The sequence below is a fragment of the Thermobia domestica genome, chromosome 3 (genome assembly GCF_964235325.1).
Source record: "Thermobia domestica chromosome 3, izTheDome1.hap1.1, whole genome shotgun sequence".
Classification (NCBI taxonomy): Eukaryota; Metazoa; Arthropoda; class Insecta; order Zygentoma; family Lepismatidae; genus Thermobia; species Thermobia domestica.
In genome coordinates this window covers 304,307,007-304,451,185 of record NC_137456.1, presented here as the reverse complement: position 1 = coordinate 304,451,185, position 144,179 = coordinate 304,307,007, and the positions used below count along the sequence as shown (strand labels likewise).

Here is a 144,179-nt window from a genome sequence, read left to right as displayed (position 1 = left end):
TAGCATAAATAACCTCAGTATTGGATTGTATTACATAAAGATCTCTATTATACTTAAAATAGCATAAGACTTAAAATATATGTAAGAAGTCATAAAGAGAAGGGTTTCCAAAACACTCAGTGCAGCAGGTGTCTCAAACAACATCACGAGATCGTAATTCTTTTTGAATAATTATTTATCCGTATAATTGTACGATAGTCGCCCGGGGGTGGTGAATAATTGAATTCTCTTATGTCAGTTTCGTGAATTTAATTTTAAAGGAACAGTTAGTAAAGCTTAAAGAAACAGTTTCAAATGCACATCATAATTTACTCAAAGATATAGCATAAATAACCTCAGTATTGGATTGTATTACATAAAGATCTCTATTATACCTAAAATAGCATAAGACTTAAAATATATATAAGAAATCATAAAGAGAAGGGTTTCCAAAACACTCAGTGCAGCAGGTGTCCCATAGAACATCACGAGATCGTAATTTTTTTTGAATAATTATTTATCCGTATAATTGTACGATAGTCGCCAGGGGGTGGTGAATAATTCCTTCTCTTATGTCAGTTTCGTGAATTTAATTTTAAAGGAACAGTTAGTAAAGCTTAAAGTAACAGTTACAAATGCACATCATAATTTACCCAAAGATATAGCATAAATAACCTCAGTATTGGATTCTATTACATAAAGATCTCTATTATACTTAAAATAGCATAAGACTTAAAATATATATAAGAAGTCATAAAGAGTAGGGTTTCCAAACACTCAGTGCAGCAGGTGTCCCATAGAACACCACGAGATCGTAATTCTTTTTGAATAATTATTTATCCGTACAATTCTACGATAGTCGCCCGGGGGTGGTGAATAATTCCTTCTCTTATGTCAGTTTCGTGAATTTAATTTTAAAGGAACAGTTACTAAAGCTTAAAGAAACAGTTTCAAATGCACATCATAATTTACCCAAAGATATAGCATAAATAACCTCAGTATTGGATTCTATTACATAAAGATCTCTATTATACTTAAAATAGCATAAGACTTAAAATATATATAAGAAGTCATAAAGAGAAGGGTTTCCAAAACACTCAGTGCAGCAGGTGTCCCATAGAACATCACGAGATCGTAATTTTTTTTTAAATAATTATTTATCCGTACAATTCTACGATAGTCACCCGGGGGTGGTGAATAATGCCTTCTCTTATGTCAGTTTCGTGAATTTAACTTTAAAGGAACAGTTACTAAAGCTTAAAGAAACAGTTTCAAATGCATATCATAATTTACCCAAAGATTTAGCATAAATAACCTCAGTATTGGACTGTGTTATATAAAGATCTCAATTATACTTAAAATAGCATAAGACTTAAAATATATATAAGAAGTCATAAAGAGTAGGGTTTCCAAAACACTCAGTGCAGCAGGTGTCCCATAGAACATCACGAGATCGTAATTCGTTTTGAATAATTATTTATCCGTACAATCCTACGATAGTCACCCAGGGGTGGTGAATAATTCCTTCTCGTATGTCAGTTTCGTCAATTTAATTTTAAAGGAACAGTTACTAAAGCCTAAAGTAACAGTTTCAAATGCATATCATAATTTACCCAAAGATATAGCATAAATAACCTCAGTATTGGATTGTATTACATAAAGATCTCTATTATACTTATAATGGCATAAGACTTAAAATATATATAAGAAGTCATAAAGAGAAGAGTTTCCAAAACACTCAGTGCAGCAGGTGTCCCATAGAACATCACGAGATCGTAATACTTTTTGAATAATTATTTATCCGTACAATCCTACGATAGTCACCCGGGGGTGGTGAATAATTCCTTCTCTTATGTCAGTTTCGTCAATTTAATTTTAAAGGAACAGTTACTAAAGCTTAAAGTAACAGTTTCAAATGGATATCATAATTTACCCAAAGATATAGCATAAATAACCTCAGTATTAGGTTGTATTACATAAAGATCTCTATTATACTTAAAATAGCATAAGACTTAAAATATATGTAAGAAGTCATAAAGAGAAGGGTTTCCAAAACACTCAGTGCAGCAGGTGTCCCATAGAACATCACGAGGTCGTAATTCTTTTTGAATAATTATTTATCCGTACAATTGTACGATAGTCGCCCGGGGGTGGTGAATAATTCCTTCTCCTATGTCTGTTTCGTGAATTTAATTTTAAAGCAACAGTTACTAAAGCTTAAAGTAACAGTTTCAAATATATATAATAATTTACCCAAAGATATAGCATAAATAACCTCAGTATTGGACTGTGTTACATAAAGATCTCTATTATACTTAAAATAGCATAAGACTTAAAATATATATAAGAAGTCATAAAGAGAAGGGTTTCCAAAACACTCAGTGCAGCAGGTGTCCCATAGAACATCACGAGATCGTAATTCTTTTTGAATAATTATTTATCCGTACAATTCTACGATAGTCGCCCGGGGGTGGTGAATAATTCCTTCTCTTATGTCAGTTTCGTGAATTTAACTTTAAAGGAACAGTTACTAAAACTTAAAGAAACAGTTTCAAATGCATATCATAATTTACCCAAAGATTTAGCATAAAAAACCTCAGTATTGGACTGTGTTACATAAAGATCTCAATTATACTTAAAATAGCATAAGACTTAAAATATATATAAGAAGTCATAAAGAGTAGGGTTTCCAAAACACTCAGTGCAGCAGGTGTCCCATAGAACATCACGAGATCGTAATTCTTTTTGAATAATTATTTATCCGTACAATTGTACGATAGTCGCCCGGGGGTGGTGAATAATTCCTTCTCTTATGTCAGTTTCGTGAATTTAATTTTAAAGGAACAGTTAGTAAAGCTTAAAGTAACAGTTTCAAATGCACATCATAATTTACCCAAAGATATAGCATAAATAACCTCAGTATTGGATTGTATTACATAAAGATCTCTATTATACTTAAAATAGCATAAGACTTAAAATATATATAAGAAGTCATAAAGAGAAGGGTTTCCAAAACACTCAGTGCAGCAGGTGTCCCATAGAACATCACGAGATCGTAATTCTTTTTGAATAATTATTTATCCGTATAATTGTACGATAGTCACCCGGGGGTGGTGAATAATTGAATTCTCTTATGTCAGTTTCGTGAATTTAACTTTAAAGGAACAGTTACTAAAGCTTAAAGAAACAGTTTCAAATGCACATCATAATTTACCCAAAGATATAGCATAAATAACCTCAGTATTGGATTGTATTACATAAAGATCTCTATTATACTTATAATAGCATAAGACTTAAAATATATATAAGAAGTCAAAAAGAGAAGGGTTTCCAAAACACTCAGTGCAGCAGGTGTCCCATAGAACATCACGAGATCGTAATTCCTTTTGAATAATTATTTATCCGTACAATCCTACGATAGTCACCCAGGGGTGGTGAATAATTCCTTCTCTTATGTCAGTTTCGTCAATTTAATTTTAAAGGAACAGTTACTAAAGCCTAAAGTAACAGTTTCAAATGCATATCATAATTTACCCAAAGATATAGCATAAATAACCTCAGTATTGGATTGTATTACATAAAGATCTCTATTATACTTATAATGGCATAAGACTTAAAATATATATAAGAAGTCATAAAGAGAAGAGTTTCCAAAACACTCAGTGCAGCAGGTGTCCCATAGAACATCACGAGATCGTAATTCTTTTTGAATAATTATTTATCCGTACAATCCTACGATAGTCACCCAAGGGTGGTGAATAATTCCTTCTCTTATGTCAGTTTCGTCAATTTAATTTTAAAGGAACAGTTACTAAAGCTTAAAGAAACAGTTTCAAATGCATATCATAATTTACACAAAGATATAGCATAAATAACCTCAGTATTAGGTTGTATTACATAAAGATCTCTATTATACTTAAAATAGCATAAGACTTAAAATATATATAAGAAGTCATAAAGAGAAGGGTTTCCAAAACACTCAGTGCAGCAGGTGTCCCATAGAACATCACGAGGTCGTAATTCTTTTTGAATAATTATTTATCCGTACAATTCTACAATAGTCGCCCGGGGGTGGTGAATAATTCCTTCTCCTATGTCTGTTTCGTAAATTTAATTTTAAAGCAACAGTTACTAAAGCTTAAAGTAACAGTTTCAAATATATATCATAATTTACCCAAAGATATAGCATAAATAACCTCAGTATTGGACTGTGTTACATAAAGATCTCTATTATACTTAAAATAGCATAAGACTTAAAATATATATAAGAAGTCATAAAGAGAAGGGTTTCCAAAACACTCAGTGCAGCAGGTGTTCCATAGAACATCACGAGATCGTAATTCTTTTTGAATAATTATTTATCCGTACAATTCTACGATAGTCGCCCGGGGGTGGTGAATAATTCCTTCTCTTATGTCAGTTTCGTGAATTTAACTTTAAAGGAACAGTTACTAAAGCTTAAAGAAACAGTTTCAAATGCATATCATAATTTACCCAAAGATTTAGCATAAAAAACCTCAGTATTGGACTGTGTTACATAAAGATCTCAATTATACTTAAAATAGCATAAGACTTAAAATATATATAAGAAGTCATAAAGAGTAGGGTTTCCAAAACACTCAGTGCAGCAGGTGTCCCATAGAACATCACGAGATCGTAATTCTTTTTGAATAATTATTTATCCGTACAATTGTACGATAGTCGCCCGGGGGTGGTGAATAATTCCTTCTCTTATGTCAGTTTCGTGAATTTAATTTTAAAGGAACAGTTAGTAAAGCTTAAAGTAACAGTTTCAAATGCACATCATAATTTACCCAAAGATATAGCATAAATAACCTCAGTATTGGATTGTATTACATAAAGATCTCTATTATACTTAAAATAGCATAAGACTTAAAATATATATAAGAAGTCATAAAGAGAAGGGTTTCCAAAACACTCAGTGCAGCAGGTGTCCCATAGAACATCACGAGATCGTAATTCTTTTTGAATAATTATTTATCCGTATAATTGTACGATAGTCGCCCGGGGGTGGTGAATAATTGAATTCTCTTATGTCAGTTTCGTGAATTTAACTTTAAAGGAACAGTTACTAAAGCTTAAAGAAACAGTTTCAAATGCACATCATAATTTACCCAAAGATATAGCATAAATAACCTCAGTATTGGATTGTATTACATAAAGATCTCTATTATACTTAAAATAGCATAAGACTTAAAATATACATAAGAAGTCATAAAGAGAAGGGTTTCCAAAACACTCAGTGCAGCAGGTGTTCCATAGAACATCACGAGATCGTAATTCTTTTTGAATAATTATTTATCCGTACAATTCTACGATAGTCGCCCGGGGGTGGTGAATAATTCCTTCTCTTATGTCAGTTTCGTGAATTTAACTTTAAAGGAACAGTTACTAAAACTTAAAGAAACAGTTTCAAATGCATATCATAATTTACCCAAAGATTTAGCATAAAAAACCTCAGTATTGGACTGTGTTACATAAAGATCTCAATTATACTTAAAATAGCATAAGACTTAAAATATATATAAGAAGTCATAAAGAGTAGGGTTTCCAAAACACTCAGTGCAGCAGGTGTCCCATAGAACATCACGAGATCGTATTTTTTTTTGAATAATTATTTATCCGTACAATTGTACGATAGTCGCCCGGGGGTGGTGAATAATTCCTTCTCTTATATCTATTTCGTGAATTTAATTTTAAAGGAACAGTTACTATAGCTTAAAGAAACAGTTTCAAATGCATATCATAATTTACCCAAAGATATAGCATAAATAACCTCAGTATTGGATTGTATTACATAAAGATCTCTATTATACTTAAAATAGCATAAGACTTAAAATATATGTAAGAAGTCATAAAGAGAAGGGTTTCCAAAACACTCAGTGCAGCAGGTGTCTCAAACAACATCACGAGATCGTAATTCTTTTTGAATAATTATTTATCCGTATAATTGTACGATAGTCGCCCGGGGGTGGTGAATAATTGAATTCTCTTATGTCAGTTTCGTGAATTTAATTTTAAAGGAACAGTTAGTAAAGCTTAAAGAAACAGTTTCAAATGCACATCATAATTTACTCAAAGATATAGCATAAATAACCTCAGTATTGGATTGTATTACATAAAGATCTCTATTATACCTAAAATAGCATAAGACTTAAAATATATATAAGAAGTCATAAAGAGAAGGGTTTCCAAAACACTCAGTGCAGCAGGTGTCCCATAGAACATCACGAGATCGTAATTTTTTTTGAATAATTATTTATCCGTATAATTGTACGATAGTCGCCCGGGGGTGGTGAATAATTCCTTCTCTTATGTCAGTTTCGTGAATTTAATTTTAAAGGAACAGTTAGTAAAGCTTAAAGTAACAGTTACAAATGCACATCATAATTTACCCAAAGATATAGCATAAATAACCTCAGTATTGGATTCTATTACATAAAGATCTCTATTATACTTAAAATAGCATAAGACTTAAAATATATATAAGAAGTCATAAAGAGTAGGGTATCCAAACACTCAGTGCAGCAGGTGTCCCATAGAACACCACGAGATCGTAATTTTTTTTTAAATAATTATTTATCCGTACAATTCTACGATAGTCACCCGGGGGTGGTGAATAATGCCTTCTCTTATGTCAGTTTCGTGAATTTAACTTTAAAGGAACAGTTACTAAAGCTTAAAGAAACAGTTTCAAATGCATATCATAATTTACCCAAAGATTTAGCATAAATAACCTCAGTATTGGACTGTGTTATATAAAGATCTCAATTATACTTAAAATAGCATAAGACTTAAAATATATATAAGAAGTCATAAAGAGTAGGGTTTCCAAAACACTCAGTGCAGCAGGTGTCCCATAGAACATCACGAGATCGTAATTCGTTTTGAATAATTATTTATCCGTACAATCCTACGATAGTCACCCAGGGGTGGTGAATAATTCCTTCTCGTATGTCAGTTTCGTCAATTTAATTTTAAAGGAACAGTTACTAAAGCCTAAAGTAACAGTTTCAAATGCATATCATAATTTACCCAAAGATATAGCATAAATAACCTCAGTATTGGATTGTATTACATAAAGATCTCTATTATACTTATAATGGCATAAGACTTAAAATATATATAAGAAGTCATAAAGAGAAGAGTTTCCAAAACACTCAGTGCAGCAGGTGTCCCATAGAACATCACGAGATCGTAATACTTTTTGAATAATTATTTATCCGTACAATCCTACGATAGTCACCCGGGGGTGGTGAATAATTCCTTCTCTTATGTCAGTTTCGTCAATTTAATTTTAAAGGAACAGTTACTAAAGCTTAAAGTAACAGTTTCAAATGCATATCATAATTTACCCAAAGATATAGCATAAATAACCTCAGTATTAGGTTGTATTACATAAAGATCTCTATTATACTTAAAATAGCATAAGACTTAAAATATATGTAAGAAGTCATAAAGAGAAGGGTTTCCAAAACACTCAGTGCAGCAGGTGTCCCATAGAACATCACGAGGTCGTAATTCTTTTTGAATAATTATTTATCCGTACAATTGTACGATAGTCGCCCGGGGGTGGTGAATAATTCCTTCTCCTATGTCTGTTTCGTGAATTTAATTTTAAAGCAACAGTTACTAAAGCTTAAAGTAACAGTTTCAAATATATATAATAATTTACCCAAAGATATAGCATAAATAACCTCAGTATTGGACTGTGTTACATAAAGATCTCTATTATACTTAAAATAGCATAAGACTTAAAATATATATAAGAAGTCATAAAGAGAAGGGTTTCCAAAACACTCAGTGCAGCAGGTGTCCCATAGAACATCACGAGATCGTAATTCTTTTTGAATAATTATTTATCCGTACAATTCTACGATAGTCGCCCGGGGGTGGTGAATAATTCCTTCTCTTATGTCAGTTTCGTGAATTTAACTTTAAAGGAACAGTTACTAAAACTTAAAGAAACAGTTTCAAATGCATATCATAATTTACCCAAAGATTTAGCATAAAAAACCTCAGTATTGGACTGTGTTACATAAAGATCTCAATTATACTTAAAATAGCATAAGACTTAAAATATATATAAGAAGTCATAAAGAGTAGGGTTTCCAAAACACTCAGTGCAGCAGGTGTCCCATAGAACATCACGAGATCGTAATTCTTTTTGAATAATTATTTATCCGTACAATTGTACGATAGTCGCCCGGGGGTGGTGAATAATTCCTTCTCTTATGTCAGTTTCGTGAATTTAATTTTAAAGGAACAGTTAGTAAAGCTTAAAGTAACAGTTTCAAATGCACATCATAATTTACCCAAAGATATAGCATAAATAACCTCAGTATTGGATTGTATTACATAAAGATCTCTATTATACTTAAAATAGCATAAGACTTAAAATATATATAAGAAGTCATAAAGAGAAGGGTTTCCAAAACACTCAGTGCAGCAGGTGTCCCATAGAACATCACGAGATCGTAATTCTTTTTGAATAATTATTTATCCGTATAATTGTACGATAGTCACCCGGGGGTGGTGAATAATTGAATTCTCTTATGTCAGTTTCGTGAATTTAACTTTAAAGGAACAGTTACTAAAGCTTAAAGAAACAGTTTCAAATGCACATCATAATTTACCCAAAGATATAGCATAAATAACCTCAGTATTGGATTGTATTACATAAAGATCTCTATTATACTTATAATAGCATAAGACTTAAAATATATATAAGAAGTCAAAAAGAGAAGGGTTTCCAAAACACTCAGTGCAGCAGGTGTCCCATAGAACATCACGAGATCGTAATTCCTTTTGAATAATTATTTATCCGTACAATCCTACGATAGTCACCCAGGGGTGGTGAATAATTCCTTCTCTTATGTCAGTTTCGTCAATTTAATTTTAAAGGAACAGTTACTAAAGCCTAAAGTAACAGTTTCAAATGCATATCATAATTTACCCAAAGATATAGCATAAATAACCTCAGTATTGGATTGTATTACATAAAGATCTCTATTATACTTATAATGGCATAAGACTTAAAATATATATAAGAAGTCATAAAGAGAAGAGTTTCCAAAACACTCAGTGCAGCAGGTGTCCCATAGAACATCACGAGATCGTAATTCTTTTTGAATAATTATTTATCCGTACAATCCTACGATAGTCACCCAAGGGTGGTGAATAATTCCTTCTCTTATGTCAGTTTCGTCAATTTAATTTTAAAGGAACAGTTACTAAAGCTTAAAGAAACAGTTTCAAATGCATATCATAATTTACACAAAGATATAGCATAAATAACCTCAGTATTAGGTTGTATTACATAAAGATCTCTATTATACTTAAAATAGCATAAGACTTAAAATATATATAAGAAGTCATAAAGAGAAGGGTTTCCAAAACACTCAGTGCAGCAGGTGTCCCATAGAACATCACGAGGTCGTAATTCTTTTTGAATAATTATTTATCCGTACAATTCTACAATAGTCGCCCGGGGGTGGTGAATAATTCCTTCTCCTATGTCTGTTTCGTAAATTTAATTTTAAAGCAACAGTTACTAAAGCTTAAAGTAACAGTTTCAAATATATATCATAATTTACCCAAAGATATAGCATAAATAACCTCAGTATTGGACTGTGTTACATAAAGATCTCTATTATACTTAAAATAGCATAAGACTTAAAATATATATAAGAAGTCATAAAGAGAAGGGTTTCCAAAACACTCAGTGCAGCAGGTGTTCCATAGAACATCACGAGATCGTAATTCTTTTTGAATAATTATTTATCCGTACAATTCTACGATAGTCGCCCGGGGGTGGTGAATAATTCCTTCTCTTATGTCAGTTTCGTGAATTTAACTTTAAAGGAACAGTTACTAAAGCTTAAAGAAACAGTTTCAAATGCATATCATAATTTACCCAAAGATTTAGCATAAAAAACCTCAGTATTGGACTGTGTTACATAAAGATCTCAATTATACTTAAAATAGCATAAGACTTAAAATATATATAAGAAGTCATAAAGAGTAGGGTTTCCAAAACACTCAGTGCAGCAGGTGTCCCATAGAACATCACGAGATCGTAATTCTTTTTGAATAATTATTTATCCGTACAATTGTACGATAGTCGCCCGGGGGTGGTGAATAATTCCTTCTCTTATGTCAGTTTCGTGAATTTAATTTTAAAGGAACAGTTAGTAAAGCTTAAAGTAACAGTTTCAAATGCACATCATAATTTACCCAAAGATATAGCATAAATAACCTCAGTATTGGATTGTATTACATAAAGATCTCTATTATACTTAAAATAGCATAAGACTTAAAATATATATAAGAAGTCATAAAGAGAAGGGTTTCCAAAACACTCAGTGCAGCAGGTGTCCCATAGAACATCACGAGATCGTAATTCTTTTTGAATAATTATTTATCCGTATAATTGTACGATAGTCGCCCGGGGGTGGTGAATAATTGAATTCTCTTATGTCAGTTTCGTGAATTTAACTTTAAAGGAACAGTTACTAAAGCTTAAAGAAACAGTTTCAAATGCACATCATAATTTACCCAAAGATATAGCATAAATAACCTCAGTATTGGATTGTATTACATAAAGATCTCTATTATACTTAAAATAGCATAAGACTTAAATTTTCATTAAAAGTCATAAAGAGAAGGGTTTCCAAAACACTCAGTGCAGCAGGTGTTCCATAGAACATCACGAGATCGTAATTCTTTTTGAATAATTATTTATCCGTACAATTCTACGATAGTCGCCCGGGGGTGGTGAATAATTCCTTCTCTTATGTCAGTTTCGTGAATTTAACTTTAAAGGAACAGTTACTAAAACTTAAAGAAACAGTTTCAAATGCATATCATAATTTACCCAAAGATTTAGCATAAAAAACCTCAGTATTGGACTGTGTTACATAAAGATCTCAATTATACTTAAAATAGCATAAGACTTAAAATATATATAAGAAGTCATAAAGAGTAGGGTTTCCAAAACACTCAGTGCAGCAGGTGTCCCATAGAACATCACGAGATCGTAATTTTTTTTGAATAATTATTTATCCGTACAATTGTACGATAGTCGCCCGGGGGTGGTGAATAATTCCTTCTCTTATATCTATTTCGTGAATTTAATTTTAAAGGAACAGTTACTATAGCTTAAAGAAACAGTTTCAAATGCATATCATAATTTACCCAAAGATATAGCATAAATAACCTCAGTATTGGATTGTATTACATAAAGATCTCTATTATACTTAAAATAGCATAAGACTTAAAATATATGTAAGAAGTCATAAAGAGAAGGGTTTCCAAAACACTCAGTGCAGCAGGTGTCTCAAACAACATCACGAGATCGTAATTCTTTTTGAATAATTATTTATCCGTATAATTGTACGATAGTCGCCCGGGGGTGGTGAATAATTGAATTCTCTTATGTCAGTTTCGTGAATTTAATTTTAAAGGAACAGTTAGTAAAGCTTAAAGAAACAGTTTCAAATGCACATCATAATTTACTCAAAGATATAGCATAAATAACCTCAGTATTGGATTGTATTACATAAAGATCTCTATTATACCTAAAATAGCATAAGACTTAAAATATATATAAGAAGTCATAAAGAGAAGGGTTTCCAAAACACTCAGTGCAGCAGGTGTCCCATAGAACATCACGAGATCGTAATTTTTTTTGAATAATTATTTATCCGTATAATTGTACGATAGTCGCCCGGGGGTGGTGAATAATTCCTTCTCTTATGTCAGTTTCGTGAATTTAATTTTAAAGGAACAGTTAGTAAAGCTTAAAGTAACAGTTACAAATGCACATCATAATTTACCCAAAGATATAGCATAAATAACCTCAGTATTGGATTCTATTACATAAAGATCTCTATTATACTTAAAATAGCATAAGACTTAAAATATATATAAGAAGTCATAAAGAGTAGGGTTTCCAAACACTCAGTGCAGCAGGTGTCCCATAGAACACCACGAGATCGTAATTCTTTTTGAATAATTATTTATCCGTACAATTCTACGATAGTCGCCCGGGGGTGGTGAATAATTCCTTCTCTTATGTCAGTTTCGTGAATTTAATTTTAAAGGAACAGTTACTAAAGCTTAAAGAAACAGTTTCAAATGCACATCATAATTTACCCAAAGATATAGCATAAATAACCTCAGTATTGGATTCTATTACATAAAGATCTCTATTATACTTAAAATAGCATAAGACTTAAAATATATATAAGAAGTCATAAAGAGAAGGGTTTCCAAAACACTCAGTGCAGCAGGTGTCCCATAGAACATCACGAGATCGTAATTTTTTTTAAATAATTATTTATCCGTACAATTCTACGATAGTCACCCGGGGGTGGTGAATAATGCCTTCTCTTATGTCAGTTTCGTGAATTTAACTTTAAAGGAACAGTTACTAAAGCTTAAAGAAACAGTTTCAAATGCATATCATAATTTACCCAAAGATTTAGCATAAATAACCTCAGTATTGGACTGTGTTATATAAAGATCTCAATTATACTTAAAATAGCATAACACTTAAAATATATATAAGAAGTCATAAAGAGTAGGGTTTCCAAAACACTCAGTGCAGCAGGTGTCCCATAGAACATCACGAGATCGTAATTCGTTTTGAATAATTATTTATCCGTACAATCCTACGATAGTCACCCAGGGGTGGTGAATAATTCCTTCTCGTATGTCAGTTTCGTCAATTTAATTTTAAAGGAACAGTTACTAAAGCCTAAAGTAACAGTTTCAAATGCATATCATAATTTACCCAAAGATATAGCATAAATAACCTCAGTATTGGATTGTATTACATAAAGATCTCTATTATACTTATAATGGCATAAGACTAAAAATATATATAAGAAGTCATAAAGAGAAGAGTTTCCAAAACACTCAGTGCAGCAGGTGTCCCATAGAACATCACGAGATCGTAATACTTTTTGAATAATAATTTATCCGTACAATCCTACGATAGTCAACCGGGGGTGGTGAATAATTCCTTCTCTTATGTCAGTTTCGTCAATTTAATTTTAAAGGAACAGTTACTAAAGCTTAAAGTAACAGTTTCAAATGCATATCATAATTTACCCAAAGATATAGCATAAATAACCTCAGTATTAGGTTGTATTACATAAAGATCTCTATTATACTTAAAATAGCATAAGACTTAAAATATATATAAGAAGTCATAAAGAGAAGGGTTTCAAAAACACTCAGTGCAGCAGGTGTCCCATAGAACATCACGAGGTCGTAATTCTTTTTGAATAATTATTTATCCGTACAATTCTACAATAGTCGCCCGGGGGTGGTGAATAATTCCTTCTCCTATGTCTGTTTCGTAAATTTAATTTTAAAGCAACAGTTACTAAAGCTTAAAGTAACAGTTTCAAATATATATCATAATTTACCCAAAGATATAGCATAAATAACCTCAGTATTGGACTGTGTTACATAAAGATCTCTATTACACTTAAAATAGCATAAGACTTAAAATATATATAAGAAGTCATAAAGAGAAGGGTTTCCAAAACACTCAGTGCAGCAGGTGTTCCATAGAACATCACGAGATCGTAATTCTTTTTGAATAATTATTTATCTGTACAATTCTACGATAGTCGCCCGGGGGTGGTGAATAATTCCTTCTCTTATGTCAGTTTCGTGAATTTAACTTTAAAGGAACAGTTACTAAAACTTAAAGAAACAGTTTCAAATGCATATCATAATTTACCCAAAGATTTAGCATAAAAAACCTCAGTATTGGACTGTGTTACATAAAGATCTCAATTATACTTAAAATAGCATAAGACTTAAAATATATATAAGAAGTCATAAAGAGTAGGGTTTCCAAAACACTCAGTGCAGCAGGTGTTCCATAGAACATCACGAGATCGTAATTCTTTTTGAATAATTATTTATCCGTACAATTCTACGATAGTCGCCCGGGGGTGGTGAATAATTCCTTCTCTTATGTCAGTTTCGTGAATTTAACTTTAAAGGAACAGTTACTAAAACTTAAAGAAACAGTTTCAAATGCATATCATAATTTACCCAAAGATTTAGCATAAAAAAACTCAGTATTGGACTGTGTTACATAAAGATCTCAATTATACTTAAAATAGCATAAGACTTAAAATATATATAAGAAGTCATAAAGAGTAGGGTTTCCAAAACACTCAGTGCAGCAGGTGTCCCATAGAACATCACGAGATCGTAATTCTTTTTGAATAATTATTTATCCGTACAATTGTACGATAGTCGCCCGGGGGTGGTGAATAATTCCTTCTCTTATGTCAGTTTCGTGAATTTAATTTTAAAGGAACAGTTAGTAAAGCTTAAAGTAACAGTTTCAAATGCACATCATAATTTACCCAAAGATATAGCATAAATAACCTCAGTATTGGATTGTATTACATAAAGATCTCTATTATACTTAAAATAGCATAAGACTTAAAATATATATAAGAAGTCATAAAGAGAAGGGTTTCCAAAACACTCAGTGCAGCAGGTGTCCCATAGAACATCACGAGATCGTAATTCTTTTTGAATAATTATTTATCCGTATAATTGTACGATAGTCACCCGGGGGTGGTGAATAATTGAATTCTCTTATGTCAGTTTCGTGAATTTAACTTTAAAGGAACAGTTACTAAAGCTTAAAGAAACAGTTTCAAATGCACATCATAATTTACCCAAAGATATAGCATAAATAACCTCAGTATTGGATTGTATTACATAAAGATCTCTATTATACTTATAATAGCATAAGACTTAAAATATATATAAGAAGTCAAAAAGAGAAGGGTTTCCAAAACACTCAGTGCAGCAGGTGTCCCATAGAACATCACGAGATCGTAATTTTTTTTTAAATAATTATTTATCCGTACAATCCTACGATAGTCACCCAGGGGTGGTGAATAATTCCTTCTCTTATGTCAGTTTCGTCAATTTAATTTTAAAGGAACAGTTACTAAAGCCTAAAGTAACAGTTTCAAATGCATATCATAATTTACCCAAAGATATAGCATAAATAACCTCAGTATTGGATTGTATTACATAAAGATCTCTATTATACTTATAATGGCATAAGACTTAAAATATATATAAGAAGTCATAAAGAGAAGAGTTTCCAAAACACTCAGTGCAGCAGGTGTCCCATAGAACATCACGAGATCGTAATTCTTTTTGAATAATTATTTATCCGTACAATCCTACGATAGTCACCCGGGGGTGGTGAATAATTCCTTCTCTTATGTCAGTTTCGTCAATTTAATTTTAAAGGAACAGTTACTAAAGCTTAAAGAAAGAGTTTCAAATGCATATCATAATTTACACAAAGATATAGCATAAATAACCTCAGTATTAGGTTGTATTACATAAAGATCTCTATTATACTTAAAATAGCATAAGACTTAAAATATATATAAGAAGTCATAAAGAGAAGGGTTTCCAAAACACTCAGTGCAGCAGGTGTCCCATAGAACATCACGAGGTCGTAATTCTTTTTGAATAATTATTTATCCGTACAATTCTACAATAGTCGCCCGGGGGTGGTGAATAATTCCTTCTCCTATGTCTGTTTCGTAAATTTAATTTTAAAGCAACAGTTACTAAAGCTTAAAGTAACAGTTTCAAATATATATCATAATTTACCCAAAGATATAGCATAAATAACCTCAGTATTGGATTCTATTACATAAAGATCTCTATTATACTTAAAATAGCATAAGACTTAAAATATATGTAAGAAATCATAAAGAGAAGGGTTTCCAAAACACTCAGTGCAGCAGGTGTTCCATAGAACATCACGAGATCGTAATTCTTTTTGAATAATTATTTATCCGTACAATTCTACGATAGTCGCCCGGGGGTGGTGAATAATTCCTTCTCTTATGTCAGTTTCGTGAATTTAACTTTAAAGGAACAGTTACTAAAGCTTAAAGAAACAGTTTCAAATGCATATCATAATTTACCCAAAGATTTAGCATAAAAAACCTCAGTATTGGACTGTGTTACATAAAGATCTCAATTATACATAAAATAGCATAAGACTTAAAATATATATAAGAAGTCATAAAGAGTAGGGTTTCCAAAACACTCAGTGCAGCAGGTGTCCCATAGAACATCACGAGATCGTAATTCTTTTTGAATAATTATTTGTCCGTATAATTGTACGATAGTCACCCGGGGGTGGTGAATAATTGAATTCTCTTATGTCAGTTTCGTGAATTTAACTTTAAAGGAACAGTTACTAAAGCTTAAAGAAACAGTTTCAAATGCACATCATAATTTACCCAAAGATATAGCATAAATAACCTCAGTATTGGATTGTATTACATAAAGATCTCTATTATACTTATAATAGCATAAGACTTAAAATATATATAAGAAGTCAAAAAGAGAAGGGTTTCCAAAACACTCAGTGCAGCAGGTGTCCCATAGAACATCACGAGATCGTAATTTTCTTTGAATAATTATTTATCCGTATAATTCTACGATAGTCGCCCGGGGGTGGTGAATAATTCCTTCTCTTATATCTATTTCGTGAATTTAATTTTAAAGGAACAGTTACTATAGCTTAAAGAAACAGTTTCAAATGCATATCATAATTTACCCAAAGATATAGAATAAATAACCTCAGTATTGGATTGTATTACATAAAGATCTCTATTATACTTAAAATAGCATAAGACTTAAAATATATGTAAGAAGTCATAAAGAGAAGGGTTTCCAAGACACTCAGTGCAGCAGGTGTCTCAAACAACATCACGAGATCGTAATTCTTTTTGAATAATTATTTATCCGTATAATTGTACGATAGTCGCCCGGGGGTGGTGAATTATTGAATTCTCTTATGTCAGTTTCGTGAATTTAATTTTAAAGGAACAGTTAGTAAAGCTTAAAGAAACAGTTTCAAACGCACATCATAATTTACCCAAAGATATAGCATAAATAACCTCAGTATTGGATTGTATTACATTAAGATCTCTATTATACCTAAAATAGCATAAGACTTAAAATATATATAAGAAGTCATAAAGAGAAGGGTTTCCAAAACACTCAGTGCAGCAGGTGTCCCATAGAACATCACGAGATCGTAATTTTTTTTGAATAATTATTTATCCGTATAATTGTACGATAGTCGCCCGGGGGTGGTGAATAATTCCTTCTCTTATGTCAGTTTCGTGAATTTAATTTTAAAGGAACAGTTAGTAAAGCTTAAAGTAACAGTTTCAAATGCATATCATAATTTACCCAAAGATTTAGCATGAAAAACCTCAGTATTGGACTGTGTTACATAAAGATCTCAATTATACTTAAAATAGCATAAGACTTAAAATATATATAAGAAGTCATAAAGAGAAGGGTTTCCAAAACACTCAGTGCAGCAGGTGTCCCATAGAACATCACGAGATCGTAATTCTTTTTGAATAATTATTTGTCCGTATAATTGTACGATAGTCACCCGGGGGTGGTGAATAATTGAATTCTCTTATGTCAGTTTCGTGAATTTAACTTTAAAGGAACAGTTACTAAAGCTTAAAGAAACAGTTTCAAATGCACATCATAATTTACACAAAGATATAGCATAAATAACCTCAGTATTGGATTGTATTACATAAAGATCTCTATTATACTTATAATAGCATAAGACTTAAAATATATATAAGAAGTCAAAAAGAGAAGGGTTTCCAAAACACTCAGTGCAGCAGGTGTCCCATAGAACATCACGAGATCGTAATTTTTTTTGAATAATTATTTATCCGTATAATTCTACGATAGTCGCCCGGGGGTGGTGAATAATTCCTTCTCTTATATCTATTTCGTGAATTTAATTTTAAAGGAACAGTTACTATAGCTTAAAGAAACAGTTTCAAATGCATATCATAATTTACCCAAAGATATAGAATAAATAACCTCAGTATTGGATTGTATTACATAAAGATCTCTATTATACTTAAAATAGCATAAGACTTAAAATATATGTAAGAAGTCATAAAGAGAAGGGTTTCCAAGACACTCAGTGCAGCAGGTGTCTCAAACAACATCACGAGATCGTAATTCTTTTTGAATAATTATTTATCCGTATAATTGTACGATAGTCGCCCGGGGGTGGTGAATTATTGAATTCTCTTATGTCAGTTTCGTGAATTTAATTTTAAAGGAACAGTTAGTAAAGCTTAAAGAAACAGTTTCAAATGCACATCATAATTTACCCAAAGATATAGCATAAATAACCTCAGTATTGGATTGTATTACATTAAGATCTCTATTATACCTAAAATAGCATAAGACTTAAAATATATATAAGAAGTCATAAAGAGAAGGGTTTCCAAAACACTCAGTGCAGCAGGTGTCCCATAGAACATCACGAGATCGTAATTTTTTTTGAATAATTATTTATCCGTATAATTGTACGATAGTCGCCCGGGGGTGGTGAATAATTCCTTCTCTTATGTCAGTTTCGTGAATTTAATTTTAAAGGAACAGTTAGTAAAGCTTAAAGTAACAGTTTCAAATGCACATCATAATTTACCCAAAGATATAGCATAAATAACCTCAGTATTGGATTCTATTACATAAAGATCTCTATTATACTTAAAATAGCATAAGACTTAAAATATATATAAGAAGTCATAAAGAGTAGGGTTTCCAAAACACTCAGTGCAGCAGGTGTCCCATAGAACATCACGAGATCGTAATTCTTTTTGAATAATTATTTATCCGTACAATCCTACGATAGTTACCCGGGGGTGGTGAATAATTCCTTCTCTTATGTCAGTTTCGTCAATTTAATTTTAAAGGAACAGTTACTAAAGCTTAAAGTAACAGTTTCAAATGCATATCATAATTTACCCAAAGATATAGCATAAATAACCTCAGTATTGGATTGTATTACATAAAGATCTCTATTATACTTATAATGGCATAAGACTTAAAATATATATAAGAAGTCATAAAGAGAAGAGTTTCCAAAACACTCAGTGCAGCAGGTGTCCCATAGAACATCACGAGATCGTAATTCTTTTTGAATAATTATTTATCCGTACATTCCTACGATAGTCACCCGGGGGTGGTGAATAATTCCTTCTCTTATGTCAGTTTCGTCAATTTAATTTTAAAGGAACAGTTACTAAAGCTTAAAGTAACAGTTTCAAATGCATATCATAATTTACCCAAAGATATAGCATAAATAACCTCAGTATTAGGTTGTATTACATAAAGATCTCTATTATACTTAAAATAGCATAAGACTTAAAATATACACTGCTCCACAAAACTTAAGCAACTCGAAGAAAGTGGCAGAAAATAAAACGACACGATCACTGCACCAAGTATAATGAACAAACAGACGGTCCAGGTGCACAATGCAACACAAGTGAAGACGAACAATACAGTTAGGATGTACAGGGTGACCAAAAAGTTCAGCACTACGATACCTCAACAGGTGAAGCTGGGTTGTGTGAGGGCATAGGCAGTCAATATGGCATGTAACCACCACGAACAGCTATGCAGGCACGACATCTGGCCTCCATGCTGCACATCAGAGTGTTGATCAAGTCTTGCGGCAGATGGCGCCACTCCTCGAGGAGAGCTGTTTGCAGGTCAGGGAGAGTGTGTGCTGGTGAACTGCGCTGCGCTATTCGTCACCCAAGAGCATCCCACACATGTTCGATGAGATTCAAGTCCGGCGAATATGCAGGCCATGCAATACGCGTAATGCCATCGCTCTCCAGATACTCGGACACACGATGTGCACGGTGTGGGTGGGCATTGTCATCCATGAACAGAAAGTCTGGGCCAAATGCTCCGCGGAAATTGCACACATGTGTATTAAGAATTTCATCCAGGTACCGTTGTGCTGTCAAAGTGCCATGTTGCACAATATGGAGGTCCGTTTTCCCGTCCAGCATAATTCCACCCCACACCATAATGGAACCATCGCCATAGGAGGGCCGTTTAGCAATGAAGTTTGGATGATAGCGTGCTAATGGCTCTCTCCACACTAAAGTCCGATCAGAATCTGACGACAGGCTGAATCTCGACTTATTGGAGAACATGACACGCGCTCACTGGTGTTCCCCCCATACAACATGTTCCTGACACTATATGTAACTCGCACGTTTGTTCTCCAGTTTCATGGCATACACAGCGCAGGCCTTTTTGCATACAGTCCTGCTCTATTGAGTCGCCGACGAACAGTTTCACGACTCACGCGTTGTCCTGTAGCCTGAAACAACTCATTGGCCAGGTGAGAGCATAAAGCTTGACGGTTACGTTTGACATAAATTGTGAGAAATCGGTCCTCGACGGCCGAGTTCTTCTCCGGACGGCCTCCTCCATGACGTCTACTGACTTCACCTCCATTTTGAAAGCGATTGCACAGCCTCGACACAACACTTTTATTCACGTTGAATTCCTGCGCCACTTCCACTTGCGATCGGCCGAATTCAACGGCCCAATTGTTTGCCCGCGGTCAAAGTCACTCAAATGTCGTCTACCAGCCATTGCAAGGTGTGTACCCCACACAAGAACCACTAACTCAATCCTTGGAGCCTCGGACACTACTGGGCTGTGGTGTACGGCTCATGGCATAAGTTGTTCACCGCGCTTGCAACGATGTTGCTTATGCGATAGAGTGGGTGCTCGACTTGCCGGTGTGTCTCTGTGTATGTGCATGCCACTAACCAGTGTTGAATGGGCCCCACACGTCACTTATACCACGTTCTCTCGGGTTGCTTAAGTTTTGTGGAGCAGTGTATATAAGAAGTCATAAAGAGAAGGGTTTCCAAAACACTCAGTGCAGCAGGTGTCCCATAGAACATCACGAGATCGTAATTCTTTTGAATAATTATTTATCCGTACAATTCTACAATAGTCGCCCGGGGGTGGTGAATAATTCCTTCTCCTATGTCTGTTTCGTGAATTTAATTTTAAAGCAACAGTTACTAAAGCTTAAAGTAACAGTTTCAAATATATATAATAATTTACCCAAAGATATAGCATAAATAACCTCAGTATTGGACTGTGTTACATAAAGATCTCTATTATACTTAAAATAGCATAAGACTTAAAATATATATAAGAAGTCATAAAGAGAAGGGTTTCCAAAACACTCAGTGCAGCAGGTGTCCCATAGAACATCACGAGATCGTAATTCTTTTTGAATAATTATTTATCCGTATAATTGTACGATAGTCACCCGGGGGTGGTGAATAATTGAATTCTCTTATGTCAGTTTCGTGAATTTAACTTTAAAGGAACAGTTACTAAAGCTTAAAGAAACAGTTTCAAATGCACATCATAATTTACCCAAAGATATAGCATAAATAACCTCAGTATTGGATTGTATTACATAAAGATCTCTATTATACTTATAATAGCATAAGACTTAAAATATATATAAGAAGTCAAAAAGAGAAGGGTTTCCAAAACACTCAGTGCAGCAGGTGTCCCATAGAACATCACGAGATCGTAATTCCTTTTGAATAATTATTTATCCGTACAATCCTACGATAGTCACCCAGGGGTGGTGAATAATTCCTTCTCTTATGTCAGTTTCGTCAATTTAATTTTAAAGGAACAGTTACTAAAGCCTAAAGTAACAGTTTCAAATGCATATCATAATTTACCCAAAGATATAGCATAAATAACCTCAGTATTGGATTGTATTACATAAAGATCTCTATTATACTTATAATGGCATAAGACTTAAAATATATATAAGAAGTCATAAAGAGAAGAGTTTCCAAAACACTCAGTGCAGCAGGTGTCCCATAGAACATCACGAGATCGTAATTCTTTTTGAATAATTATTTATCCGTACAATCCTACGATAGTCACCCAAGGGTGGTGAATAATTCCTTCTCTTATGTCAGTTTCGTCAATTTAATTTTAAAGGAACAGTTACTAAAGCTTAAAGAAACAGTTTCAAATGCATATCATAATTTACACAAAGATATAGCATAAATAACCTCAGTATTAGGTTGTATTACATAAAGATCTCTATTATACTTAAAATAGCATAAGACTTAAAATATATATAAGAAGTCATAAAGAGAAGGGTTTCCAAAACACTCAGTGCAGCAGGTGTCCCATAGAACATCACGAGGTCGTAATTCTTTTTGAATAATTATTTATCCGTACAATTCTACAATAGTCGCCCGGGGGTGGTGAATAATTCCTTCTCCTATGTCTGTTTCGTAAATTTAATTTTAAAGCAACAGTTACTAAAGCTTAAAGTAACAGTTTCAAATATATATCATAATTTACCCAAAGATATAGCATAAATAACCTCAGTATTGGACTGTGTTACATAAAGATCTCTATTATACTTAAAATAGCATAAGACTTAAAATATATATAAGAAGTCATAAAGAGAAGGGTTTCCAAAACACTCAGTGCAGCAGGTGTTCCATAGAACATCACGAGATCGTAATTCTTTTTGAATAATTATTTATCCGTACAATTCTACGATAGTCGCCCGGGGGTGGTGAATAATTCCTTCTCTTATGTCAGTTTCGTGAATTTAACTTTAAAGGAACAGTTACTAAAGCTTAAAGAAACAGTTTCAAATGCATATCATAATTTACCCAAAGATTTAGCATAAAAAACCTCAGTATTGGACTGTGTTACATAAAGATCTCAATTATACTTAAAATAGCATAAGACTTAAAATATATATAAGAAGTCATAAAGAGTAGGGTTTCCAAAACACTCAGTGCAGCAGGTGTCCCATAGAACATCACGAGATCGTAATTCTTTTTGAATAATTATTTATCCGTACAATTGTACGATAGTCGCCCGGGGGTGGTGAATAATTCCTTCTCTTATGTCAGTTTCGTGAATTTAATTTTAAAGGAACAGTTAGTAAAGCTTAAAGTAACAGTTTCAAATGCACATCATAATTTACCCAAAGATATAGCATAAATAACCTCAGTATTGGATTGTATTACATAAAGATCTCTATTATACTTAAAATAGCATAAGACTTAAAATATATATAAGAAGTCATAAAGAGAAGGGTTTCCAAAACACTCAGTGCAGCAGGTGTCCCATAGAACATCACGAGATCGTAATTCTTTTTGAATAATTATTTATCCGTATAATTGTACGATAGTCGCCCGGGGGTGGTGAATAATTGAATTCTCTTATGTCAGTTTCGTGAATTTAACTTTAAAGGAACAGTTACTAAAGCTTAAAGAAACAGTTTCAAATGCACATCATAATTTACCCAAAGATATAGCATAAATAACCTCAGTATTGGATTGTATTACATAAAGATCTCTATTATACTTAAAATAGCATAAGACTTAAATTTTCATTAAAAGTCATAAAGAGAAGGGTTTCCAAAACACTCAGTGCAGCAGGTGTTCCATAGAACATCACGAGATCGTAATTCTTTTTGAATAATTATTTATCCGTACAATTCTACGATAGTCGCCCGGGGGTGGTGAATAATTCCTTCTCTTATGTCAGTTTCGTGAATTTAACTTTAAAGGAACAGTTACTAAAACTTAAAGAAACAGTTTCAAATGCATATCATAATTTACCCAAAGATTTAGCATAAAAAACCTCAGTATTGGACTGTGTTACATAAAGATCTCAATTATACTTAAAATAGCATAAGACTTAAAATATATATAAGAAGTCATAAAGAGTAGGGTTTCCAAAACACTCAGTGCAGCAGGTGTCCCATAGAACATCACGAGATCGTAATTTTTTTTGAATAATTATTTATCCGTACAATTGTACGATAGTCGCCCGGGGGTGGTGAATAATTCCTTCTCTTATATCTATTTCGTGAATTTAATTTTAAAGGAACAGTTACTATAGCTTAAAGAAACAGTTTCAAATGCATATCATAATTTACCCAAAGATATAGCATAAATAACCTCAGTATTGGATTGTATTACATAAAGATCTCTATTATACTTAAAATAGCATAAGACTTAAAATATATGTAAGAAGTCATAAAGAGAAGGGTTTCCAAAACACTCAGTGCAGCAGGTGTCTCAAACAACATCACGAGATCGTAATTCTTTTTGAATAATTATTTATCCGTATAATTGTACGATAGTCGCCCGGGGGTGGTGAATAATTGAATTCTCTTATGTCAGTTTCGTGAATTTAATTTTAAAGGAACAGTTAGTAAAGCTTAAAGAAACAGTTTCAAATGCACATCATAATTTACTCAAAGATATAGCATAAATAACCTCAGTATTGGATTGTATTACATAAAGATCTCTATTATACCTAAAATAGCATAAGACTTAAAATATATATAAGAAGTCATAAAGAGAAGGGTTTCCAAAACACTCAGTGCAGCAGGTGTCCCATAGAACATCACGAGATCGTAATTTTTTTTGAATAATTATTTATCCGTATAATTGTACGATAGTCGCCCGGGGGTGGTGAATAATTCCTTCTCTTATGTCAGTTTCGTGAATTTAATTTTAAAGGAACAGTTAGTAAAGCTTAAAGTAACAGTTACAAATGCACATCATAATTTACCCAAAGATATAGCATAAATAACCTCAGTATTGGATTCTATTACATAAAGATCTCTATTATACTTAAAATAGCATAAGACTTAAAATATATATAAGAAGTCATAAAGAGTAGGGTTTCCAAACACTCAGTGCAGCAGGTGTCCCATAGAACACCACGAGATCGTAATTCTTTTTGAATAATTATTTATCCGTACAATTCTACGATAGTCGCCCGGGGGTGGTGAATAATTCCTTCTCTTATGTCAGTTTCGTGAATTTAATTTTAAAGGAACAGTTACTAAAGCTTAAAGAAACAGTTTCAAATGCACATCATAATTTACCCAAAGATATAGCATAAATAACCTCAGTATTGGATTCTATTACATAAAGATCTCTATTATACTTAAAATAGCATAAGACTTAAAATATATATAAGAAGTCATAAAGAGAAGGGTTTCCAAAACACTCAGTGCAGCAGGTGTCCCATAGAACATCACGAGATCGTAATTTTTTTAAATAATTATTTATCCGTACAATTCTACGATAGTCACCCGGGGGTGGTGAATAATGCCTTCTCTTATGTCAGTTTCGTGAATTTAACTTTAAAGGAACAGTTACTAAAGCTTAAAGAAACAGTTTCAAATGCATATCATAATTTACCCAAAGATTTAGCATAAATAACCTCAGTATTGGACTGTGTTATATAAAGATCTCAATTATACTTAAAATAGCATAACACTTAAAATATATATAAGAAGTCATAAAGAGTAGGGTTTCCAAAACACTCAGTGCAGCAGGTGTCCCATAGAACATCACGAGATCGTAATTCGTTTTGAATAATTATTTATCCGTACAATCCTACGATAGTCACCCAGGGGTGGTGAATAATTCCTTCTCGTATGTCAGTTTCGTCAATTTAATTTTAAAGGAACAGTTACTAAAGCCTAAAGTAACAGTTTCAAATGCATATCATAATTTACCCAAAGATATAGCATAAATAACCTCAGTATTGGATTGTATTACATAAAGATCTCTATTATACTTATAATGGCATAAGACTAAAAATATATATAAGAAGTCATAAAGAGAAGAGTTTCCAAAACACTCAGTGCAGCAGGTGTCCCATAGAACATCACGAGATCGTAATACTTTTTGAATAATAATTTATCCGTACAATCCTACGATAGTCAACCGGGGGTGGTGAATAATTCCTTCTCTTATGTCAGTTTCGTCAATTTAATTTTAAAGGAACAGTTACTAAAGCTTAAAGTAACAGTTTCAAATGCATATCATAATTTACCCAAAGATATAGCATAAATAACCTCAGTATTAGGTTGTATTACATAAAGATCTCTATTATACTTAAAATAGCATAAGACTTAAAATATATATAAGAAGTCATAAAGAGAAGGGTTTCCAAAACACTCAGTGCAGCAGGTGTCCCATAGAACATCACGAGGTCGTAATTCTTTTTGAATAATTATTTATCCGTACAATTCTACAATAGTCGCCCGGGGGTGGTGAATAATTCCTTCTCCTATGTCTGTTTCGTAAATTTAATTTTAAAGCAACAGTTACTAAAGCTTAAAGTAACAGTTTCAAATGCACATCATAATTTACCCAAAGATATAGCATAAATAACCTCAGTATTGGACTGTGTTACATAAAGATCTCTATTACACTTAAAATAGCATAAGACTTAAAATATATATAAGAAGTCATAAAGAGAAGGGTTTCCAAAACACTCAGTGCAGCAGGTGTTCCATAGAACATCACGAGATCGTAATTCTTTTTGAATAATTATTTATCTGTACAATTCTACGATAGTCGCCCGGGGGTGGTGAATAATTCCTTCTCTTATGTCAGTTTCGTGAATTTAACTTTAAAGGAACAGTTACTAAAACTTAAAGAAACAGTTTCAAATGCATATCATAATTTACCCAAAGATTTAGCATAAAAAACCTCAGTATTGGACTGTGTTACATAAAGATCTCAATTATACTTAAAATAGCATAAGACTTAAAATATATATAAGAAGTCATAAAGAGTAGGGTTTCCAAAACACTCAGTGCAGCAGGTGTTCCATAGAACATCACGAGATCGTAATTCTTTTTGAATAATTATTTATCCGTACAATTCTACGATAGTCGCCCGGGGGTGGTGAATAATTCCTTCTCTTATGTCAGTTTCGTGAATTTAACTTTAAAGGAACAGTTACTAAAACTTAAAGAAACAGTTTCAAATGCATATCATAATTTACCCAAAGATTTAGCATAAAAAAACTCAGTATTGGACTGTGTTACATAAAGATCTCAATTATACTTAAAATAGCATAAGACTTAAAATATATATAAGAAGTCATAAAGAGTAGGGTTTCCAAAACACTCAGTGCAGCAGGTGTCCCATAGAACATCACGAGATCGTAATTCTTTTTGAATAATTATTTATCCGTACAATTGTACGATAGTCGCCCGGGGGTGGTGAATAATTCCTTCTCTTATGTCAGTTTCGTGAATTTAATTTTAAAGGAACAGTTAGTAAAGCTTAAAGTAACAGTTTCAAATGCACATCATAATTTACCCAAAGATATAGCATAAATAACCTCAGTATTGGATTGTATTACATAAAGATCTCTATTATACTTAAAATAGCATAAGACTTAAAATATATATAAGAAGTCATAAAGAGAAGGGTTTCCAAAACACTCAGTGCAGCAGGTGTCCCATAGAACATCACGAGATCGTAATTCTTTTTGAATAATTATTTATCCGTATAATTGTACGATAGTCACCCGGGGGTGGTGAATAATTGAATTCTCTTATGTCAGTTTCGTGAATTTAACTTTAAAGGAACAGTTACTAAAGCTTAAAGAAACAGTTTCAAATGCACATCATAATTTACCCAAAGATATAGCATAAATAACCTCAGTATTGGATTGTATTACATAAAGATCTCTATTATACTTATAATAGCATAAGACTTAAAATATATATAAGAAGTCAAAAAGAGAAGGGTTTCCAAAACACTCAGTGCAGCAGGTGTCCCATAGAACATCACGAGATCGTAATTTTTTTTTAAATAATTATTTATCCGTACAATCCTACGATAGTCACCCAGGGGTGGTGAATAATTCCTTCTCTTATGTCAGTTTCGTCAATTTAATTTTAAAGGAACAGTTACTAAAGCCTAAAGTAACAGTTTCAAATGCATATCATAATTTACCCAAAGATATAGCATAAATAACCTCAGTATTGGATTGTATTACATAAAGATCTCTATTATACTTATAATGGCATAAGACTTAAAATATATATAAGAAGTCATAAAGAGAAGAGTTTCCAAAACACTCAGTGCAGCAGGTGTCCCATAGAACATCACGAGATCGTAATTCTTTTTGAATAATTATTTATCCGTACAATCCTACGATAGTCACCCGGGGGTGGTGAATAATTCCTTCTCTTATGTCAGTTTCGTCAATTTAATTTTAAAGGAACAGTTACTAAAGCTTAAAGAAAGAGTTTCAAATGCATATCATAATTTACACAAAGATATAGCATAAATAACCTCAGTATTAGGTTGTATTACATAAAGATCTCTATTATACTTAAAATAGCATAAGACTTAAAATATATATAAGAAGTCATAAAGAGAAGGGTTTCCAAAACACTCAGTGCAGCAGGTGTCCCATAGAACATCACGAGGTCGTAATTCTTTTTGAATAATTATTTATCCGTACAATTCTACAATAGTCGCCCGGGGGTGGTGAATAATTCCTTCTCCTATGTCTGTTTCGTAAATTTAATTTTAAAGCAACAGTTACTAAAGCTTAAAGTAACAGTTTCAAATATATATCATAATTTACCCAAAGATATAGCATAAATAACCTCAGTATTGGATTCTATTACATAAAGATCTCTATTATACTTAAAATAGCATAAGACTTAAAATATATGTAAGAAATCATAAAGAGAAGGGTTTCCAAAACACTCAGTGCAGCAGGTGTTCCATAGAACATCACGAGATCGTAATTCTTTTTGAATAATTATTTATCCGTACAATTCTACGATAGTCGCCCGGGGGTGGTGAATAATTCCTTCTCTTATGTCAGTTTCGTGAATTTAACTTTAAAGGAACAGTTACTAAAGCTTAAAGAAACAGTTTCAAATGCATATCATAATTTACCCAAAGATTTAGCATAAAAAACCTCAGTATTGGACTGTGTTACATAAAGATCTCAATTATACATAAAATAGCATAAGACTTAAAATATATATAAGAAGTCATAAAGAGTAGGGTTTCCAAAACACTCAGTGCAGCAGGTGTCCCATAGAACATCACGAGATCGTAATTCTTTTTGAATAATTATTTGTCCGTATAATTGTACGATAGTCACCCGGGGGTGGTGAATAATTGAATTCTCTTATGTCAGTTTCGTGAATTTAACTTTAAAGGAACAGTTACTAAAGCTTAAAGAAACAGTTTCAAATGCACATCATAATTTACCCAAAGATATAGCATAAATAACCTCAGTATTGGATTGTATTACATAAAGATCTCTATTATACTTATAATAGCATAAGACTTAAAATATATATAAGAAGTCAAAAAGAGAAGGGTTTCCAAAACACTCAGTGCAGCAGGTGTCCCATAGAACATCACGAGATCGTAATTTTCTTTGAATAATTATTTATCCGTATAATTCTACGATAGTCGCCCGGGGGTGGTGAATAATTCCTTCTCTTATATCTATTTCGTGAATTTAATTTTAAAGGAACAGTTACTATAGCTTAAAGAAACAGTTTCAAATGCATATCATAATTTACCCAAAGATATAGAATAAATAACCTCAGTATTGGATTGTATTACATAAAGATCTCTATTATACTTAAAATAGCATAAGACTTAAAATATATGTAAGAAGTCATAAAGAGAAGGGTTTCCAAGACACTCAGTGCAGCAGGTGTCTCAAACAACATCACGAGATCGTAATTCTTTTTGAATAATTATTTATCCGTATAATTGTACGATAGTCGCCCGGGGGTGGTGAATTATTGAATTCTCTTATGTCAGTTTCGTGAATTTAATTTTAAAGGAACAGTTAGTAAAGCTTAAAGAAACAGTTTCAAATGCACATCATAATTTACCCAAAGATATAGCATAAATAACCTCAGTATTGGATTGTATTACATTAAGATCTCTATTATACCTAAAATAGCATAAGACTTAAAATATATATAAGAAGTCATAAAGAGAAGGGTTTCCAAAACACTCAGTGCAGCAGGTGTCCCATAGAACATCACGAGATCGTAATTTTTTTTGAATAATTATTTATCCGTATAATTGTACGATAGTCGCCCGGGGGTGGTGAATAATTCCTTCTCTTATGTCAGTTTCGTGAATTTAATTTTAAAGGAACAGTTAGTAAAGCTTAAAGTAACAGTTTCAAATGCATATCATAATTTACCCAAAGATTTAGCATGAAAAACCTCAGTATTGGACTGTGTTACATAAAGATCTCAATTATACTTAAAATAGCATAAGACTTAAAATATATATAAGAAGTCATAAAGAGAAGGGTTTCCAAAACACTCAGTGCAGCAGGTGTCCCATAGAACATCACGAGATCGTAATTCTTTTTGAATAATTATTTGTCCGTATAATTGTACGATAGTCACCCGGGGGTGGTGAATAATTGAATTCTCTTATGTCAGTTTCGTGAATTTAACTTTAAAGGAACAGTTACTAAAGCTTAAAGAAACAGTTTCAAATGCACATCATAATTTACACAAAGATATAGCATAAATAACCTCAGTATTGGATTGTATTACATAAAGATCTCTATTATACTTATAATAGCATAAGACTTAAAATATATATAAGAAGTCATAAAGAGAAGGGTTTCCAAAACACTCAGTGCAGCAGGTGTCCCATAGAACATCACGAGATCGTAATTTTTTTTGAATAATTATTTATCCGTATAATTCTACGATAGTCGCCCGGGGGTGGTGAATAATTCCTTCTCTTATATCTATTTCGTGAATTTAATTTTAAAGGAACAGTTACTATAGCTTAAAGAAACAGTTTCAAATGCATATCATAATTTACCCAAAGATATAGAATAAATAACCTCAGTATTGGATTGTATTACATAAAGATCTCTATTATACTTAAAATAGCATAAGACTTAAAATATATGTAAGAAGTCATAAAGAGAAGGGTTTCCAAGACACTCAGTGCAGCAGGTGTCTCAAACAACATCACGAGATCGTAATTCTTTTTGAATAATTATTTATCCGTATAATTGTACGATAGTCGCCCGGGGGTGGTGAATTATTGAATTCTCTTATGTCAGTTTCGTGAATTTAATTTTAAAGGAACAGTTAGTAAAGCTTAAAGAAACAGTTTCAAATGCACATCATAATTTACCCAAAGATATAGCATAAATAACCTCAGTATTGGATTGTATTACATTAAGATCTCTATTATACCTAAAATAGCATAAGACTTAAAATATATATAAGAAGTCATAAAGAGAAGGGTTTCCAAAACACTCAGTGCAGCAGGTGTCCCATAGAACATCACGAGATCGTAATTTTTTTTGAATAATTATTTATCCGTATAATTGTACGATAGTCGCCCGGGGGTGGTGAATAATTCCTTCTCTTATGTCAGTTTCGTGAATTTAATTTTAAAGGAACAGTTAGTAAAGCTTAAAGTAACAGTTTCAAATGCACATCATAATTTACCCAAAGATATAGCATAAATAACCTCAGTATTGGATTCTATTACATAAAGATCTCTATTATACTTAAAATAGCATAAGACTTAAAATATATATAAGAAGTCATAAAGAGTAGGGTTTCCAAAACACTCAGTGCAGCAGGTGTCCCATAGAACATCACGAGATCGTAATTCTTTTTGAATAATTATTTATCCGTACAATCCTACGATAGTTACCCGGGGGTGGTGAATAATTCCTTCTCTTATGTCAGTTTCGTCAATTTAATTTTAAAGGAACAGTTACTAAAGCTTAAAGTAACAGTTTCAAATGCATATCATAATTTACCCAAAGATATAGCATAAATAACCTCAGTATTGGATTGTATTACATAAAGATCTCTATTATACTTATAATGGCATAAGACTTAAAATATATATAAGAAGTCATAAAGAGAAGAGTTTCCAAAACACTCAGTGCAGCAGGTGTCCCATAGAACATCACGAGATCGTAATTCTTTTTGAATAATTATTTATCCGTACATTCCTACGATAGTCACCCGGGGGTGGTGAATAATTCCTTCTCTTATGTCAGTTTCGTCAATTTAATTTTAAAGGAACAGTTACTAAAGCTTAAAGTAACAGTTTCAAATGCATATCATAATTTACCCAAAGATATAGCATAAATAACCTCAGTATTAGGTTGTATTACATAAAGATCTCTATTATACTTAAAATAGCATAAGACTTAAAATATACACTGCTCCACAAAACTTAAGCAACTCGAAGAAAGTGGCAGAAAATAAAACGACACGATCACTGCACCAAGTATAATGAACAAACAGACGGTCCAGGTGCACAATGCAACACAAGTGAAGACGAACAATACAGTTAGGATGTACAGGGTGACCAAAAAGTTCAGCACTACGATACCTCAACAGGTGAAGCTGGGTTGTGTGAGGGCATAGGCAGTCAATATGGCATGTAACCACCACGAACAGCTATGCAGGCACGACATCTGGCCTCCATGCTGCACATCAGAGTGTTGATCAAGTCTTGCGGCAGATGGCGCCACTCCTCGAGGAGAGCTGTTTGCAGGTCAGGGAGAGTGTGTGCTGGTGAACTGCGCTGCGCTATTCGTCACCCAAGAGCATCCCACACATGTTCGATGAGATTCAAGTCCGGCGAATATGCAGGCCATGCAATACGCGTAATGCCATCGCTCTCCAGATACTCGGACACACGATGTGCACGGTGTGGGTGGGCATTGTCATCCATGAACAGAAAGTCTGGGCCAAATGCTCCGCGGAAATTGCACACATGTGTATTAAGAATTTCATCCAGGTACCGTTGTGCTGTCAAAGTGCCATGTTGCACAATATGGAGGTCCGTTTTCCCGTCCAGCATAATTCCACCCCACACCATAATGGAACCATCGCCATAGGAGGGCCGTTTAGCAATGAAGTTTGGATGATAGCGTGCTAATGGCTCTCTCCACACTAAAGTCCGATCAGAATCTGACGACAGGCTGAATCTCGACTTATTGGAGAACATGACACGCGCTCACTGGTGTTCCCCCCATACAACATGTTCCTGACACTATATGTAACTCGCACGTTTGTTCTCCAGTTTCATGGCATACACAGCGCAGGCCTTTTTGCATACAGTCCTGCTCTATTGAGTCGCCGACGAACAGTTTCACGACTCACGCGTTGTCCTGTAGCCTGAAACAACTCATTGGCCAGGTGAGAGCATAAAGCTTGACGGTTACGTTTGACATAAATTGTGAGAAATCGGTCCTCGACGGCCGAGTTCTTCTCCGGACGGCCTCCTCCATGACGTCTACTGACTTCACCTCCATTTTGAAAGCGATTGCACAGCCTCGACACAACACTTTTATTCACGTTGAATTCCTGCGCCACTTCCACTTGCGATCGGCCGAATTCAACGGCCCAATTGTTTGCCCGCGGTCAAAGTCACTCAAATGTCGTCTACCAGCCATTGCAAGGTGTGTACCCCACACAAGAACCACTAACTCAATCCTTGGAGCCTCGGACACTACTGGGCTGTGGTGTACGGCTCATGGCATAAGTTGTTCACCGCGCTTGCAACGATGTTGCTTATGCGATAGAGTGGGTGCTCGACTTGCCGGTGTGTCTCTGTGTATGTGCATGCCACTAACCAGTGTTGAATGGGCCCCACACGTCACTTATACCACGTTCTCTCGGGTTGCTTAAGTTTTGCGGAGCAGTGTATATAAGAAGTCATAAAGAGAAGGGTTTCCAAAACACTCAGTGCAGCAGGTGTCCCATAGAACATCACGAGATCGTAATTCTTTTGAATAATTATTTATCCGTACAATTCTACAATAGTCGCCCGGGGGTGGTGAATAATTCCTTCTCCTATGTCTGTTTCGTGAATTTAATTTTAAAGCAACAGTTACTAAAGCTTAAAGTAACAGTTTCAAATATATATAATAATTTACCCAAAGATATAGCATAAATAACCTCAGTATTGGACTGTGTTACATAAAGATCTCTATTATACTTAAAATAGCATAAGACTTAAAATATATATAAGAAGTCATAAAGAGAAGGGTTTCCAAAACACTCAGTGCAGCAGGTGTCCCATAGAACATCACGAGATCGTAATTCTTTTTGAATAATTATTTATCCGTACAATTCTACGATAGTCGCCCGGGGGTGGTGAATAATTCCTTCTCTTATGTCAGTTTCGTGAATTTAACTTTAAAGGAACAGTTACTAAAGCTTAAAGAAACAGTTTCAAATGCATATCATAATTTACCCAAAGATTTAGCATTAAAAACCTCAGTATTGGACTGTGTTACATAAAGATCTCAATTATACTTAAAATAGCATAAGACTTAAAATATATATAAGAAGTCATAAAGAGAAGGGTTTCCAAAACACTCAGTGCAGCAGGTGTCCCATAGAACATCACGAGATCGTAATTCTTTTTGAATAATTATTTATCCGTACAATTGTACGATAGTCGCCCGGGGGTGGTGAATAATTCCTTCTCTTATGTCAGTTTCGTGAATTTAATTTTAAAGGAATAGTTACTAAAGCTTAAAGAAACAGTTTCAAATGCATATCATTATTTACACAAAGATATAGCATAAATAACCTCAGTATTGGATTGTATTACATAAAGATCTCTATTATACCTAAAATAGAATAAGACTTAAAATATATATAAAAAGTCATAAAGAGAAGGGTTTCCAAAACACTCAGTGCAGCAGGTGTCCCATAGAAAATCACGAGATCGTAATTCTTTTTGAATAATTATTTATCCGTATAATTGTACGATAGTCGCCCGGGGGTGGTGAATAATTCCTTCTCTTATGTCAGTTTCGTGAATTTAATTTTAAAGGAACAGTTACTAAAGCTTAAAGTAACAGTTTCAAATGCACATCATTATTTACACAAAGATATAGCATAAATAACCTCAGTATTGGATTCTATTACATAAAGATCTCTATTATACTTAAAATAGCATAAGACTTAAAATATATATAAGAAGTCATAAAGAGAAGGGTTTCCAAAACACTCAGTGCAGCAGGTGTCCCATAGAACATCAGGAGATCGTAATTCTTTTTGAATAATTATTTATCCGTATAATTGTACGATAGTCGCCCGGGGGTGGTGAATAATTCCTTCTCTTATGTCAGTTTCGTGAATTTAATTTTAAAGGAACAGTTACTAAAGCTTAAAGTAACAGTTTCAAATGCACATCATAATTTACCCAAAGATATAGCATAAATAACCTCAGTATTGGATTCTATTACATAAAGATCTCTATTATACTTAAAATAGCATAAGACTTAAAATATATATAAGAAGTCATAAAGAGAAGGGTTTCCAAAACACTCAGTGCAGCAGGTGTCCCATAGAACATCAGGAGATCGTAATTCTTTTTGAATAATTATTTATCCGTATAATTGTACGATAGTCGCCCGGGGGTGGTGAATAATTCCTTCTCTTATGTCAGTTTCGTGAATTTAATTTTAAAGGAACAGTTAGTAAAGCTTAAAGTAACAGTTTCAAATGCACATCATAATTTACCCAAAGATATAGCATAAATAACCTCAGTATTGGATTCTATTACATAAAGATCTCTATTATACTTAAAATAGCATAAGACTTAAAATATATATAAGAAGTCATAAAGAGAAGGGTTTCCAAAACACTCAGTGCAGCAGGTGTCCCATAGAACATCACGAGATCGTAATTCTTTTTGAATAATTATTTATCCGTACAATTCTACGATAGTCGCCCGGGGGAGGTGAATAATTCCTTCTCTTATGTCAGTTTCGTGAATTTAATTTTAAAGGAATAGCTACTAATGCTTAAAGAAACAGTTTCAAATGCATTTCATAATTTACCCAAAGATATAGCATAAATAACCTCAGTATTGGATTGTATTACATAAAGATCTCTATTATACCTAAAATAGCATAAGACTTAAAATATATATAAAAAGTCATAAAGAGAAGGGTTTCCAAAACACTCAGTGCAGCAGGTGTCCCATAGAACATCACGAGATCGTAATTCTTTTTGAATAATTATTTATCCGTACAATTCTACGATAGTCGCCCGGGGGTGGTGAATAATTCCTTCTCTTATGTCAGTTTCGTGAATTTAATTTTAAAGGAATAGTTACTAAAGCTTAAAGAAACAGTTTCAAATGCATATCATTATTTACACAAAGATATAACATAAATAACCTCAGTATTGGATTGTATTACATAAAGATCTCTATTATACCTAAAATAGCATAAGACTTAAAATATATATAAAAAGTCATAAAGAGAAGGGTTTCCAAAACACTCAGTGCAGCAGGTGTCCCATAGAACATCACGAGATCGTAATTCTTTTTGAATAATTATTTATCCGTACAATTCTACGATAGTCGCCCGGGGGTGGTGAATAATTCCTTCTCTTATGTCAGTTTCGTGAATTTAATTTTAAAGGAATAGTTACTAAAGCTTAAAGAAACAGTTTCAAATGCATATCATTATTTACACAAAGATATAACATAAATAACCTCAGTATTGGATTGTATTACATAAAGATCTCTATTATACCTAAAATAGCATAAGACTTAAAATATATGTAAAAAGTCATAAAGAGAAGGGTTTCCAAAACACTCAGTGCAGCAGGTGTCCCATAGAACATCACGAGATCGTAATTCTTTTTGAATAATTATTTATCCGTATAATTGTACGATAGTGGCCCGGGGGTGGTGAATAATTTCTTCTCTTATGTCAGTTTCGTGAATTTAATTTTAAAGGAACAGTTAGTAAAGCTTAAAGTAACAGTTTCAAATGCACATCATAATTTACCCAAAGATATAGCATAAATAACCTCAGTATTGGATTCTATTACATAAAGATCTCTATTATACTTAAAATAGCATAAGACTTAAAATATATATAAGAAGTCATAAAGAGAAGGGTTTCCAAAACACTCAGTGCAGCAGGTGTCCCATAGAACATCACGAGATCGTAATTTTTTTTTAAATAATTATTTATCCGTACAATTCTACGATAGTCACCCGGGGGTGGTGAATAATTCCTTCTCTTATGTCAGTTTCGTGAATTTAACTTTAAAGGAACAGTTACTAAAGCTTAAAGAAACAGTTTCAAATGCATATCATTATTTACCCAAAGATTTAGCATAAATAACCTCAGTATTGGACTGTGTTACATAAAGATCTCAATTATACTTAAAATAGCATAAGACTTAAAATATATATAAGAAGTCATAAAGAGAAGGGTTTCCAAAACACTCAGTGCAGCAGGTGTCCCATAGAACATCACGAGATCGTAATTCTTTTTGAATAATTATTTATCCGTACAATTCTACAATAGTCGCCCGGGGGTGGTGAATAATTCCTTCTCCTATGTCTGTTTCGTGAATTTAATTTTAAAGAAACAGTTACTAAAGCTTAAAGTAACAGTTTCAAATATATATCATAATTTACCCAAAGATATAGCATAAATAACCTCAGTATTGGATTCTATTACATAAAGATCTCTATTATACTTAAAATAGCATAAGACTTAAAATATATATAAGAAGTCATAAAGAGAAGGGTTTCCAAAACACTCAGTGCAGCAGGTGTCCCATAGAACATCACGAGATCGTAATTCTTTTTGAATAATTATTTATCCGTACAATTCTACGATAGTCGCCCGGGGGTGGTGAATAATTCCTTCTCTTATGTCAGTTTCGTGAATTTAATTTTAAAGGAATAGTTACTAAAGCTTAAAGAAACAGTTTCAAATGCATTTCATAATTTACCCAAAGATATAGCATAAAAAACCTCAGTATTGGACTGTGTTACATAAAGATCTCTATTATACTTAAAATAGCATAAGACTTAAAATATATATAAGAAGTCATAAAGAGTAGGGTTTCCAAAACACTCAGTGCAGCAGGTGTCCCATAGAACATCACGAGATCGTAATTCTTTTTGAGTAATTAGTTTTCCGTACAATTCTACGATAGTCGCCCGGGGGTGTTTAATAATTCCTTCTCTTATCTGAGTTTCCTGAATTTAACTTAACTCGATCGAGCGAAGCTAAGGAGACTGTTGCAAAAAACATATCACAATTTACAGAAACCTTTAAATTACCTCAGTATTGCATTTACTAGGTAAAGATTTTTCTATTATAGTTAGAGTGACATAAAAGTTACTATATATTACACTCACATATATCGTCTAAGATACGTTTTTGAATGCCACAGTATGGTCGCCTTATTTTCCTGAATATATTTACTATTGTATGACTTAAGAGATTATATATTTACCTGTATTCATAATGTAAGTTAAGGAAATGTTGGAGGTTATATATGTATGCTCTGTATACCATTAAGAAAGAAGTGGTTCCTTAACACTAAATGCAGGAGATAAACTATGAAACGTCACGATTCCTTATATTCTTTGAATATATATTTCTCCCTAGAATTGTACTATGGTAACCCTTGGATGGTGAAGGATCTTTTTCTGAGTTGCCCTAATTATTTTTTATCGGTGTTGTTACACAAGTAAGGAATTGTTTTGAAGGGACATTTAATCATTTCTACCAATAATTTCTACTGAATTTCGCTAAAATTGGAAACACACGGTGTTGAATCTCAGACGACGATATACTGCATTCTATTCTATTGTATAAATGACACCTACATAACGTTTCCATAGAAATGAAATAATATAAACGTTTGTATTGTTGCAATTGTAGCAGTCAAGAACGGTGTAAGTAACAATATATCTTTAGGATTTAAAATTTTCAATTCCCAAACATTTGGTATTGAGAAAAATGTTACAAGATTCAGTTTAAGTCCTCCTTAAAAGCTACTAACTTTTTTCCCTATTAAATCATAGATAATTTGAATTGCACTGTTTAAAGTTCTAAATATTTCCGAAAACGAAACACACACACTAAGTATACGTTTATTTCACATTGAATTGTTTCGACATCGAAGTAGCGTTTCATGTAATAATTCAGGTAATTAAGTTTCTTTCAGCAACATGTCCTATTGCTGTAGTAATAACTAAAGTTGTTTTATTATAAGTAGTAACGAGAGTAATGTACATCTGTTTGTACAGTCGATAATAAAATACCATAATGATTTTCTGAAAATCTAATTGTTGAGTTCGATTGCTAGTAACGAGTCTTTGCTTAGCGACAAACAGTTACAGCTTAATTATAAACGACAATTAAGTAGCGTATGAGAATTCTCATGTTAGATCAGCAGAGTAAAGATATTGAATTTCTATAGATTCGTGGCTATAATCAGTCATCTAGATTTACTAATGTATTTTGGAAGTTTAGTTGATAATTACTGAAATAGAAGCATTCCTAGCGTATATGGGAAAGTGGACGGTTTTCAGTACCGACGCTTGCAAATTTGCATTAGACACTGAAACAACGCAATACTTAGCGCACGAAATAATTATGGGAATAATGGAATTATAAAGAGGTCTCGTGACCAGAAAGAATTTTGAGCTAAGTTTGCGACATCAGATTGGGAAACACTTGTGTCCCTACCAGATGTGGACCCCGAAACCCTTTAGGAAATGAAAAATGAGGAAAAATACATCCGCTAACTTGGTATTTTGTTTTAGCGTCAATCATAACTGCATCACTAACATAATTTCTTAATCACTCTAAAGCTGACAAAGAAAAAGGGTTGAAGCAGCGGAGTGGGGCTCAAGAATATCTGAATTAAATATTCTTTCTAATAAGTAGTAAGTATTATAAGTAGTAGTAAGTGTTCCGCTATGCTTTCAGTGTATGTCGATTATGTAGCTGTAAAGGTGCTGCATGGCCTATTGTAACGCTCCCTCCCTTAGGAGATCGGGTGATTCAGAAAAAATGCTGAAAAAATTTGAATATTTCCAAACCAAACCAAACCCCACTGAAGAAGAGACTACGGCAGGAGATTCAACACAGCTGTAGTCTCTGTCGAGTGACCTACGATAATCCAGTGTTGATATAAGGTAGGGTACGCACAATATAAATAGCAAAAATAATAATATAAATTCAGTTTAATAACTTGATTACAACAAGTGTCACGAATATCTGCTTACGTGTCACGTCAGAAGTACCCGGTCAAAAGGACGAGGACAGAGAGGCCCGAGTCAAAACAATCCCGCGTCCAAAGGGCCTCAGTCATAAGGGTTCGAGTCAAAAGGACCCCGCGACAAAAGGGCCCGGGTCTATTCTGGCCCTCCACTTGCTCCCACTCAAGAAATTAAAACTAGCCTCATCACTTCTAGGAATCTTCCAGTGAGTTCTTATACCAATGTCTTCAGAATTTAAAATATTTTTTGCTAAATATTACAGATTAATAGTTTGGGCTCAGTGAAACAATGTATGCAACTTAGTTCATTATTGTTGACCACGTAGGTTTTGAAGAGATGGTTTTAAACGACTGCTAAATCGTAATGTGAAATATGAAATACGAAAAATAGTTAATAAATGCCCTCACATATTAATGTCTAGACCTTATTGCTATATACCAGTCCTCCAGGGCCCGTAGACTTTGCTTTATTTTTACTTTATTGCAACTTCATTTATTTTCTCAGTTTCGCTTAGCTTATTATCTTTTCAATTTGGTTTACGTATTTATTTCTATGTGGTTAATGACTTGTTTTATGCTCATGTGTCTCACAAGTCACGCTTTGTAGTGCCTTTTGGTAAGTCACGTCTACAACTTCTACATGATTTTCGGAGTCTATGCGCAGGAGAACTGTTGAGCTTGGAATTCTTTCCAGCTTGTGGTTTTGGTAACTTTTTTGTCTTGCAATGTTCTTCTAACCTGTACGATGTGCTATGGCCTTTGTTCGTTGAAATATCGTATTTAATTGTAAATTTTTCTGAGTCAACATTTGATAAAACTACCCCAGGAATTCTTCGGTACCTTTGAAGATTACTTTTTCGCCGCCCCTGCACCACAGTGGGTTTGCATTAGTGAAATCTACGACTATAAATAATGGTCATTTCCTTTTACTAGACCTCGATCCGATACTTGTTCCCGAATTATGGCTGTTTTTCCATTATTTCGACACATTTTCAACTGGTCATAGCTCCGAAAGAAGCATTTTTGCACCCAGGTAGGTCTATACTTTTTGATTTATCTTAGTGTCGGGAGTCGCCTTCTAAACGTTGTCGGTGTTGTTTAGTAACACCCTGTATATGTTTCTGTAGAAGACGGTTGTAAATAAAGTATTGGAACCAGTGTCTTGAGACACGTAGGCACATAAATGTACGAGAGAAAAATATTGGAATTGATAGAATCGGACCGTTGTTTATTTGTTCTGTAACTGGGTATGAACTAAAGTCTCACCAGGACATTTTTATTCATGTGTAAATTCAATCAATAATCAGAAGCCAAGCAGCCTTCAAAGAGTTGCTAACACCAATCGTTTGTTTTACGTCGCTAGCTGACTTTACATTGAGAGATTAATTACTGTTAATGAAGAATGTTAATGAATTACTGTTAATAAATTTTATTGCTGTTAATGAAGAAGTCTTTGTACCTACCCCCTTCACAGTCTCACACGCGATGTTTTTATGTTTCCTTTGTTAGATTATTTGCTTCTCAATTGGTTCGATCTCATTGCCCCCCTCAGTCATGCTACTTCAAGATATTGTCCGCTTCGTTGGTTTATCTACCACACGGTGTTACGAGCTCCTTCGTGGCTAAGCTGTTAGCGTACGCGCCTTTAGCGTGGGAGACCTGGGTTCGATACCCGGCAGGAGTTCATATGGTTCGGATTCCACGTTAATCAGTAGGTCCCGTTCCGTATAGCCTCGCTGCTGAAAGGGACGTTAAACTCAAAATCAACTTAACTCACACGATGTTTCAAGAAAATAATGGACATAGAAGTATGTTGACTCTGATGAGTCTTGTTTTGGTATGTTTACCTGCCAAAAATAGCAAGCTCAGGAGGAAGTTTAGCTGCTTTGTGTTGAATCGGCGACATGTTAAAACACGGACTTTGTGAATGTCACTTTTTCGTAATTTACCACGCTCAAGAAGTAATGTGGTAACACGAGCATGTCCTAATTATGACGTCAGAGGGACAATCGGGTCAAAAGCAATTGAGAAAGCACGATCTTGGTCATACTTAATCATTCGTCATTCTGCGTTGGATCTTGTCTCTTGGTCATTCGTTAGTGACTTTCACTGTCCAGCTAATGTCTTTCAGTGTCTTTCAATGCCATGGTCAATTGGCCGACAAGTTTTCACCAATAGGTTTCAACGAGAATTTGGATCCGAGGTGACAGAACCTAATTACACCTATGAGTAAGAGGGAGGAGAATGGAACTAGTTCTAATTAGGGTGAGACTGTTCAAAATAAGTTGACATTCCTTTGCTCTACCATCAACACCTTTAACGCCCTTATTGCTACAATTTACTATAATCATAAACATGTGTTTTAACCGAATTTGTCGAGTTAATCCGCACCTCTCAGGTACCTCTCGTAGTAAGTTCATTTCTTGCGCCCTCTCTCGAGTCAGAACATGGCGGCTTACACCCTTTCTCGAGTCGGAACAGTCCATTTTTAGATGCATCCGGTAAAGCAAGTAATTGTTTCGTCCTGCGTAATTGAAATAGCCTTAAATGTGTAACGTACTGCAAAATATAATTAGCAAAACTAAGCTGCGTTTGTGGATAAAAATCAAAGTACTCCGTAACAAGAAACCAACTCATTGTAAGAAAGAATAACACCACGACGCATAAGTCGGCAATATATAACCGTACCAGGTAGTTATGCGGCGTATAGAAATCAGCAGACTGAGTGCGGTTAAATCTACAGGATTAAGCTAACTAAAGTGTTGTAGGAAAACATAGGAAAGATTAATGTAAATGATATTCTCCACGATTAACCAACTAGCTCCATGGCCTATGGAACCTGAAGGTTCAATGCCGCGTTCACAAAAGATCTCCACTGACACTTATCGTTATCCAACTGGATCCAGTTTCTACCCTGTATTCCTATTTCTGCAAGATCCATCTTAATGTTGTCTTTCCATCTACGCCTAGGTCTTCCTAATGGCCTTTTTCCAATTGGGGTTCCAGTTAAAATTTTGAAAGCGTTCCTATTTTCTTCCATTCTGGCTACATGGCCTGCCCAGCTGAGCCTCCTAGCTTTAATGGCCCTAACAATGTTAGGTGAGCGGTATAAACAGTGAAATTCCTCCGCGATTACTACTAAACAAAATAAAGAATCAAACTACACATTTTCTACCTGTTGTTCTAAAGAATGTTAGCAAATTATTATTGCGCATGTAATAGCAAAATACGTATAGTACATAACGGGGCAAGCATGGACAGGTGATGCTTTACAAGAAATAGGGAGCGTGTTTTGTTGTACAGTTATGCCAAAATTGAGGCACGGAATGCATGGAAGTGTTTGTAGCTTGTAATGGGGAAGAGCCGTAGAATGAAGAATAAATTAATTATTATGCAAATTAATCAAAATTTAAATAAATTTGAATATGCTAATCTTGAAATGCTAATGTTCTGAGAAATATGTAAATAACTAGCTAAGTCGGTAGAGCTTTTAAGTTAAAATGTTGGTAGTGCAAAATATGTAATTTAGAAATATAAAGTGATTTTACCGAACAAAATGGAAGTAATTTAGAATAGCATTTCAAATAAAAAGTGAGACTCTAAATTTCAGGTCTACGTGTTTCCCCAGGTGGTTAGAGGCAATACTAATTCTAACTCACACAACAACCCTTGGTTGTTGTACACTGTATTTTACCGGACATTGACAACTCCAAGACAGCTGAAAAGAAAGACATGATAATATTGCACTAATCACATACCTTGTCAGAATTCCTGTGGAGAATGATGTGCACACGAAATTCATTAGATAAACTTTTAATGAGGTGTAATAACACACGCAACAACCCTATACATTGTGACTTTACAACAATGAAGAAAGAAAAAAAATATTAAATTTTTAAATTTTCAGAATTGTTTCGCCGAAATGTTTAGTTTCAATCTAAGGCCTTATTTGTTTATATTAAATGTTCGTACACGATTCAACGCATCTTCGGTGGTTCTCCTCTTCTCGTTCCACTATAGCGTTCAGCTTAACAGATTATCATATTCTGCTCAAATTTCATAAATGATCGCACACCACTGTCCTGTACTTTAACGCACACAGTTGCGAAGTTCGTTGTGCAGGATTAATAACGTGAGATGATATATGTACACATTTTACGATGAATATATATAGACTAGGATAAATATTGAATATATATGGTTATATCGTTATAGTTTATGTATTTACAACATGTTCGCGCACATAACTCATATCAATGCTTACTAAGATAAAACTTTAATGTTCCGTGTCTAGCACTGTCCGCTACTATAACAGAGTCACGAATTCCTCTGTACGTCAAGAGCCGAATTTCTCCATACGAGAGCACGAAGAGTGATACCTCTCTTCCGATGACAAGTCACGAATTTTTTCCTTCCCCCTGCCTCCTTGTTTTTATCAAACCCACCTTCTACTCAAAAGGCTGGGCTCGCTTCACAGCTTTTGCGAGTCTTATGACGGGTGTGAAGTGGGGATGAAAAAGGGTGCCTACAGAGGTGATTGTCCCCTCTGACCTGAATTTGCACTTTCACTATTTCTCTTCTTCATCATTTAAAATTGTTAATAGATAATCGCAAACTGATGTATCCACAGTATAGCTGAAATGTCCACCTTTCAAATGATACGTAGCACTACTCTAATCATGTTCTTATTAAACATGTATTTTACGTTTTTCTCACAAAAAATGTTTATTTTTCAGTTCAGAGAACACGTTGCTCTCATGCAGACCCGACTATCCTGCCGCCTAGCGGGATTTCTCCGCGACCACTCACCTGTATGAGGGGTTGCTATGTGGAGTTGTCATATTTTCATTGTTTTTGGTAAATTAAAACGTTTGTCAACATACCACACACGAGAATTAACACCGATATACAGTAAGACAGCTTATTTGAAAGCGTGATATGCTGTCATATCTTAAACACATAGAAATTTCACATTTCTCACATGTTGGTGCAGTTTTTCTCCTCAGGACGTCGCCTGCTATGATCACGATGTTTACGTTCTTACATTTATTATGCATTCCTTTCATGGAGTACTGCCGGACTTGTCGTCCTGTACTGAAATAAGCATTTTTTGATATGACACAAAAATAACACCATACAGCGACTAACCTTACTTATATTCTACAATAACGAAATACCAAGAAAATCTTTACAATATTGAAAGAATTACTTGTGGAAGTAAAATTATCTACAAGGGTGAAGGAATCTACATGGAATGCTCAGCTCCTCGGTTTTGCTCCGATGAGGTGAGGGGTGCTGCGAAATTCTAGGTTTGATTCTAGCTGGCCGAATTTCCGTTGGAAGTGACGCTAGCTGCTCAAAAGGTGTTACTTCTGGCCAACTTCCAAAATTATAACACATCTTTGAAACCGAAGTTTCGCATGTACTTACGAACTCCAGCGAGCAAACTTAAACAATGGCTGCACCCGACTTGGTGTCTTCAGATCACATCGTCTGATCATAGTAATTTTCCCATATACAATGGGTCAAATAAGTTTCCGTACATCAGAGATTAATAATTTCAAATTGTTATAACATTTTAAAATAAATTAAATAATAAAACGCAATTACATTAGCTGAATTTGTTCGTGTCTATTTGTAATGTGTACACATTATAGTGATGGTATTGAATATACTGATAGTATAATTGACGATTTAAGTTAAGTTGCTGAAAATTGAGGTCAAAAAAGTTTCCGTACACGGCACACATATACAAAAGAAGGAAGCAAAACGCACACCAAACAGCATTTTCAGTGGTTACAGATGACAGTAGCGTGCTCTGTTAGTGATAATGTGCTACTGCAGTTAAATTTGGGCAAGGAAGACCTACAGAGGCAATAAAACGACTCGTCAAAATGGAAGTGACAATTCCAATACGTGAACTAATAGTAAAATTAAGACGAGAAGGAAGTATCTTAGAAACATAGCAGAGACAGTAAAGAAATCACATTCTATAGTAAAATACATTCTAAAGAGTTATATTGCAACAAATAGTTGCGAAGTTCGACCGCGCAGTGGTCGTCCAACAAAGCTAAAGGATGCTCATAACCGTGTTACTTTAAAAACTATCCGAAATGAACCAAACCAAGTGCTCCAAAACTAGCTAGTATGCTTGAAACTAACTATGGTGTACAAATGGATCCTGAAAGAGTTCGCACTATCATCAGAAAAGCGGGCTACAACAGCCGCATAGCCAGAAAGAAACCGTATGTTAGTAAAGCAAATGCCAAGAAATGTGTAGAGTTTCAAAAGCTCATGTGGACAAACCAATTAGCTTCTGAAACTTTGTTTTATTTAGTGATGAGAGCAAATTCCTTGAGACAAAGAATCTCCTAACTTTTCTTTCTTTTTTTTTTCTCTGTGCTGGGTTCATGCGATGTACCGTCCAGCTTCCTAAGATTCCCCAAGCATTGCTTTCTGTTCACATTTTATATTCCAAATCGATATGTTTAATTAAACTTTTGTCTCGATTTAATCCTTTCCCTGCCATACTTACATAACACACATAATAATAATAATAATAATAATAATAATAATAATAATAATAATAATAATAATAATAATAATAATAATAATAATAATAATAATAATAATAATAAACTCAAAAATGAACTATACTATACACGATTACTCCCACAACTAATCCTTTACTTAACCTACCCTAATTGCAAATTATTATACGGAAATATATGTAAAATATGTAAATTTGAAGCAAAATAATTATATGCATTGCACGATTTTAATATATTTACATAAGCTAATGTATGTATATTACAAGCTCACATGAAAGTTTTGTGGTACAAACAGATGGCAATCATAGTCAAAATTATTTTACTACAAACTCCCTCCCCGCCCCCTTACAAGGGAAGTACTAGAAGTAGTACGCAGGGATCTGCATGTGTTATATATCATTGAAAAGGTCACACCAAATACACTTTACATCTGTAACATCTCACTTGAATGTCACCTATAGGGCACTTTGCGATTATTTTAAGATACCATCTGAAGATCCGAACAAGTGGCTAATGAAATTCTCGCATTTCTACAGGACGATACAGTTGATTGCATAATAGCAGATACTCTGGATTGTGACGACAACTTAAAACTAGAGGCACATGAAGACGAGGCATATAATAGAGACAGTGATACAGCAACCGATATTGAGGCGGAATCGTTATCACCAATATCAAATGCCACTATCTCCTCTCCACAAAGTAAACGGCGGAAAGGGGAAGCAATGGCAGTGGAAAAGATACAGACTATTCCTGCGTACCATTTCTAGTACTTCCCTTGTCAGATCCGGTATCAAGGTTTCAGCTTGAGAGCCAGATGGTAAAGTCAAAGGCGTTCCACCCGATTGGGCTGCTATATTGAATAAGTGCCCCCATGGAGGCTAATATATTAGCACTAAACACTACACAAAGTGAAAATAACACAAACACTAAAACACAGCACAAGTAATAGACGGACAGTCGCTGTAATAGGAAAAATCGAAAACGATACGAGAGCTGGTACCGAACGCCACCAGGTCAAACTCGTCACTTTTCTGCAACTCGTCCATCGTCAATGGCGTTCAATCCTTCAATTATAAATTTTCCGCTGAAATCATATGCCTAACTTATCTCTGTCGTACAACAAATTTCATTGCTTCAAGTTACTAAAGACGTCATATACGAAATACTATATACATCTTGATAGTTTCTTGTCTCTTTCCTCTCTTTGGGTGTGGATCCAGCCACTTCCTTAATAAAATTAGCCCGTCTTATGCAGTCATTTGATGTCTGATTAGCGTCATGCTAAAGGCCTGACTACTGCAGGTAACATATGTTAGTCAAACTCTTTACACTGATACGGAATTAGGTCTTAAACTACTAAATGGTGACTGGGGGAGTTCGCCAGTGACTGTTGTAGTGGGTGTCTCGTGTCTGGTGGTGCTCCGTGAGGAAGAAGCCTAAGTGGGACTTGCTATACATCTACACTACACTTACACTTTCTGTTACATTTACACGTATATACATTCCCTTCTTTTTTCTATGCTTTCCTTTTTCATTTTACACTTCCCACTTACCCTTAATTTTTTGCCCTGTTCATCTTGGCTTTTCGCCCTCTTTCCCTGCCTGAACTTCTTTCCCGATTTTGAACTTTTCCTGACTTTGACTATTTTACTGATTTGTGTCCTTTTTTCCCGATTGTGTCCTGTATTTTATTCTATTTTGTTTTTGAACCCTCATAAACCCTCTGTTTGAGGTACACATTTGCCAATTTAGCAATTGTAGCACATTCGACTAGTAAGCTGGTGCACCAACCTATTTGACTGATAATAGTCATACCACGACAAGCCAAATGATGAGTGCTCCTGCTCAATACACTATACCGTTAGGGTATATTGATCTGTGCACTAGATGAGGACGAAGAAGAAACAAATTGATGGACGGTGGTGTTATGTGGGTGTGTAGTATTTGTTTTTATATTTACTTTGTCTATACATTTATTGTGATATGATGAAGTACGTAGCTAGAATTTATAATTTATAAAGGACTTAATTTTCAGTTGTACTATAAAGTGAATATAAATTTCGTTTCTTAGTTCTTTTAAGATGATGAAAACTTTAACACTATTATTGTCATCCTTGCACTAAATTATTTCTTACTTTTTTAAAGAAAAGTAAAATGAAAAGAAGTGTAACGTAATAGTAGGGCTTATACATGAGAACCCCCTGATCTGCGTTTCTTCTGTGTTTTATTACCACTTCTACATGTAATACCATAAATTTTCTACGTAGTTCAATAGTAAGAAGTATCCATGTGCACAAGACGTGCGATATGTGTTAAATCCCCCCCCACACACACATAGTCATAGATAAAGTACAAGGGCACTACGCATGCAGATATAAAGTACAGGTACGTTCTTTATTATTTTCGGATCAGTCGATAAGTAAATAAAAGTCGCTTTGTTACCCCCTTTGTAAGTTCGTACATACTCAATGAATAATCCCTAAAAGTACGAGCGTCCTGCTCCTTCGGGAACTGATGCAGCTTCATGTATACTATATCCCAATCGGTACCCAATTATTTTTTGGCATTACTCGAGCAGATGGTTCTACCGAATTTTGACAAAGTTTTTACGTTTTCAGGTTAGGTTATAGTTTTTATTTCTTTTAGCAGAGCATGCACTAAGTTAGGAGCTCCATTACTAGCTACTGATTGACTTTACAAGCGTTCATTATCAATACAGTGTGGAAATACGGCATAAAAACTACAGTGCATAAAACACGAACAAACTTGTGCTAGGTGACCACTAAAAAGCAGAAATTCTATCAAAAGTCAGAGCAGGGGGCCCGAACCTTAGTGACCGGGAGTACATGCATAGCAGAAGAACACCCTTACGTATACAATACTTTCACCATCACTCAAAATTCATTTTAATATGCGGTGTACTGTTAGTAATTACTTATAGTCGCATTCTCAATTCTTCACGAAAAATGTTCTCGTATTTTACGTTTAAATTTTCTACTTGGTAGAACCAGGGCCAGATCTATGAAATATTTCCCCCGGGGCAAAGACGTTTTACTGGCCTCCCCCTCCTCCCAAGTCTAAATACTATGGGCCTTATGCAGAGCCATTCTGAGGCGTGGTTAGTGTCATACTAAAGTTCGACTAACGTATGTTTTTTGCAGTAGTCAGGCCTGTAGTATGACGGTAATAATACTTCAAGACGACTCTGCATAAGGCGGTATATGTTAGAAATTGGAACAAATATACTCCCTTTTATAACTTTCACTGAAATTTGTATACACACACGAGCTTAAAACCAATTACGAAGAGTATACAAAAGTTACTACAAATTGAGAAGTATTAAAAGTCATTTTATCGTTTAATCGAAACTCAAACTGATACATTATGCAATGTTTACGTTTTCATTTATATTAAATATTTAAGGTATTTTAAAATTTAAATTCTGAAATCGGTTATTTTGTTGAAGCTCATTTATTACGAAAATAAAATACTCTGTTATACTGAAAACGAAACTCTCAAGATTTTCCTCGTAAGAAATACATAGTTATAGATGATGCTACTTTGGTATATACATGTATTGGTATCTATTGTGAAATATCCTTCAGGTTTTAACTCAAAGTAATATTAGTGTTGTAATAGAAAAAACAAAACAAATACATAACAATTCAAACAAGCTATAAAGGTACCAAGAAAGTTCTGTCACTTTTTGTGGAGTTCTGTATTCCATTGGCCCTCGCACCGTGAGTCGAATGCGAATGGGAAAAAGCGAAGGTAAGTTGTTGGTGTGGTATATCAAACATGCTACCTGGTTGTGGCAGTTCAGTTACACCTTGAACTTGCGTAAGTCAGAGTGAAATTGGGACCTCCGCAGAGCATCATCATAAGGGTGTGTATGCTGTACGAGTTCAAACTGGGTCAAACGCCGCTGCAGAGGGGCGGAAGATATGTCAGCCTTTGGTGAGGGTGTCATGGCTACGCGGACAGTGCACTGGTGGTTTAACAAGTTTAAGGACGGAGTCGAAACACTCGAAGACGCACCACGTACCACAAAACCAACACATTTAAAAAATGAAGATATTCAGACAGCAGTTGAGGCAAACAGTGGCCAGACATGTGAGGAACTGGGACTACAATTCAGTGTGAGTGGGAAAACCATTCGGCAGCACCTCCTTCAACTTGCGAAGCACTACAACTTGGGTTGATGGGTCCCACATGATTTGACTCCAGGCCAGAAGGCAACGCGAGCAGACACCTGTGTTTCTTTGTTGTCTCGTCTGATGAAGAAGTCATTGTATTGTATTTATTTTCATCCTTTTTCATACAAATTGTTCACAACGTGAACGTATGAGTTGGACACATCATAAGAACACTGAATGTGTACATATGTATACATTTAAATCTACATGCAATATTAAAATAGTGTGAATTTATGTAAAAAAGAAAAAAAAAGGTACAATTTTTCATTATTCTAATTTACATACATCGATATAAAACAACATAACAGTTAATAAAACCTTACATTATAGATATACAAATATATATATACTTTAAACCTTATTTACTACAGGCGAGATATTTTTCTTCAGAATAGAAACAGTGCTCGAGTAGGTAGTACTTGACTGCTTTATTGAAACCGGATGTTTTGTCTTTTAAAGTGGAAGGAAGCTTGTTATAAATGTTCACTGCCATAGGAAATGTACTATTCTTATGTACTTTTAAACGTGAGGACTTTACATGAAGATCAGACGCTTGTCTTGTATTATGCATATGAATATCTGAGTTCAACCGGAAGCTGCTTGTACCTATCTCTATATCTTTTCTTACAAATTTTAGAAGTTCATATATATATATAAACATGGAAGAGGTAAGATTTCAAGAAATTTAAATAGAGGTTTACAAGTAGTTCGAGGTTTACTTCCGGTCATAAACCTTAAAGCTCTCTTTTGTAAAACGAATATGGAATTTAGCAGTGCAGTAGATCCCCAGAATATAATACCATATTTCAATTTAGAATGAAAAAGTCCAAAATAAGTTGTGAGCAGAACATGCTGACTGACACTATTTCGTAAAAGCTTTAACATGTAACAGGTTTGAGCCAATTTACTAGATAATTTTTGAATGTGAATTTTCCAATCTAATGTATCTGACACCCAAAGACCAAGAAATTTGATATCCGAGACGTAATTCAACGTTTTGCCGTTAATTGTTACACAAGGGCGTTTTCTTATCTCGTTTTATACTAAGTGAAAGCACATGCACGAAGACTTTGTTGTGTTTAGTATTAGTTTATTTCTATCCATCCAGTTACTGACGGCAGACATGGTGGAATCTACTGCATTACATAACTCAACGTAAGTTTCTCCAGTTACTAATATATTTGTATCGTCAGCATACAGAACAATTTTAGCAGAGTCTAAACATTGTGCCAAATCGTTTATATATATTAAAAATAGAATAGGGCCTAAGATGGAACCTTGAGGAACTCCAAATTTTAACTCTTTGGTATCTGAATAACATTTGGTTACTCCCTGAGTGTTTCGAGATTGACAGTTAATTTCAACAGTTTCCCTTCTGTTGGATATATACGATTTAAAGCACTCATAAGCATTTCCCCTAATACCATAATCTTGCAATTTTTTAAGTAAAATTTAATGATCAATTGCATCAAAAGCTTTGCTAAGATCAAGAAATATGCCGGTTGTATATTTCTTAGCGTTTATTGAATTTAAAGCGGAATAGAGAAAGGAGTAAAGAGCAGTTTCAGTAGACTTGTTTGATCTAAAGCCATTTTGAGCAGGAGATATTAAGTTAAAATTATTTAGAAAGCTAACTAGTCTTATATACATAAGTTTTTCAAAAAAATTAGAGAAGGTAGACAGACATGATATTGGTCTATAGTTCCATGTAAGATCTTTCTTGCCACTTTTATATAAGGGCTACCACAGGTGCTAGCTTCAATGCCTCAGGAAAAACGCCACTACTAAATGAGTTATTTACTATGAAGCATAAGATATCAGCAATTTCATAAGAGCATTTCTAGACAGGGTGTTGACATGTGATGAGGAGTGTCCTGTACGAAGCTCTACGGCGCCGTGATAATTAGTTAGCATCCCAGGAACCGGTTTCAAAACAGCCGAAACCAGCACTGCATCCAGGGGCATACGCAAGGAGAGACTGATGGGGCTACAGCCCTCCCCCCCGAAATTTTGAGAAATCAAATTGTTCAAATTAAAGTAGTAAAAAAGACTCTAAAAACTATAATGGAATTGAGAGGTTCAATGTTTACCTGATCCAATACACGATGCTACCTATGATATTATCGGGATTCGAACCTTGGATCTCTTTAGAAATCTTCTTCGTAACGTCATTCAATTGCAAAAAATTAATGGGATCCAATAAGGAACTGGTAACAAAACAAAGAACTCCAGTCCCATGGTCTTAGGATTCGGGCGTTATGAATACCAGAGGCATATGCCGTGTGCCCACCGTCACTGTTGCGTCAACCCAAAAGTAAACTCCTTAATACCTGTAAAAGAATACAAGATGGAAAGGACATGCATGGTCAACACCAGACGAGTAGTGGGAGACGAAAGTAAACATTTGTACTCCACTACCTTGAAGATACCTTATCTCATGACGTCCTACTTTAAGCTGTACACGTATTTAGAATTTAGTATCCTTCGTTCACTAAGAAAGAAAAATATAAAATCACACACTTTGATGCTATTAAATATTGCTTTCAACAAATATTAGAAAGAAAAGGAAATATTTTGCAAAACACTTATATTTTGAATTTAACTTTCATGAAAATGAAATATTTACATATAAGCATCAACACACGAACACCTTTGAATTATTATGAAAATTTTCACTTTTAATCACACTGGCCCATTTATTTTACGGGACGATACCGTTGACGCGCACGATATTGCGGTCGGCGTATGCGATGATTCGAACGATGATAAAAGTTCACTAGAGAATTTCACTTCTATTGCTGAATAAATATGAGTTTGTGCGACGTCTTCAGTTCTGCATCGTAATGGCACACCAAAGGGTTATTATTTTCATTTCATTTGGTTCCAAACAGGTTAGCTGACAATATATATCAGAATCACATTGTTTCACTCGCGGAAGAAATATATAAGAATAACTCTTATTATATTTTCTTCTTCCTATAGGAGCATCACTCGTACACGTATCACTGCTACCAAGTTTCTCGATGCTTTTTCTTTTTGAGAGTGTATGTTGAGTATGTCAAACTCGCTTGAAGGATATCAACACTCTGACGCGCGCATATTCAGAGGGTCAGTTCGTAACTCGTTGAGCAGCGTAAGAATACATTGCCAAACTGAAAGATAGTGCGCTTAGAACATTAAGTTTTTGCTTCATTATTTCACTAATAATGTATAATGGATAATCCATAGGTTAATTGAAACCACTATAAAGGCACTGATAATTCCAATAAATCATGAAATTAATGATTACAACTAAATTTTACATTATCACGTAAAATCTGTCGTCATCACATGAGTCTTTACTGCGTGGGTGTGGAGCATGAGAGTAGCGAAATTCCTCACCTTCTTTGGGCTGACGGGAGGAAGCAAGACTGTCTGGAAAAGTGAGGCACCTTTTGGGTGACAAATTCCTGAGCATTGTTCACCTCCAAATGTTAGCTAGTTGCGTTTTAGTTCTAAGAATTAACGTTGGGAAATACGAGGGTTGATTTAAAAGTTTATATCTATCCATATCGTTACAAAACCTAAAAAAAAAGAAAGAAAATCGAGAAAATGCAGTCTTTCCCGAAAGAGAACTGGAATTTTCTTTCGCATTAGTAAGAAAAGATATATACATGGACTATATTTTAATTTAGAGAAGTGGAAGCTCTCAGATTTTGGAAAGGATATGCACACTATTAACTGAAGTCATTTCTTTAATTTTATAAAACTCAAATAAACGAACAACGTAACATAAGTTACATTCGAGTTTCATTGATATATTCGCGGAGAAAAGTTGAATTATCTTGCCCCGGCGGAGAAGCAAGCAGGTAAAAAGTTTTATTGAACTTACATTGTTCGATAAAAGGTGCGTCTGTTTTAAAGCGAAATTGCCTGCACCGGGGGTGCACAGAGATGGAGGAACGAGGGGAACATTTGCCCCTTCCTGATTTATACGATTTCCTTACATTTTCAGGGATTTCGGGAGAAGATTGCATACTTTACAGAAGCTTCTCCCATAGAAAATCCTCCCCCCTTAGAAATCTATTGCGGACGCTCATGGCCTACACTGTGATATGATCTCGTGTCATAGTTGGAGAACCCATAACTATATGCTACTTCCGAGTTAATTGATGTTACTACAATACCTTGTTTGCTTTGTTTCCAGATTTACGTCCCTTGTCACTCGCTAGCACCGAGGTCTACAGCTAAAAGTGACAACCCAGCTACTACTCGGGTTTTTATTCGCTTTTAGCTCCCAGGAGGATTTGAATCCTCCAATAAATAGTTCGTATATTCTGAAATATCCAACTTGAGATAGAGATATACGGCCATGCGTTGGCTATTTCCACTTTCCGGTGATGAAGTTGTTAACTAACTTCATTAAAATCATTTGAAAATTTGTCATGGTTTTGGATATCGTACCGTACTCCATACTACCTCAAGCTACAATGATACAACACAGCAAATTATTATTATTATTATTATTATTATTATTATTATTATTATTATTATTATTATTATTATTATTATTATTATTATTATTATTATTATTATTAAATGATCTAGTTGATAGGTAGTTGTTCTGAAGCAAAGAAATTAATGAAATAGCTACTGTTTCTTATTCTTTCTTGACTACGGAAAGTTGTGTTTTTACTGTGCAAGTAAAATGTTTATTCCATTAAAAAAAACTGAGGGGCGAAAATTGTTTTGTGTTTATCAAAGGAATATAAACAGCTGCATATGATAACGATAGTATAGCTTTAAATATTCGTCTCATTCTAGATGGTGACTTCGAAGAAGAGGACAGTGCCCGAAGGCTGTTCGGCACACGAGGTGTATCATTGATAATGGTCTTGAATTGCGAAATTTGGTTACGGGAAATTCATCCCCCTTGCTCCTTCCCTTGAAGAAGACGACATTGTCTCCCCGTTTCGCGCGAATGATCGTAAGCTATAATTATCTCTTCATGTAATGAAAGCTCGCCTTCTCATTGGTCGATTCTTCTTTTGTTGGAATCTTGGGCTTATCTGGTTCTATTATCTAGAACGTTCCAGAAGTGAGTACGAGAGGGAAACGTAAAAGAGAGTTTTAAAATCTTTGTTTAAATAGTATTTTGTGATTGAAGAATTCTCGCGGAGGATCAGCCTAAGAATCTTCTTTGCAAAAGAAACCAGAAAGGAAAGAGAGTTACAGGTAAGTTCAATAAAATTGTAGTTACATTAAATTATGAATGATGATGGGCGCCCGCAGAATATTTTCTCTGCAATGGGCTGTGTAAATTACCATGTTGTGTTTACGAAACATTTACATGTATATGTTTACCTGTATTGTTAGGTGGTCCTTATACGTGTCCCATGTCTTCCTTCCCGGTTTTGACAGCTCACCAACGATGGAAATGTACAAGCCGGCTTCCCGCTTTACACGATCCAACTAACTTATCATCTAACTTTTTTTTTAATTCGAGTATCTTTTCTGAATCTGAATTACGGGTACACAATCAATTATGTGTTAAAGACAGGGACGTAGCCAAGAAAGGCCCAGGGGGTCTGTACCCCCCTCCGAAGTTTATAGAAGTTGTTAAAATAAGGCCTAAAGTCGCGTTTTCATTCCAAATTTTTCCGGAGAAGGACCTCCTCGAAATGAACTTCTAGCCAACGGACCCTCCCCGAAACCAAATCCCGGCTACGTCCCTGGTTAAAGATCATAATAGGTTCTGCAAATATTTGAGAATGTTCTAAAAATCAGTGAAGTTGTTATTATTCATTGTTTTTTTTTTTTTTTCATGGAACCCATCTTCTGGAGGAAATTCGGCTCAGTGCTTCGAACACAGCTGCTTGCAAGATAGTTATATTTGCACGAACACTGTAGGGTGGCCCCGCGAGGCGTAGTCGCTAACGCTCTCGCCTTTAGTGCGAGCGGTCCCGGGTTCGATTCCCGGTGTGATCACTCGGTCGGAAAGGTGTAACAGCTTTTTAAGGTCAGCCATCCTGAGTTGTTCTGCGTGTTCCTCACTCCCCGCAGGCAAATGCCAGGATGATACCTCACATATAGGTCCCAGGCCGCTTCCTTCCCCTTCCTCGGATTGTATGATCGCCGAGGGACGTCATCCCTCAATCGTGACGGGCTTAAGGCCGTAGATGCCGGAGTGGCCATAAATTGCATTAATTGAATCAACGAACACTATACGGGCCACACAAACATGGTTCAAAAAAGCTTTCGAAATTTTTATAAACCAGTAGGGGTTTCGATAATCCTGAAGAACAGTTCCCTCAACCAGGGTCGCGCCTAGCACTTTTGTAGACAAGCTTTAAAAAGTGAATTGTTCAGTTCATTTTTGTTCTTAATAATTAGAATAGTTCGAAAAAGGTGCCTTCCATTTCAACTCAGGCAAAAAAAAAAAAAAAAAAAAAGTCATCTCAGATATTGTTGAAACTTTTTTTTATAGCAACTAGACATGTTTTTAAGATACCCATATTTTTTTGTTTTGTCGAAAAAAGTTTTCCCGCCAAGTAATGGGCCATCAAAGACGGGGAGTACAATTTATGTATTGTAAAAGACATGGAAAAATGGTCAACTTCGGAGCCCCACCATTCAGCTATGGAGACAGATAGAGTTATAATTCTTGTTGTGGTATGTACATAGGGATATAAATAAACTATATTTTATTGTAGTTCGGTTTGCGCATGCGTACATTTTTGTACATAAATTAACAAATGGACGTCAATTTATCTGAAAAGTCGAAGTTTGCGAATTTTTTTCGAGCACTTCTGGTTCGAATTTTAAAATTCTGTTTTCACGGTTGGTAAGACCTAGTAACCCGCTTTCCGGAAAAAAAAAATTGTATTGCTTCTGTGTGCAACCGTTTTGTCGCAAAAAATTCGAGAAATTGTAAAATTCTCAAAAATCGCCATTTTTGGACGCCATTTTCTCGAAAACACCATGTTTTAAAATTCTGAAATTTTGTCAGATGGTTTAACTTTACATGAATAATAAACACACCAAATACCATTCTCGACCAATGGTTCATGAATTAACTACAGCCTTTTGAAGTTAGCGAAGTTTCGTTAACTTTGATATCACAGTTAGCAACACTGGAAACAATAAAAATGCAATGATTTGATGATGTTTGTGGTTCACATTTATTAAATGAAGAATAAAAGGTTTTCCTGGCTGGTTTTTTATTATTTTGATGAAAAAAGCTGTCTGGAATAGTAAAATGAGCCTCCCCCTTCTTCGTTTTTTTTTTTAAAACGAAGTAATCTGAGGTGGGAAGTACGAAACACACAAATTTTAAGTTCACTTACTTAAAATGGTCTTCGGAAGCAAAATTTCACCGATTTTTTTTTTTTTTCACGTGGACCAATCATTTGCTTGCTTGGTGTTTTCTTCGCTAATAGCAGTAGTACACTCACAACTCGTCCAGAGGTGGATCCAAGGAGTCGATCGCCCTCCCAGAAGAAACTTTCTTATATATAAATAAAACCCATTCCAGAGTTTGGAGCTCTTAAAAGTAGCTCTAAGTAGCAGTATTACATCCCCCCCCAGAAGTTCGTCCTGGATCCGCTCCTGCGTAGCACATTGTCGATAATCACAAAACACTTATTTTCACTTCTCTTATGCTCTTCTGGAAACCTGTACCCTGCTGAAAGTCCATGTAAAAGCATAAACAGCACTTCAACTGTACGTAATTCATGATTTATTCATAATTCTACTACACACCACTGGTTATCATACGTATATGCAAGGGCGCCGATCCTATTGGGGACCGGACCCCCCAAAGCTGATGTGGGCCCCCTATTGTATTTATGAATATACAATATTTGGCATAATTTGAATGCAGTCTTAAAATCCTCATATATATATATATACCTTCTGGATCTGAATCCCCCCCCCCCCCATCTACAGAGAAATCGGCGCCTTTGCGCATATGTATGTAACAAAAGTTCCTTTTTGCAGACTTCTTAAATCTACAGTTTGAATTGCAGAAGCTCGATTTTGGGGGAAGCATGAAGTTATTTTATGGTGACCCGTTACTGCCATAAAAACTTCGCCATTTTCCGAAAGCCAAAGGTGACTTCGTTGAATACCAGTTACCGGTCGCATACTTTCCCATTCTGGCTTTTTTTTTTTTTTCTTTCTTTCTTCCGGAAGTTGTCGAATTCAGTTTCAGGCAACAAAATGAGAGTAATACCCGGAGTTTGTACTTGCACTACACTCACGAATTCTGCGGTACTGTGTATCTGTTTTTGCCTAAGGGTATGCCGCGTTGCCACATTCTTTAACCCCCCCCCCCCCAATACTGTCGCAGAGACCCTAACATAGCCGGTTTCACTGCAAAACCACTGCTTTATCGGACCTGTCTGATCTCGAACATCTGAAAGCGATTTTTAAAGTGGGATGCAGGCACCATCATAAATCACTGACACGGTTTGGGAAATTGTAGACACTTATTTCCACGTGTTCGAACCTTTTTCTATAACCTATATTTTCGCTTTTCTTCGAGTATTTTTATAATCTTGTCTATGGCTATGAGTACATGAGACGAATCGTGTGTTTTGTCGTCGCTTATTACAACAAAACTGTCAATTGTTCCATATTCCGGTGATATAACTGAATTTCACTTTGCAGAATTTCAGCGAAGTCCACATGAAGTAAAATAGAATTTGTATCTTGAAATTTTATACGATGCTTTTCGGTAGCAATTAATTCTCTTTGGATTTTCTTGATGTAGTCATGAATTACAATTCTTACAGTTAAACCAGCAATGTACGATACGAACATTGAAAGTGGCATAGTTTTTTTTTTTTTTTTTTTAACGAGATCATTGTTTTCCCATATGGCGTACGTAACACTTTCATTTTCAGCAGGATCAAAGACTCCACACTTATTCCTTTCATTCCAGGACATTCACTACATTCTTGAAGAAGACAGCTGTCATTTTCAGCGGATCGTACTACTAAAGGAAATAGGTCACTCATGACAGCTTCAATACAGGTTGCACCTTTGATTTGTTGCAACGCAGTAGCAGATAACTTAAAATTTGCACAATACACACACACACATTTCCCTAGCAGGTTGTGGACTGACCCACTTTAGTCGAATACTATAAAATTCCGAGTGATCCATTCTTATGCTGAGATTGTTCTGTTTAAAAGAAAGTCCGTAAATTTCTTTGATGGAACGCGTAAGAAATTGTTTCGATTTTTTTTTTTTTTTTTTAACTTTTTGTCCTTTTTCGATCACTGTAATGGCATCGCACTTAATTGAGACTTTGTCTGGATCATTCCAAGTCATCACTGAGGTAATAGTTCAGGCTTTTTATAGATAATCAGAATTTATTGGATGGCCATTTTAAGTAAACTTAAAATTTGTGTTTTTCGTAATCGTAATTTCCATTTCAGATTACTTCGGTTTAAGAAAACGGACGAGTAAGGGGGAGGCTCATTTTACTATTCCAGAGAGCTTTTTTGATCAAAATAATAAAAAACCAGTCAGGAAAACCTTTTATTCTTCATTTAATTAGCGTGAACCACAAACATGATCAAATCATTGCATTTTTATTGTTTCCAGTGTTGCTAACTGTGATATCAAAGTTAACGAAACTTCGCTAACTTCAAAAGGCTGTAATTAATTCATGAAGCAGTGGTCGAGAATGGTATTTGGTGCGTTTATTATTCATGTAAAGTTAAACCATCTGACAAAATTTCAGAATTTTAAAACATGGTGTTTTCGAGAAAATGGTGCCCATAAATGGCGATTTTTGAGAATTTTACAATTTCTCGAATTTTTTGCGACAAAACGGTTGCACACAGAAGCGATACAAAATTTTTTCGGAAAGCGGGTAACTAGATCTTACCAACCGTGAAAACAGAATTTTAAAATTCGAACCGGAAGTGCTCGAAAAAAATTCGCAAACTTCGACTTTTCAGATAAATTAACGTTCATTTGTTAATATATGTACAAAAAGATACGCATACGCAAACCAAACTATAATAAAATATAGTTTATTTATATCCCTATGTACATACCACAACAAGAATTATAACTCTATCTGTCTCCATAGCTGAATGGTGGGGCTCCGAAGTTGACCATTTTCCATGTCTTTTACAATCCATAAATTGTACTCCCCGTCTTTGATGGCCCATTACTTGGCGAGAAAATTTTTTTTCGAGAAAACAATAAAATATGGGTCTCTTAAAAACATGTCTAGATGCTATAAAAAAAAGTTTCAACAATATCTGAGATGGTGATGGTACATGCTCTGCCTGAATTGAGATGGAAGACACCAAAACACGAATTCACTTTATAAAGCTCTCATGCATAGAATACAAAGGGCGGGGGGAGAAGTTGGTATGGGGAACTGTTTTTAAGGATTTCTGGAGTTTCTAGTCATGCAAGTACAGAGGTGAACCCAATAATTTTTTTTTTTTTTTTTTTTTTACCTTGCACATGTATTTTTCTAGATTCAGGTGCAACAATGATACATTATTTACAGTCTACATGTATTTTCCTACCGTGTGATTATATGTCATTACAGTACATCTGTATATTTTACTTTTAAACATTTAACTTTATACCTATATAAACTTGAACGGTCTCTTTCGCGTATGCAACTAGCATTTCACTACTCCTTGATTGGGTAAAATGAAAGGGTGTTGCAAAAAAGTAAATTGATGAATTAATTTTGTAGACAACGTTATTTTCAGTTTTAAGGTGTTGTTTAGAGAGAACATTAGTCTCCTTTCCTTTCCAAGACTTTCAAAAAGATTCTCCTGCCTCCCCTTAGCATAGTGACTGGCACGCGCATCTTTGGTGCACGTTGTCCAGAGTTTCATTCCCGGTGGGGGCACTCTTGGAACGCAGTGGTTTGGAGTCCAACTTTAAATTGTAGGTGCCGTACTATATAGCCCAGTTGTTGACATAGGACATTAATTCAATCAAACAGAAAGATTCTGCTGGAAATAGTGATAGTTAACTGTGTCCACTATGCAATTAGGTTTTAGCTTTTAACTCTGTTCATTATGACTCTGGAAATTATCAGAAAACTTAAATAAAAGACTTCTGACCAGAGTAATACACTTTTATTACAAAAACTAAAATAATGTGTTACAGTTTTTGTAATAAAAGTGTATTACTCGGGTCAGAAGTCTTTTATTTAAGTTTTAGCTTTTAATTGTTTGTTGAAAGATTTACGTCCTGTGTCAGCAGTGGGCTATTAAGAACGGGAGCTATAGTATAAAGCGGACTCCAAACTATTGCACTCAAAGTACCCTCATCGGGAATCAAACCCAGAACCACGCGCACCAAAAATAAGCGAGCTAGCCATCGATTAAGTGGGGGTTTAGCTTTTGAAGCATAAGAAGGATATTGAAAATGCCGTATACTGTGTGCAGAATAATTTTGTTTTTATGTCAATTTTTAATGCGTAGGTAAGCGAACTGGTGACATTATTTCGTGTGCGTAGTCCTAGTTATATCCCTATTTAGTTATTATAACAGTTATGTTAAGTGTTAATGGTTTTACATGGTCGATGTGGAGCAGTTTTAAAACCATGAAAAAATACTTAGTGAAATACTATTTCAGTTGTTAACGAATTAGTCTATTTTGTAAGAAATAGAGAATGGCCCGTTCAAATTGCCTTGCCCTTATATAGCGGCGTCCATGGATTTTTCCAACCGATAAATATGTTATAGGTACGTTATTAGAATCAAATTTTATTTTTGATATCAGTGTCTCGAGAGATTTCTTCATGTGTCTATTTTATATTTTATTTTTTTATTTTTCAGATGAAGAGAACAATCCTGGCTTATTTTACTCCACGCAAGAAGGGAAATACTGGAGACTTCTTCAAGATCAGACTTCGCTGTAGATGAAGCTGGCCCTTCTTCAAGATCAGACTTTGCGTGTGATGAACCAGTCATTTCTCCAAGATCAGACTTTGCGTGTGATGAACTTGACACTTCTACAAGTTCGGACTTCGCTGGTGATGATTCTGGCACTTCCACAATGGACTTCACTCACGATAAATGTAGCTTCTCCGCAAGATCAGAAGCTACTAGGGTTGGTGATACACTCATTTATGACGGGCCTTGTTCAATTTCTATCGGAATCAGAGAACACGTTCATTCTTCAGTAAAAGATATATCAAATTTCATTAACGTTGAACTCAACAATATGGAAAAATTGGACAAATTGAAGCATCTTTGGACACCACCTTTGAGCTACCAGTTTCCGACTGAAGATTCTAGGGGTTTCAATCGTCATTTTCAAAGAAAATGGCTGGATGAGTATAAGTGGCTTGCTTACTCGAAGATAAAAAGTGGATTGTATTGTAAAAGGTGTTTTTTTTTTTTTTTTTTTTTTTTTTTTTTTTTTTTTAATATATAAAGGAAACGTTTGTAAGGGTTCTCATCAAAAAGTTGGCCTCTTCATATCCAAGCCCTTTTACAATTTGAAAAAAGCTTTAGAATCATTTAGAAATCATCAATCTCTGCAGTACCGTAAAGATGCAGTTCTCACTAAAAGGACTTTTTTCGACTTCGCAGAAAACAAGAAAGTGCCAATCGACCAAGTACTAGATGTAAAAAGGAAGAAAGTTATTGAAGATAATCAGCTGAGGTTGAATGGGATAGTGGAGACAGTGAGACTATGTGGCATGCAAAACATTCCTCTACGAGGACATTCCGATGCAGGACGTATATCCCTCATCACACTTGTCAATAACGATGGAAATTTCCGCAGCCTTTTAAGATATCGGGTTAACGAAGGTGACCTACTACTCAGAGAACAACTCGAGAAAAGTGCAAGAAACTCATTGTACACAAGTCCAAGAATACAAAATGCATTGATTGAGTCTTTTGGGAGCCTTATTCGAAAGAAGATTATAGAAGGAGTGTGTCAGAGCCCATTTTACACAGTGTTAGCTGACGAAACAACAGACATTTCTCAAGTTGAACAATTTTCATTGTGCCTCAGATATATTACTCAATCCAAACCTTTTGCCATAAAAGAGGACTTTCTTTCTTTTGTGCCTGTTTACGATGCCACGGGTCAAGGTTTAGCGAGAACATTGCAAGAAAAACTCATAGAACATGGGCTTGATTTAACCTATATGAGAAGGCAAGGCTATGATAGAGCATCTACCATGAGAGGCGAATTCAGAGGTGTCCAAACTATTTTAAAGAAATCCTTTCCAAAAGCAATATACACTCATTGTGTGAGTCATTGCTTAAATTTGTGTATATCTGATACGTTTAAAGTTCAGGCTGTTCGAAATGCTGTGGGAGTAATATCAGAGACGTGTTCATTTTTTCGAGCCAGTGCAAAGCGTACCTCCATTTTAAAACAAAAAATTAAAGAATTGAAACCAGACTGTGATAATACAAGAATGAAAACACTTTGTGAAACGAGATGGTGTGATAGGCATGATGCTGTATTACTTTTTAAAGAAATGCTTATACCAATTGTTTCAGCTCTTGAGTTTGCTAACCAACTATCTGGTGAACATTCGAAGAAAGCATTACTAATTTTAAATAGCATTGGAACACCGCCCTTCATTCCAGCTCTGATTGTCACATCAAAATTGTTGGGACTGACCTACAATCTTTCAAAATACCTTCAAACGAAAGGCATCGATTTATGTAGTGCATTAGAAAAAGTAAAAATGACAAGAGAAGTTATATATGATTTGGCACAAAATGCTGATTCTGAGCTTCACAAACTGTTCAAAGATTCTCTGGAACTTGCAGCTCATATAAATGTTGAAATAACAATTCCAAGAACAGTTGGTCTCCAAAAGAATTGAGCCAATTCACCTTGTAAAGACCCGGAAACATATTATAGAGTGACACTTTTTATATCATGCTTAGACGACATGATTTCTTCTCTAGATGAAAGGTTCTTAGCTCACCTGGATACTGTGTCATCTCTTCTGTATCTCATACCAACTAACTGTGATGTGCCATTTGATAAAGTTCGACAAGCATTTGAATTCTATAGAGACGACTTGACTGACTCTTACGATGAAGTACTTTTGGGAGAGTGGGATTTATTGAGACAAAAGTGGAAATCAGAAGAAAAACTTGGAAGTGTTCTCGCCGCATTAAACGAATGCGATGAAAATATTTTCCCAAACATAAGCATACTATTAAAAATACTTGCTGTAGTTCCTGTTTCTACAGCTTCAGATGAAGGAAGCTTTTCGAAACTAAAATTAAAACGTATTTGAGGAGCACAACAAGTAAAAATAGATTGAATGGAATTGCGTTACTCTCTATTCATAGAGACTTGGCTTTAGAAATCACAAATGATCATGTCATCGACCATTTTGCTGGATCTGGGAACGCAAGACGTTTGCAACTCGCTTTATAAAACCTGTGTATAAATTACGAGTATTTTATATAAAATGTTATTGTTTTCTACAGTCCTCTTCCTACAAGAGCTTACGTTATCTATTACGATACTTTGACCAATTGCCTTCGTTATATACACTACTATAGATATAGAAATAAATTATACTAATGGAAAGAGGATTTTGTTTAAATAATAAAAAAAACTTGTTTTAGATTAAGCTCGGTATTGTAGTAAAATAATTTAACTTTTAAGTGCACAGTTGTGTTTGGTAGATAAATGTTAAATGGAATTATCACTTTACAGAGTTACTTTTTTGTGAGACATCGATGTTCTCGTTCTGAATGGATGTAGCAAATATGCCGAATATACTAAATATTTTATTGTTAAGGCTACTTGGTTTCTTTCCTAAATTAAAAAAAAAAAAAAAAAAAAAAAGTTGCACATCAACAGGTAAAAATATTTTCAGGGGGATTCATCCAAGCTGCGACTAAAGTAGGAAATGTAATATTATACTAATTGCCCTAAAATTATGCTAATTTTGTAAAAAAAAAAAAAAGCTCAAAAACATTTCTGTGTATGTCCCTGCGCACCAGGAATGTGTGTCATCTTTCCAGCGTTTTATTCCAACCTACTGTGTCATGTTATTTGACAAAAGTTCATTTAGCTACTGTATGTACTATATTCTTCACAATTGATTTCAGTCCCCTCCCCCCGAAAATAAATCCTGCGTACGCTACTGACTCCAACAGAAAAAGGTCCTCCTGTGTATTTGCTGGACTGCTTGCGGCATCGTGCATTGGGATGGTACTATCTGGTCAGAGCATCAATATAACTGTATACTGTAAGCAGTTAAGCCGTGTTCAAGAAAACTTCAAAAACTCTGGAGCCAGCACTTCTGAATAGCAAAGGGGTCCTCCTGTTACAGGGCAACGCTAATCCCCACGTGGCTAGGATGATCAGGGACACCATTCTACGCCTTGGATAGGAAATACTATTGTATCCACACTCCCCGGACATTGCACCGTCTAATTATCACCTATTCCATTCCTTGGACAATCAGCTTAAAGGATGTGAGTTCAAATCCCTAATAGAGGTACAAAATGCGCTTAATATCTTGTTCGCTTTACGGCTCACCAAGTTCTACCGCGATGGAATCCATTTCCTTCCAGAACGTTGGCAGAAGGTTGTCGATGCTGGTGGGGACTATTTTTGATCTTCCACATACATCTTAGGTGACATATCGATGTTTGAATGAGTTGGGTGAAAAAGCGACAGAACTTCCTTGGTTACCTTTATATTTAGACACATTTGTCTATAAATACGGCCCCTTAACTTGATAATTAGTAGCTCCCTCTTCTTCTGTTGGCTCAGAAAATTCTACTTCATTGACTTTATGATTCCTGCTGTGTGTGTATATTGACTTTTCAATTGTATGCTTGGTTTCACTCTATGTGCGCGCCTTCCAACTGTATGTAGATAATTCTTCTAGTAATATGTTTAAGGTAGATAGTTACACACGTTTCACATCCATTTATATGTAGCAATAAATATGCAGAACAAGTACTTTTATTTATAGTATCTATTAATAACGGTGTTCTATATAATTCCCTTCTCGTTTTGTAACATGCGCTCACAAAAATAGTTTTTTGGCTTTCTTTTATGCAAAGAACTCAATATTTTTTTTCATAAGATGTTGATTGAGCAACCTTGTTCTCTATAACTAATGTTGCTGAATCTGAGAGCCTTTTCTATCCCGTAGATGAACGTAAGTATGTTTTAATGTGTTTTAGTTTGCTGAAACTTCTTTCACAAGTTGCCACACTGCATGAAAGGATAAAGAAAATTCTAAGAGCTACTGAGACGTTTGGACAGACATTTTGAAGGCCATTTTTGGTAATCATGTCGAGTATGTTCCTTGCGGTAGACTTCTTGAGGTCCGACAAGATTACAACAGCCTGGTCTTTAAGACTGTCAATTTCTACACATAATTCTACAGCATTCAAATTGTCTTGGTATTTCAAAGCGAGATCCGCGCACGATTTTTCAGGTCCTCCGAAGACATTTCATACAATGTGCTTCCTCTGAGGAAGCTGAAATCCTTGCTTACTCTTTGAGCCTATCCATTCTACTAAAGAGTTCTTTCCGCAAGAAGCCAAAAATTCTTAAGAAATATTGTCTAAGGCGATTCTCTGTAGTAAAAAGTCTAGCTTCATCCTCTCCTGACATTCTCTTCTTCAAGATACACTTTTCTCTGAACTGATCTTCCACGTCTATCAAATTAAGAGTAACTTTCGCTTCCGACAGCTATCTGTCAAATCCATAATTCTGAAGCTGGACATTGTGTTCAAAAGATCAGATAACAAATCAAGAGACCTTTGCAAAGTCAAATCCGTATTCTCAGTGTTTCTTCCAGACATGCTTCTAGGGGGCGCATTGCCCCCTGGCGGAGACCAAAATAATACGTGTAAAATATAATAATAAATAGTACGTGTGAAAATAATATGTGCTTCTCCGAATACTAAGTGTGACCCCAAGGAACATTTTTTCTGAAAGAAACACTGCTTAGTCTGTATTTGTTTCTTAACTTCATTTATTTCATGCAAAACTGAGTCCCAAAATACTAAATTAATTACAAATTTCAGATCGTTGATTGATTTCATTAAGTTTTTGGCAATTGATTTGACTTCTGAATAGATGAAGTGATTATAATTTTATCGAATGCTGCGAGAGCATTTTTCAGTTCAAATTTCCTCCCACTTTCTTCATTCCACCAACCATCCCATCATCGTCCATATGGTCTTCCAAACTTGCCAGCTTTAATCTTGCCTCGAAATGGCGTCCCCTACATGCTCTCAACCAGCTGCGCCCCGGGGCAAATGTACCGAATTGACTCCCCCCCCCCCCCGTAGATCTGGCCCTGGGTAGAACCGTCTGCTCGAGTGAACCCATTTAATTATTTGTAACAATAGCGTTGCACGTTTTCCTGTTTGATTCGCCAATTGCCGCTTTTTCTTCATAAGGAGTGATATTGTCACTTCCGCTCTCAACCTAAGTGCAAGGTTCGAAAACATTTTCAGTTCCAAATAATATGTCAGCTGGGTAAAGAAAGCATAGGCCGGACTACGTTTCAGTTTATTTTCATGCAAATATGTTTCCTTCTACTTATTATTATTATTTTTTTTTTTTATCTATTTGCTCTTTAAACTCCCCTCTCTCGGAAATTTAAACAATAAATCCAATTTTATCCTTCAATATAATATTAGCAATAATTAAGAATAGTCCGTCATAAAAATGGTAATTTTACTTTTAGAATAAGTGAGTTCACATCAAAGAGGAATGTGTAGGATATTATATTCCATTGTCAGAAGAAATTTTCGCAATGTAGGAATTCAGTATTGATGTTTACAGCTGTAATGTTAAAAGTGTGAAACCATTACAAAGGCTATATTAGGGTAAGAATGAATGAGTACCTAAGAAAGACAACTTTGTAACATAACTTCCACAGCGGTTTGTTTGTACACGATGTATAAAATTGTATTTTATGTTTACAAATATTTAATTACGTACAAATTAGGATTAGGATTAGATTTCTGGGTTTTCGGCATCTAAGGCCATTTAGCTCGTCACATATTGAGGGATGACGTCCCTCGGCGAGCACACTATCCGATGAAAGGGAAGGAAGGAAGCGGCCTGGGACCTACAGGTATGTTAGGTACCACCCCGACATTTGTCTGGTGTGAATGCGGAAAACCTCATTCAGGATGGCTGCCCTGAAAAAGCTTTGCACACTTTTTCGACCGAGTGTCCCCATCGGGAATCGAACCCGAGAGCGTTAGCAACTACGCTACGCGGGGCCACTTAGTTACGTACAAGTGTTCTCATTTATGTGATTTATGCGGTATCAACGGTTTTTTTTTCACTATCATTATGCGCATACTCTCCATCCCGGATGCACCTGTTCCCTGTGGATCCCCTGCTACTCTCTCTCTCTCTCTCTCTCTCTCTCTCTGGCTCGGTTAGATGGATTTTCACTTTTAGTGTCCACCTAGCACAAATTGATTTGTCTTTCTTGTACAGTTGTTTTTATCGCATACGTCCGGACCCGTAAGAGACTACTGGTAATGTGAATCTGCACTCATGAGTGCAACCCCTACCCTAAGAAACATTTTTTCTGTCATAGTATCACACATTTCATCTGTTAATTTTCCAAAAACATTTTCCTATTCCTCGTCGTTACCGAAAATTCATCTTTATATGGTTCTCTGACATATTTCCTGTCATAGGGCTCTATATAAAGCCACTAGGTACGTGGACACATGCTTACTTTGAAGGCCAGGAATTAATAATAATAATAAAACATCAAAATTGCCATTTTACTTCGAAATTTAACTTCTGTACTTGGACAAGGTAATTTGTGTAGGGAGAAGACAGTGGACATTCATGGCCAAATGGATAAAGGGGTTGCTTTCTATGCGCTGATCCCTGTATCGGTTTCTGATAAGAGTAGTTGTCTTTGGTACTAACTAGATTTGAGGTTTAGATCCTACTTTAAACTAGCTCCCATCTCATATGACCTAGGTGCTGAGAAGGGACCTTCAATAGGAGCTCTCGCCCCATATGGCCTGGGTGTTGAAAAGGAACCTTCAATAGGAGCTCTCGTCCCGTATGGCCTAGGTGCTGAGAATGGACCTTCAATAGGAGCTATCATCCCATATGGCCTAGGTGCTGAGAAGGGACCTTGAATAGGAACTCTTGTCCCATATGACTTTGGTGTTGAGAAGGGACCATCAATAGGAGCTCTTGTCCAATATGGCCTTAGGCACTAAGAAGGGACTTTCTATAGGAACTCCCGACTTATATGGCTTAGGTGCTGAGAAGGGACTTGAAACACTTGCTTCCGTCTCATATACCCAATACTGAGAAGCAACTCCGTCGCATATGGCCTAAATACCGAGAAGTAACATTAAACTCTAGCACCTGACTCATATATTCAATAGTTTAGGTGCTAATAGAGGACTCTGTATCATATAGCCTAAAAACTGAAGAGGTATGTTAAACAGTAGCTCCCGTCTTATGTGCCCAATTTGTTGAGAAGGAACGTTGATCTCTAGCTCCTGACTCGTATTGCCTAGGTGCTAAGAAGAGACTCTGTGTCATACGAGGGTCACTACGAAAGTTTTGAGATGTGAAATAACTTACATACTTAAAATCAATTTAACGCTTATATTTTCTCAAAGTATTCACCATTACACTGTACACACTTTTGCATTCTCGAAAACCACTTTTGGAAACAGTGCTGCCAGTCTTTTTCTTCAAGTGTTGAAAGTTTATTCTCGTAAGCGACTACAGTTTCTTCAGGACTGCAAAACCTCTTCCCATGCATGCGATCTTTGATCCTGGGGAACAGAAAAAATCACACGGGGCCAGGTCAGGGCTATACGGCGGATGTCATAAGTTTGACCTCCGTAGATTCTAAGAACTGAATTGTGATGTTAGCCGTGTGTGCGGACGCGTTGTCATGATGAAGCAGGATCCCACGCAATCTTGGACGCCGTTCCCGAAGCTTCTGGAACACTTTTGTTAGGCAAACAAAGGCGTACCACTGACCAGTAACAGTCCTTTGTTCTTCAAGTGGAACAGTTGCAACATGGCCAGATTTGGAGAAGAAAGTGCGACCATCTTCTTCCCCACACTTCGCGGTCGCTTCACTTTCGTAGGTGGATTTTCGCCTGGAAAGATCCAAACTGTAGACTGGCGTTTATTTTCAGGGAGAAATTGATAGATCCAAGTCTCATCACTAGTAACAATGTCAGAGACGTCTCGATAATTGCCTCCATCAAATCTTGCAAGCATTTCTTCACACCATTCCACACGCATGCGCTTCTGCTGTTCAGTCAAAGTGTGAGGCACCCAACGAGATGAAACCTTCCTGAGCCGAAGATGATCATGAAGAATTTTTGTTACTGCTAGCGATGCAATGTTCACTGTAGATTCAATGTCCTTGAAAGTTGTTCGAGGATTTTCTCGAATCATTTGTTCCACAGCGGCAATGTTTTCATCTGACACAGCTGTTGCCAGACGTCCAGCTCTCTCTTCATCTTTAAGCGATGTCCGGCCTCTTCTGAATTCACCAAACCGCCGAAAAATTGTAGCACGGGAAGAAGCAAGATCCTCAAATGCCCCCTGCAAACGGTCAAGGCTTTGTGTCTCGTTCAAACCACTTTTGAAATCGAAAAGGATCATTGCCCGAAAATGTTCCCTTTCGAGCTCCATTCTAGACAGGCGAATACTGCTCACATCAACAAACAAGTGAAGGCGATACGGCCACGCCGATAAGCGAGGCGAGTTGAAACTTTCTTTGCTCTGGATACCACTACCGAACGCAATTGTTGGAATTCAAATATACTGTGCTACAGCAAACTTTCGTAGTGACCCTCCTATGGTCTAAAAGTTGAGAAGGAACGTTAAACTGTAGCTCCTGACTCATATAGCCTAGGTGCTGAGAATGGATTTTAAACAGTAACATCTATCTCATGTGCCCAAGATGCAGAGAAGAGATTCAATCAAATCGAGACTCACCGAAGAGTGCGGGAAACTGAACGAGCGAAGGTAGAGGAGAAACACAGAGAGTTGAGATAAATAAACAGTTAACTTTACAAATTATTCCTTGTATATAATATAATTGATTAGTCTTATTACCTTCTTTGCTGGACGTAATATATAAATGCCTGTTGTATGTTTTAGGCAAGTGCTGAATAAACAGTGGCTGCAATTCGTCATGAAGTTCAGCGAGATATCTTGCAACCGAATGAAGAGCGTCTTCTGGTGGTTGTCTGTGTATGTAAATTGTTGAAAAAGACGAGCTTCCTTTGTATTGCTGCTACTACTGAGACACCGATTGGTGTTACCATTTGTCAGGTTTGCAATCTCCTTTTTTCTTATCTAGTTATTAACGAGACCATCAAGATTATTCATTTGGCAAATAAATAACTACTATATATGAATAAATATATATTTTTTTAAAGAAAAACTTATATTCTCCTTTTTAAAATCTTCCTTATAAGCGTGGCCCAAAAGTAGGTGTACACCCCTGCATTGATCAAGTATAACATTCTAGCTTATGGGTTTATTTGCTTCGGCTGTTCCGAGCTTAAAGTATAAGTAAAAGGTTTTAAAAACAAATAATAAAGAAACTGATGGATAACAATAAGAAATGATATGAAATACAGTGAGCTGATCAGTGCGAGACTGTATACGTACTTTTGGGCCACCCTGTATTTCGATTACTTTTGCTTCTGTGATCATCTTCGGGGGAACAATTTGTTTAGAATCAAATGGTGAACATCTCTATCTTCCACATGTTATTTTTCTGTATGCAAGCAAGAACGAATGTTTGTATTTAGTCCTAAAATACTGTACTATCAAATGAGATTTAATGTGTAAGAGCACTGTAAAAAAAAAATAACACTTCTATGGACTGTTTTGAAATAGATGGTTTTGTTTTGATTTCGGTTATTATATTATAATCAATTACCAAAACTTTCTTGGTAGGTAGCGCTTGTTTGACGCAAAATTGAATTTAAATACGCTGGGGTGTATATATTAATGAAAGGAGTAAACAACCAAACCTGACCGAAGTTTTTCCCTCATAAGTCTCAATATTCCAACTACATCTGCTGCATTAATCGAATTCTGTCTGTTAAATCCGAAGTCCTTTGATTAGAGATTCGTTATATTAATACATTAAATTAAGTGTTTACTTGTTTAAATACTCCCTTCTTTCTTTGAGTACTTATTTAAAACCAGTTTTTATGATCCGATTGTTTTTTACGTTAAGAAGACTGATAAGAATATTTTCAACAAGAACAGCTGGCTTTTATCAAAATTGAAAGTAGTCTATGGGAAAAATCTGTCACCGGTAAGTGTTCGTATGATACGTGAAGACTTATGTATAAGTGAAATATTACTTGTCACGTATGATGGTCAAAGATTGTAAGTTGAGAGATTAGAGACTAAAAGAGATCTGTAAGCTCCAAGGAGCAAGCCTAGAATTCCACTGTCTCATTTTATGTAAATATACCAACGAATTATGATCCGTATAAATTTTTACATGTCACTGTATAATTTTTTTCTGCAGGTTTTAATGTTCTACTATAAAATCCTAAAATATGTTTCTTACCATCTACTTCTTGAAAAAGAATATTTCCCAAAGCAACTGAACTGCAATCAGTAATTAAACAAAAATCGTGATCTAATAAAGGATGTGCAAGCATCACCGCTTGAACTAAGTCATTTTTCAATTGGTTGAAACTATCTTTACAAGCTTGATCCCAGATCCACTTTTTATTTTTCTTAAGTAAACTAAATAAAGGTTGAGACTTTTGAGCAAAACTATCTAAAAATTTAGCACACCACTGAAACGAACATAAAGCTCTCTATAACTCTCTCAAATTTCTAGGTCTTGGAAGGTCTTTGATACATTGTACATACGAAGGATTCTTTGTAATACCTTGTGGACTAATGTCAAACCCTAAAAAACTAAATTTCGTAATACAAAAGGTACATTTCTGTAGATTTAAGGTCATACCAGCCGCGTAAACTTTCTGAAATATTTGATCCAGAAACTGTAATTGTTCTTCAAAAGTCATAGAAATTACTGAGACATCATCAATATAAGGGACTACCTTTTCATACAAATCTGCCCCAAGGACAGTTTGCAAACACAACATAAAAGCAGCTCCTCCATTTATATAACCAAACGGTACTCGAGTATATTGATACATTTTACCATTCCAACAAAAGGCTGTGTATTGTTTACTTTCTTCACTTAAACATACTTATAAATAACTTCCTACAAAATCCAAACAGAATACGAATTGAATTCCTTGAAATTTGATGAAATCATCAATTTTGTTGACTTTCAACTGTTTTAATTTGACAAATTTATTCAACTGAGTTAAATCTACAACAGTACGGAGTTTACTAGTATTTTTCTTAGCAACACACAACAAAGGATGACAATGCACAGAAACACATTCTTCCACTACGCCACATTCCAACCATTCATCTATTTGTTGTTCAATGTTTTCTTTATACTTGAAGGGCAGTGGGTACTGGCGTTTTACAATTGGCTGGTCAGTTTCAACTTCAATAGCGTATTTAAATTTATTACATTTGCCTGGCAAATCGCTAAAAACTAATCTATGTTTCAATAACAAATCATACAATTGCTGTTTTTGAACATTGGATAAATTTTCAATTTCGAGAACTTTTGTTCTAATTTCATTAACAGAAGGAAAGTGACTTCGGGTACTAAAGGTAGCTTTACTTAAATTACAAATATCCTGATTTACTTTTACATTATCATGAGACTTTTGAATTTCCTCATCTAATTTATTAATTTGTTCCCCGTAGAAAGGATACAAAAAATTTACTTCAGCAGCTTCGTTCAAACGTGCTTGTTTAATTTGCTCTACATTTGACTCATTATTGGTGGTATACTTTTCTAGATGTTCAAATGCTTTACTGTTTTCTAACAAACTATACATCCATTCCTGCGTCAACTGTTTCTTATGAATTTTTAAATTCTTAACTATTGGACACTCTAGCACAGGTTCGACTACATCTTCGTTCTCGCTTTCAATAGCAGAATCAGTGTCAACACGACTTGCATTTTTCACGTAAAAACTAACCTTATTAACACTCTCTCTAGTAAGTATTTTTACTTTATTCTCCTTTTCATTATTTAGAAGGGGGTCACAGCCAAATCTGTGTTCATACTCTTTCATTGGTACCTTATAAATGTTAGGGTCGTAACCTACAGTAACAGATTTTTCGCCAAAATCTAATTTCGCGCTAGCTAGCGATAAGAAATCTCTGCCTAGCAGACAATTACAATTAAGGTCACTGACAACAATAAATCTAATATCACAAGTTACAGGTCCAATTTCCACACCTCCAATTTCCTGAGGGTAACCTCACCCTTAACAGATTTTGTTCTCTTTCCACTATAATCTACAAGAACAATTTGAGGAGCGGGCTGTAATACAGCGTTTGACACTATATTAGATATTTTCTTCCACGTATTGTAGCTTAATAAGCTAGCCGAATCACCTGAATCGCACAGAGTATAAAAATTTTCATTCATAATTTTGACAAGAATTTCAGCAGTGGCACATAATATTACATTATTTTTACAAGAATCTTTAGTTTCCTCTTCGTCAGATGAGAAAACATCATCCCACTTACTAAATTTATTAAATTTTTATCGAGCGTTACAAAAACAGTCTGACAACTTGGAAGGAGCGCATTGTTTAACTCATTACTACACGTTTGAATTAATTCCTGCTATGAGCACTCTTCAGGCAGGGCGTTTCTAGTTTGGGGGAGGAAATTATTTTGAAACCGAAATTTACCTGCAGCGACATTCATAAAATTCGGTCTCGGTGGCATAAACCCAGTAGAATTATCAAAATTCGAAGGATTTACAAAATTTCCATTAGTGTAACTTGTCTGAGATGGATTCTTAGTTTGAGAATTACCTTTTGTTGGCCTATTAGTTGCACCACTAGTGAATTCACCTTGATTTACATTAGTGTTATTGTTATCTACGGTGGAGTCATGAGTGCAAAAGCACACTTTCTTCGTGCCTTTCGGAACTACCATTATTATTCCGTTTTTCTTTTTGTTTCTACGAAAGGAATTTTTTCTTTTTCGATTACCCCTATCGTTTGAATTATCATTCGATTGCACCTGAGCAGACTCACCACAGTCGTCGTTATTACCATTCTGATTACTTTTCTGTTTACCGTTGTTACTAACAGACACCTGATTAACTTTCAGAAACATAGGATTGTTACTGTTGCTACGGTTATTAGACCTGGGAATTGCTTCTAATCTTTGTATGACTGATAACACAGAAGACAGATTCATGGTGGACAACGTTGTTAATTGACGTCGGTAAGGTGCAATCAGGTTTAGAATCATACTAATAGCTAACGATTCTTTAATGTCGGGATTGATCTCTTGAATTTTATTACACCTATATGACACGAAATTGTATACGCTTCCGTCGACCTTTGCTTCATATGGTTTGTACTGCAGTACCATTAATTTATTAGCACGTACCTGTTCGTTCACAAATTCTAATTTAAACAATTCAACAAACTGATCGTAAGAAGTGAAAAAACCGCAGTTGTTCGTGTACCAATTTTGTGCAGAACCAGTGAACAAAAATTTAATAATATCTAAATATTGACTACTATGAATTGACATAAGCGAAGCCTGATCTTCAAATTTACGCAGAAATGCAGTAGCAGTCAATTCATTTTCGTGACCTAAGAATTTCTCAAAAGATTCTAAATCCCGTAACTTAATAGCTACCTTTCTTTCTCGTTTCTTCCTTCGTTTAGTTGTTTTTCCCCAACAGAACTATTATCAGTATGAAAATCCGAAGAATCGTTTTCACTCAACATAGGGCTAACATCATAGTCAAGAAAGGGTTTGGTATTTTTGCGTACACTGGTTTCAACTTTTTCCTCTTTGATTTCCACCTCGGGTTTTACATTACCCACAAACGTTGACGACCTAATTTGACTTTCAATCATGCTTACGCGCAAGTTTCTGACCTCTTGATTTACTATATCAGACTTACTTTCTACATCACCCTTTACATCGTCTATTGTTTATTGTTTGAGTACGGTGAGCTACTTCACGGGTTGCGATACTAACTTCATAAACCTCGCGAATATTTCGATCTAATTTCATTATTTTAGTCTCGTGTTCTTTCACTTTTTCCTGCGCTCGTTCAACCATATCATTGACTAAATTGACATCGGAACTCAAATCCTTAACTTTATTTCCAATCAATACAGTACCGTTGTGTGCCTATGCTACTGAGGCTTACCTGGGCTCAGAGGCACAGCGCACCCTAGACGCTCTTTTCCAGATTAGGTTTCCATACTTACAAATCTAGAACGTATCCTCATTTTATTCTACGAAGGAGATTATGAGTGTAAATAAAGGGTACACAAATTTCGTGGAGGAAATTGTGAGCAAAAGAAAACATTCATTAATAGCAAAGGTAGTGTGTGAGGCTCAATGCGAGTACCTTTGTTCTCTAAAATGAATCAAATTGGAATTTATTTTCTAGGAAAAATTTTGATTAGTGTCGGACTGAAAACAACACTTAGCCTCAAAACAGACATTCAGACGGGAGAGCAGAGTTATAGGCATTTGTAAAGAAACTGCAGTAGATTCAGATTTATGTCAATGAATGCTTACTACTTACGGACTTAAATTTTTCCATACCAGTTCGTCGTAATCGGCACCAACACTCACACAAACACTTCACTACTACACAGTTTGTAGAAGTTGTTCGGTGGCACTTATTTGGCCCATAAAGGTGAATGGAAAGTCCTCTAATCCATTGGACATCAAAATTGCTAGAAGATCAACCCTGTGCGGTGACCAATAAGGAGTCGGGGTCCCAGCATCATAGGCCGCTAGCAATCGTCTTTTCCCTTCTCTTCTGTGAGGACGGTGTTTTTCGGCGGCTTCCCTCTTTTTGCAAGGATGTCGAGGGTATCTTCTAAATACTCTGAAGGCTCCAAAGAATTGTAAAACAGTCTTTTTACGTATTGGATATCTTCTTCCTCATATTAAAGTTGTCTTTCGATGATTAAGTTAAACAAAATAGGATGAGCTCGCACACGAAGATCTTGCGCTACAGACTTTTGGAGGCAGAAAGATTGATGTTACAAATCGTTGGTCCTATTTGTAGCTTCGTATGGCGTTCTTCGAGCGATGAAGCGTCCATATCTCAGCAAATTGATTTCCTGGCGATGGGAACGGTCTCTTCAGTGCATTTCTATCTTAGGTTTGCATTTTCGTTGAATTTTTTCAATCTTCTGCTCTGTCTGCATGTGTTTCCCGGCTAATGTTGAAGGCCGATTTAATGAAGTAAGAAAAGTAATTGTTTCTATGCAATGGAAATTAATTTAAAATAGTTGAGTTTTTCTCCGATTATTTCCTTTTACTCGTTCTTATTTATTTTTGCTTTCTTTCTATAAATTACAAATTAGATGAGTTTTACGGTACGTTCATCGATGTCACTAACCTGATCTCCTAATTGATTAGCTTTCGCATTAGTTAGACGTATTTTGTCTTCGTTGTAGCTCACGGCGAGCTTAACCTCATTTCTTTTCTTGTACATATAATTTCTCTTGTGACTGTGCTGACAGTTTTTCAAAGTTATCCGCGCAAGTACGACTAACCCTATCTATTTCACTTCTCATTTGTACTAACTCGGTCGATAATGTCTGAATTTGCCCATCCATCTTACATTCTAACATTTCCAATTTACCTGTAAGGTCGTTAGAAGATTTTTCTATCCGTTGTTGGGTTTCAGTGTTCGACTCATTAATAACATCATTGAGTTGTTCTCTGGTATCATTAACAGCACCATTAAGTGATTGCATTTGTTGTTTGGTGTCATTGACAACATCATTAAGTTTATTAATAGCTTCAAGCAAATTTTGCAAGCTTAAATTTTCACTTTCTGCCATGACTACACGTTATAAATACAGAAACACAATAAATACCAATGATACTTTCAATTTAGCGCATATAGCATATCATGAGAAATGAAACCTGTCAAATATTATAGCACCTAGGTCCTCTCCCAGATGCTACATCCGTTACAAATCAGTTAATAATAACATGAATTATTATTAATTGATTTGTCCCTGAGAGGGAACGCCATTCTTTTACGGTACAGCTTCGCGCAGCCCGGCACACCCATAATTAGACGGTTCCCGTAGAGTATGCACAATTCTTTACCTCCAAGTAATACAGCTTTGCACTATATTACTTGTAGGTTCAGAAAGGTCGTCCTTCCGTCAATCGTCCAATGATCCAGGAAGGCGTAGTTTACTTTACCGTAACGGTCAAGATTCGGACGGTTTCACCTGTGAGAAGACCTAAGATACAATAAAGAAAATAGGTGAGAGCATCACCCACTTTCGGAAATCAATTACATGAAAAATCACAGTTACGTTTTACTTTAGTCATGCAGCCTGGAAAAGGAACGAACAAACATAAATACTTTCAGTGCCATTTATTGTTAATAATTAAACGTACCTGTAACATTGCATAGATTTACAAAATTACCTTGCCCCAATATTATAGTCGGTTCGTAGAAATACTTAGAAGATTCTTGCAAGAATAAAGTCTTAGTCCGAAGAAGCACACGAACGTTCGTGATCACGAGGCAAAAGTTGTTTCATTTCTAAATCTGGTGAATCTTCTCGCAATAATTGTTCTTTACTTCACTTCTGATGATTTATAAAGCGATTAGTCCTAAGAAACATGATAACTGTAGTATTCCGCAATTATGTCGCAGAAATTTTAAGAATTTTGTGAATTTTACGGCGAATGGTGTATCTTACGCATATTCTTTCCACTACATGTCCGCCGAATGCTTTGTTCATCCAAAACTATCTCGTCCTCAACCACTTTTTGTTACGAAGTGTCTCGTGGTATAGATTTACTTTAGTAATAGCTTATGAGACACTTGCAAAAAGCACTAATATTATTATCATAACTTTTATAACTTATTTATAAAATTTCGAATATATCTCTAGCTTTCCAAAGATATTGCGTAGTTCACATTTTGGAAAGCTTTTGTAGTCAAGACGTCGATACGTTCAGCAAAAACTTGCTGATTCATGGTATGCACTAACACTTTTATAAAAACTTTAGCTTATTCATTTAGAGTTCTTTCAGCTTTCTTCTTCCTTTTCTTCTACTCTTCTTTCTTTCAGTACTACCAATTGGCAGCACAATTAGCAGAAGGCATACACAATACGAATCGTACTAATCCAATTGAACGTCATAAAGTACCCTGCGCAGAATTTGCGTTAAAGCGAAAAAATATATCAAGCAAAAATTTGGAGCAGTTACATGGTTGGGGTCCCTGGTTCGATCGCAGCTCGATCCGTGTGGACTTAGTGGTGGACAAACACCGTGCTCATGGGTTTTTCCGTTTCCTTCCACTTTCTTCATTCCACCATTTCATTCATCTCTCATCATCACCGTCTCTTTTAGCCTAACCGGCATAATTGTGGAACGAAAACTTAAAGATTTCATTTCATTTCGTTAACTTGAAAATGTTTCAGATGTGGTAGTTATCACTTCCTGTCATTTACGCCACATTTTGAGAGTTCAATAATATTATTTAGTCGAAATATTATTCTTCTGGCTTCATTGTTGCCGTTTTGTATCTAATATTTTCTCTCCCCTTTTTCTGAATTTCCGAAAATAATTATTGAAATTTCTTTTTTCCAAAATGTAGGATACTCATTAACTTGACCTTCACCTTGATAAAATATACAGATGGCAGGCGAGTAATCTCCAGGAAAGACAAAACTTGTTCATTGCATTATGGAAGGTAAAAATTTTACGTGTTTTATGATATGCACAGTAATGATAGAAGAAGTTGTGTGGTAAAGAACGTCAACTTTTGATATACTCGCCATTTCTGTTCCAGTAAGATGACAGCACTGGATGTTATACGATTTTGTCTTTGTGCTTAGTAGTCACAGGGCACCGAATGGTGGATGATCGCCATCTGTTTTGTGTACGGGTAGGAGTGGAGAACTTCAGGAAGGAATAACGTGTTATCATAGTGAAAACTTACTACAGATGTGATGGATGCTGTGAATTCCTGCCCGTACAGAAAACAGATGATGATCATGCGCTATTCGGCGCCCTGTGACTATTAACCACAGAGGCAACAGATAAAATCGTATAATATTCAGTGCTGCCATCTTACTGAAATAGAAATGGCGGGCATTTCAAAGTTCGTGTTCTTGTAGTTATTTTAGTTCTTAATAAACATTTCTTTTCAGCTAAGTAAGGTAGAAGTTTAATAAGATCAATCATTTTTAAGGTTCAACATAATCATACTTTAGCAAGTACAGAAATGTTACAATTCATTCCATTTTTTCTCGAAAATAATATAAATAAAATAATGATTTAGTAGTAGAATGCGCACTTCTGGGTCAATACCAGGCCTTGTCACCTTGTGAATAGGCTACAACTTACTATGTAGTGCGAGCGGTGATCATATTTATAAAGAAATGTAAGGAAAAAGCTTACTACTCACTGTAGACCAAAATATTCTTCTAAGAAGCGCTTTCAGATATTTCGACTTCAATCATCAGCTTAGCAGTTCAAAAGAGTGAATTTAAAATTGGAAAAGAAACATGGATGAGTAAAAACAAGGCTGAAAAGAAATAGAAAAAAAAAACCTCTCGTCAGACAAAAGTTAACACGTATTGTTCACCCTAGAAGAATATTTTGATCTGCAGTGAGTACTAAGCTTTTTACTTAAACGTTTCGTAACTTTAAAAATAAATAGTGATTTCAATAACATTAAAGTTTTTCCAGGAACACGTACTTTGTGGCGCTCTCTAAAGAGGGCAATGCCATCGCGGACTGACCGCGCACTCTGTGGCGTTTTTGAAAAGTTTTTCAAAATGTCTTAGGAGTAAAAAGCTAAGCGTTGCAATCTTGAAATCTTTCCACCAACACGGTCGAGTGTTGATCAAAAACACATGCGGATTTCTGAAACAACATACATTTCAAAGTAATTTGTTTTCCCACTCCCTCTCCCGTTGTTGAGAAGGAGAACCGGAACCGGTTTCTGGTTTCAAAGCATGTGGTAAAGAATAGGAAGACTGCGTAAAAGTATATGAATGGCATGCGAATTGTTACGAACTTATGAGTCTTGTATTGTTCCTGTGCTACCACTAACGAGGAGGAGAGTGAGTGAGTCCAGCATGCTGTGTCTTGTTCAGAAAATGGTGGTGACTTCAGAATTCTTTTCCATTATAAAAGTCTTTCTTCGATGCATAGTGTCTGATAAACATCGTTGCTCTGCGACAGTAGCGTAGCCAGGATGTGTGTTTGGGTGGGGGAAAAGTGCGGTTATAGGTACATATAGAAACATTACAAACAAAAAATATATAAACATAAAAATACATAAAAAATTACAAACATCAAAGTACATTGTCGGACCTCTTTGGGAGGGCCCGGCCCCTCTGGGCCCCCCTTCCCTACGCCACTGCTGTGCGATGATGTACACCACAAAGTAGATGTTATTGGTAGTATTAGTTATAAGAAATACGAAATGAAATGAAATGAAACTTTAACGTCCCACGATTATGCCGGTTAGGCTAAAGGAGACTGTGATAATGAGAAATGAGTGAAATGGTGGAATGAAGAAAGTGGGAGGAAACGGGAGTACTCCGAGAAAACCCACGAGCAAGGTGTTTGTCCACCACAAAGTTCACACGGCGCGAGCTGGGATCGAACCAGGGACCCCAAGCATCGGAGGTGAACCCTCTACCACTGAGCCACCGCGCCCCCTTATAAGAAAAACGAGTCAAAAAAAAAACTTTCGATGCACATAGAATTATTGCATATGGAACTAAAACCAATATTTTCATCTTCCAATGTAAATCACATTACACAGAATATCTACCTATATGTGCAATATACACTGTAGGTATGCGCACGAGACAAGATTTGTGGCTGTCTCGTCTTGAAAATGTGCTGTAAAAGTGATGTCTCGACTCGAAAAATGTATATTTCTCTACTGGAAGAGCCGTGTCTCGACTCGAATTTTGTCAGGGAAATCCTGTCTCGTTTCGTCTCGTCTCGTGCGCATCCCTAGTGCAATACTTACGTCAAGATGACAAGAATAGCACAGGACCGAAATGCCTGAAGGGTCCAGAGGCGTAGCCAGAAACTCGTCAAGGGGGGATTCACAAAGCATATTCTCTCTCTCTCTCTGTCTATATATATATATATATATATATATATATATATATATATATATATCCAAACGCTGTGGGGGTAAGACACCCCAGTCATCTCTACGGGAGTTACAGGGGAATAATAAAAGTAAAGTATGTATGTGTATCCGTATGTATGTATGTAGGGGAGACCGGGGTATTCACGAACATTTAAGCTTTGATTATAAATAACTCCTTTGTTTTTAGAGATAAAACATTAACATTTCTTGTGTATAGAAAGCTTGGAGCTTTTCCTTTCTACTAAAATGCAGAGGAAAGTCAAAAATAACATTTTTCAATAAATCAGTGAGATGTTTTAAAAATGTTCATATGTTCGGGATTGCCCCAGTGGTCGGGGTAATCCTGAACATACTGTTTACTTTAAACTTTCCTTTGCGAATGAAGGGAAATGCATTAAAATACATTAAAATTATACTGTAATTTAGTATTTTAAAACTTTAATAGGAATTATAATTACAAACATAACTCAAATTAATGATAAATGTGTCCAGACCTCATTATCTTTGAAATTATTACACATGAAATCAATAAATAATAGGCTAAAGAAATGCAATCTTATGAAATAAATTCAGAAATAACGGTACATTAAGGAAAATATTCATTAAACTGAAAACATTATTTTGAACTGTAGAAATCACATATATACGCATTTATGTTTTCTCTCAAAGACAGTATTCTTTATTAGTCCAGTGTTGAAATGCGGTTAATTGGCTGAACAAAATTAGCTAACTGCTAATGAATGCTACTAGGCTAAATAAATGTGTAAAACACTCTGTGAATCACACACAGGGAAAAAAATGCAGCCTATGATGAAAGATCAGATATGTAAAATAGGATTACTATGAAATAATGAAGAAATAATTCTAAAAATAATAAATATAGTAAAATATTATAATTAACAAAGCTAATAACGCTCAATACCAAGACATGATGTATTTCCCAAACCAATTTCATTAACGTATTACTTACATTTCAATAAGGAAAAACTATTTAAAAATTTTTGATAATTTATTTCACACCATTGGGCAATCCCGAACACTCCAGGTAATGGTGAACATTCTGTCTGTCGTTTCCCCATGAAGCGTCATTTTCTTGTTAAAATTGAAACTAATTGTTGACTGCATACTGGCTAGTAAGATTACAAAAAACTAATGCTCAAATATAGGGAAATATATAGTCTTATCTGTAATAATATAGATAAGAGAAGAGCCAAGTTACGTTGCGCAGATTATTGAATCAATTTCATAAGTGAATCGACAAACACAACAAAACATCTTCCTCCTGATAATCCACTCAATTGACTGTCATCAAATGTATGCTACACTTGTTCAGGTCTCTCCGCTAGCATGCAGCAAAATCACCTGTTTTCTTACAAGTTTCCTTCGGTGTAAACTTGGGTGTTCGGCATTACCTCAGTGTTAGAGAATATCCCGGTTTCTCCTATTCAGTCATGATTTCAGGGGGTGGTCCGGGGGAAATTTCCGTTTTATTCAAGTTTCCCTCTCTATATATATACATATACGAGGGCAGTCTTGGGAAGTAACGTAACGCAAGTAACGCGTTACTTTTTAAGTAACGTTTCTTAGTAACGCGTTACATTTCTTCCAAAGTAACTGTAACGGTAATGCGTTACAAATTTTTAAGTAACGTACCTAGTTTGCGTTACTTTTTTCGCGTTACATTTCGGATGAGTAACTACAATATACTGTATGTCTATTTTTTTCGGAAACAAATGTTTCTTTCCTGTAAGTGAATTTCTCAGAATGGAACAATGGAGCATGAACGATGGCAGTGAGTAACTACAATGTATGTATATTTTTTTTTCGAAAAAAAAAAAGTTTCTTTCCTGTAAGTGAATTTCTCAGAATGGAACAATGGAGCATGAACGATGGCAGTGAGTAACTACAATATTTACATAACAAAATATAGTGCCACTTGCTGTTTTTGGAAGATGAGGACAGCCTCAGGGAAATCACGTGTACTGATTGCAAGCACCTGGAAGATTTTGTCTTAGATTTTGACAGTTCCAAATCAATACATTCAGTGAGTGAACTACGAGTGCAATGGTACTGGAAGTCTATTTTACTTTGATTGGTGTTGTTTTTATAAAGATGGAGAACGAAAATATTTTATTGTTCGAACATTTGAAAGAATACTTTTTCTTAAAAGCTGAAGATGATAGTGAACAGAATTTAAAAATAGTGCCCCGGCGGGAAATATTTATCAACAACTAGGGTACCATAATTAACGACATTCATTAAGGAATTAATATGAATAAACTGTGTTCTGATGAGCAGGCCTACTTTGTTGATGTAATGTTGATGGTATGTAATATTAGAGTTCTTTTAGATCAGTTTGCATATTCTAAAGTCCCGTTGATTAGAGTTTGGAACAACTAGCTTTAAAAAGCATGTATCGATTTTAGAGTTATTAGCAAATTTTGATTCACCCCCAGTTCATGTGTTCTCATTTTGTCAGTTGTGTAATGTTTCTCTATATTCTGTATTTTTAATTTTACATAGCAACATTGTTTTTATCATATAATTAGTTTAACAGAATAATAATAAGCAACCATTTTTTCTAACGCATAGGGATGGGCACGAGTCAAGCTAAAACTCGACTCGAATCCAAGTCGAGTTTCGAGTCGAGTCAATAGTAATATTCTCGAGTCGAGTTCCGAGCCGATTCACTGTTTTTGGCGTCGAGTTTCGAGTCGAGTCGAGCTTGATAAATGGCTCGCTCGTTTTAACTCGTTTTGAAACCATGGCCTGATTACACTGGAAAGCGAAAGCCATGAGAAATGTAAGCTAAGCAGCAATATGGAATACTTTTACTGTTGCTCACGAGAGGGGACACTGCTCGCATCTCCTCTCATCTCGATAGCGAGACTACAAGAGATTTCTTATAACAAGCTTAGCTCGGCTCGGCTTAACTGAGCCGATGGCTCGAGCCGGCTCGCTTGGTGTGAACCATCGGCTTGAGCTGGCTTGGTTGGGATGAGCCATCTGCTCGGTTCGACTCAACTTAGTGAAGGGCTCTAGCCGACTTGATTGGGTGAGCTGTTGGCTCAGCTCACTTCTCGGTTTGGGTCGATAGTGAATGAGCTGTGAGCCGATATGCTCGAGTCGTTGACAATTCTAAACCTGGGCCGAGCAGTTTTGAAGATATTTGGCCAGTGTCATATAATTTTTAACAATGTTTGGCTCGAGCCCGAATACTCAACCTAGACCCTCAACCCAAATTCAGAAGCTCGTGAACAATGTCCTTGACTCCTAGACTTCACGACTTCCGAGGTTGGCAATCAACTACTTTTATAGTATTCATATATAAACCGTCTATCTTTCATGTTTATACACAGTGTTGTTAATAATAATAATAATAATAATAATAATAATAATAATAATAATAATAGCGGTAGTAATAGTAGTACGGAAAACTGAAGTAATAAGATTTTTTCACATATTCAAAGTTTCGGACCTAAAAGTAACGCGTTACTTTCGAAGTAAAGTAACAGTTACTTTTTTTAGGCAAGTAACGCGTTACTAACGCGTTACATTTTAAGAGAAAGTAAAGTAACTTGTAACGCGTTACATTTTTACAAGTAACTTACCCAACACTGTACGAGGGTCACTACGAAAGTTTTGAGATACGCATTGTTGTGGTACAGTATTTGAATTCCAACAATTGCGTTCGGTAATGGTATCCAGAGCGAAGAAGCGAAGCAAGTTTCAACTTGCCTCGCTTATCGACGTGGCCGTATTGCCTTCACTTGTTTGTTGATGTGAGCAGTATTCGGCTGTCTAGAATGGAGCTCGAAATGGAACATTTTCGGGCAATGATCCTTTACGATTTCAAAAGTGGTTTGAACGAGACACAAAGCCTTGACCACTTGCAGGGGGAATTTGGGGACTTTGCTCCTTCCCGTGCTACAATTTTTCGGTGGTTTGGTGAATTCAGAAGAGGCCGGACATCGTTTAAAGATGAAGAGAGAGCTGGACGTCCGGCAGCAGCTGTGTCAGATGAAAACATTGCCGCTGTGGAACAAATGATTCGAGAAAATCCTCGAACAACTTTCAAGGACATTGAATCCTGACACAATGATTGGCGCACTCCACTTTGGTTACATAGCGCCCGTACGGAACTCTTTCAATAATTCTTGCATGAACACTTGAGTTCCCATCCGCAATGCATTTCTTATAACGAACGCCATGCATTTCTTCGCTCCTTTGGAAAGCTTCAACTATAATGTCAGCTTCCATTGACGAGGAAGATGAAGACCAATTTTTGTAGCATTTGTGATTGCTTGGCTGTTTTTTCTTAGATTCAGCTGAAGCGCACACTGAACAATATTTGTTCCTCACTCCAACAAATAACAGTTGCTTCGTCGCTTGTCCAACAACGCATGCCTGAAATATAAAAATTAGTTTTCCTATAGACCCTATATTGGAAATATTTTACAATATATAAAGCACAATATTACTCTTCATTACAATTTAACACAAATGTCTAAAAGAAGAAAAAGTATAAAGAACAGAATGTGTGCGGCTATATACATATTTCTTGTTTTAAAATTATGTGAAACATATTTCACCATTTTATTGGTTATAATACTCCTTTTAGCACAGGGCTACAGAAGACACATAATTCTTTTAAAATGCCAAACGACTGTCATTTTGGTTTGTTGGATCATGCTGATTCTCACATTTAACTCAGATATTGTACATACTCACTTTTGTGCCAAGTTTGGTTCCGGTCGGTTAAAAAAATGTAAAAATTACGATTTATAAAAAGTTCCACCCGTTGTCCAAGATATATGTAGCGTGTGCAGGAAAAACAGTATGTCAGAAAACAGTACGTTTTTCAGAACATGCTTTTTTCCCCTCTCTGATATATAGTGAAGCACATATACTATAATTTTCAAGACTTGATTATTCAATTCAGGTTTAGAATTAACTTACAAAAATTGGACCAAAGTAGGGAACCAGTTATAGATATCAAACATCGATTTATCTCATTTTGGCGAATTTCTAATATACTCGTTTTCCTCCGTACGCGAGATGTATGCAACTAAATTTTACGCCAAATTTGGTTCTAACCCGTTAAAAATTACGGCAGTTATCTAGTTCTAAAAAAAAAAAAAAAAAAAAAAAAAAAAAAAAAAAAAAAAAAAAAAAAAAAGATATATATCGACCCTCTCAAGAAGGTGGTATCTACTTGGAAAAAATCCTGAGAAAATACACATATCCAAGAGAAATAAATATACCTTTTGGCACACTGCAACAGCAGATGGATTTCTCAGAAAATTTTAAAAACAGACGCTATTTTGAACGTTTCTCGTCAGGTTGTATTTCTTAAAATAGTACGACCGGTGTGAGAATTATCAGGGAGGAAGGAGGGGGGAATCTTCCTGTGCAGGATTAGATAGCTTCCATAAGTTTGAATTTCCTCATGTTAATTTTCTCGGATGTGCACTTTGTAAAATGTCCTCGCACACTGAGTCTGGCATGAAGTAAGTATGTATATAATACTGGCCCGTTTTATCGATGTCCCGTATAATTAGCCTACAGGAAGTCAGTCACATACATTTTTCATTGTTTTGTCAAATACACTGACAACAGTTAAACATTGATGTTTTCTTTCTTCCTAATGTTACTTATATTCAGTTATTTCCTTCATAGCTTCCTATTGCGAAGGGACAATCTAAAATGTCCCTTATAAATAAACAATAAAAATTAGTTACAGAAATTATTCTGCAAAACTGGATATCATGTTTTCCTTTGAAAATTTTATTATTATTATTATTATTATTATTATTATTATTATTATTATTATTATTATTATTATTATTATTATTATTATTATGTCCGTGTCTCAAAAGCCCATGTAGGTAGTAAAGCTTTCCGCGTAACCCCATCACTGAGAAAGTAGCTCAGACTTTACTTTTCAATGTAATACCGAAGATGATGGAATCATTTATCTGACCGCGTTTGTGACAGAAACTAGAAAACAGGTCTCTGCTCTTAGATTTACTTCGTGGCAGCTGTTTGGACTTCATCGTTTCGCGAGGATCTCCTAAAAATACACAACAAAGAAACCTTTCCTTGAAAGTTACAATGTCAGTGAATAGCTTGTCAAGAGGTCAGCCACCTTCCACCCCAAAAGAGAAGACGCCCTCTTCTCCCCCTCTTCACCTCGTTGAGAAAGGACGCCTCCTCAGTAGGTAATAGTTTGTGACGTCACTAAGCATTTATTCCGGGTTTGAAAACAATTTCTTTGTGTCTGACTAGGCCAGAAAAGGAGTTTTCTGTCCCTATTTGTTGAGTGCTGTATATTGAGCAAAGCCTTAGCTAAAACTGTTACTGGAGTGAGGCTGTTTTTATTTGCGTAAAAACCAGCCGAACACTTGTTTCTCCATATCAATGAAATGTTTATACCTATATTATTATTATTATTATTATTATTATTATTATTATTATTATTATTATTATTATTATTATTATTGACTTCTCTCTAATAGACCTCACATGGATACATTGGTATTAAAAGAATTAGGAAAGATACGAAAACTAGTCCGAAACTGGTATGTAATAAAAGTCATATAATTCTTAACTTTGCAACTTACAGCAGCATGGCGAAAATATTTGGTATTATGGTTCCATATTACAGCTCTAATGAGCAAAGAGAAAGAAAATTATGGTTCTTGTTATATACATACGGTACCATAGTATGGTGGGAACAATAATAATTCTTATAATATACCAGTATGCTATTACAAGAATTTTCGCACTAGAAGGTGATAGTACCGTATATTTGTAGCACGAATCATAATTTCTGTCTTCGTACTCATATAAAGCTGTAATATCAAACTATAATACTGCATATTTTCGCCAGTTACTAGCGTTTTTGTTAATAATCAGAGTTACATAATTTATTGCTAATTTAAAAATCGCTCCGAATCATGGTGGGTGGGAGTTACATCTCCGGAAGTAGTTTCGGATTACGTCTTCAGAAGTACAAATTCTTACTTACAGGTAACTCACACTGGCTCTCTTCGCGTCAGTTGCATAATAAACAGGATATGTAGAGTCTATATGAAGTGATAATAACCACTGTTGTCCAGTTTTGTGAAACTCACGATAATAAACAATGGCATAAATGGAATTAGAAAAATACAGAATTTAGACTAGTGTAAGACGCCGATTGTGATAAGATTGCACAGACATAAAGAACATCGAAAAAGAAGCGACACCTGTTATATATATATATATATATATATATATGTATATATATATATATATATATATATATATATATATATATATATATATATATCGGCCAACAAGCACATTGAAAGTGTCAAATGGGGACATAAAAATGGGGTCAAAATGAGATTATGTGGAATATAGCGAGAACGAGAAGAGATATCAGAAAAGTTTAAATGTACGAAATACTACCCATAGTCGACGCATTTCAATGAGGTAGTAGGCACCCATGAGAAGAGAGCAGAACATCCGAAAATGGACAAATCACGTGTACAACATTGTCACAATGTGTTGCGGAAATGAGCGAAAAGGGTGATAAGGAGCAGGAAAAAAGAAGAAACGAAAACCAAAAATACCTGTTTTTGCTTTGGGTGCATGTTGCCCGTATGCGAAAGAGACGCAGATTTATCTCAATGCCCAAAGATGGGATAACACGCAGGAAGGATGCAAACGCCGTTCATATAGACAGCCAGCGAGACAGCACTGCTCGGTGGGTTGCATATATCGCGTAATGAGAACAACGATGAGATGGATGTTGGAAACGAAAATGTGTGTAGGCAGTAGTAACACAGAAACAAAATTGTTACTATTAGTCTACTGTTATGTTGTACGCGTATTTTCGTAGTGATGTAATGTTGATATTCATGTGTGGTAATGATATTAATGTTGCTGTTTATCTTACGTATGTGGACCACCTGCGATTACGTTCTACTGTGGTATGAATTTTTGTTTCCATTACCCGGTGTATCACAATCGGTGTGTTACACCTGTGTACTAGGGATGCGCACGAGACAAGATTTGATGCTGTCTCGTAACGAAAATGTGCTGTAAAAGTGATGTCTCGACTCGAAAAATGTATTCTTCTCTATTGGAAGAGCTGTGTCTCGACTCGAATTTTGTCAGGAAAATTCTGTCTCGACTCGCCTCGTGCGCATCCCTACTGGGTACCCTGCCTTGTAAGTTAATGGTAGAACAACTTACCACTCCAGACATGGGCGGCGATTAGGGAGGCACGAGGGGGCAGCTGCCCCCCCACTTGTTTGAAGTGACGTCCTAATTTATATAATTTCATTTGGAAATGTAAACAGGATGTCCACACAATTTGGAGAAAAGATCTCTGACTTTTCCCTTACTTTCCATGACGAAAGTTCCAGATTTCCCTGACCCCTGAATAAGTTAAAAATACAGAAAAAAGAAAGAAACCCGCATATCAGAGAATACTACCGCCTTCAATATCATTATTGAGAACACTACATTTTACATCCAGTAACAGGAAAGAAATCAACCCTATTTCATAAATTCAGTAATTGAACAATGGACCTAAATCGATTTTCCCTGACTTTCCCTGATCAATCTGCCATTTCCCTGACTTAACTTGATACATTCCCTTACCTCTCCCTGACTTTCACTTATTTTCCAGAATGTGGACACCCTAGTAAAGGTTTCGTATGTATTACTGTTCCATAGAAAAATATGGTGCCATAAGATATTTGCCGTTGCGTGAATACGTATTGGATATTTGTCTTCCCATGGAGTTAAGAAAGCTACAGGAATTGCGTTTTAATTGCAATTCAAAGCAAGTAATATTGCAATTGCATATTTCTTTAAATGTCATAGCATATGCTTGCAGTACTTATTGTATTTCATTTTTTAAGAGTAAAAACATTGATTTAATGGCATGTGTGGAATTAAAAGTATAAGTTGTTCATTAATTCTCAGTTTCAATATAACTTCTGTAAAACAAAGCGTCATTATTCATTACTATGATTAATATTATACCTTCTATTTATTTGTTTTGCAAATTTATTAAATAATCTGATCGCACAATTTTCCAGACAGAATTTTAAGATGTTCATGAGCAAGAACTCAAATCTCTTCTTACACTTTCGTTGTTTAAGACTATAAAGAGCTACTACCTACCTGTATTGCTCTCATGAATTTACTTAATAAAATAGAAATACGATATTCAGCATTTTAAGTGAAAAAAGATAGTGTCCTATTAGTTATACAACCTTTCATCAAACAGTGTTAGAAACAACCAGGAAATCTAACATTGATATACAATTGTTAAGATCATGTCTTGCCCCCCCACTTTTAACGTCCAACCGCCGCCACTGACTCCAGAAACTGCATTATGCCCATGACCATAACTCCTTTCACTCCAGCCACCATCAACGTACACTGTTATGTATGGAACACCATCGGGGTCAACATGTCCCTTCTCGATTGCAATTTGTCTTTCTTTTTCTCCATTTTGTTTCATTTGAGACCATAGACTATCAGCCCAAACCTGCAGACAATTAGAAATAGAAAAATAAGGATGACTTCCTAGCACAAACTTAGTCGAAAGGTTTGTGACATAAATCCAAAATGCGTTGAAGCAATTTTGGTGTCTTTACTGAAAATGTAAAATCAACTACATATAAATAAATACAAATAAATAAATAAATAAATAAATAGAAAAATAATTTAAACTTTGGAACTACAATTCCAGTTTTCCATTATAATTTAAGAAATGTAAGTAATACAGATCTATAAAGACAATTGCAAACGTAGTAATTATAATAAATTTTGAATGTTCAAATTTACAATGTTGTAGGCCCAAAATAAAGTTTAAGGAAGTATTCTAGTTTTCTCCAGAATGAGTTATTGTTAGAGGGAAATTGTAAGCCTATTCTTATTGCATATCAAACAAATGTATTACTTACCGTTTCTAGGTGCTGTTCAGTTTTACTAAACAGATCATTACTCATGCATGGAATGTTCATTACACTGAGTAGCTCCTGAAGATGGGAATAACCACTTCCAATTGTTAGAGTACCCCAAACTGCACTTTCATTTATTGTCATAACTTTTGACCTGGGAGTTTCTTCAGTTGAATGACTATTTCTCTGTTGCATACCCTGCACTTGAAATTGATATAACTACGGAGACCAACACGTCTTTCTTTGTGATACCGCAATTTCCCTAAAGTGCAGACTTCACGGTGTTTATCTTGTAATGTCATCGACCACCGAAGGACGTGTCCCAAATCAACAATTCTGCGGCCACTTAACTCAGATTTCTTGGTGACTTCCGTTTCAGGCTCGATAACATAGAATGGTTCGATTTCGGTACTGTGGAGGAAAAAGAACTCAATATGAGAATAAGAAACTTTCCCAATTTTATCATAAAGACACAAAATGAAATGTCTATAAATTAATAATCACAATCCGAAATTTAAATTTTAAAATGATTTATTTTTATTACTTAATCTGCTCTTATACCTTCCCTCCATGGGCGCCCTAAGGGGGGACGGGGGCACGGTCCTCCCTTGACTCACGAAAATGTATAATGTATAGACCCAGCATTGCGACCCGGGGTTGCATTTTTCCCCATTCCACCAGCTCCAACTATACGCCCCCCCCAGAAAATTTTCTTCGGGAGTCGTTGCCCCCCTCCCCTTGTAACAAAAAATAATCATATTGCAGACCCGCCCTCTCTCCTAATCTGATTACGTAATAACTCCTTTGTACGTACAAAAGTATTCTGTGACAGTCTTTGTATGAACATTTAACTTGTTCATATACAAAGTTACTTTCTTGACAGGATATAGTTCTCAAACAGATATCTGAGTCCGGTGTGAACACACCACTGTCTACATACGATATGTAAAACGTAGTGCTGTAATTTTACTACATAGCTGTTCTCAGTAATGTAATAAGCATATTATTATTATTATTATTATTATTATTATTATTATTATTATTATTATTATTATTATTATTATTATTATTATTATTATTATTATTATTATTATTAGTTTTGAAAGAAACATAATTCTAATCTGCTTTTTTGTGTAGAAAATATATAAACTATTAAGTAAACATCCTTACCTCATATTAAAACTATCTTCCTGCTGAAAACTTCTAGAAGAGCTCGTAGATTCTTCACCGATGTCTTGGTCTGTCCGAAGGCTATTGTCTCCCTGTAGTGGAGTATCTTCCAAATTCTCTGTAACGGCATTTACCGGTACATTATCACATTCAAGTTTTCGTAGTTTCCACGCTAGACGACGTGCTTTAAATTGCTTATTTCTTTTTCTCGTTTTTGACAGTAGTCGTTTCTTTCTAGCCATTATCACGGATAGAAAATCACGCACCACCTTCACAATACAAAAGAGCAGCAAGTGGTTAGTAACACTGATTTCTACGCTTATGGACGAAGTATGGCTACAGTTCACATGGCGGCGCCACCGTACGACGGGAAATTCAAAATTATCGAATGTTGTAATAAATTCCTACTTTTCTCGAAATACGTACAATTTTAAAAGTAAATAATTATTGCAAAAGAAAGGACAACACTCAGGCTATAGAACTATATATATTAATTCATAAACATATTCACTATCTTAGTGTAACGGAAAGTGAAAAAAGAGTGTTACTTTGCAGCGCGTTGTTTTGCCGAGAATTGTTGTAATTGAATTGCGCACTTCTTCAAAGAAAGTCACATAAAAGTTAAGTAAACAAGAACAAAACTTTGTAAAGTTATTAGATCTCTTAGAGAAAGTGTAGGGAGTAATATGTTTTAGTTTCACTGTTCTTGCTTTATTAATTTAGTGGAAAAGTAGGAATAGCTTATCGTTAATTAATTGTTAATTATTTCATAACTAATTAATTAATCTTCGGAAAAAATATTTAGAAACGATATAAATATCATCATTATCAGTCTTCCAATAAAAATCAGAAATATTTTCCCATTATTTTAAGAAAATTTTGAACGTCGTGTATGCCCTTAAATAAAATAATAAATGATGAAAGAGAGTTACGTCTTGATTGATCTGTAATTAAAGATTTACAATCCAGTGTTATCGGTAGTGTAGATAATTTCAGTGAACATTGATGCATCTGAAATCTAGCTTGCACAAAGAAATAATTAAGAGTTATACGTTTTGTATAAATATTAATGTACATAAATAACACGAAATACAACATGATGAAGCTTTATGAAAACTAAATTTAATTAAAGAGTATGAAACTGTCGGCGGAAGACCTCCGCATTTTCTGAACTTCTTGTTACACGTTTTAACATAACAATATAAAAGGTTTACACGTACAGGATAAAGGATGCTGTTCCTTGATATTTGATAACCATTATGCTCACTTCCAACCTGTAGGTCTGTTCAGCGTCTTTTATACTGAATGGTTGTCAAGACCAATTGATTCGGTGAAACCAAAGGGACTAGTGTGTCCAAAGAGACCCGAATCACCAGAATGACCAATGTTTATTTAAAGACAGTTTATATGCGTGAATATTTGATTAGGGTTAAAAACGTGTCCCATTGAGCTTTCATTGTATTTTGAACAAATACAAGCAATGTTTGTCTTCCTAATATTCTTCATGAACTTTTACGAGTGTAACAATATTATTTTTACACTAACACCTATTCTTTGTATTTTTTAAAAACAAAGTTTTGACGTAAATGTCATTACCGCAACATGTCCTCACTAACAGGCTTTTACAATACGTAACAGTTTGTGTCACTTTCTAATATCGTATTTTTTTTTAAATAATCGACACATTCAAGAGAATATACATTGTTTCTGTTTACTCCGATAAGTAAAATATTCCACCTTTAATTCTATCTATTTTATTGTTTATAAAACAGTCCCCAGCTTAGTACGTCATTACCGCAGAAACTTGATAATTGAATTATTCAGCAATTTCGAACTGGCAACATTGAAGAAATAACAAGTGAAGAACGATTTGACGTCATAGTTGTGTATAATGTACGCGACAGTTCACATGTAATGTGTATTACTGAAGATTTATTGTGCTTCAGTTCTATGTTTGGGTGAGTATTTTTATTCAACGTCATTACCACAACGTGTGTTTTGTTAGGATTTTTGTAATCATAAACCTGTTTACGAAGTTACATTGTGCTGTAATTTATTATATTTTTCCAGCTTACCTCATTGCCGCCATTTAACAGTGAATGATGACAATAGAAATCTATTGCCGTTTTGTCATTACCGCAACCAACATTTTTGTTGTGGTAATGACATAGAAGTGTGGTAATGACTATTCAATATGTAACCGTGTTTTTGCTGCATAGCATAATTGTTTCTAGTGTGTTTTTTCTTAATAAAATAGTACAAATTATGCAGATCATATCTTTATACTAGATAGAAGCAAAGTACTACGATTTATGCTATTTAGACTGTCAATTACGGAGACTTTCAATTAATTACGGTTAATTAACCCCTAAAATTTAAAGGTCCTCTGACAGTTGTTAGAAATTAATATAGTAATATAAATAATGCTGGAATTGCTCAGGAATTTGACAATAACTTCGTAGATGCAGTGACGGTTCCAGACTAAAATAGGCGATGGGAAAACTACAGTACAAACACAAATGCAGTGACGGTACCAGACTAAAATAGACAATGGGGAAACTACAGTATAAACATTTGTTTCGAAAGTAAGGAACCTGACATCTGTAATATGTCAACAAGAAACCATTAAAAATATTGTCTCAATTATTTTATCTATTGGGCAACTTGTGTTTTTAACACTTTCTTCGGGACTTAAGCCCCACTTAGCTCCATCTTGTGCTATCACAAAGTAATGTTAGATTTGGAACGTTTCATTCCTATTAGGTGGTAGGTTTAAAAAGTATTTTTTTTTTTTTTTTTTTTTTTTTTTTTGTAATTAGAATTTTGCGGTTTAGTTCTAATTAATTTTCTTATGTAAGATTATTCACTAATTTCGTGATAATTTCTTAAAGTGTATTGATGATTTCTTACAGACTTGCTGTACTATACCACGTCAAGCATTGACTGTTAAAGAGCGGACTGCTCGTTATAGAGCAAAATTGAAGGAAGGTCTAATAAAATGGCAAAATTACTTGGAGAAGGAAAGTGAAAGATACAGAGAAAGGGTCAAAAAGGGGAAGCTAAAGACTGTAAATGAGAGAAGCCCAAGAGAGCAAAGAAGACAACGAAAACAGTGGAGAGAAAACCAAAGAAGGGAAAGGAGCATACACAAACGTTTATCAAATATTATCAGAGAAACTCCATCAGCATCTCCGCCATCATCAGAACGAACGTAAGTTACATAGCCTATTGTAGAAAAAGTACAGATAATAACCTAGCATATGCCTACTACCGTTTAGCTTTCCTTGTTCTGTTGTCGTTTAGTGATTTCGGTCGTTTTCTTTTGGAAGGGCAGAAAAAACAGGGCATGGGGGACCAACACTGAGATTATATGCGCCTTTAGATAAGGTAACTAATGGAAGGGGCATTCTATCATAAGCCTTCTGCTGAGAACAAGTTCCAGGGTAGTGAGTACCCGAAAAATTATGTCTTCACCGTCACCCATCACGAAAATAAAGTAGATGATCAGATGCTTGATAAGATAATGACAGTTAGTAGATTATTATCTTTGAATTGTTCAGAATATTCATAGACCATTGAAACAGGTTAACTCAAAACTTACAATAAGTATGTAATAGCCCCAGGAAGACACGTAATATTCTTATAGTTCACTAATTCTCATCTTTGAAAAAGAAAAAACTGATGATAGAAAAGTATAATTTAAGGTAAAAGTGGTCAGAAATTAATTTGTTCTACTTTATTTAGATTATAACTGCAATTTTGTTTTTTCCTTCCAGCGTCGAATGTTCCCAGAGAAGACGCGGAAGACATGTGAGAAGAGTCAGATCCGCTTCATATAGAAGAATTAAAGAGTTGGAGAAAAAACTAAAGGCGCAGAAGAGAAAAGCTGAAAGGTACAAGAAACTGTATGAACGAGCTATAATGAAAAAAAAAAAAAAAAAAAAAAAAATGAAAAATTGTCAGAGCTTACACCTAGGAAAGAAACTAGAAACATCTTGTCTTCAAAACACAGTGTAATAAGAAAAAGGTTACTATTTACTAATGTGCTATTATCATGTTTGCGTAAGAAGTGTTGTAATCTACGTTGCGAAAGTGACAAGCAAATATTTCGTAAGATTGTTACATCTCTTTTGAAGAAATATCGGCTGCAATCTGAGGCGTGTATACTTCTTCATGTATCATGGAAACTCAAACATCATTGAACAATAAATTTAAGTTAGTTTATGAACGTTCTAAGCGGAAGGATGCGATATCCGACACAGCAAAACGTTATGTTATTGATTTCTTAACAGAAGATTTAAATAGTCGACAGTTACCAGGCAAAAGAGACACACGAACGTTTAAGAAAGACAAAAGACAAGCTTGCGTGTTGTTAGATAGCATGAAGTCTCTTCACACAAAATTTTTGCAGCAGCATCCAGACATTAGTATCAGTTACAGTTCCTTTTGCAGTTTGAGGCCATTTTATATAATAGACCCAAGAGTAGGATCACGTGAAACTTGTATGTGTAAAATGCATGCAAATTTGAAATTTAAGGCAGAAGGACTGAAAAATTGTGGTGTCATACTTTCTAGTGGCCTTAATGTCCTTTGTCATAGTTTGTGCTGTGATGTTAAAAGTAAATCGTGTTGCTATCAAGAATTATTCAATGCAAAGACAATAAACTTGATATTGTCGTGGAAAATCCCACTCACTCACACACTCTCTTTTTGTACTATATCAGATTTTACTAGACGTGATCCGTCTGCGATATGGGCTCATTTGGATCCCGTTTTATCTTACATTACAAATATGCACAGTATAAGTCAACTTCACATTGTAAGTGATGGACCAACCAGCCAATATCGATCGAGGAAAAATTTGTTTCTTTTCTCCACAAAATTGTTTGATAAATACAAGTTTCAGCACATAACGTGGAACTTTCAGTGTGTCAAATCATGGTAAAAGCGTTGCTGATGGTGTAGGTACTGCAGTCAAGATACAAGCAGATGAATTAGTAGCCCACGGAGTTGATATACCTGATGCCAAAACTATATTCGAGAGACTTAGTACGACCAAGTATTCTAAAGTAAAGATCTTCTACGTTCAACTCTCCGAAATTTCTGTTATTGATTCTCAGGTGCCAAACAACTTAACAAAGGTACCCAACTTCTTAAAAGTGCATCAAGTGTACAGCAATAAGAAAGGCTCAAAACTAAAATTCTTTCTTGCTTTTGCAAGAGACCATATGATTGCGATTATTTTGAACTAAGTTCAGCGGATTTTGAGATTGAGAGGGAACAAATACCGATAATGGAAGAGACTACACCTAGTGTTGAGAACAATTCAAGCTCAACACTTACTGGCTCTTGGTGCATAGTCATGTACATGGACAAATTATATCCAGGCATAGTAAAAAACGTTGATGATGGAGGATATAATTACGAAGTTCAGTGCATGAAGTCTGTTGGCAATAATAGATTATTTTGGCCTCCCAAACCAGATATTTTGTGGTATGGAAGAGATGATATTGTAACTTTCAACATACCTGAACCTCAGCATGTAAGCAGGATAAGAGGACGGCATGTTCAAATTGATCCAATTCTGTGGAAAGGCTTTTGTGAGCATTACAATTTGTAGTGTACATGAAGTGTTGGATTGTCAGTTATTTGTGTTTGCCATCACCGTATAACATATTGTCACTACCGCAACATTCTGTCATCACCATTACAGTGATATCATTTCCGCAACAGTCCAATAATTTGTAGTTAATAGGTAAAGTAAACAGATATCAAGTACAGCAAGATTCCAAATGTATACGATTAGCGCATATTTTTGGTATTACGCAATAATTATATTAAATTTTTACTTAATTGTATGATATATACATATTTTGGTGTTACTTTATGTTTGAGTACAGTACTTGTACAGTTACCAGTATTAAATTAGTATTTTTAGTTTGTTTTTCACTAAAATTGCTTATATTATTGTTCAATATATTACGACAGATTTAACAAGCATAAGAAATGAAAGAAAATTGCAATACGCCAATTATTGTGAAGATATATGTAAATGTGACGGTAATGACAAAAATTTGTAACTACTTATGAAAAATGAACGATTTCTCTGAAATACATCATGTTCCAGATCTGTCATATACTAACAGGTATCGTAAAAGTATATACTACTCTCTGATGTATTTCTGCTTGAAGAAATTAATTTTTTTTTTTTTTTTTTTTGGAAGACATGACACGTCATTTTTTCCCCTAATCTAATATCGGCCCATATACACAATCAATTTACGTTTTCACCTGTGTTTTCCTGTTTTCCTTTCCTATTTCAATACGTTCATTCTTGTCTGTTTCAAATCTCTGTCTTCCTAGGAAGTGAAGTTTCGCTGTTTTTTTTTTCTTTAGATACTAACTAATACTTTTACAACTAATCTTACAAATTTATAAAATTGAATATACGTAAGTTCACATATGCAACACATATAGACTACATTCTTGTCTGCGGATTTTCTCGGGACTCTTCAGTATAGTTCCATCCATCCAAGTCTAAAAGTGGAATGTTAAACTGAATATTTTGTTTTATTTATTTACATTCTTTTTTCGTTTCCCTTTTACTATTAGCAATGTGTTTGATATGAAATATTCGTTTTATATTTTAGCTGTGTTACAAGCATTTACCTAAACAGAAACCGTCATTTCCTAACATTCCTGAAGAATGGATAGGTAACACAGGCGTACTTGGAGAAGGAGAGGTGTCTACAGTTGAAGGTACGCTAACTTATATTTCAGTTATATTATAAACATTTATCTAAACTAAAATCTTCATTGCTTTAAAAAAAAAAAAAAAAAAAAAAAAATGTGTAGGGGACGCGGGCGTACTTCGAGAAGGGGATGTGTCGACAGTTGAATGTATTTGTTGTTGCTTTTATTTATTTATTTTTAGTTGATCGTCGCACGATTACGGACTGAGAGTATTTATTTATAAATGTTTCAGATACAGATCTATGTCCATTTTGCAAGGAAATATATATATATACATATATGATATGTACTACATTTACAGAGACTTAAATTTGTTTGTAAAATAATTTTCAGAGTCAAAAAATCAATATCTGACGATAAACTGTTATATAATGATGCCAGCCTGAAGTATAAAGAACGTTGTATAATTGATAGTATATGAGTGCACTTAGGCGAGAAGATACACGAAAATTGAGAACAGAAACCAATAATTCGGAGTTAATTTTCCCATTGGTAATTTTATGGAGAATCATCAAGTCTGCCACTATGTATCGAGTAAGAGAAGCCTTAATATTAAGTCTATAGTGGTGAGGATAATAAATGAAATTAAGAAAGTTAGAGGAAACGGGAGAAGCTCGGAAAACCCACCACAAAGGCCATTGGCGCGAGCTCGGATTGAACCAATGACCCCGTGCACAAAAGGTGGACGCTTTAACACTGAGCTACCATGTTCCGTTTATTATAGAACATAAACTTGTTTGGTAAGATTTATAAGTCAAACATTATGAGGTTTTTAATATTAATTGACTACGCTACTCAATTCCCTTTCTGACCGGCGAAACATTGTCACTTTGCAGGTCAATGTTGAGTCATTCAGACCACATCGACTGTACAACGATCCGTGTTCTCCTTGGATAGACCAATATCTATATTATAGAGCACGTATAGACAGTTGAGTTTGATGTTAGGTAAGAAATGAAAGAAACAACTTACGTTTTCTCATACCAAATATTAATTCAATGGAATTCGAAGAGTCAGCACCTACTTTGCTCGTCAGGAAATGGAAATAGTACAGTGATTAACGTACGGGAACACAGTAAGATTACGAAGGTAGAAATTACGGAACTGTTAAAGCTGTCTATTAGTAGGTACAAAGATACTATAGATCGTACTATGGAAATGATCCAAAATTAAGAACTTTTCATTTGGATTTCCTATAGTACGTGTTTCCTAAAATATAACCTAACTGCAGTAGAATTTCGTCCAATTGCGTTTATGTTTTGTTACAGATATACCATGCAGGTCATCATTTATTTTGCTTTTTATTATTAAAGGACGCTACGAAGGACTAGCGTTGTATGAGCATATGTGTTTCTCAGGGTAGTTGCTCTTTATTTATCAGTTTTTGTCTTCTCATCATCCTTATGCATTAGAGGTGCAACAGTGCAGCACTTTATTAATATTCAGTACCTATACTAATTTAAAACTTACGATTTATTTTTCTAATGTGGGTGGTCAAGCGCAAATACTACCTTTTACCAAACTAAATTGCTTATATTTTGAATCTCCTTTCCATATAGCCTTTAGCTTTTTTGGACCATATTCAGGAATATTGAAACGGATCAAATAGGATACCACCTATACACTGCGAAAAGTCGGGTCCATTTAGTGGTTGACGTCGTCATTATGGGTATTCTGCCATTATTGGAAGGTCACTTGCGGCAACTAAGAAGTTTCCATGCTCCACGGTCTTCTGCTAACCACTAACCTCTCCGATTTCAAGTATGATTTATCTGTTTTGATATCCTCCATTAATTGTAGCCTCCTTCGCCCCCTTCCTCTCTTTCCTGCCACCATACCCTCCAGCACGCCCTCATGATACAATTATTCTTAGCCAACGTCCGAACCAGTCTTCTTAATAATATCTAAAATTGTTTCCCCCCCACCATTTCTAAGATCCTCTCATTCGTTTTCCACTCAACCCAGCTAATTCTCTCCATTCTTCTCCACACACGTATTTCGAATGCTTCCAGTCGTTTTTCATGGGTTTTGCGTAATATCCATGTTTCTGACCCATACAACACAATACTCCACACAAAGCATTTTATGAATCTTTTTCTCAATTTTTTATTCAAGGTCCCACAAAATAGTCTTTCCTTCCTTCTAAAGGTTTCTTTCGCCATTCCTATTCTTGCTTTTATTTTACGTTCACACTTCATACGAGAGAAAAAAAATCGCGTGCTTACAAACTGTGTGATCCTTGTTCCCATTTATTCTCGTATAAATTTATATTTCTTTTCAGCTTTTGTTGCCTGAACATTTCCCTTTCCTACACAGATCATCTAGAATTTCGTTTCCACTGAAGTCACATCAAATCTGTTGCGCTTATCAGACTATGAGTTTACGTGATCGAAAAAGTGTTCGTGCAACTATAATTCGTCAGTGGAATTATAGTCTGAGTTCTACAGTTTTAAGAAGGTGTACGGTGGCTCAATAGTATAGCGCTTGCCTCTGGTGCGTGGGGTCGCTGGTTCGATTCCGGACCAAGTAAGTCTGTGGTAGATAACATCGTGTTCGTGGGTTTTCTTCGGGGTACTTCCGTTTCCTCACACTTTCTCATTCTCCCAATTCTTCCATAATCGTTTACTTGCCTTAATCGTCGTCTCCCTTATCCTAAAGGGCATAATTGTGGGATGTTAACCTGAAAGATGTCATTTCATTTTTTTCCTACAATTTTAAGGTTAGAAAATTGTCCCGTGTCCCAGTAGTTCAAATTAATATATCGCTGCGAATCTCTTGTTGGGTGTTATGAATTCTACTAGGTTTTGTCCTGATTGAATTTGCTATCGAAATTTGTAGACTTTGTAAACCTTAGGAAATGGAATCTATTCATTAGCAATATAAGAATTATTTTCCTTTAAACTCTCACAAACAAATGTGTAGTCTTGTCTTATTTAATATTATTGTTTCTTGCTATGCTGTTTGTAATATGAGTAAATAAGAGTGCTGATCTAAGGACTACGGGGAAAGGAACTCAGGAACTGAAGGCAGTATGTAAGTTATTACAATAGAAACGTGTCTGAACTTGACATGATCCCACTATCTTTAGATTTATTGTAATAAATACAAGATAATTGAATTCCATGGTAAAACTGGAAATTTTCTCATGTCTTTTTCTTCTTATTGCTAATAATTAAAATTTCGTTTCGTATATCTCAATTAGTAATGAAACATGTGAATTGGCAAGATCTTGTTATAGTATACTTTATATGTGTAGGTGTTGTAGAGACTGTAGAATCGGAAGCCTACCAAGCTCTGACAGAAAGAGAAGAAAGTGATCTAGAAAAGCTGATGTCGACGTGTGATTTCGCCATTAGCAACGCAGAGGCCTTTATGGAGCTACTACCCAAGGATTTGTCCTTTCTGGATTAGGTGAGTGGGAAACAATTCGTGCGTTACGCTTCTGTGATCAACTGAATCAACTCGATCTAGACTTTTATTTACTGATTTAAAAAGATTCTAGACAGGTTGGAATGCACAACGCTGTCAGCAGTAATTCTCTTTTATGAACATTCTTACTTTGTTTCACGAAGTAGTTGTACTTCAGTAAAACAGTTTCAATATGTACTGATACCTTTCTCGATATCTTCTAAAAGTTATGAAACTGGAAACATTTACGAAAGTTTCTGTCTTGCTGTGGAACCTTTCTGAGATTAAAAAAAAAAAAAAAAAAAAAAAGTAAACCATTTCACTTTTGTTTTTAAAAATGCTTAGTCCAAAATTATCTAAATGTGGATGTTTTGGAAAAAAAAAAAAGTTATTGCCTTTTTCAGTATATACTAGCTGAACCTGCGCTCTCTACACGGCGCATCATTCACATATGGGCGTGAATCTCTTTTTCATTCTTCCAACATCTGTACATGTCCCTTTACAGACACAAGTGAAAGACGTCTTGATAAGAATCGGCAAGGGGTATCATAAAGGAGTTTTTTTCGATTATTTTTTCAATATCTCGCACCGTTTGCAAGATTTGAGACTTCTTCCGGTGGAGTTTCTAATTCGCGTATGATCAGTCTTTTCTTTCTTCTTGCATGCAGTATGTAATAAGTAAATACATTACACACACACAGTTAATTATAATGTCAGTGATATATGATGTTCATTGGGCAAAACACTCCAAACAATAAAGATTCATCTTAGACTGGGGAAATGGTTATTCTTCGTTTTTCATTATCATTTGGCCATGAAACAACGCCGGAGAGATATACTAACCCCATATATAAATGTGTGGTGTCGGAATGTATAACTTGAAGGATATGATTACTTTACTTTTTTAAATTTTAATACTTCCAGTGTACCTCTAAAGAATGTAAACGAGTTTACCTCGACCTTTTAAAAATATATTCAATTAGAACTGAACAATGTACACAAAATTTGCAATCGATCACTGAAAACGGCATCTTTCTAGAGCTAGTGGTTTCCAACACATCATTGTTAAAAGAATTGGCCAGAAACATATAAGCGTCCACAAACATCACCAGAAATATATAAACGTAACATTTTAATATATAGATCTTTTCAAAAAATTGACGTACAGTTTGATTTAAAACAGAGTATATCTAACATTTTGTTTTTCAAAGCTTGTTAAAGAGATTCAAATTAGTGTAATGTTAACGCTTTTCTTTGACCAATTACCTTACTAGTGCATTGAAGTAAAACTGATGAAACAAGTGAGATTGAAAAGCAATGTTTCTTTAATTATTATTAATCAGCTACATCAGATACCAATGAGTACTCATATAGAAGAACATTTATTAGGTGCAAGGAAAATTTTATGAAGAAATACTGGAAATAAGAGAGGTAATTCTATTAGAAGAAGAAAACAATTAATGCGATGTTAGTTTTCTGAAAAGATAAATCCTGAAGAAGGCAATAACGTTTTGCCGAGACGTTCACATTTAGATACAGTAATTTTAGATGCTTTTAAATTAAGCGTTTTTTTTTAATAGTGAATATTGAATAAGCATCCTGTTAAATGAAGCAGCTTCTTCATTTCTCAATACTATTTTTCATACATCAATTTACTCACAGGAAATACAAAATATGAAAATCATAATAAGGCTATAAACTGTGCATCTACTTTTACAAGAAACCGAATTCCTTACTATTTTTAGTACTGAAGTTGTTTACTTTCTCTCCCAGAAAGGTTGCACAAGAAAGTAGAGCCTTTCTATGTCAACTGTACCCCTTCTGGTGCTGCTGTCGATATGTGATCTCCCGTACCTCTCTCGAAAGAGGAGAAACAAGTCGCTGTGGCCGAGATCTTTCAATTGTTGGGTGCAGAAGCGTTGCCACAATAAATTATTTTACGGACTTTGCTGTGGCCTGTCTTGTTACCCATTCTAAGTAGCCTACGATCTTTACTCGTCAAGAATACCAAACGACTGAATGATAAACTGATAACACAACTGAGGTCATTCACTTTTTTCCCCTAAGTAAAGGGAGGGTTTCATTCGTCAGAGAGTGACGGGAATGGGGCCGAAGTATGTTTCATATATTTTCAAAGGGCACAAATGAAATAGACAGTCTCTAGGAACCGTCACATATGTCTCCAGTTTATCAGCGTGTAGAAGTCATCGACGAAGGTGTCAGTACACACTGAAGCGGTTCGATTGAAGTACAACTACTTCATAATACAAGGTAAGACCGTTTATATTTGAATTACTCATTATGTATCCTGTAGCACACAGCCTGTTGTATATCAGCAATAATACCAATAATGATAGAATAGCATTCAAGCAAATAACAAATAAAGAAATAAAAGAAACGGAAGAAGAAACAGTTCTGTCAGAAATATTTGGATTACAATGACATAGGCAAGGAAGAATTAAAATTGTTTCTGCACTAAAAACATTTATATTTGATTGCTTCTATAGTGCATACTGATTAACAGAAATGAAAGCATGGTATGTTAATTTGATAGTTGTATCCTAATAAAATTGTTTTACTGGGAAACAGTATTCAAACTTGTCAGAACTGAACACCTGAGCATAAAAGATAGCTTCTATTCTTTTCTCTGTGGAAGTTAAGTAAAAGAACTGTTCCATCTCTAACTGTTAGTACTACAATTTTATTAACGTAAAAGAAATTTATAATTTTAGTAAAAGGAGAATAAAGAACACTATGTACATTTACTCAGAGCTGCTACTGAATTACATGTCACAACCTTATGTTCGCCAAGAGACCAAAACTGATTTTTAATCAAATTTTACATATGGCAATGAATGAGACTTACATGAATATATGAGAACCTCTCAACGTAAGTCCAAAGTTCGTTCTCAAGTACATGGCTAATGCGATTACTGTGGATGCTTCTGTTCCCTCCGCTTTCCACTCTTGGCAGTTGCTAAGACCAATGATGATTCCCCCGTTCCCGGTTTCTCATTTTATTACATTTTTTCTTCATTAATTTGAAATTAGATGCTAAAAGAGCAATTAAAATTCCCATTAGGTTATATCACCTTTCTCCCTTAGGATAAGTCATTTTCAAAAGAAAAAATTATGAATAGTTCATTTAGATCACAGTCTTCTGGTGTTGTCTTCTTATAATCACACTTAAGCACCAAAACCTTGTAACATTACCATCTCTATTATTATTATTATTATTATTATTATTATTATTATTATTATTATTATTATTATTATTATTATTATTATTATTATTATTATTATTATTATTATATTGTTATTATATTATTATTATTATTATTATTATTATTATTATTATTATTATTATTATTATTATTATTATTATTATTCATAAAATCTTTGTCCTCAAAGCAATACGAATAGAGAACGAATCACTGATAGTAGGTTCATTCTCGTTAAAATTGTTGAGTATTGCGGTAACTCTGGAAGAGATTTGAAAGGATAGTTTAGAGTGTGTTAGTTCAAACCTAAATGTGTCTTTAGTGGTCTCACAGAGATACTAGCTGCGCTAAGAAAAGTAAAATACAGTTCACTTTTATGGTAAATACATTTTGTCAACTTTGTGACTTTTCCTGTTTTTTCTTCTTCTGTCTTGTTAATGGTAATTGCTAACGAAAATCCAGCAGGCTCTTGAAAGGAACGAGACACAAATGCTAGAATAATTTATATTCTCCGCATGTAAACTTTCTCACGCAGAGAGTGTGGGAGAACCGGGTTCGATTCCCGCCGCGAGCTCATGTGGTTCGGATTCCACGTTAATAAGTAGGTTCACGTCTCATAGCCGCGCTGCTGAACGGGACGTTAAACTTCAAATCAACTCAACTTTCTCACGCAGAATGTTTCCTGAGGCAATACTCGCTCCAATAATGTTTCTCAGATATTTAAATTTGAAATAAATAAATAAATAAATAAATAGAAAGAAGAAAATGAATTTATTCATTTTCACTGTTGAGCCTGTCTATCTCAGGTGTCCTCTCAGAAAATATGTGAAACATATTTCGGCCTCACGCCCGCCACCCTCTGACGGCGGGAATCCTCTTTTTGCTTAGGGAAAAAAAGTGAATGACCTCAGATGTGTTGCCAATTTGTCATTAAATCGTTTGGTCTTTACGAGTGAAGATCGTAGGCTACTTAGAATGGCTAAGAAGACAGAGCACAGCGAAGTCCGTGAAATAATTCATTGTAACTTCCGCATCACACAATTGAAAGATTCGGCCGCACTAACTTGTCCCTCCTCCTTCGCGGGAGGTACGGGAAAACATCGACAGCAGCACCAGAAGGGTCACAGTTGAAATAGAAAGGCTCTAGTAATATCAGACGAGGATAAATCGATCGACAGAGTAAATAAATATATATAAAATTTGTGATGTGAGGTGTGTTATCACTGCAACAGTTAGAAACGTCTGTTCTGGTGTGTGATACTACAAAATGCGAGAAATTAACCCATTTTCTTTATATCATGCGCGCCTGTACGTGCGAATTCAATGAAAATTTAAGAGTGGAAAAGTACGTAACTAATCCGTATCAATCCTACATTTTTTCTTAACTGAAATTTCAACTGTGCCATTGTGTAAAATGATGGTTTAATACTGGACAAACTCCGGTTATTAAGTTGTTACAATATTTTTAGAATATGTTCCCCAACATAACATAACATTGTCTCATTTAATGTTAACTAAGGACTCATAAGTATTTAGTTTAGTGTATCCTTCGAGCGACTGGTGATGAAAGTAGCAGAGGGTTTCAAAAATATTTTTGCTGAAATAAATACATTTGCTTTGTAATGTTACTTGTATCATTTAGTTAAGCAAAATGTGCCATGGTTTGTATATTTCATTTTAATAACGGTATCACTGTTATTGTATATTTATTGTTTTATCTTCCTTATTTGAACAGGAGAATGTGCAAAGCGTGCTAGTATCTGAGCAGCAGGTGGAGCAACTGATGCAATAGATCGAGTGCGCTATTGAGGAAGTGGAGAGAGTGGAGAACCAATTGAATTCCTATGATGAAATTCTCTGCCACATCAGGGTTACTATGGAGAAGATGTAGGAGAAAAGTTCACTCATCGAAGTAGCCAATCGAAATAATCAAAAACTGTTGGTCGAATTAGAAAGAGTTATCGTAGGTATAATTACTAATTGGTACAAGATGAAATGCATATCAATTAACAGTAAATGAAAATTCTCATACATTCAAAAGACAAGATTTGCGAGCGATTTCGAAGCAGTTCTCACCTCTTTCTCAGCTGCACGAGAAGGCATGATGTATGGAATTCTCTGCTTGCGTATCGTGTACCATAAAAATGATAGGATAATTTTGTAATATGAAGTAACAATAAAATAAGAATATACTTGTTTAAATCAAACGAATTTCCGGGAAGATTTTTTGTCCTTCAATTTAAAACAATCTTTTTTCCCACCCTGTAAAAAAAAGTAACAAAAGTTTGCAGGACGCTGTACGATCTTTGAAAGAAATACGAACTTGCAGTTAATTTTTGATAAATGTATGTTTTGTGTTGTCTAAAAGCAAATTTAATTTTTAAAAAAGATTTTCTAAAACTTATTATTCAAAACATTGAGTAAGGCTAGTCTATAGTCGTCAGCAAAGGTGGGTATTTACCAACATAATTTATTTTTTGAAATGAGTCAGTTTGGATACAGTTTGTTTTACCGTGAAACAGACTATATTGTCTTGAAGTGAAGGAAGAAATACTTGCCAAAATTCATTTCTATTTTTAAAAAAGGAAAAAAAAAATGTAGTTGGAATATCCACTTTCGTTGACATAATGAATGAACAGGCATTAGTGATAGACGATGGTAAATTTTTAATTTTAATGTTACAAATTGTATTTTACCACATTTTGTCCCTTTGTTATGAAAAACGAAATGAAATTAAATCTTTCAGTTTAACGTCCCACGAATATGTTCTTTGGGCTAAAGGAGATGATTATTAAAGTAAGTGAATAATAATGGAATAATTGGTAAATTGAGAACGTGGAAGGAAACAGAAGTACTCTGAGAAATCTCATGGACACGATGTTGTCCACCACAAACTTACATGGTCAGAGATCGAACGAGGAACCCCACGCACCAGATGTAAGTACTTTACCACTGAGCCATCATGCCCCCTATTGTGGAAATGTGATATTTTGGTACAGAATATGAGAAAAACTGTACTCGTCTATGAAAAGGTGAGTACCCTCTTAATTTTTAATATTTACTTATTTTTTTCGTAGTCTTAACTGGATCTTCCGCATAAGCACTAAATGGCATTGATTGATACTGATCTGACGACGCCTCAAGGCCTGCAAGACGCCATCGCCGCCTGCAAAGCGTTACACAATGCTATGAATGCAGAAATTCCTCCTGCTTTAGTAAGAATGGCGGCCATCCAAGAGCAGAGGAAGAGATTTGAGAAGTGGAAGAGCAAATTCTCTCAGACCATATCAAGGCATCTGAATAATCTATTCATTCATCTGGTGGGTGGTGTTCGTAATAATTTAAATGTGAATTAGTCGTACAGTTTTATTCTACTGACCACAGCTTGTCTCTTGTCGTGCTTTCATTTTCGTCATAGCTAAGTAAATGTTCTCTAACCTTCTAACTTACCTTATTCTCCCTTCAAAAGAAAGTAACCACAATATTCATAATTAGTGAAGCACAGTCATGTTTTCTTAGAACTAGAAATCCTATCTGAAGTAGAGATAAAGGTAGCTTGGATAAGAAATGAACAGACTGGTATTAATTTTGATTGCATAAGGTCCCAAAAGTAGCAAGAAATCTACCCACAGTATTATCATTTCAGTAGCCATCGCGAGATTTAGTTTCCTGGTGGCTGCCGGTGCGAGAGTCCCTACGTTCGTTCACGGCATTCTCCCCCCAATGCCTGGCATATGCAGCGACTTGATGAGGCAGCTGACATACCCACTTTAAAGTCATACAACAAACACACAAGAACAAGCTGCTTCCATTTCATAATAGTAAGAAAAGAATAGTATCTACATTCAACAGATGTCAATCGAAAGCGTGATCGGGAGGAAACGCTTTTTTCCTTTTAGTTTTCTCTTTTCTTCTTTTACTGGGTTTTCCAAAATTCAAGCAAGAAATAATTTTCGTAGAAAACACAGGTTTATAATTAAAATTTGTAAACTTTTTATTGATTCATAAAATATACAGTATAAGGTCATGTATGAAATAACACATCTGGTAAATGGCTTCCACGGGTTCGCTAGCACATACGTACTCTTTTGTTGAAATTTGACATGACTGTTTTGCATAAATGTGGCTGAAGTTCGTTGATACAGCACTCAATTTCCTCCTTCAAGGCGTAAGTAGCCGTGGGCTTGTTGGCATAAACCTTAAACTTAAAAACGAAGAACGAAGTTCAACGGCATTAAATCGCATGATCTGGGCGGCCAATGCTGATCACCAAAACGGAAAATTACATGACCAGGATATTATTTATGCAGTAATTGAATTGTTTCTCGGGCTGTATAACACCGTCGTGTTGAAACCACATGTCCTCCACATCCTTATCTTGAGTCAATTTAGGCTTCAGTTCTTAAGTCAGCTGAACTTTGTAAGCATGAGGATGCAAATCTTTCGTTAGAATATGCTGTAGAGAGCTTCTCGAAATGTCCAAGTTTTGACCACGGTGCCGTTTTGATATTCCTGGACTCCGAGCAGTATTCTCACAAACTGCTCCGATGTTTTGTGTTGAACGACTTCTTGAAGAACGGTCAGTGTGTTTAGGATCACAAATTGATCCAGTCCTCCTAATTTTTTTAATAAATCTCTTCACAGTTGATGAAGTTAAATCACTATTGCGACCATATTTTGTATGAAAATTGGAAACTGTAGCTTCCAAACCTTCATTATTTTAAAAATATTGCTCAACATTGAAAACGTGATATTCTTTCGTGTAGCGCTCCATTTTTAATAAGCCTGTCAGCTGTCACGCTGTCATTTTTCTTTCCTCTGGCACCACCGTATCGCACAAATGGCTCAAAATTCAAATCTAGCGTGAATTTTGGGACCCTATTATTTTATTTATCATTATTGTTTAATAAGAGTATACAATGATTTTAGTTTATTTATTTATTTATTTTATTTTTCAGGGCAATGACACAGGTGAAACGCTAAGTTTCCATGCGAATGACTTGACGCTACAAGAGCATAACTCCGTTCATCGAGAGCTGGAAGTCTACACAGAGCTAATGCATTGGTTAAAAGCAATGGATCGGAAGGCGTATGTGGGTTTAATGAAAGTCTACAGAAACTCTCTCAATAAGCTGTGCGAGAGAGATTAAACAGTTCTTTGACGAAGCCAAACCACGGATATCAGGCTTTAAAGAAAAGAAAGGTAGATTTTCTTATTGTTAAATAGTCGTATTAGCTGATATAGTATAATTGTTATATGATTGTGGGCGTTTACATTAACATTAAAATTAACAATATAGCAATTAATATATAGATACAGAAGGACTGTTCAAATGAAAAGGTACGAAACGGCATACAAACCAAACCGGTTGAAATAGGAATATGCCGCTTTGGGAGAACGTAGTGCGACATCTAGCGAAGAGAATGTACTGTCCAGCGTAGTTGAGCGCATGCGTGGGAACCTCTCACATGAGCAGGAGAGAATCAGGTAGTTGTGTATTTCGTCCAATTGACGCGGAAGTGCGTGTGAGGAAATCATGGTGTTCACATTGAAAAATTCAATGATTGAGGAGCAGCAAGGTGTTATCAGATTTCTGACTGCGGAAGGGGTTAAACCGGCCAGTAGCCATCGCTGGATTGTGGCCGTATACGGAAAGGACTGTGTGTCCGACAAGTCGTGAGATAGTGGAGTGCCCGTTTTCGTAAAGGCCGGGAAAGTTTGAATGATGATCCGAGACTAGGCCACACAAAGTGTACTGGACAAGTTCAAATGGAAGCAGCTTGAGCATCCAGCCTACAATCTGGACATGTCGCCCTGCAACTTCCATTTGTTTGGTCCGCTAAATAGCATTTCAAAAGGAAGCTCTTCAACTCGGATGCTCCGCTAAAAAGCATCTCAAAGGAAAGCGCTTCAACTCGGACGACGAACTGGAGAACACAGTGGAGGACTGACTGTTTTCACAGCCACGGGGATTCTGGAACGGAATTCTTCGGCTCGTGAAATAGTGGGATAGTTGTGCTCAGGTTTCTGGTAATTACTTTTGAATACAGAATTCGATTATACCCACAATGTCATTTCGTACCTTTTCATTTGAACACCCCTCGTATATATCACAACCAAAGGGTATGATTTAGGTAAGAAAGGTAATTGTTTTGAGTTAGTAAAGTTTGATCCTTTCGCATTCATAACAGGTGTTTCTGGTTTGTCGTTGGAGTATAAAATTTATTTCCAGCACCAAAGCAAATTTAACGTGGATTCCAAATCATAGATAATTCTTAGGTATCGAATCCTGGCCTTCTGCACGGAACTCATTAACGCTACCCATTAAGCTAAGAGGAAACTTAAAACAGGCCTTTTACCATCCTTTGTTATGCATTGTGATCATCGACTTAGCCTTGCAGTCTAACATTTTTGTAGAAGTATTATACATAAATGGCGAACAGGTGTCTGGAACGGGTTGAACTGTATAGTTTTGCAAATCCTTCACTTACGGTGGGGCTACGTCATCCGGTGTTTCTTTCCAGTAATTCCAAGTTTCAGTTCATCGCTGAAATATCTCAAGACTTGTCACGAATTAATGTTAGCCTCCTTGAGTTAATAATACGCTAGAGAAGTTCGTATAGAATGGTTGTATATTTCATCCATGTAGAATTCGAAAGCATTATTGAAATGGAGATTCGGAATATGAGAGAATATACAAGATGTCCATTATCTCTGTATGGAAGTAGATTGCACTTACTTGTGCGTTGGATTATATCTACTGTATGCACAACTGATCACAGAAACAACTATGTGCCACTACACATAATCACCAAATAATGTCTCTATATATTTCCAGTCAAACTCTAAGCATACTTTAGGAACCCTGTGTGCGTCTGTTCTGTTTATATTATCAAGAAACGTCCTGCTGTTATTCTTATAAACTTGTTTAAAGGTTGAACAGTTAATACGAGGGCTGTTAATAAAAGTAATGAGACTCGTCTACGCTTGCATTTTATCGGTGTCAAAATAGTTCCCTTGAAAACCTACGCAGCCTTCATATTGACAGTATTTTCAGTCTTCATAACAATACTGAACTGAGAAAGCGGGATGGCCTTCAGCTGGTTGTTTAATTCTTATTTAGTGTTTTCCATCGTCCTGTAGTGATGGCTTTTGAGGTGTGTTTTCACAATTAAAAAAAAAAAAAAAAAAAAAAAGGGGGGGGGGGTCAGACGGACTCAAGCCAGGCAAACACGGAGGCTGAGGAACGACAGAAATGTTCTTCAGTGCCAAAAACTCAAAAACCGAAAGCACTTTGTGGTGACAAGTATTGTCGTGATGCAGGATCCAAAAGTGTGCGATGGCTCTCCATATGCGAGCGACCCGTTGTTACAACCATTCAAGAATTTCACAAAAAAATATCTATAATGTCTTTTGACCGTTTGTCCTTGAGGCATAAATTCTTTATGGATAATTTATCTTACTGTCGAGAAAAGTAAATAAGCATGTTTTCGGCTCTTGACTTGCTCAGTCACTTTTTTGTTGTTGTTGTTATTATTGTTGTTGGTGTGGTGGTGGTGAGCTGGAAGTGTGCCATTCTGCACTTAGTCGTTTGGTTTCGGAATGGGAGGGCACGGTGGCTCAGTAGTAGAGAGCTTCGTCTGGTGCATGGGATCCTTGGTTCGATCCGCACCCAAGTAAAATTGTGGTGGACAACATCGTGGCCGTGGGTTTTCTCGGCGTACTTCCATTTCCTTCTACTTTCTCATTCCACGAATTCTTCCATCATCATTCACTTGCTTTAATCATCGTCTCCCTTAACCTAAAGGGCATAATCGTGGGACATTAAACTGAAAGATTTCATTTTGTTTCATGTTACCCATTCATTACGTGTGAAGGCATTCTTCAGAAATTCCGGATCACCTTCAGTCCGCTCCTAAAGATCATGAAACACACATTCCCTGTTGTGCTTTTGTTCAGGACTGAGATTTTTAAGAACCAATTTCGTGTGAGGTTTTCTCACTCGTTTGTCAAAATCTGGATGAACAGTCATGTGGTTCGAATTCGTTCGACATTTACATCATTTCTGAAAGTTCTTCACCTTCCAGACCGGGGCACATCTTCCCGGCCTGCGGAAAATGCTTTGAAACACGTAGAATCGCAACAAAGCAGCATCACCGTAGGCTTTTTGTACAGTCTTGATCGCGTTAAACCCAAGTTTGAAACAGAACTTGATAGCACACCTTTACTTATAAATTTATTCGTTCATTTTCGTGACGCAGCACAACTTAATTCACAACGCGATGGACTTGTCACTCCTAACATGAGGCTGCGTGACATGTTAACCTGTGCGTTCTGTGTGGTGCGGGAGACGCGTAGTGTTGCCAATTCGTGAGTTCTGACTCCAGTTTCATTACTTTATTTACAGAGTAATAGTAGTAGTATTTACAGAGTAGTAGTTGTTAATATGATTAGTGAACCAAACGTAGTTCAAGTTGTAAATTCACTTCCAAATTAGATTACTGTGTATACTACATTAGTTCTTGCGGTATAATGTTCGCCTTTATCCATTATTCGTTGCCAGGGTAGACAATATATATGAGCATTATAATCATAACTTTATTTGCTTAAACCGAGAAGCTTCCGTGTTGCAGAAGCCCTCACCTTAGAAGCAAACTTACACTCATAGTATAAATAAATATTTTTCTTGACTGTGCAAGAAACAGTATTATTTTTACTTATTCAACATAGCAATCTAACACCGAAGTTAGATGCCAAAACTAGAAGCTGTAAATCTGTTACCTAACGGAGTATGCTGTTAAACGTCTAATTTCAATTTTTTACGTAACAACGTAAGCATAACTTCTGCCTTCGTCAGTGGTTAACAACCTAGCTAATCCAGTCACACCACAACCCAGTAACATTCTTAAAACTTTTCCTCCATACTTACCAGAAGCGCAAAAATTCAAGTTTTAAAGGTTTGGACCTGGAAATGATTCTTTCACATTTCTCAACTTTCAGCTTTCTCTTTTAACACCCAAGGGGGTCGCGGTGGCTCAGTGGTAGAGCGTTCACCTCCGGTGCTTGGGGTCCCTGATTCGATCCCAGCTCGCGCCGAGTGGGCTTTGTGGTGGACAAACACCGTGCTCGTGGGTTTTCTCGGGATTCTGTTTCCTCCCACGTTCTTCATTCCACCATTTCACTCATTTCTCATAATCACTGTCTCCTTTAGCCTAACCGGCATAACCGTGAGACGTAAAACTTCACACACACACAGGGGGCCGCGGTGGCTCAGTGGTAGAGTGTTCACCTCTGGTGCTTGGGGTCCCGGGTTCGATCCCAGCCCCCGCCAAGTGAACTTTGTGGTGGACAAACACCGTGTGCGTGGGTTTTCTCGGGGTACTCCCGTTTCCTCCCACTTTCTTCATTCCACCATTTCATTCATTACTCATCATCACCGTCTCCTTTAGCCTAACCGGCATAACCGTGGGACGTAAAACTCAAAGATTTCATTTCATTTTTTTTTCACACACACACACACACGCTTTTAACACCCAATATTTTCTTCTATTTTTGAAATCATCAATCAGTTGTGTTTTTCCTATTCCTCCCTTTCCTTCAATGGCGGTGTGAAGAAGACAATTTCTTCGCAATATATGTGCACTTCAATTGGCCTTCCTACGAAGAATGCTGGCTAACAACGACCTCTCCTACTCATTTTAAAACATCTTCATTTGTTACTTTCTCTGTCCATTTCATCTTGTTCATCCTACTCCAGCACCACATTTCGAAACTCTAAATATTTCTTTTCCAGCTTCCACAGTGTCCAAGTCTCTGAACCATAAGGTCCAATACTCCGTAATATAGCACTTGATCATCTTCTTCCTTGGTCCAGTATTAATCCTGCTAGTTAAGAGTGATCTTTTCTTGTTGAATGCCTCTATGGCTATAGCAATTCTTGACCTGATCTCTTTGGTACAGTGAGCGTCTCTCGTCAAAATATTTTCCAGATATTTGAAATAATCGATCTCGTCAAGTTCTCTTTGTTCTACTCCGATCCGTAATGCATAATACCAGTTAAAAGTAAATTAATAATTTTTCGAAACGAACTAAAACATAATACCAAAGATAATAAGAAGCCATTTACAGTATAAAGGCAAAAGTAATTACAATAAATTATACTTTAAATGTTTGTTCTGGACTTAAAAACACTAAGTTGCATATTCTGAATTTGTTGGTGTTCGTATTTTTAGTAGAATATAACTTTCCATCATTTGTCGAGACTTAAAGAGTTTCTTTGGAATTGTAAATGTTACCTCGGAACCCTTTAGTCATGCTTTTCTTCTTTTCCTTCCACTGTGTAGGTAAAGGCAGTGGTTCCAGCCAAGACTTGGCGGGAAAACTGAAACAACACGCAGAACTTTGGTCCTGGACTTGGCGTAAAAGCCTCATCTCCGTCAGGGCTTCCGGGAGTGGATAGAGAGCAGTGGGGATCCGAAGTGGATATTTCGGAGAGACACCGCTTTGATGAGGTCTTAGAGGGAGCACTGGCTGAACTTGAACCAGTCTGTCTAGCAGAACAGAATTTTTGTGTTCAATATTTCCAGTTGGACGTATTAAGCCCTAATAAGAAGGTATCAAACACTTGTCCTAAACTTTTTGTTTTCATATACAGTACAAAGCTTGTTAATTCATTCATATAGTCCCCTTTTTTTTAACTAATTATGTATATTATATAGCATCGCTGCTCATTATTTGCTGGTTTTGAATGCATTCTTTGTCTGTTACAAAAATTGAGAATTTTTTCAACATGTAGTATAACCACAGAATCATCTCTGTGCAGAGACTTCAAATGTTTAACTGATTCTATACTAGCTTTGTTATATTGAACGACTTACACTAAAATACAAATTGCTGAGCAAAGCGACGTTTATTGTATGTGTGACAGTTTCGCCATTTAACTGAACATATTGGCTTCATCAGACACTGTAAAAACAAGAGAGAAACTAGCTGGCGAAACTCACACATTTATTATTTTATAGCAAACGTCGCTTTGCTCAGCAGTTTGTATTTTAGTGTAAGTTATTCAAATGTCTATATTAGTGGTGAGAAATTGAAAATTGAATTAATCCACATTCCGAAGATCCATGCTTATAAATATATATTCAATAAAATTTTCATCCACAATTATCAACAGTAATTGGCATCCATGTTATATTTTCAGCAAATCATATTTCCGTGTTAACATGATATAGCAAAAACTAGCAAGTTGTTGGGAAAGAAATGCCCATTTTTGTACCACCATACCATTCAAAATAATCTGTCGACAGGGATATTATATCTCAGTTTCATTCCGATATATATATATATATATATATATATATATATATGGCTCCCATGATGCAATGAAATTCTGGAAGACATTGTCGGCATCATACCTGTTTTTGAACACCCTATCTCTCAGCAAGTAACCTAGGTACATAAACAGATGGGAGTCCATTGGTGCCAAGGAAGCATTGAGGATACAGGAATACATACTTCAGGCCTTTATTTCATAATTTTTGTGCCCTAGTGTTGTTTCTCAAGGGGCTTTTTACACAACTGCTGGGTTATTTTGTTGATTTCTACACAGTATGTAATAACAGTAAGGTCTACAACTAAGAGGAAAGCTGTAATGAATTATATCAGTTATTGTTATATATCCCAAAATATGATGGAGTACAGCCTTATGTTGTCTGCAGGATTTTTTTTCTGACTATTAGTTGTAGATGTTCAGAAATAGACCCGAGATGGAAACGTTGAACTGTTGGGGAAATTTTCTAGCAGTGATTCGATTCCGCAGTTGCTTTTAAGCTATCGTTTCTGGCATTCTTATCTTTGAGACTTTAAGCTTTTTTTATTTTTTATTTTTTTATTTATTTATTTATTTTTTTTTTTTTAAGTGACTACACTTCCCGTTCTAAAGTTGAATGTATGTCCTATGCTCTCATCACGTTGTGATACATTTTTGCTGTATTGTATCCTAATTTAAATCTACACAATAAAATTGCCCCGAAATTAGTCTAATTCGACATATTACACAGTTCGGTGTAGTACGTTTTCTAACACCTGCAAGTCATTTTCTCGGGTTACTTCTGCCAGTTGTGGCAACACTCATACTCAACTGGTAATACTCATTTTTCCATTGCTCCAATACATTCAGATTCAGGAAATGTTAAGTGTAAGCAGTGTAGATTTCTGCCACATATTTACGAACAACCTAGTATAATCATTGCTTATTGGATCATGATCTATCTAAGAGTAATTACATTTCGTGCTAATTTCACAATATATGTAACATTTTCTGAAGTTATAATATACAAACTGTGCATACATAATGTTATTAACGTAAAGAATATATTGTATTTGCGCAAATATAAGCCGTGTGCGAATATAGGCCGCACCTAAACTTTTTACACGAGATTATAGAAAAGTAAATCTCGAATATAGGCCGCAGTACTAAATTTACGAGAAAGTTCAATTAGACAGTACTTTGAGATGCATCTCTCTCCCTCCGCTTGTTGAACTCCCGCGTAACTAAGAGTGACTCATGGAGATGATCTCCTTTGTGATACTGACTCTGAGCAGCATTCTGGATCGTCTAGCGAGGGTGAAGAATCAGACGCTGGTGATGCTGAGATGGTGGGAAAGGATTGTAGTTGATTTGAGTGTGTAAAAACAAGCGGACACAGTTTTGCGAAAAAAAGTTTTTTTTTTTTTCTTTTTTCAAGAACAGTTACTGTATATAAATATTCTGTATATATTATATATACTGTATAACAAAGATATGTATTCTTGCTAATAAAAGTATTAAGTGTACAAGTGTTTTTTGTGCCATTGTAAGATGTCACCGGTTCCCAATGAAGGTGGCAATTTTTGCGAATAAGATATGTTTTTCTGCTATTTTCTTAAGTCTTTGGTGGTTTACAAAAGTAAGTGCAGTAACTTGTAATGGTATTCATTTCAGCCCACAAGATATGTGTACATGTCGTTTTGAAATTGACGATTTATGACCTGAGGAGAAAATTTCGATTATAGGTAGCACCATGATTTTTCAAGCCAAAACTTAGGAAAAAAAGTGCGGCCTATATTCGCGCAAATACGGTACATACTATTAGTAACGTGCTAATAGCACTTTAAAAATCTTATTTGGTAAATTTGGATTTTTTTCTGGATTGGCGAGTAAATTTGGATGTTTTTTCTGGATTGGCGAGTAAATTTGGATTTTCTGGATTGGCGAGTAAATTTGGATTTTCTGGATTGGCGAGTAAATTTGGATTTTTTCTGGATTGGCGAGTAAATTTGGATTTGTTTCTGGATTGGCGAGTAAATTTGGATTTTTTTCTGGATTGGCGAGTAAATTTTGATTTTGTTCTTTACCTCTGAATAAAAGCTTACTAAAATAGACATTGTATAGAAGATAATATATTACTTAAGTATTTAACACAGAAGACTAGCCTCAGTCAATGTTAGATCAATTTGCTTGAGTGTTTGGAGATGTGCGTTTTTAATTTTTAAGATTTATAATAGCGTGCAACAGTCATTGTTATCTTCTTCAAGATTTTTCCCACGTTCGATGGTGAGTGATAGTTGCTCTAATTGATGTAGGGAACCATCTCCCGAAGGTTATCCATTGAGTTTCATTACGTGACTATGTATTTTTTTTATTTATATATATTTATATTTATTTCAGAATACGCAGACAACCCTTGACGCATTAGGCACTCAGAGTAGAGACGAAGGCGTTGTAATAACTTTAAACGTTCCACAGAAGAAGATTGAGAAACAGATCAATGAAGAAGTGAGGAGGATGATGGGAGAATTGTTTGGTTGTTTAGAGCCAGAACTTGCCAACTTCATTGCTTACTATGAAAAGATGGATAGTTCGTAAGTTTAATATACAAGGTCTATCTTTAAAAAAATATCCAATCTTCTTTCATTTTGAGAAAGGTGTAGGGCACAGGTTGTGCACATACACTGCGTGTCGTGGAAAAGAAGAGAAGTCGTGTGATATGTTCATGTTCCTAATGGTGTTACCTTCACTTACGTCAGCTGCTTGAAAGTAGGGTTGTGTTTGTTTCATTTATTAACAAAAAAAGAAAAAAAAATGTAAATGCAATTTTTTGAAGATGATTTAGGCATGTAGCAGGTAACTCCAAAGAATGTGCCTAGGATTTTGAGACAGAAACGGAAGCTGCCTCGTGTAGAAATAGCACGGTATATACCGAACACTGAACATGTATTCCAGTTTCAAGAGAACATGTGGATGAAACGTACATGTACGGGTACGACCCGGGAACAAATGCACAATGGACTCAATAGAAGCATCCAAGCGGACAAGACACTTGTAATTCGAGGACCAAGTAACTACATCATAATAACATTCCCGTTTATGATAATCCTTAATTTTACTTATATTTTTGGACGTTAATTTTCAGTATATTTCAATATTTAGATCAGTGATTTTCCTTAGAAGAATCGTCAAAAATATTGCTCATGTTGTATATTTCGACTTGATTATTTCTTTCGTATTAACAAAAAAATGATTATTTATAAATATATCCTCCCATGGGAAACTAAATGTTCTCCAGACGTATCGGAACAACAAGCTAGTTATGTCTTCAGTGGTAAGGTAACAAGAATGGATGAGAGAGATATGTACAGGAAAAGAAATACATATTACCAAATATACTAAAAACAAAAATCAGAAAAGTCGCAAGAAGGTATGTTGGAGTTGTCACTTCAGCTTTAATATATATACAGGATGGTCCATAAGTCTTAGTACAGTGGGTTATTTTAGAAATAAACATGATTAAAGCAAATCTGACTAGCGGAGGGCGGACTTGGGTAAAGGAGCTACCGATTGATGTATGCGCTGTGAATGGCGGCCATCTTGGATCCAGGTTAATTTTTTCAAATGGGAAGGTAGGCATGTGACACATCAATTAACACTTTTTCAGGGGAATCCAATCCCGCAAGCAGAAATGCGTTATGTCCCGTTCCAAAGTTATGACGCCCCAAAGTTGGCGGTTTTCTGTTTCCTGGCAGGGAGAGCGACACGGCACTAACGCTGCAAGAAAGACGTGACGTCCCAAATTTGACAGGTTTTCTTTTCGTTACATGGCATGGACGAAGCAGGAAAGAATTGAGATCACCTAATGTCTTGGGAAAGGAGAAGTCGTGTGATTGCCCAGGACTTCAACGCGCGCCACTCCGAAAGACCTGCAATAAGCCAAACCCCGTTAGCTACCTCATTAGAAAATTCAGTGTAACTGACCGACAGACCACGGTCAGGTCCCCCAGGACCCGCGACAGATGAGGAAACATCCACAATGGTGCTTGCTGCGAGTGTGAATAATCCGAAGCGCAGCACAAGACAACTATTAGCGATAACAGGCGTACCACGTGCTTTCGTGATGAGGCTTCTCCATGCAAACAAGTGGCATCCCTTCAAGCTGCAGCTTCTTCACATCCTTTCAGAGGATGATCCAGACCGGCGCATGGAATTTGCCAATTGGGCTTTGTCACAATATGACCGAGATCCGCATTTCCCAGCCAGCGTTCTCTCATAGACGAGGCGAACTTTTATTTGGATGGGGAAGTGAATCGCCAGAACATGCGATATTGGTCGGATGCAAACCCACATGCGATCAATCCCTGCAAGAGGATTACCCCTGCTTATATGGTGTGGTGTGACATATGGAACACGTTGATCATAGGACTCTTATTCATTCCTGCTACCCTAAATGGTCCCCAATATCTGGACATGATACAGGAATTTGTGTTTCCGTTGCTTCTCCGCTCTGATGTCACCTTGCCGCGATATTTTCAGCAAGATAGCGCCCCACAGCACTATGCGCTGCCTGTGCGGGAATGCTTGGATCTGCATTTTCCTGGACGTTGGATCGGTCGTCGAGGCCCTGTGGAGTGGCCAGCCCGGTCGCCGGATCTCACTCCCTTGGATTTTTTTTTGTATGGGAACACTTAAAACACCTAGTGTATCAGAAGATGATTCGGGATGTTGCACACCTACAAAGACGTATTCAGAACGCCGGACGGCATCACCCGCGCTGTGTTGTTACGGGTTCAGGAGAACTGGATTAACAGACTCCGGTTGTGTGTTGCAATGGACGGGCAACATTTAAAGCACATCCTGTATGCGGGGCTTTGGGGCGTCATAACTTTGGAACGGGACATGATAACGCATTTCTGTTTGCAGGATTGGATTCTCCTGAAAAAAAAAAAGTGTTAATTGATGTGTCACATGCCTACCTTCCCATTTGAAAAAATTAACCTGGATCCAAGATGGCCGCTATTCACAGCGCATACATCAATCGGTAGCTCCTTTACCCAAGTCCGCCCTCCGCTAAGTCAGATTTGCTTTAATCATCTTTATTTCCAAAATAATCCACTGTACTAAGACTTATGGACCACCCTGTATATAAAACAGTTTAATGTGATAGGTTTAAGAGAAACAACGAACAACGGGAGATTAAAAAATCATTTTTTATTCATAAATATAAACCGGTTTTAAATCTGAATTCTGGCAACGTAGATAAAATTTTGCTACGTACCTTTGATGTGTATTTTTTATCTGGCAACAGAGACATAGCATAGACACCGCCCTTCCTCCAATTAAACTTTTTCTTTCTTTCGTTCACTATGCTCTGCTCGTTGCTTTTAGTACCCATCTCTTACATTGTATTTCTTTAGTGATATGCATTTCTTTTTCCATACCATATTTCTCTCTTCCATTTTTATCCGTGTTACCTTACCACTGAAGATAGAACTAGCTTGTTGTTCTGATACGTCTGGACAACATTTAGTTTTCCTACGGGAGGATATATTGATAAATAACCAATTTTTTGTTAATTTAAATCATCCTCTCATGCGCCTACACAATTTTAATTTCTTTTTATGTTTATTAGCGTGTTTCATCCTTGTGTGTTCAAGTCAGCCAGTTAGATATGAAGGTATCACTTTATTTTGCTTGTTTTGTGTTTGATGTGAATATCGTACACATAGACTGCTAGAAGACTCTGCTTACTGAACGGTTACTATAATTCTGTTGGCTAATCTGTATCAAAAGTTGTCGTTTGTATAATTACTAGTCGATGCTCTTCGGTACATATTCAATAAAAAATTCACTCACTGTGCACCCGCAGCTATTGCATTTTGTCTAGGAATCTATATCTTATGTATTTCAGTCGGCTGTGAGACTTTGCTCACGAACAATAGCTTCAGAAACTAGAAGGCATTAATTGAACATTATTTTTGTTGCTTTGTCCTGCGAGAAAATGAAACCAAGAATTTGAAAAATACACCATGTATGTTCAACACTGTGAAGTTGGAAGTTGTCCATTTACTTTTAAATATCGAGGTAAGCACAATCTGATGATTTGCTCTAATTATGCAATAAAATCATTCCCCACAATTTCTTATCACTGCAAGTAACTTTTATCGTCATTGCAGGGCTCATAGCGAGTCACTTTTTTTTTTTAAACTAAAAGTTACTTTTTTTCAAGTTGGTCACTAAAAGTTACTTTTTTTTTTTTAAATTTGTCACTAAGGGTTACTTTTTTTGGAGAGGTAAAGTAACTTTTTCGTATGATTTATGTTTTGCATTGGCAGTTTTCTAAGAAACATATTATAAAAATAAATGGAAAAAGGCAGAAACTAGTTACCCATTACTAAGGCAACCCAAAAGCATAACAGCAATTTACACATATGATTGGTACCTTCAAGAAGGTTGTTGTTGTCTAAGGGTCTAGAAGAAACTAATTTTAAAAGCATAATAAAGCATAAGTTAAAATATATAGCACAATTCTTGGAAAATCCTGTTTAACTGCAAGTTTAACATACTGTATTGATATTTTTAACCAATATTTACAGTGCAAAACCTTTGAGAATATAACAATGCAACAATGAAAAGCTTATTTTTATTTCCGCAAACTTTTCGGTGTAATCATTTGAAGTGGAGAAAAGAAAAAAGGAAAACAAGTACAAAACTTCCCGCCAACAATGAATAAACAATAGTTTTATTCTAAGTATAACTGCGCAGTTATGTATGATGATTCGAAATGTTCAAAAAGTGCACAAGAACTCCACATGTGTACCTCTTGAACTTGAGCATTTTTGGTGGCATCTTTTACTTTCTCTTTCTGCATATATGCACCTCTAAGGGGCACACAAGTGATAAAAAAGACTGAAGTAAACCATATCTCTTTATAAGTATTAAGTAGAAAGTTCATCAAATATGAAAGAAACTGGTTGCATAAAATATTAATAAATAGATCAAGATATTTAGAATATTTAATGTATAGTAAATACTACACATTATACACGATTTATGTTAAACAATAATTAAAATTAACAATAAAGCATAATTTGGAAAAATATAAAGCATAATTAAACAAAAAACAAAGTATAATGTGGGTTGCTCTACTCATTACTCTTCTGCAAGCTTCAGTACTTGCTGCCACATATGAAACGGTCAGCTTTATTCTCACTTCAGCTTTTATTCTTCCGAAAGCACAGTGGATGCTTAAGCTCTGGAGATGGGGTTGAGAACCCTTCTGTGTCTATTCTTTCTTCTGTCATAATAGTCTTAGTTTTCTCTCGTAATAGTTAACGCTCCGCTTAACGTTGTGTGTGTGTGTGTGTGTGTGTGTTTGTGTTTGTTTGTTTGTTTATTTGTTTTTGTGTGGTTCATCATGTTCGTCTTGTGTTATGCTTGTAATGTTCTTCTTAAGAGTAGGTGATGAATTTGAATATTTCATGGCTTTGAGAACTCTCAATGCTAAGTTAAATATAATGTCTGGGATGAAGAAATTCGGAAATAGGCCAGAACTGGTTCCACTTACTCAGAAGCTTCTTACATCTGCTAAGTCTGCTTACCATAACTACAAAGCATACTTAGAAAACCTAAGAAAGGAGAAAGCTCAAAAAGAAGAAGTAAAGAAGAAAAGATGAAACAAAACAACAAATAAAGAGAGAGGTGATGAAGAAATTGACAAAGGAAAAAATGGACATGATGAGATTTATGTCACTTTTTGATCACATTTTCGTGTGCTTTTGGTCACTTTTTCGCGTGCTTTTGGTCATTTTTCAAGTATTTACAAAAGGCCAGACAACTGTGAGCCCTGTCATTGGATTCATTTAATTATTTCACTTGAGTTCATTTATTTCAAATAATCTCAGTGAGATTTTATATATGTAATAGGAACAGAATTATTTAATTGAACTGAAATTACAGTTTCTTGCCATTACACTACTTTCTGTGACAACTTTTGTTAGTACAGTCCGCGTGGTCCAAGCGACAGGACTCCGACTTGGAGAATTGCAGAATGTATAGCTGTTTAGGCAGCGGTGAGAGTAGCGTAGTGATTAAATGCATTGTCACGGTAAGCGGAAATTTTGATTGGATTTTCGGTCCAATCATCCCTTTTTGCATTCTGTGTGGCGTAAATGTATTTGGTGATGTGCAAGTTTTCAAAGGAAGTAGCGTACTGCTACACGTAGCATTACAATACAACACAAATATTAGCACTATTTTTGTAGACAATCATTGACTTTCTGTGAACACATGGTTGGGGTGCTCTGACGATACAGATTTCTTCTTCTGTCATGGGTGTATCAGCCATCGTATAACCGCAGCCTTTTCTGTTCATTGTTGGTAATTCATTGTCCGCCCAGTAAAAGATGAAAATCACAAGACAGTATTGAAAGCGTATGGCGAATGCCGCCATATTCTAATCAAAACTTGAGAGCAAATTTGTGGAGCACTTTCCACCTGTTAGCACCACTCCACTGTGGCTGAACATGACGTTGCATCTACTCCTTATACTGCAATATTTCATTATATATCTTCAAAACAAAGAAAAAAAAATCCACTACAAAAATCACACAGACCGTCTTAACTTCAAGGCTAAAACAACGTATATTTCTGTTGACGTGCTAGGTTGTTCATGATTGATCTATCAGTTCTATAATAATTAAGCTAATGTTATGGGTGACTTTGGATGACCATCATCAAAGAGTAAAAGACTCTCTTTAGCTATAACAGAATTGCATAAAATAATTCCGAAGTGTCTTGTGACTCGATTTAGGAAGCCTTCATGGACATAAATGGTACTCGATAGACGTCTCAAAGTCGGGATGCAGAAGTTAGTCCAGTCTTAATAAAGAACTTGATATTTTCTATGACCATATGTTGAAGTAATATTATGAACACGATATTTTTTTCATTAAAAGTTTTGGGAAAATCAGATGTTTAGATCATTTGTTATTTTTCCTTTACGCATATTTCTCGTATTATAAATTCCTTTATTTCTTTGTGTTCCAGCTATGCATGTATGTGCTTGTTCGCCTGAGTCAACATGTGATGTCAGCGCAGGACACAGCTTCATTCTCTAGTATGACCTTCGCCACAGCTTTGGTCCAAGCGAAAAGAAGCTTTGATAGATTCATGCAGGCACAGTTGAAATCTATTAAAGAAGCCAAAGTCAACAAGAAGAGTAAATGTGGAATTCTTCCGTTCGTTGCTAATTTTGAGGTGCGTTCGTTTTCTCTTTTACATCTTAAATGATATTGATTCTTAAAACCGAATACAGAATAAAATCCCTTCCTCTGCTCACTACTGTAGATGGCTTATGTCATTTAGTAAGAATTATCATATTTAGTGAGTTGTATTATTATTGTTAATATCCTAACCTTTCCAAACCTGTTCTTGTAGGCCTGAAATTGGGTGCAGATTTATGATGTGATAACTGCTGGGCATCCAAATTTGTACGAAGTGTGCACAAAAGTACGTGCCGTTTTCATATAACTTCCAAATGTTTTCAATTTTCGAGCTATATATTTTTGTCACCTTCCAGTATAATTCTCGTCCACTTACACACACTATTGCAATCTTTGTGTCTTGCTATCAAAACCCTCAGATAAGTTGTTTCGGAAAGTATTTTAGACACTGGAAAATGTCACTTCCGGGAGAACTTCTGGAGTGCAAACATACAGAGGTTATTGAGGGATCGTACTTGGGAGTAGAATAGATGTGGGACCACTTCAGTGTTCTTATCCCATAGAAAGCCTTCTACTTACCCGAGAGACCATCTTCTCTTCACTCAGCTTTCGAGGAACCAAACGTAACTGACCTTTGACAACTGCAAGCAGTCTCAAAATTCTCACGATGCAATGAGCGAATCCGTGTAAGGTGGCATCTATCCTTAACGGTTAGCCGTCTTTCCTCCATGACCAGAGCCTCAACAGGAGCAATATTTTCTTAGATTGCTGCACAAACTAGACTTTTAGTCCCTGACATATTTTCAGTTTACCACCTCGCACCGGAAATTTACGCATCTACTTCCTTCCACACGGTACAATCAGAAAGGGCAAAGTGTCCCCACATATATCCTTCAGCTGGAGATAAATATCGATACCTTTTTCGCAACATATAGACAAAATTTTTATTAGGCACCTGTGGCTCAGCGGTAGAGCGCATACCTCTGGTGCGTGGAGTCCATCCCCGGCTAATTTAGTTAGTTGTGGAGAGCATCATGTCCGTGGGTTTTCTCGGGGTACTTCTGTTTCCTCCAACATTATATTCCACTAATTATTCCATCGTCATCCACTTGCTTTAATCATCCTCCCCCTTCTCTAAAGGACATAATCGTGGGACGTTAAACTGAAATATTTTATTTCATTTCAATTTATTAGGCACCTCTATGGTGAAACCCGTCATTTTAGGTCAGTATCTAAAGAGCTTTCTTTTATAGGTGAATATATTGAAAAAGAACATAGTTAGATGCTTGAACTTTTGCACAGTTAGTTAGAAGCTTGAAATTTGCACAGTTAAGCCATAAAATCAAGCGTAATTATTTTAATCAACCCTTATTAGTTTCGGAACTACGGCAAAACGCCACATACTTTTGGTGCGTAACTCGTACACAATACGGAACATTTTGAAAAGACTTCTTAGCTCATATAAAGAGCCGTCGTAATCTATACCAAAAGAAAATGGGAGCACAACATAAAGGTAGAATCTACAATAGGAAACACTGACATCTTTTGTTTATGTGGTGATGAACATTAGAATTTCTTAGTTCATAGAATTTGTTCAGGAGTGGGAGGGAAGATAGGAAGCATGTACAGTAAATTTCGCTCTACTGAAATTATCCATTAAAATGCTATCATTCGCCCTTCTCCAAGTTCTGTAACTTTGAATATAGAGCCCCCTCCGATCTTTATGACTAGCATAGTGTGGCACTGCAAGTCTGGGTTGTATTTCCGGTGTGGGGATTCAAATGGTTTGGGACTTACGTTAAGCTCAGGGCCACACGCTGAAAATGTGACATTAAACTTCAATTTAGTTTACAAGCTAGTACTTTAATGCACCGACAAACTGAAGGGAACATCAAGTTAAGCCCAAAATGTCTAATGAACATCGGTTGAAAGCGGCACCGTTTTGCCGTGAGAGACACTTCAAAACCTGCGAAGGAGCTGATATAATACCGAATATCTGATGAATGCAAAAACATACTGCTATCAGGTCAAAAAATTACACGGACGGTCACAGCCGATAAATTCAATCACGTACAAATCTTTCAGCTTAGCGTCGCACGTTTACGCTCCTATTAGACTGAGGGAGACGGATGATGATGGAATAGTCGGTGGAATGAGAGTGTGGAGAGAAACGGAAGTGCTCCGAGAAAACCACGGACACGATGTTGTCCACTACAAACTTACTTCCCCGGGGATCGAACCAGGAAACCACACACCAGGGGTAAACGCTGTACCACTGAGCCCCTCCCCTTGCAATGAAGTACAGATGAGAGCAGATTGATCACCTTGATACGGAGATCTCTACAGAGGAGAAATGCGTGTGTAGATTCTTCATCTGTCTGTAGGAATCCTCATTGTGCGGCAACCGCTCCGCTTCCATCTGTACGTCATTGCATTTATCGGGTGCGATGTGTGATATTTTGATCCGACAGCGATATATTTCCATGCTCGTGAGATGCTCAGCATTATATCAGCGCTTTCGTCGGTTTTTGAACGCCTTTCACGGTAAAACGTTGCCGCTTTCGACCCATGCTCATTAGATATTGTTTACTAAATTCAATGTCTACTATCATATCCTTAAGTTTGACGGTGCGGTAACGTACCACCCTGTATAACATCGAATATTAGATACATCTACTTAACAGAAATACGATAAATACAAGGCACAATTACGAAGAGTTGTTGGACAGTTTTGATGTTAATGAAAAGTCTCCATATGCCTTTCATTTACTCATATTTCCCCTTTTGTTCATAGGATTTTTCAAAGACGGCTGAATCCATTTTTAAGGCTTCTGGCAGTGAGCTGATTTGGATAAATGGTACGCCAAGTTGGTAGGTGCCATGTTTGAAGCCATTCCTCGTATAGCTGCAGAACATCACAAAACCCCTCAAGAAGTAGTAAAAATGGGTGAGTTGACTAATTTCTCCAGATATTTCAAATAAGAGAAAAACTGCAATTGATTCAAATTCTGTAGTGTGTGTCTATTTCTTGATTTATTTGTATTCATATGGGAAAGAGGCATCCTAAAGAACGACATAATTTGGATAAAATGTTCCGGTACGTCGAATTATAATGTGATATTTCCTCATTTCTTATAGACATTGGTAGACGAAAACAAACCTAGTGCAACGATGGCGAGTGCTTAAATCATTTCTTTTCCACACATTTCAATGTGGGCAAACATTGAGAGAGAGAGAGAGAGAGAGAGAGAAAGAAAGAAAGAAAAAAGAAAGAAAGAAAATAATCTAATCGCTGGACTGACAGGAACTCGAACCCCTATCTCCCGCTGTCGCGTGGATTCTCTACCACGTGAGCTACCAGTAACACAATCCGTTTTTTGGTTGTGATATTTCTTCTTTAGTATAGGGTGCAGCAGTAGATTGGGCGATTTTAAAACTGTTATTACGAAATAATGATAAAATTTATTTGGGTGTAACAAGTTCGAATACAAATAGGCATGAAAGCATTTAGTTATTTTGGAGTTTAAATCACCAAACAGAAAACAGTATGGCACAAAATAAAGAAAATAATGTTCCACCGCAAACGTAACCTCCCAGAAATGACATGTTGCAGATGACTGCCATTCCGCTGAACACATTCAATAACTTACTTGCTAAGGTCACTTGTTATTCTTTGCAGCATATCTAAGGGAGTTTTCGGAACTTAATCATGAATGCAACGTTTCAGTTCTGGAATTGACATACAGACACAAGAAAAGAAAACTCTAACCCCCTCCCGCGCGCAAAAAATATGATAATTTTCTTTTGTGGTGCAACGCTGTTTTTCTGTTTATTTTATACAACATGGCTTTCTATTTGGAATTCAATAAATGCTTTTTTTTGTCTAGTTTGTATTCCAACTTGTTACACCCAAATAAATTCATCATTTTCTCGTAATAATGTTTTCAAAATCGCCTGACCGACCCACTGCCGCACCCTGTAGTATTTGTATCTGAGTGTTCTCTCCAAAGTCAGGTTCTGAACTACTTACCTAATGTAACTACGCGGAACCACTTAACCAGTAGAGCAGGGGTAGGGTAGCCAGTTTATTTCCCTTATATTTTAAAGAGGATTGTGACAAAGTGTAGATGAAGAACAGGTTGGGAACTGAGATTAAGGATGCAACCTATACAGCAGCATTGTAATTATGGTTTCATTACACGTCAATTAAAATACCTCGAATGTAACTAGTTGCGGAATCTGAAAAGAAAATCAATAAGATGTTAGGAAAGTTGAGTAACGGCTGTGAAAAATATGGAACGAAAATAAATGGTGTCAAATATAGAAGTAGGACGGGAGAAAATAGAACTGGTGACTAGTTTTCGATACCTGCGTAGTATTATTAATAGTGATATGAAATGTGAACGTGAAATAAAAGTAAGGATAGGAATGGCAAAAAAAAAAAAAAAAAAAAAAACCCGTTTAAGAGAAAGAACACACTATTATGTGAGACCTTGAATACAGAGTTAAGAAAAAAAGACTCATAAAATGTTTCATGTGGAGTATTGTACTATATGGGTTGGAAACATGGATATTATCCAAATGTGACGAAAAATGACTGGAGGCTTTCGAAATGTGGGTGTGGAGAAGAATGGAGAGAAATAGCTGGGTCATGCGAAAAACAAATGACAGAGTGTTAGAAATGGTAGGAGAGAAAAGAACAATCTTGAATATTATTAAAAAGAGGAATAGGAACTGGTTGGGACATTGGTTAAAAAGGAATTTTATTATGTATTTATCTATTTATTTGTTGCTTCTTTTAGATAACATCTTGTCCGTAAAATTATTCCATGTTATGTAAATATCTATCTATCTAATCTATCTATCTATATATATATATATATATATATATATATATATATATATGTGTGTGTGTGTGTGTGTTAAGATTGGTTAAAATTTGCTATCAACAAGCTGTTGAAAAAGGACCAGCATTACGTCTTGAATAATTGGTTTGATATATGGTGATGAGTTTATCTAATCCGTAAATGCTTGCCCTAAAATCGTTACTGATTGAATTCGATACTTCTTAAAGCTAGATATTTTATTTCGTTAAGTTTTCTAGAAGACTTTTATAATAAGTACAGGGTGGCCAGTAATTATGTATATGATAATTGAGTGACTGTAGTATTTGTAATTCTGGACAGAAAGTTTTGATATGGCGGAACTGTTGTCTCTGGAACAGCGTGTGCGTTTGTATTCTTCGACTTGTATATCGTCTGGCCAGCTCGATCTCCCGATTTGAACAACCGGACTTTTTATTATGGGTCAAAGGACAAAGTGTATGAACATCACGTATTCAATTTGGCCAAACTATGTGAAGCTATCACAGAAGAGTTCCATAGGATAGCGGCACGGGTCTGTCAAGCTGCTTGTAACAACGTTGTTTTTCGTCTCCAGGCATGTATCGATTAGGATGGTGCATTCGTGTACATTCCCACGGAGAACAGAGATCAAAAATTTTGTAAGGAATGGTATGAGAGCAATGTGTTTATGTTCAAGTTATGTTGTTAGTTTCTTTACCGCAGTCTTCGAACCATCGCAAATATAATTATGGGCCACTCTGTAAATTAAATAGTATAATAATTCCTGAACTATATTAATAGTTCGCTTTCTTGTTTATCAGTTCTAGGTAGGAGTACCCTGTTATCACTGAAATCAGTAATAAAATGAGCTGTCTTATGAAATCGCGCGGAAGGTTGATTTCATTTTGAGTTTAACGTCTCTTTCAGAAGCGAGTCTATATGAGACGGGACCTACTGACTAACGTGAATCCGAACCTCATGAGCTCCTGCCGGGAATCGAACCCGGGAAATCGCGCGGAGGATAAACAGACTATCGCAATCAATAAATACTTACCATACCCTTCAATTTTCATGGCGCCGCGATGGCTCAGTGGTAGAAAGCTGATTTTTGGCGCGAGAGTTTCCTGGTTCGATCTCAGCTCTCGCCAAATGGACTTTGTGGTAAGCAAATATGATGTGCGTGGGTTTTCTCCTTTCCTCCCACTTTCTTCATATCACAATTACCATCCATCACATGATGACCGTTTTCCGTAGCTTCGGTGCATGATCGTGGGACGCAAAATTAAAAAAAAAATCAAGAAATAATAGATATTCATAAATTTTCGCTGAAAAAGGTCCAGCTTATCAAGGGCGAAATAGATAAAAACAAGTATTGAACAGGATTGAATGCACTTCTTTTCTTTTTAAAAAAGAAAACCGTTTAAAAAATAGGAAATCACACGTTTAATTTTTTCAACAGAAGTTGTGACACATTTGTTCGGGAAACGTCATAACCTACGATGCCAGTCTAAAGATTTCATTTAATTTCGTGGAAACCAAGACTTCGAACTAATTCTAATATAAGGGGCCGCGGTGGCTCAGTAGTGCCGGTGGGTGTAGGTGAGCGGTCTGAGGCGTTAGGCTGATGGCCGTGAGGTAAAGCCCATTGGGGGTTCGAGTCCCTCTGAAGAGCAAGGGTGGAATTTTAACTGTCCTCGATGTTTCTGTGTTCGTGTCCCTGTCGTGTCTAGTAGTCCTGAACAGTGGTTGAAGTAGAAAATAAGTCAGGAAGTTTTTTGAAATAAAAAGTGGTAGAGCGTTCACCTCTGGTGCTTGGGGTCCCGGGTTCGATCCCAGCCCCCGCCAAGTGAACTTTGTGGTGGACAAACACCGTGTGCGTGGGTTTTCTCGGGGTTCCCCCGTTTCCTCCCACTTTCTTCATTCCACCATCTCATTCATTACTCATCATCACCGTCTCCTTTAGCCTAACCGGCATAACTGTAGGACGTAAAACTCAAAGATTTCATTTCATTTTTAATTCTAATCTATATATTTTTCAATGTGTTTTTTAATTTCTTCGGAATCAAAACTTAAAAGAGATTTTAAAATATGTGCTGCTTGCTGTGAATTCAAAATATGGAGATATATTAATAGAGTGTGAAGGTTGTTCCTAATATATTACTTTTTTGTTGTAGGAGGGTTGATTGAAAAGGTTTCAGCATGATAAGAAATGAGATACGACATTGAGTTAAAATTCCATAGGAGTTCAACGTAACACAATATTCCTCTAATGTTGAATTGAATTGAATTGAATTGAATTGAATTGAAAATGTTAGGGTGGGTGCGCCGACGACGGAGGTCTTTTAGCACCCATCACTACGTATGAGCACACAAAGTAAACGCGAAGAGACACAAACACACACAGCTAAAAAAAAAAAAAAAAAAAAAGCGTACTGTCCGTAGAAGAGAAGGTCATAATGAACACACTAAAACAGTTACGCAGAGCACCAGGCAGAAAAAGAAAAGTATAAGATAAAATAATAAATAATGCATGAAACGTTAAAAGCGGTGCATCCACATGACAGAACACTGCATAGTCACAGAGGCACACAGAAAAGTCAGATGGCGGATAAAACTTGCTGATGTCGCAGAAATCGGAACACCTTCAAGACGATGCTGAGCAGAGTTCGGAGGTCAGCGGGTAGACTATAATGTTACAGCCTCTGTAACCGACTGTAAAAATATTATTCTTCCTGATCCTTCAACCAGTAACATTGATTTCACAACAACATTGTGATGAGGAAATGCTTGCCCTTCAGGCCTTGCTTTCATGCTAGATTTAGAAACAATAACACCACATTTTATGCTGGATCAATCAGAAACCTGCCAGGAAATCTTCACGATCTGCATGTGTTTGTAATATCCCACACATACTTCTATTATAAACATCAACATGTGCTTTTATTTGTAAACTACAGTACGTGCATTTTACGAGCTTCTACACGAAGTAGACGACAGGAATTAGCGCCACCACTAATCATATCATGGACGAGGAACACTAGTGTTACTATTACACAGGAGCAGCTATAAATTTCAGAGGAACCGACATGAGTCTGTCCCAGCTGATCATACACCTGTTCTAGCTTGCAGTGGAGCTCTGAGGCCTTCTCCTCACTTCCCTTGCTGTGGAGCTTCGTGGTTCTTCTTTCCCGCCTAGCTTGCTGTTGAGTTCTGCGGAACTCCATCCTCTTTTTGCTTGCAGTGGAGAATCCTAACCCACTTCCTTAGCTGACAGTGGAGCTTTGTGGGAATTTTTCCCTTGGCTGCTTGGGCCTTGGGACACCTGTTTACCCTGCTTATTTAGTGGACTTTATTAGTGAATCTGTGTTACATCGTTTTATAACTTTTTTTTTTTTTTTTTAAAAAAAAAATAGTGAAACTGGTTGCGGAAGAAAACAATTCCGGAGTATAATTGCTCTACCTTCTACCGGCTTCCGCAGAATTTTACAATATGTTCATGTTTGTTTCACACAACCTTTGTTGGCACTTTAATCAATCGCTAAATTCATGGGAATCGACTGTGAAACTGCTTTATAATGTACAAATGCTTGCGAATTATGAGATGCATACGCTTCTTACGAGGGAACCTATCCAAGTGTAACTAACTTCGAGTCGAGACTATGGCCATTGGGTATCTTGTTCCTAAAGAACATAATATGAAAAGGAATAATCCTCGATCGCAACAGTTGCGGAGATACAAGCGTGAAACGTTAGAAATGAGCTCCATACTATACATTACGAAGTCAGATTCCGGGTCAGATTTTTCGGAAACTGTCAAATAAGGAAACTCAGGAATACATATTAAATTAGTGTGGGGAGCACAGCACCTTTTGAATAAAAAAATTGTCCCCGGGGCACTCGCAGGGTTCAAGGCGGGGTCCAACTCAAAATTTGCAAATGGAACCGGGGATCAAGTAGCATATTTTATGAAAGCTATTGTTAAATAAAAGAAGATAGAACAAATCTCAACTCTCTACGATACCCTGTGCAAACGGGCAACTGGTCAAAATGTCAATACATCCTACATCAGAAAATATATGGCTACGTTTCTAAATCTGTTAAGTTGCGACAATAACAAAGCATTGTTTCAATGTTTTCTCGTGTTAAATTTGTTCTTTTGTCGGTAAATATGTCATTGTAAGAAGAGAGAGCCCTCTCGATACCAACATTCGAAACTGATATGTACATTAGTTGGAAACACTTTCCAGCGATTTCTGAATGCTCATCTATCATACCGCGCAGCACTCCTTCCACACTATCCACTTCACCAGTAAATAACACTTGGAGCTCAATTTGTAACTACATGTAAAATTTCAAACATTCATGGTGATATATTTTCTCAAAAATGGGAATTTTCATCACATTGCTAGAATACTTGTCATCAGGTTTTGCAAGTTTGAGCTAGGGAAGATGAAATACTGATGTCAATGTCTTAAAGATCTCACAAGCTGGATCCTTTTTAAGCATGTCAGCCAATTTGTTGCTGCATACCACTCCAACTTCCTTGAACTTCTTTTCGGCACCCTTCTTTCTCTCTTCAGTCAACTCACCTATTATTTTTTTTAGCTTCTTCCTTAAATATAACTTTGTGTTACAAGTTTATATTCGGACAGTAGTTCATTTACCTTTGGAATAACTTTATGGGCCAAAGGAATATTGGACTTTTCGAAGCACGTTATCTAGTCAGAAGTGAAAGCACAATGCTCTTTGAAAAATGTAGCCTCATAGTGCACAGACTTGACACTACCTTCCGACAAATTGTGAAAATAATGAACGCTCTCCGCATCACTGTCCGCACTTTTGAAATACTCAACCAAATTAAGTACATATTCTGCAATATATACTGCAGCAAGAAACCAAGTATTCCATCGAGCCACGACTGGTAAAGGGTTTTGGTTCTTTCTCACCATTCTTGTATTTCTTCTTTAGGAAATTGACATATCTAGGTTTTCTCTTTCTTGTATTGAGAAAAGCGCGCTTTGTATGTGTCATGAACTCGTTCAGATGGTATATTTTTTTTTGGCCATATTCCTGCAACTAAATCACATTGACGTGCCCAACACTCAATATGAATCAGATTTGGACACATTTTGTCATATCGCGCACCATCAGTAGCAACATAACTATATTTTCATACTTTATTGCTTGTTTATTAATTACTTGACAGTACTTTTGGGAATGCATTTTGCAGCGTGTGAACACCACCAACATATAAACCTTGGTGTATCATAACGATCCTTGGGAAGTGTTCTGAACAACACAATAAAAACTGTTCGACCCATTCTACCTGTAGTTTCGCCAGCATGGACAATCACATGCTGATCTTTCATACTCTGAGGAACTACTAGCGTTTACTTACGGTCAAGTATGCAGAAGGGAGAAATAATGGTAATGACTAATTAATAAATCGTAAAGTGTCGAAAAGTTGTCACTGTTGCTTAAATTTCGTGGAATATCAAGACTTGTTGCGAATTTCGTTAATTGGACAGAATTTCGCGTTTAATCGCGAGCGTTGTATGGTCTAACAACTAGTGGAAAATACATATATATTAGGTATACAACATTTTCATACAAAACTGATACATTTCGCGTTTCCGCATGTCACCAAAAAAATCGTGTCTCTATTTATTAGTAATTTGTGTAGTCAACATGTGACGTGGAAGTTAATATAAGTGTTACCGTCGTTAAAAAAAAAAAAAAAAAAAAAAAAGTTATCGGGTCTCTCAGAAAACCATGCATGGGACACTGGTTGAATAATACTGTAAGGTAGTGTTGTATGGCATTAATATTTGCATTACGGAAGCTTAATACAATGCAGTTCCATCATATATATATATATATATATATATATATATATATGTATAGCTGTCTCAGAAGTCCCCTGACATCTGACATAGGGTAACTGTTATTAGAGATGTAAGAGGGGAAACTGTAACTCTTAACCAAAACGTAAGAGGGGAAACTGTCTCCAAATATGATGTTTTCAATCTAAAGTGAAGGAATTTTTTTTAAATCAGACCAGCTGTTTCGGCTGTACACTCTTTATGCGCTCAATGTTAAATGAAAATATAACGCTTCCGTTTACCTGGGCCTGGATACATTTTGTAAGAGTATGGTGAATGAAAGCATGTTTGAAATGGGGGCTTGCCATCGACACGTTAACGTAAAAGACATTCACTTATGTTGTGGGTCCAGGTAAATGGCAACGTTGCATTTTCATTTAACATTGAGCGCGTAAAGAGTGTACAGTCCAAACGGCTGGTCCGATTTTAAAAAATCCTTCACTTTAGATTGAAAATATATTAGGAGACGGTTTTCAGTCTTACATTTTGTTACCTTAGGTCAAGGGATTTTTGAGACACACTGTCCTATGCAGCGATAAGTTGTATTGCTTGCGATCCTCTATGGTGTACGTGTTGGCTTGAGAAGGATTTGATTAAAATCATAAGAGGTCTCCAAATTTAGAATTTGATTTTATCAGTTTCCATTGACATGATTAGAAGTTACTTGTAGTGAAAATGTGGAAGCCTTAGAGTGAGCTTGGTATTAATTGGTATTAATTTTAAGGAATGATACAGTAGATATAGTTTGGTTGGCTTACTTAAGAGGTATTTAATGGGGCTATCCAGAAGTAAAACTGTATTGAAAAGGAATTATAGTACTTTTGGCGGGCTTTACTTCGAGATAAACTCGTGAGATTTCTCTAAGATTCCTTCTCTTAAGGAATTTATTAACGATATTTTTGTCTTATTTTGTACCTAGCATTCTCTCCGTTGATCAAATATTTCTACTAAAATTTTCTCGCTTACGTATAGAGCCCGCAGGAATCAATTACTTACCTCGACCGTGCTGACAATGCAGCTACACTATTCTCTGTGTTAGACGAGAAATTTTCCTGTCGACCTTCAGACCTATAGATACTAATGTTCTGCTGATTTGGTGTTAGTATTAAAATTAGCCTGAATTCAACCCCCCAATTATGCGATTGAATGTTTGTGCATACGTAAATTGTACCCTTTATTTTAATCTTTCTTTTTCTCAGCTGCTTTTCGAAGGTGTAAAGCGAAAGTAGCTCAGGGAGTGAAGGAGTCTGAGATAAGCTTCCAAATGGCGTTTAGTAAACAGAAACTGCGAAAGGTGATCCGAGAGTATCCTACACGAGTGGTGAAAAAAGGGTAGGAGAACCTTTACAGGAAAGTGGAGAAGCACCTGTGTGAAGAAGAGAATCTGTTACAGGTAGTGTTTTCACTCGTAACTAGGGTTACGATTTTTGAGTACTTAGTAGTAGACACTACACAAGGAAAAATGCTCTCTTCAGGTCACAGAAATCCACAGGTGATGTTACCGATATGCCCTCAAATGCCTTGTTGCAGGCAGTTGTCTCTCTTCTTTGCAGAAATTTATGGGTAGAATAAAATGTGTTTAATGACGCCTTGTTTTGGTACAAATGGACTTGATTTGTGTTATTTCCATACAGATGAGGCAGATCTTCTGCAAATAGGCGTCAGTATGTGTTGCTGATAGTACGTAGAATTGATAATACAATTTTTAGGACCTGATAGCCTTCACAACAGCATTATCTCGTGACGACCATAAATTCTTTCGAGAATGTTCCGTTGTCGTGACGCGTAAATTCTGGACGGGATTTGCGATCGACCGAAGTACATTTTATGACCGAATTCTATCAATCAGATAGATAAATGCAAGCTTCGTCTAACGTAGCGACGAACTATTACTCTTCATTGGGCAGATAGCGCTCTTAAAGGTGTCTACAGTTGGTCTGGTCCTTAAATATCTTCCGGAGAGTTAATTAGTTGCGCAGGGTGCGGTTCACGTTTTCTGGGATACATGTAGCCGTGTGGGTATCACGTGTCTTCTAGAGGGTAGAGGGGAGTTCTTGGAATGCCATTCGACGTAACTTCTGAGACGCACTTGGAACCGCCACATTGTACAGTCGCATTCGACACACCTTATTCGGTAAACTAACTAGTGAAACCTCTTGGTTTCTATATCGCTTAGTGATGTTCTTGGTAGTGGTCGATCCTATGGTGAATCCATTTTCTTTGCACTGTTTTTGAATTTTAAACACATAAAACTTGGCGTGTGAAAGTGCCACGATACACTCTTCCCAAAATATTGAGTTGAGTTGACTTTGAGTTTAACGTCCCGTTCAGCAGCGAGGCTATATGAGACGTGGACCTACTGATTAACGTGGAATCCGAACCACATGAGCTCCCGCCGGGAATCGAACCCGGGTCTCCCACGCCAAAGGCGCGTACGCTAACCGCTTATCTTCCCAAAATATGTTAATTTTGGGATTCATGATCCATACAATACATATTTACGATAGCGAAACAGTACAGAAAAGTCGTAGCTGTTTGATAAAAAAAAAAAAAAAAAAAAAAAAGTCCAATTGATAGTGTATGAATGGGTGGGAGTTGAAAGTTGGACACACACACAACTCAAGCTTCTATATTTTTCTTTCCTGTGGTACATTATAGAGATATATGTAGTAATCAGTTATCAAAATAGTCAAGGGATCCCTATTGTGGCCTAAACACTTTTCCCTTTCTTTTTTCATATGAAAAGAGTCCCTAAAAACGTTAACACAGCTTATAACACGTGCGCAAAAGTTATTGAGAAAATAGTAAACTCTTCCCTTTTCTATTATATGAGACATTATAGGAAAAAATAGTAAACTTTTTGCTTTTCAATAGTATGAGAAATTATTGGAAAAATAAGATAATCACGTTTTCGCTTTTCTATGATATGAGACAGTCAAAGTTGACCTTCGCAATCTGCCATGGAAAACATGATTGTTGCAAACACTAGGTGGTCTGTACCAGCGCTGACAAGTATTCCACAAAAAGTTCAGCCTCCTAGCTGAATTCTGTGAAGTTTCAATCTTTATCAGCACCTTCTCGTAGTTACGACTAGGCCCTTTCTGATTTCCACCTGACCAAGGCTTTGAAGAACCCTTTGTGTGAGCATTATTTCGCTGAATTCTAAGGTATGTAGCTAACTGGTCTGACGTTAGTGTGACATACGCTGGAAAAGTGGTTCCAGGATGACCTAAAGAAGTTATCACAGAGTTAGTGGAAGTATATAAAGCTGAAGGGAGACTACATTGAAAAAGTGGAAGTATCTACTGATGTATAACGATTGTGATTACTGTACATGCTAACGCAATAAAGCTTAAATCAATACGGAACGCATCTCGTGACATATTTCCGCAATTCCATCTCATTCTCCCTTCATGAATCAAAGAAATAGCAAGCTTTATTTTAACTGTGTTACAATAGTTATAACTTAAATTATTTCCATTTCTATTACCGTCTCTTGATATTACTATTTCTATATTTGTAGGTGGTGTGGAGAGCCATGCAAGAAGAATTTATTCAACAGTATAAGTACATTGAGAAGCTGATGCAGAAATGTTATCCTGGGTCAATGATCACTCTGGAATTCTCCATTGATGATATCCTGAATTTTTTTTTCTGAAATTGCCAGGTCGCACTAGTTGGCTTGTATCATACGTATATGTATATATTGGTTGATTGTTACTTGGTATTTACCTAGATTGAAAACTTGTTTATAATAACTTATTCTTATTACAAACATAATAGAAATAAATATATGTATATATAACCAAACAAGTTTTTATGTATAATGATTCAACTAATTATAACGTTCCTAGTCGCCGCCCAGTTTTTGTGGGTCGGTGCTATAAGGCTATATTAACTCCCTCCCTTTTATCCTTTCTTATTCCTTCCAAAATATTACAGAAACCAAAAGATAATACAGGATGAGGCAAAAGTCCAGCACCACCCTTTTATTTTTGAAACGGTTTGAGGAAAGTTGACGAAACTGTGGATGTGGGTAATTGCCATTTGACATCCTGGCAGCCATCTTAAAACCCGCCATTTTGAATGCAGGTCCAATGTTTCAAGTTGGAAGGGGCCATGCGACATATTACAGTATTCTAAGCTAGAATTTCACCGGAAATATGAATCTGAAGTTATTTTCCACCTAACTATAATCAGTAATGAAATTTTGAAATATTGGACCTGAATTCAAAATGTCGGATTTCAAAATGACTGTCATGATGCAAATGACACCATCTGGTGCGCTCCCACCCAAGTTATCGACATCGAAAGTGTTTCGTCATCTTTCTTCAAGCCGTTCCAAAAATACAAGAGTAGTGCGGGACTTTTGCCTCATCCTTTACTATACGAGACTGCTCAGGAATTACTAGTTTAAAGAAACATTGATTAGTTCATGTAAATGCTAAAAAATTACATGAAAAAATATATATTTTTCTTCCAAATTTATATATTTGGGAGGGCACAGTGGCACGTGGTGTAGTGTTTAGCTTTGGTATGAGGTGTCCCTGGTTCGACACAGGCTATATGAGTTTGTAGTAGATAACACCGTGTCCGTGAGTTATCCAAATTCATAATCATTGTCTTTCATCATATATATGTAAATGGAATGAAGTTTATATTACTAGTTTCTTACGTGACTATACGAAAATGATCTCAACTTCATAACTGTATCACACTTCTAACCTGATAAGTGACTATGGCGTGAAGCCTGTATCTACTGCAATAAGAGACTCTGTACATTGTGACGTCAAATCAAACAAGTATTGGAAATTGCATGCCACACTGCTGGTAAGGTAGGTATCAATAGAACAATCGACAAACACATTCAAAAATCAGCACATACAAGTAGAGCAAGAACATGGAACTGGAAAATGGAGAATCAAAACCCAACATAGCAATCTTACCATATATTCAAGGGACGAGCAACAGAATTGGACAAGTATTGGAGAAATACAGTATAATGCTCGTCTACAGGCCCATCAGCAAAATACAGAATAAATTGCGAACAGTAGCAGACCGAACAACCAACAGGATGCCTGGAGTTTACAAAATAAGGTGTGTTTGTGGCAGTGTATATATTGGACAAACTGGTAGAATCGTACAAATTAGGATTAATGGACATATTTTATATTTAAGGAAACGTGATATTAAGAGATCCCCTGTGGTCGAACATTATATTGTACAGGGACACCAAATACAATTTGACAATACCAAAGTACTGCATTAGTGCTAAAACTACCACGAGAGGATAATTAAAGAAGCCATTGAGATTAAAAAGCATCCCAATAACTTTAATATAGTATCCGGATATCAGCTGAACTTCATCTCAAATGCCCTTTCCGAAGCCAGAAAGCCGGGAACTAATCAGATGATGCATCAAATCCAGCATGTGATTGGCTAACAGGTTCCAGCCAATCACAGGCAGCAAACGTCATTGATCACATGTAAATAACAGTTCTCAGTTTTCCATCTTTATGCTGACCCTGTTGAGGCTTGCAATAAGA

At 35.7% G+C, this 144,179-nt stretch overlaps 3 protein-coding genes and 1 pseudogene across 5 annotated transcripts; 2 read left to right on the top strand and 2 right to left on the bottom strand.

Annotated features, from left to right (window-relative positions):
* Window positions 1–63,273: 63,273 nt before the first annotated feature.
* On the top strand, window positions 63,274–64,422 carry LOC145682273 (52 kDa repressor of the inhibitor of the protein kinase-like). The gene has a single exon (XM_081753852.1). The coding sequence runs from the start codon at window positions 63,274–63,276 to the stop codon at window positions 64,420–64,422; it is 1,149 nt and encodes a 382-aa protein (XP_081609978.1).
* Window positions 64,423–64,491: 69 nt separating this feature from the next.
* Window positions 64,492–142,438, top strand: LOC145682272 (exocyst complex component 1-like; annotated as a pseudogene). Its single transcript, XR_014130888.1, has 14 exons — window positions 64,492–64,837; window positions 71,728–71,888; window positions 80,335–80,418; window positions 100,637–100,745; window positions 103,996–104,150; window positions 109,104–109,331; window positions 110,446–110,688; window positions 112,327–112,571; window positions 117,753–117,982; window positions 121,081–121,278; window positions 127,732–127,941; window positions 130,702–130,854; window positions 139,833–140,026; window positions 142,157–142,438. The product of XR_014130888.1 is annotated as an exocyst complex component 1-like (transcript).
* Window positions 86,037–93,025, bottom strand: LOC145681113 (uncharacterized). Of its 2 annotated transcripts, none has more exons than XM_081752525.1 (2): window positions 92,820–93,025; window positions 86,037–87,255 (listed from the first exon to the last, which is right to left on the bottom strand). In XM_081752525.1, the coding sequence occupies exons 1-2, from the start codon at window positions 93,009–93,011 to the stop codon at window positions 86,923–86,925; spliced, it is 525 nt and encodes a 174-aa protein (XP_081608651.1). In that variant the 5' UTR covers window positions 93,012–93,025; the 3' UTR covers window positions 86,037–86,922. The 2 variants fall into 2 exon arrangements, with proteins under 2 accessions (XP_081608651.1, XP_081608652.1); XM_081752526.1 differs by lacking the exon at window positions 86,037–87,255 and adding an exon at window positions 90,648–92,401.
* LOC145681333 (uncharacterized) lies at window positions 93,036–94,250 on the bottom strand. The gene is made up of 3 exons (XM_081752989.1): window positions 93,987–94,250; window positions 93,092–93,227; window positions 93,036–93,053 (listed from the first exon to the last, which is right to left on the bottom strand). Exons 1-3 carry the CDS (start codon window positions 94,226–94,228, stop codon window positions 93,036–93,038), a joined length of 396 nt encoding a protein of 131 aa, XP_081609115.1. The 5' UTR covers window positions 94,229–94,250.
* Window positions 142,439–144,179: the final 1,741 nt, after the last annotated feature.

Excerpts from the sequence above, each read along its gene's own strand:
- LOC145682273 (XM_081753852.1), top strand. The coding sequence starts at position 63,274 with ATGCAAAACATTCCTCTACGAGGACATTCCGATGCAGGACGTATATCC.
- LOC145681333 (XM_081752989.1), bottom strand. The coding sequence starts at position 94,228 with ATGGCTAGAAAGAAACGACTACTGTCAAAAACGAGAAAAAGAAATAAG. Across the intron at positions 93,228-93,986 it reads GAAGATAGTTTTAATATGAG|TACCGAAATCGAACCATTCT; the intron begins GTAAGGATGTTT and ends TTTCCTCCACAG.
- LOC145681113 (XM_081752525.1), bottom strand. The coding sequence starts at position 93,011 with ATGCAACAGAGAAATAGTCATTCAACTGAAGAAACTCCCAGGTCAAAA. Across the intron at positions 87,256-92,819 it reads CTGAACAGCACCTAGAAACG|GCATGCGTTGTTGGACAAGC; the intron begins GTAAGTAATACA and ends TTTATATTTCAG.